This window comes from Periplaneta americana, chromosome 13 (genome assembly GCF_040183065.1).
Source record: "Periplaneta americana isolate PAMFEO1 chromosome 13, P.americana_PAMFEO1_priV1, whole genome shotgun sequence".
In the NCBI taxonomy this organism is placed as follows: Eukaryota; Metazoa; Arthropoda; class Insecta; order Blattodea; family Blattidae; genus Periplaneta; species Periplaneta americana.
This window is the reverse complement of record NC_091129.1, coordinates 151,006,423-151,150,601: the sequence shown is the minus strand read 5'-3', so window position 1 is coordinate 151,150,601 and position 144,179 is coordinate 151,006,423.

The window sequence follows — 144,179 nt, the reverse complement described above, 5'->3', positions numbered from 1 at the left end:
ATATTTAGAGCTCAATTCAATTTGTTATTAAAAACTGATTCTGCAGTGTATAATAATTTTCTGAGTACAGCTGTGTATTGGATATTCAAATCTACGAAACTTGAGGTGGTTTGATGACATTATTATCATTAGAAATTAAATATTATTATAGTTAATATCATGATGCATCTATTTTTCATTAATTGTACATAATATTGATGCTATATTGATGACATGAAAGTGAAACGTTTTGAGGTTATGTAAGTAAATGTAGAGAATATCTTAATTTAGATCTTCATTTCTATAATTTACTGAGTGGCTGCTATATTTAACTACAAAACTTAAGTAAGTTAATAATATTATTAAAAATCAAATATTTTTATACTTATTAGCCCAGTGGGGTTGGGTCTTTTTCATATACTTAATGGCGGTGTAGTGTAGATATTGATATGTGTCATTGTCTTCAGTATTGGCTCGAGAGAGCGCAAAAATTACAGTTCCTAAGGAAAGATCAAAAGGTATTACTTACTGATAAAATAAGAGGCCTAGAAAATTTTGTAGTCTCCAGATCATTTCAGCAAGATCTCTTAGTAGGATAAAATGATTTTACGCTCTACATTTCAAGTTCTACATGCAGCAGCTATACGAAAATGCTATTGTTCGAAAGCTTAGCAAACCTGACATTTTTTTTTAACTTTCGCCTACAATCCACAAAGACCTGAAGTAGCTACTGCTATCGTCCTGACATTGATACTTGCGTTTTCGCGTTGAAACTCAAAAACTGAAGTTGGATAGGTTCAAGAAAAAGTATTTGGCCTCAAAAAATCCATTCAGAGGGAGTATGTTTCATTATTATGGAAGCAAATAACTATTAAAAAGACAAGTATTCTTCATTGAAAATAAATCTGAGAAATTTTTATTTGAACGTCTAACGAACTTAGTTTGCAGCAGCATTTGCTGCACAAGCCACTAGTTGATATATAATATTGATAAACGTCAAGGCCGTCTCAAATAGACGGAGTCATTTGTTTTCATTTCATTATAGCCATCGTTGTCGTTCCTGCAGTAACTCCTATGTGACATATTGATTTTCAGATTTTTGCTCTATTAAATAACTTAAATAGTGATACAGCAAATAATACAATCTACTATATGTAATTATATTTCTTTGTTTCGAAAATGTAAGAATTTACGATCTCCTATGTACCACTGCCATAGAATGAATAAATCTGTTTTTCTTCCTACTGAAAATTTTTAATTTTGTACATAGGAGTTACGGAACAACGACGCTATAATCTGAGGCGGCGGTAGAAATGTATTGTATTGTAATTTTAAAACTCTTTTACATCCTTAAATATCAGTCTTATCAAAATTTTGCTTGGAAAAAAACTGATCAGAAATAACTTTTAAAGAAACTTTCGTTATGTAATATTTTTCACAAAAATCAATAATAAGCGAGATATTTCGGTTTATTTAATTCAGGCACCCTTATAACCCCCCTTTTAAATAAAGTATTTTGAATGCCATATACCCTATAACCTAAGTTACAACCAGCTTAATTTACAGTCCAATTTTCATTGAAATCCGTTCAGCCATTATCGCGTGAAAAGGTAACAAACATACAGACAGACAGACAGACAGACATACAAACAAGAATTTCAAAAAAGCGATTTTCGGTTTCAGGGTGGTTAATTATATATGTTAGGACCAATTATTTTTGGAAAATCGAAAATAACCAGAAAAATTTCGGCTACAGATTTATTATTAGTATAGACTAGCCGTATCCGTGCGCTCCGCTGCACCCATTAGAAATAAATATATAGTAACTACATAATTAAAATAGGAGATTTGATCCAGGGAACATTCGTGTTTGATAGAAGGATAAATCGTTTAATATGTTACTTAATTTAAATTGTATTAAAAAAATTAAAATGCCATCATTTTGATCCAGAGACCACTCATTTGGTCATAAAAATTATTTTAGGAAATACAGGAAACGAATGTACAGAATAGCCTATCAAGTTTTCTGTGCATAAGAATCTATTTTAATCTTACCTGTCCTCGTTTCACTCAAAAGTTACTGTAATAACATTATAGCATTATGTCCATCTAGAGAAACTACACTTTCCAATGGTAAAATAATAATTAATTATACAAATCGGTTAATTTAGCTTCCGATATTACATCATACAAATACAGAAACATTCTCCCTGGTTGAGGTTTTTTTCGGGGTTTTCCCTCAACCCAATATGAGCAAATGCTGGGTAACTTTCGGTGCTGGACCCCGGATTCATTTCACCGGCATTATCACCTTCATCTCATTCAGACGCTAAATAACCAAAGATGTTGATAAAGCGTCGTAAAATAACCTACTGAAAAAAAAAACATTCTCTGTAGGCTATGTTTCATAGCTTTGGATTGTTGTTGTCCAAGGCCTCTTATAGACGAAGTCATTTGTTTTTTATTTCATTACACCGCCTTAGATGGCGTTGTTATTGTAATTTTGAAACTCATTTATCTCGTTAAATATCAGTCCTATCAAAATTTTGCATAGAATAAAACTTATCGGAAATTATTTTTAAAGAAACTTTTATGTAATATTTTTCATGAAAATTAATAAGAAGGGAGATATTTCGATTTATTTAATTCAAACCCCCTTATAACCCCCCTTTTAAATAAAATGTTTTGAATGCCATATAGCCTAAATTCTAAGTTAAGACGAACTTAATTTATATTCCAATTTTCATATAAATCGGTTCAGCCATTATCGCGTGAAAAAGTAACAAACATCCAGACAGACAGACAGACAGACAGACAGACAGACAGACAGACAGACATACATACATACATACATACATACATACACACATACATACAAACAAGAATTTCAAAAAAGCGATTTTCGGTTTCAGGACGGTTAATTATATCTGTTAGGACCAATTATTTTTGGAAAATCGAAAATTACCAGAAAAAATTTCGGCTACAGATTTATTATTAGCATAGATTACGTTGGATAATAAAAAACTGGAAGAATAATAGTATAGCCTAAGCCTACTATGCCCACAATTCTCTCGATATTTTCACAAGTTACCAGAGTCTGACGATACGTTGGGTCATTAGCGCTGAGGAATGCAATTATGATAACGACAATAATGTTGACGGATTATAGGATAGATCCACAGCGCCAAGCTGCTTGTGCCCCGTCTCATGTCATTAACCCATGCACACAACTTCAGAAAATTAGGGAAGACGGCTATTCTGCAGGAGATGGAAACAAAAAGGCTCCATTAACACGACACAAACACGTTAAGGTGCCGTGACGCCACGTTGCGTTAGCAAAACAGGATTAAGATTACGGCTTTCAATAATTCAATAAGAAGTATTCCGCAAATTCCCTATCTATACTAATAATAAATCTGTAGCCGAAATTGTTCTGGTAATTTTCGATTTTCCAAAAATTATTGGTCCTAACATATATAATTAAGCACCCTGAAACCGAAAATCGCTTTTTTGAAATTTTTGTTTGTATGTCTGTCTGTCTATCTGTATGTTTGTTACCTTTTCACGCGATAATGGATGAACGGATTTCGATGAAAATCGGAATATAAATTAAGTTCGTTGTAACTTAGATTTTAGGCTATATGGCATTCAAAATACATTATTTAAAAGGGGGGTTATAAGGGGGCCTGAAGTAAATAAATCGAAATATCTCGCTTAGTATTGATTTTTGTGAAAAATGTTACATAACAAAAGTTTCTTTAAAAATAATTTGCGATAAGTTTTATTCCTTGAAAAATTTTGATAGGACTGATATTTAATGAGATAAATGAGTTTTAAAATTAAAATAACTGCCATCTAAGGCCGTGTAACGCACTAAAAAACAAATGACTTCGTCCTATAAGGGGCCTTGGACAACAACAATCGAAAGCTATGAAAGATAGCCTACAGAGAATGTTTCTGTGTTTGTATGAAGTAATATCGGAAGCTAAATTAACCGATTTGTATAATTAATTATTATTTAACCATTGGAAAGTGTAGTTTCTCTAGATGGACATAATGCTATAATGTTATTACAGTAACTTCTGATATAATATAATATAATATAATATAATATAATATAATATAATATAATATAATATAATATAATATAATATAATATAATATAATATAATATAATATAATATAATATAATATAATATAATATAATATAATATAATATAATATAATATAATATGTAATATTATATAATATAATTTAAGTTATTTGAAGGGTTCACAACCATAGTGGGCCAAGCGCCATTTACTGAATACGTAGAAAACAAGGGTTAAAATTAAGTTATTACCATAATTCAGTGGAAACCTATAACAAGTAAAATAAAATATACCGTACACATTAAATCTAAATGATGTCAATGTTCATTAAACTATGGTTGCATGTAATAAAAATTAGAAACATGTTAAAGGAATTGTCATTGCATCAAATGAGTGTCTCTGGACCAAAACGATCGCATTTTAATTATTTGGATGCAATTTAAATAAAGTAACATAATAAACTATTTATCCTTCTATCAAACACGAATGTTCCCTGGATCAAATGTCCTATTTTAATTATGTAATAATTTTATACTTATTTCTAACGGGTGCAGCGGAGCGCACGGGTACGGCTAGTTTAAAATGTTTTTGTAGAATTATCACAAACAGAAGCTAGAAATGAAAAGAGATAACTTAGACAGTTGTGTACTACTAGTACAGTTATATGGAGCACAAGCATTGCCACTAACACGATAGAACAAAGTTATAGGCCTACATGTGACACAGAGAAAAATAGAAAGGAAAATCCTGCAAATAACACTGAAGGACCACATAAGCAACACAGACATCAGGAAATGGACACAGATAAATGATGCTGCATTAACGACACAGGCATTGAAATGAAAATGGGCAGGACTCTGCCACAAGGGCTAGGCACATAACAACATGATATGTAACCTGAAATGGTATATAGCACACACCAATTTGAAAATATCAATTTCGAAAAAAAAAATTGCACTTAGCACCTTCGGTATTTGAAGGCCTCAATTTTGGACAAATTCTGAAAAATCTAGTCAGCTAATCTATGTCGTAGCTTTGTAACAGTTGTATTGTATTGTATTGTATTGTATTGTATTTATTAACATTCCATGGTATTCATACATTGATTTACAGCTAGAATATGGAACAAGTCAAAAAACTTAATATTAATATAAAGTCTTAATTTACAGTCACAGTCTAGATGAAATATATACAGACGAGATTTACAATATAGTCTACTAGTACAACACATAGTTTTAGTATCAATTTCATGAAGTGTTATTGAATTCACCTACAGAATAGAAGGTGTGAGAAATTAGGTACTTCTTTAATTTGGCCCTAAATAATCTTATGTTTTGAGTTTCATTTTTTATATCGATAGGGAGGCTATTAAACATTTTTACTGCCATATAACGCACTCCTTTTTGATAGCACGATAGACTTGCCGATGGAGTATGAAAGTCATTTTTCTGACGTGTATTTATGCTATGAACTGTTGAATTAGTTACAAAGTTTTTCACGATTACATACGAGGAAGATTATTAATGAAAAGATATACTGACAAGCCATGGGCATTATTTGTAGTTTTTTGAAAATAGTCCTACACGATTTCCTAGATTTGGCACCTACTATTATTCTAATTACTATTTTTTGTAATAGAAATATACTGTTACTATCTGTGAAATTTCCCCAGAATATTATTCCAAAACTCATTACCGAGTGGAAGTATGCAAATTATATTGTTTTTAAGGTATTGATATTTACTATCTTTTGCATAGATCTAATAGCAAAACAAGCTGAATTTAGTTTGGGGGTAATTTCTTTAATATGATTTTTCCAATTTAACACATTATCGATTTTTAAGCCAAGAAATTTGGTTGTTGTGTTCTTATAGCCTACATGACGTATACAGTGATTATTAGTCTGGAATTTTCATACTATTTATAAATGAGCTATTACTACTTATAAATTACTTATTCATTTTATAAGTATAAGGCAGTTAAACGGCTGTATAAGAGTTTTTATTGACAAGACCGCAAATATGTTGCTGAAAGATACACACAAAGTAGATACGTATTATTCTTTGCCAATATTGATTTTGTCCTCCTCTTCTTCAACCAGCTTGGAAGTGATCATACATGTGGTTATGGAGGAGACGAGATCAGAACAAGTACAGATGTCCACAGTCACTTTTACAACAAATTACACGGGATTTTAACTCTAACATCAAGCATGGAAGCCGACAATCTTTTAGGTTCGAGTAACTCTAACGAATATCACGGCGAAATACAATTAAAATGCAGGAATCCAATCTCACAAACTACTGCGGTACCGTACGCGATAAATTAGACAGCCTGCTAAGCCAATCGGTTATATCAATGTCAAGAGTCCAGTGATATAGCTTTATTGCATCTAGTTATCGAGATCTAATGTGGAATGAAACGCTGTTTTATTGTCAAAGACGCCGGTGTAACAAATCCTCGTTCTTGTTTTATTTTTTTGCTGATGCGGTCCTGTGAGAATGTTATCAAGAGATTTGAAGCGTGAAGAGAATTGTATTACAACGCAACGGATTTCATTAATGTGTTAAGTATTAATATTAAACTACGGTTTAATTCGATACAACGGTTCACAGTCGAGCCGCTTTGTAACAGACTTGTCTAGTTAAAAAAATAAAAGCAAAATTGTTATCAATTTAATCTTTTATATAATATCTTCCACGGCAACTTTAAGAAGATTATTTTGTAGTTCTCTTGCCGTAGCCTACATCAGCAGTTCCCAACCTATGGTCCGCGGACCACAGTGAAAGGGGTCCCTGGAAACAAGGTGTCTGCATCGGACATTTTCGCTCGAGCGCCAAGTAGTTCATAGCATAATCCGATAGGTAGCGCACATGCATGATGGGTAAAATTGTCACGAGCGTTAGACATTCGTTCTTGTTACAGTGATGAACTGTGTAGTAACATCATACAGTAGATGTTTATGATTTCAAAACTTTGCAGTGTTTAACTAACCTCTCCATAGTACAACTACAAAACTTGCTTTAAAATGTAGTATAAATGTTGTAGATAAATGTTTCCCCCCCCCTCCCACACAGGAGTGATTTTGTTTTTGCCACATCTGATAGATGTTATTGGATGTAAATGTAATTATTATAAACGGAGAACACAATCACGATAATGCAAGAACTGTATCAAGTTTTCTAGTAATAATAACAATAATAATAATAATAATAATAATAATAATAATAATAATAATCTCTACTAAATAGTGTATCGATCTTTGCGTCTGTAACAGTTGTGCAGCATGATTATTCGTTTTATTATATTTTCTGTGACGTTATCTCTGTACTAATATTGTTATTAATCTACTGCTATATCAATAATATATTGTAAAACGTTTCTACATTGTCGCAGTATATAGGCGGAACACTATGTATGGACCTATCATATTATATACGTGGCAAATCAAATATTGAATAATTATTAATTAGCAATAATAACTGTATATCGAAGTTTTTCATACTATTTTATTTATAACTTCATGTTCCAGTTTTGGTACGTTCCATCGACTGTTCCATTAAACGTTTGTCATAAACGCAGACAATAAAGCCTTACTTTTACCGTGTGAGCAGAACATGTGTATCTCATCTGTCGCCTTCCATACAAGATAAGACATGTCGGTGAGATGACCTTGTACTGTGCTTCTATTTATTACGAGCGTATCACGACCGATCGTATCTCACTCGAGGGTGCGACACTCGACCGAGTTCAAGCGAGCGATTTAACTCCAATGCAGCACTCTCTCATTAAACTTAATTTTATCATGTTCTCTGATTTTTCTGACCTTGTTGGAATTTTGTTTTTTTACTTGTGACACACTTCTGAGACAGCGTTTAACAGTAATAAGATCGCCTGAGAGACATCTCTTAGCTTAAAAGTCTTCCCACTTATTTGACAGATTATTTATTTTATTTTTTTTATTGTTTAAATTCAGTTTTCAGGATTGATGTTTAACTTCATTTTACCATTCAGGCTAAGATCGAAGGAATGATAAAGAAATTAAACTTCTGGTCTCGCTGCGTTGTGAATCGAGAATTCGATAATTTTCGACTCTAACAGTGACTTTCTAGCAATAATTAATGATGGTGAACTCTTCTCCAATATTTTTTGTAAATATAAACAACGTAATAATAATAATAATAATAATAATAATAATAATAATAATAATAATAATAATAATAATAATAATAATAATAATCCGAGGCAGAACAGTCCATGCAGGACCATGACCAACCAGCAGACTGCTGGCCTCACGTCCACATGCAAAAGCAGAGGTGGACGATCATCCAATCAAAGTGGCGGTATCGTGTGGTTAGCTGGATGATCCTCCTAGCCGTTATAGCTGGCTTTCGTAACCGAATTTCGCTACCTATCGTAGCTCTCTCTGGCCTCCCAACTAACACAATATATGCATTTCTAGATTCACCCATATGTGCTACATGCCCTGCCCATCTCCAACATCTGGATTTAATGTTCCTAATTATGTTAAGTGAGAAATACAATACGTGCTGTTCTCCGTTATATAACTTTTTCCATTCTCCTGTAACTTCATCCCTCTTAGCTCCAAATATTTTCGTAAGCACCTTATTCTCAAACACTCTTAGCGGCTGTTTCTTTCTCAAAGTGAGAGACGGATCATTCATTAACACTAAAATTTAGATAATGTTTTTCTCCCAGCAATTAAAAAAAATTGAGCAAAAACCACTTCTTATTTACTTAGGCCTATGGCTGTTAAGGAATCCGGTGGTTAATTGTCGCCCTCACATAAGCCCGCCATCGATCCCTATCCTAAGATTAATCCACTCTCTATCATGATATCCCGCCTCATTCAAATCCATTTTAATATTACCCTCCCATGCATGTTTCGGCCTCCCAAAAGTTTTTTTTTTCCCCCCCTCAGGTCTTCCAATTAACACTGTATATGCATTTCTGGATTCACCCATACGTGCTACATGTTCTGCCCATCTGAAACGTCGCCTGTAACTTCATCCCTCTTATAATAATAATAATAATAATAATAATTACTTTCTTTTAAGGAACCCGGAAGTTCATTGCCTCCCCCACATAAGCCCGCCATTGGTCCCTATCCTGAGCAAGATTAGTCCATTCTCTATCATCATATCCCACCTCCCTCAAATCCATTTTAATATTATCTTCCATCTACGTCTCGGCCTCCCTAAAGGTCTTTTTCCCTCCGGCCTCCCAACTAACACTCTATATGCATTTCTGGATTCGCCCATACGTGCCACATGCCCTGCCCATCTCAAATGTCTGGATTTAATGTTCCTAATTATGTCAGGTGAAGAATACAATGCGTGCAGTTCTGTGTTGTGTAACTTTCTCCATTCTCCTGTAACTTCATCCTTCTTAGCCCCAAATATTTTCCTAAGCACCTTAATCTCAAACACCCTTAACCTATGTTCCTCTCTCAAAGTGAGAGTCCAAGTTTCACAACCATAAAGAACAACCGGTAATATAACTGTTTTATATATTCTAACTTTCAGATTTTTTGACAGCAGACTGGATGATAAAAGCTTCTCAACAGAATAGTAACAGGTATTTTCCTATATTCTATGTTTAATTTTCTCCCGAGTATCGTTTATATTTGTTACTGTTGCTCCATGATATTTGAACTTCTCCACCTCTTCAAAAGATAAATTTCCAATTTTTATACTTCCATTTCGTACAATATTCTCGTCACGAGACATAATCATATATTCTGTCTTTTCGGGATTTACTTCCAAACCTATCTCTTTACTTGCTTCCAGTAAAATTCCCGTGTTTTCCCTAATCGTTTGTGGATTTTCTCCTAATATATTCACGTCATCCGCATAGACAAGCAGCTGATGTAACCCGTTCAATTCCAAACCCTGTCTTAATAATAATAATAATAATAATAATAATAATAATAATAATAATAATAATATAATTATCATCATTAAGTCTCACTGATTTATAACCGGGATTAAACACATTTTCGGATTCATAGAAATAGTAAGACTCTGGCAATTTTGCTATAATGGGGAAAAGGGACAGTTTAATGCAACATGGGCCAGATAAAAGACAAGGGCCATATGACAAGTTCCTATAAAATGAAGATCTCTATTGAGAATCGAAGCTCTGTTTACAACAAAGACCGAGCAGAAGATACTGAAATAATTGACACGAAAGTAAAGTTGATGAAGCAACTAGTCATTCTGAATTATATATGTGGAAATGGTATGCATACAGTACACACAACAAGTTTCGATGCGATGTACTTACTTTACCGTAAATGACTACGAAATGTGCTCCAGTGATACAAATCGATTACAGGCGTAATCAATTACCCTTAAGCAAAGTAAAAAGAGACATAATTTATGTATTATCAAAGCTTAAGTTAACACACTAACTCCACTTAACAGGTACAACGCCATCAGTGCGTATTTGACTAAGCCATTAGACTGTAGAAACTCTGTGGCGTACAGAAATAAGTTCACATACTCGTAGTGCCTGAACGCAGTTCGTCACACGAGCAAGGAGAAAAAACTTTTCAGTGAAACAGAGTACAATGTGTAAAAACCTTACGAAGCTGATAGAACATCAAACAGTACAAGATCAACTACAGTATATCTTATCTTTGTTTACTTAAATACTCTGGATGACAATTCTCTGCAAGGAAGTAGAGATTTTCCTCTCTCCTGTTCAGATTAGGTCCTACATGTGCCAAGTCTTGTTTTTGTTATCTCAAGGGATACACTGCACCATTCTGACCACATAAGGAAATTGTCCAACTTATTTGTACTATAGGTGATAGGGAGAAGGGGTGTCCAATTATTGAAAGTACAGAAAGTACATGTAATTTACGTCGTATAGAAAAACTAATATTTTACACGATTTTCTGCGCTGCGTGATAAATTATTTTTATGGAGATAAATTAATAAATTACATGCCGGTACTCAACTATGTGCTTGAAGACATTGTGTTGCTGTATTTTTAATTATCAAGCCACGAAATGTAGCCTACATTTTGTGTAGTATTTATTTTCAAGTTTTGTAGGAATGAAACCAAGCTCGTCAGACTTGCAGTGCAAAAGTGTTCTGCGTACCACGTGTCTTCTTCAACTTTTATTTCTAATGCAGGATCTTACCAACTTCAAAATTACTTATTATAAACTCTTACTCGGAACTATGTTGCGAATTGAAATTGATTATGTCATTTCATCCTTTTTGTACAGATCGCAATATGATCACGAACAATCTAGAAGTGTGTAGTGAAAGTCAAAGGTGAAACCTATTGTTCCAAAAGTAACTTCGCTCACGAATTCTAATAAAATGGGATTGGAATTCTAGTTCATTGTCTGAAATAGCTACGTGGTAAGCAAAATATCTGTGGACCAAGATCTTGCAACGTACTTCACCTCCTGACATTCTCACATTCTATCAATATCCCATCGTTATTGAATAGCTTCTAAAATTAAGGAATATGTAATAAGGAATGTTCATTGATAGACACGAAGTCATAATAATTATGGTACAGACAGTTCAAGTAACACCAAGACCTGCAACTCTATTTCGACGCAGATACACAGAATGTCCTTAAGTTGAGAAATTAAAGCCAGTTTTTTATTCATTTAATAATTCACATCGAATTTAACAAAACATTTAGGCTATTCGAAACATAGTCACGTTATTCTACAGGGACATCATTTTATTTTTACTAACATTTTTAATATTAACCTGGCTATACCTTCAGAGAAGCAGAAACACAGATTTCTACCCCCTTCCACGACTGTAGTTCGATGATACTGGCGTAAAACACAAACAAATCACTCTACTAGATAAAGGAGGGAAGAAAAGTAGTTCATCCATTTACGTAAACTAGGAAATATCGCGATTTTCAGTTCGATAATTTTCATTAGGTTTTTGTTTAATCTTAATACAGTACTGTATTAAGAATAAGTGTTTTTACTCACGAACTGAGTTAGCCATTCGAACGTATTCATTATGCAGTGTATATTATACTGTCTTCAGCACATTAGCGTACAAGATAGAGAATGAAGTTAACTTGAAAAATAATCATAATATGGATATTTAAACACATTTTTGAAAATGGTGGCCGTTCATTTCGATACAGGCTTCAGTTCTAATGTGCATATTATCGCACTATAGACTATTGTACCTAATTCCAATTACCAGTTTCGTCCTTCGTACTAGTAACTCATGTTGAAATAATTCTGTACTTACTCTATAAAGGAGTATCTTACGTACTGTAAATTCAATCTTCACTTCTGCCCGATCCGAAAAGATAAAATTACTCAGACATACTATCAACTGTTCGTCCAAGTGGTTATGTCGTAGGGTCGTAGAAAGGGAGGAAATCACATGACAGTTAATTACTTAACGAGGCCCTTTTATTTAAGTTATTTTAAACAATTGTATAATATTACGTATACGTCCAATTCCTAACAGAAATTAATGTTCTCAGAAAAGAACTAAGACAGCCCAGCCACTAACTGGCGAATAAAAGCAGGTCGGGAAAACCGGGATACGATGTAGGCAAATGGACGACAGTACCTGTGCGAAAATGATTGAATATTGAAAGCACTTTCGTCACTGGAAAACGCGAACATATTTTTGGAACGTACTGTTCACTATGACCGTAAGGCTGTATATGAGGTCTTGGATCTGTGTGGAGGACGGTTGAACTTCATTAGTAGAGGGGGTGGGAGTGAAGTACATTCAAAAACTCAGGTACGATAAAAATTGAAGTAAAAATAAAATGATGTCCCTGTACATATAATTTACGTCGTCTAGAAAAACTAATATTTTACACGATTTTCTGCGCCGCGTAATAAATTATTTTTATGGAGATAAATTAATAAATTACATACCGGTACTCAACTATGTGCTTGAAGATATTGTGTTGCTGTGTTTTTAATTATCAAGCCACGAAATGTACATTTTGAGCAATATTTATTTTCAAATCAAGTTTGTCAAAGAGTTTAAGATATACAGAAGCTGCACAATTTTCACAGCACATATGAAAAGATCGCATTCCTTAAGGCCATTTTTATTACTGATTAATTATGATATTAGTTACCCTAGGAGATTGCTATTATTCGATTGAAATTTACATGGATGTAAATTTACACAAACATTACAAAGAAACAGAATGTTAAACGTAATATTGGTAGATACGTAAGAAGAGAATGTTATAAGATTTTGCAGTCCAATGTGACAGCAAAGTTTTGGTTTTAAAGAAAAAAGATGGCCGAAAACTAAAATCCGTGCAAATGAGAATCTTAAGCCACTCCTATTTTCAAAAATTGAATTTATGAAGAGATAATGTTATACAAAAATTAATTATGCATAGACATTTCGCTAGCCCGCGCTACGAGCGTGCTAAACTAGCCCCGGCTATCGACTGATTACTTGTACAGGATTCATATCATATCATATCATATCATATCATATCATATCATATCATATCATATCATATCATATCATATCATATCATATCATATCATATCATATCATATCATATCATATCATATCATATCATATATCATATCATATCGTTATGAATACGAAAAACGTTAGTTAGCTGATCATCCACCGGAAGCTCGCGCTAAAAATGTCTATGAATATGACCCTAAAATATGAAAATATGGTGGAAAATACAGTAGAACTTGGTTATAGCGACCTCGTTTTGTGCGACACCTCGCCTATAACGTCAAATATTCTGTGGTCCCAACTAATTCCCCATAAGACATATGCTTTCCTACCTTGCTTAATACGACAAACGCATATGGGTCTACCTCGCATATAACGTCATTTTCAACCTCAGTTTGGAATAAGATTTTCTAAGAACCAAAGTATTTTAAGAAATATTTTGTTGAAATCTGACCCTGACAAATTCTTTACAGTCTCCTTCTGTCATAGAACTCTGGAATGCAGGCGGATTCCCCACCCCATTGTAACCTACCCGAATTCATGCGGTATTAGATCAGTTTCGAAAGCATGTTTTCACTAAGTGCACGAATTTTAACGCAGAATGTCAACTAAAAGAAGTGAGTGACGCTTTAGAAGTCATTAGAATTATGAACATGTTCTATGAAGCTAGGGAAGGGAGCAGTGAAATTGCAACTGAAATTATGAACATAGAACGTAATTTAGCCCTAGAAAGTGTGTATTGGGCAAGTACAAGACAACAGAGTAAAATGACTGATTACTTCCCTTCTAAGTAAAGTAGTTTGGTGAGTACTGAACAAACTGTTTTAATACAGAATACTGTATTTATAATTGTAGGCCTACGTGTATTTTATTATGTTCATTGCAGGCTTAAAAGTCAATACATAAATCTAAAATAAATCTAATTAAGTTTGTTATTTTTCATTTTCCACCTCACTAGATTGATAATGTGGATCTCGGTTACTACGACACTCGTTTATAACAACATAATTTTTAAGGTTCCTAGGATGTCGTTATAACCAAGTTCTACTGTACAGTCTTATAAATTAAATGGACACATAAAGAATTAAAAATAAGTTTCCAAGCATTAGCTTTCCTCTATGAATCCAGATTCAGAAGAGGAAAATGCAGATTTCATTTCAGTGAATCAATATATTCCTTCTTCACCGCATTGAATTTAATACTTTACTGTATGAGTTTCATTTTGAGCCACTGTATATAAAACCGCCACCGTCGAGATTTGAACTCTAGATCACACTATACAAATTGAGCTAGCAAGGTAGCTTAATTAACAATCACTGAACTCTCTAATGAGGGACAAATATTTATGATAGAATCAGTTAAACAGTTCTTAAATCGCGGCAACTCTCTAAATTCAAGTTATCTCGTTTGCGAAGTCCCTGAAGCGCAGAGGTCTACGTACAAACTAGTTTCTCCACCACAAACTCTCAGACATTGACAAAACAGGTTAGGTCAATGGCAAAGGCGTTTAATGCAGTACACCGGATATCCCGAGGATTCCTTTTTTATTTACTTTTTCGGTTCTAGCAAGCGAATACTCAAGTGTCATTGGGCAAGGACATTAATGACGAATAATATCCCTCCTACTTTTCTTCCAGTAGTCACTATCATTGAAGAAAATACAGATCTCAACTTTAATAATAAGCAAACAAGTAGGAAAATAAGTTTAAAATTTCCCTATGGAAATATTAATTTTAGGTGTCTACAATAAAATCGTTGACGAAGGCATAATGACAAAGGACTTCTTTTTTTTCGTTTTGTTGTGTTTGAGGTTCTTACATGCAACACGCATTCTGGGCATAAAAATGATTAGCATGACTAAACAATTTTACTGAGCAGCTTTCTTTTGTTGAACCCTAAAAATATGTTTACTTCATTCCACTGTGTAGGTCTATCAAACGAACTGACACACGTCTATGTTAATTATCTCCATTGTAAGAAATATAATTATGTCATTTACAGTTTCATGAAATGAGTTAACATAATATGTCAGATGAATAAAATATATTTCAAAAACGATATTACTGGACGCTAGCCTATTACTTGAGAACCAATGAAATTTAATCTAGGCCTACTGGTATAGCCCATTCGCTTTCCTAAACGACATCGCACCTCAGCAGAGTCGAACAGCAGTATCTCCACTCAACCGGAACAAATCCCCGACCTTCACTCCTTCCCAGCTACTGACTACGTAGACGAAGCTACAGTGTTCGAGTGTCAGGGTTGTCCAAACCTTTAAACTCGTAGCGATTAGACCTAATTGGTTTTATCATCAGCTATGGGAAAACATACGAGTACATACTCTAACTTTCATTCATAATAATTATTTAATACCCAATGTAAATAAAGTACATATTTTCTGTAATAAATAACGTACTATGCATTAGGCCAAATACCTCGACATAAAAATATGGATTGTTTGCTTGATAAACTTAATATCACGAATCACAAACATTTTATTCATATGTGTTAGATATTAAATGTATACATATTTGCTCTATAACAATATTGGACATAATATCAATGGAAAACAAACAAACAAACACACACACACACACACACACACACACACACACACACACACATATATATATATATATATATATATATATATATATATATATATGCCTATACAAGTGTTTCTAATGTAACAAATAATTTCAGTTAAAATTGTAAGAGAGAATTTTGGACAAGTAGTTCAGGCACGTCATACCTACCCGTGTGCGGATGGGACCTGGCCCTACTAGAAGCTGAGGCAGGATGTACCACCGTCAGCATCGGATTCACCTAGCCACCTACGCCACCTATCGGACTTGGACAGTCATCGCGTATTTAAGTAGGGCGCACAATCAGACAAAAAGAGTGCCTTACAAAATGCAGGGACCCATTCCGGATCGAGTCCTTGCAAAAGCTAGGCCAAACCGTCATAACAATGCTTCTTTACAAAACAAATGAAATATTACATACAAAGTATATTCTTTCAGATGATGAAACTCTCGCATCAATAGTCGCAAAAATATTTTGTTTTCAGAAAAATTTCCTTTTTAAATACTATACACCAGTGGTCGTCAGCACGCGCTGAAATGTGCAAAGGGTAAGCGGAGTTCCTCGTGCAGCAGGAAGAGGTAGAGAGCATACCTGCTAGCAACTACGAGTGCACAATGTTCTCCGCGGGTAAGAGACGCTAGCTCCAGTGTGCTATGTGCTGACGACCGCTGCTGTACAAGGTTTGACGTTGGAAGGTCGGAGGGGAACGGACCTTTGGCCGAGACGTAGATGGCAAGATAATATTAAAATGGATTTGAGGGAGGTGAGCTGTGATGGTAGGGACTGGATTAATCTTGCTCAGGATAGAGACCGATGGCGGGCTTATGTGATTGCGACAATGAACCTCCGGGTTCTCTCAAAGCTACTTGTAAGTAAGTATAAGTAATTTCATTAATCGCATCACCAGATGGATATTAAAGCAATAAACGAAGATCTATTTATTTATTTATTTAATTAATTATTATTTATTTTCGACTTTTAAGTAAATTAAACGCAGGTGGCTTATCACCTGTTAAAATGAGTGAAACCATTATCCCTTACAGTGACAGAGTAAAAAATCTGGGAATTTATATGGACAAAAACTTAAGTTGTAATACTCAAATCACACACATATGTAAAATAATTTTTATGAAAATTCACACACTAAAAAGAATTCGAAATTTCCTTCCGTTGCTTCTCAAGAAGAATTTAGTGCAGTCGCTCTTGATGCCTCATTTTGATTACTGTGACACTCTCTACACTGACCTTAACATGAGACTGACAGACAGATTAGAGCGTGTTCATAATGCATGCGTTCGATTTATTTGCAACGTCCGTAGATCTGACCGTATCACACCTTCACTAAATGTGCTGTCCTGGGCCCGTCTCAAAGAGCGAAGAACTATTCACTCTCTCACTTTACTCTTCAATATTCTTCAGACCTCTAACCCTGCTACCTAGCTTCTCGTTTTCAACATTTGTCCTCATATCACGAAATAGATACTCGCTCACAACACCATATCACACTCTTCATTCCTAAACACAGAACATCCTTCTACTCTTCATCTTTCACCGTCTCTGCAGTTCATTTCTGGAACTCTCTACCACAACATGTCAGAGACTGTCGGACATTGTCTAGTTTCAAAAATAAATTAAAATTGCACTTTTTGAATTAGATTCCTTTCAGTTATAAGCCCTTTTCTCTGCCATAGTTTTGTATAAATATAGGCTATATATTTCTTTTTCCTTCCTTTCCCCTTTTTGTTCTCTTTATCAGCCGATGAATTTATTATCATAGCCTTTTTACTGTGAATTTGATTTAATTTTCGTATTTCTTTTCTTTGTTATTATTTTATTACATTCCATTTTGTTATATTCTTCCTTACGCTTTTCCATATTAACCATTTGTACTGAATGAGTTGCTTTCACAAAATGCCAATGTATATTTTACTTTCTTTTTTTTTTTTTCTATTATGGTATTATTTTCATGTTGTTTAGTGTCGATTTTATTATACTATTATTATTATTATTATTATTATTATTATTATTATTTTGTAATATGTTAGCACGCCTATTCTGTTCTTTAACTTTTTGTTAAATTTTAACTGCTTGTATACTTTGTGACCTGGTAGAGTGTAAGTGATAGCCCTAAGGCCTTAACTCTGCCAGTATAAATAAAGAAATTATTATTATTATTATTATTATTATTATTATTATTATTATTATTTACTTAATGTCTTCAGTTGGTACTGTAAGCGAAGTTAGATAACACAACACTGCAATGTGATAAAGTATTAGACAAGAGTAGAAAAATTCACAGGCTATTGCCTGTCTGAAGTTACTAACACAGCAAACAAAGCCTCAATAAGTCTCTATGTCATTACATATAAACAGAATTGGTTATATAGACAGATTTGCTCACAGGTTCAGAGAAATTGGGATTTTTTTTTTCCTTTGATCCATTTATACTAAACATCTCTTTTTGATGTATAATACACTAGGCCTATAGCTGACTGAACGCCACTGTCAAACCGTTTTAGAATATAAATCAACAGAGTGCGGGTTGTTGTATGGGGCTTTTCTTTTTCACACTTGGAAAACGGCCTGTCATTCAACCTTTTTTTTTTCTTCTATACACAAAGTCTCAATGCCCTGGAGGCAAAGTGAAAAACGCCAGATTCCATAAAGACCCAAAAATCTACCTGACAGCCCTTTACAAGCAGTTCTACAAATTATTTCACTATTGCATCAACAGAATTCCACAGAATACACAAAATCAAGTACCGGTAGTAGAAACTCGTGCACAATGTTTTCCGTAAGTAATTTTTATAATTAAGTAATAAAACTAATTATAGATCAATGATTTTATGCTGTTTAATATATTCACAATAATTCCAGAATTAGTCATTTGCCGGTGTATCTCGAAGAAAGTTATTTAACGGTGATTAATATTTTTAAATAGTTACGCTCTTTAAAAAAAGTAGCCTATATCACCATTCTCCTCAATGAGATTGTTGTTCAGTCAACAGTCCAAAACAGGTTTGAACTTCATAAGTGACAACAATAAGGCACCACTCATGAAGTAACTAAGGCAGGAGATAATGGGGTAGGGTGGCCAGTTCTTGACACATTTTAATATTAGATTTTTTTTTAATATCATTACACAATATAACATTGGTGCCCTTTATTAATTTTCTAGTTCTGATGGTAACGAAATTTTAACCACTTATTGTCAGACGAAAATAAAGTAAAACCATGTAATATCTTTGTAATAGGTCCATTATTTTGATATTAAGGCTCAAATGAAATTTGTTGTTGAAAAAAAATATATATTTTTCCAACTAGAAAAATTGGCATAAATCATACATTTTTTTAGTTATCTTAAAATAAGTTAACTGCATATGGCTGACATGTATCTATTAACATACCCTGAAAATTCCATTATCTTAATTAATTCCTGAGAAAGTGTACGGACATGACGAAAAATGTAACTTTCGGAGAAAAATAAAAAAAATTGTCTTACAAAGAACTACATAAAAACTATTCTAGGTAAATTCAATAGCCAAAAGCTCCATCATTCGGCACAAAAAATTTCAAAAAGCTATGTTCATTGGAACCAAATCTGTGCTGGGCCGTTTTCAGGCAATTTTTTCTCATTTTTTACACACTATAACAACCATCTTCTCTAGAAAAACAGGACAGACCTACAAAGTTTCTCTTGATGTTTCAATTTCACACATTCACTTATATAGGCCTATCGATAACTTACGAATAAACTGAAACTGAGGAGTACCGGTATATCTTAAGTTTCAGGGTTTTAAATTGTCAGTCTATCGTTTTAAATTATTTACAAAATATCGAACGATAAATACGATTTGAAAGAATTTTATTACATTTGCTGGTGCTTCTGAAATAAATTGCAAATTAATGTAACGAATGCTATAAAATTTCCAACTTAGGCCTAAGCAAGAATCATAGTATGAAGTTTTAAGTTGGCTAACCTGTTATAGTTTCAAATTAACAATTAAATTTTAATCTATAATAATCTATATTATTGCTCCGTAACTTATGTAGTCTCTAAATTAAATGTATTAATTTTAAGTTACAAGATTTTAAACAGAATTCAGCTATGTAGACATTAAGATTAGCTATCAGTAAGAACAATTTTACTTCTCAATTTTGAAATAGGCCTAACTTATATATTGTTAAGATATTACGCGTAAAATTCAAACTTATTCGATTTTTCTTTTTCAGATAAAAATTTTTCAACATGTTCTCGAATTTATTAACAGGAAATCATTGCTTCCAACCAGATTACATTTAAAGAATATTTCGTGATGATTCATTAAAACTAGTTAGGATTTACCCAAATACTTTTATTTCATCTTCGCCTATGAACAATCCAGATTGCGTACAATTATAATGGATAAGAAGAAGTAGATTTTAAGAGAGTTATACAAATTTCTGAAATGAAAATTTTATGTACCATCGTAGAAGAATGTTTACGAAGAGATTTCAGTCGAAACGAAGACGTGCGAATGGAAATGAATATGTAATCTGCGTCTTACATAACTAATAATAAAAAAGAATGATTAACATAATAAGAGCATGCACTCTCTTCCAAGGGCAACAGGGGAAGCGTGAAAAAGATGAAAACTTTGAGAAAACAAAGAAAGAGCATCACCATCATCGTCTCTTCTTACCATCATCATACTTAATTATCATCATTCTCGTCGTCATAGGGCATGTTATGCTACTCTATTTTTTTGTTTTGTCTTTATTTTCCAATTTTTATGTTAAATGTGACTATTTAACTCTCGTTTACGATACATCATCCCAAGAACGCTGCATTTTGGAGCAATTTTTTAACGAATCCATTTCATTATATTACTTCTTTACTTTCACTTCACGTCTTCAACAAGTCCGAAATAACAACCAAATATTTTCCCAAGATTCTCTTGAATTCTGATACGATTTTCATCGCAATGTCTTTTATTGCCTTTGTAGCAAGTTGCTACAATACAAATACAGATTTCGTTATTTTTTTTTCTTGTAAACAGTTATCTACAGACACAAGCCTACTCAGTCATAGCAATATAAGTTGATACAGTAGGCCTGTCTATTCCTATAATAATGGTTTCAGTAATGCTTTGATTTTTTTTAAATTATTATTATTATACGTTATGATGGTTATATCATATAATAATTTTGGACTCAGATCAGACAAAGTTTTTAACAATTAGCTCACCTTTATGGTGTCTAAGATGATGATGACCGCAACACGGAGTTTCATAGTAGAATGCCCAATGATTGTCATAGTCTGCTTGAACTTGAAACGATGTGAAAGCACCAAGTTCAGCTAAAACTGTTACAACGAGTATAAATCGTAAAGTAGCCGACATCTTGTTGGTCATTGTTGCGTTTATACACTAACACTTTTAAAACAAGTTTTTATACAAAGTTCTCAGGAACTTGCAGGCTTGTTTTTGTCAACAGAAGCTATTTTGAAAAGCACGCCACATGTATGGCATATTGGAGAAGCAAACGTTACACAAATAGCACAGACATTGATATTTACTACGGTATGATTATATTAAGGAGCATGTATCATGTGAATATTCGCGGTAATTTTAAAACACACGTGTTTTCGAACGCGCGGACAATGTGTGAGAACAGACGCTACATTCAGAGCGTCTATTGCCCCCGCTTACAGGCCACCAACTGATATTGCAGTGTGTGCGGCGTGTACTCCAGCAAGGCCGCTCGCTTGGCTTGTGTAAAGGTGGGGGAGATCGGAACTACTCGGTAACTTCCGATATCTTCCGCCGTGCGGCTATGCATACGCCGCTGCCAGAACACGGCGAACGTATTCAAGCTATTGACAAAGAAGCATCGCTGCCGTTTAACGATTGATCTCTACGTAACAATGATGTTAATAATACTGGTGATAATCGGAGATGAAGCTCAGCTACTAAAATAGAAATGAAAACATAGAGGTAATAAAAATAGCAGTAATTAACTTCTGACATCAAACCAATGCAAAAAAAAAAAAAAAAGCTGCAAACAGTACAGCAGATGGCCCCAACAATAAAATCACGACGCCTGTCAGTACAGAGAGCCACCGCTCAAGAATGTTATTTTTATTTTTTTGTAAAGCTCAATATAGAATGAACCTGTTACGTCAGACATGTGCTACGAAGTACACATTCGTATTTTCCCTGGGATCTTCAGCCTGTCACGGGTTCGAGTCCCGATCAGATACTTATACTGGCACCAGGGTTGCCAGATTTTAGATCTACCAAGAAGGGACATCCATTTTCATCATATATAGTACTTACGTCTTGTCTTAAAGAATGAGTGATATGAATTTAGGCAGAGGTGACATTTTCATGACTATACAAAATAAAAATAAACCAAAATTATCTCGCAGCTGAAGAAAGTAATATGAATATCAAAATTGCAATTTGAATAAAAGACACATTATAGATACAGCTATCCAAGTACAGAATCATATTTATCTGGCTGTAAGTTACATCCCGTTTCTCTGGCGTCTTACTGAAAGGCTTGTGGCAATAATATCACATATCACAGTCTAGTATATACAGTCACGAAGCTTGAGTTGTGAGGGTACTAGAAATAGACTGTGCCGGTATTATTTCGCATTGTCTGTAATGAGGCGATAGTAGCGATCCCAGTGGTTAGCAACTATCTATGGACGCATAGTTACTACGTATTGAGCTTCGTGACTGTATATACTACACTGTGATAATATTTTATGCCAAATTATTAACTTAAATGACTTAATAATAACTCTGACATCACATGTGACAAAATGTTTAAATTTCAATGTTATTAATTGATAACAATGACAAAATTTATTTATGCCTAAATTCATATTTAGCATATTACTGCTCCAAACCCATCACTTAACATACAGTATACATTTTTAGAGCTTCCTACATATTTATCACCGAACTTTAGCATTTTCAACAAGCTTCTGTCCATTCTCTGTGCCATGCATTTCTGATGAACGTCTCTTTTTAAATGTTTAGAAATTTCATATTCACCACTGAATTGGCTGCTACAAACCTTACACTTGACAAAATATTCGTTTTTTCCCCAATGTTCCAACCTACGTTGTTAAGAAAATTAATGTAATTATTTAGGCCTGGAAGAAAATAGTTACTACGTAACGATAAAATTATTCAAGTGACGTTAATTCTTTAAAGGAGGGACTTTTTGCGTCCCGCTTCGAATTGAAGTGGGACCCGGGACTTTTATATGAAAATCGGGACATGTCCTGCCAAATCGGGACATCTGGCAACCCTGACTGGCACTTGTAGTGGACAAGATCCCAGTTGGAGTTTTTCTCAAGGTTCTCTCGTTTACCCACATTAGACATAAGCATCATTTCGTCAACATTTCTCTCTTCCATCAAGTTCGTTTCAACAAGCGGTCCATGTATAAGTTCATGTACGAACCATGGATCATCTTATGCGCATGCGCTAGTTTGGTATCTGCTACGGGATTGAAACAGAACCTAGATCATGTTGGAACGCATTTTTCGGATCTTCGTGTATAAAATCCAGAGATGTTATAACTTTGGTCATCTTGCTAAGAACGGGCTGCTTAATTATATTATCGTTTCGCAGCTAATTTAAATTGCAGAAAATATAATTTCTATCATTTTATATAAAAAGATGGCAGCTGCATACGGACTGGAAGGTCCCGGGTTCGATCCCAGGTGGTGACAGAATTTTTTCTCGTTGCCGAACTTTCAGAACGGCCCCGAGGTTCACTCAGCCTCCTATAAAATTGAGTAATGTGTCTTTCCCGGGGGTAAAAGGCGGTCAGAGCGTGGTGCCGACCTCACCACCTCATTCTAGTGCCGAGATCATGGAAAGCATGGGGCTCTACCTCCATGCCCCCCAAGTGCCTTCATGGCATGTTACGGGGATACCTTTATCTTTTTTTATATAAAGATAAAAAATATGGAAGGCAAGAATTCCGCTATTTCGATGTCGTTTACTGGGGGTCTGTCATCTATTAAATTATTAATTTATGTACGTTATTTATTATTATATTAATGAAAGTTGCATGTTAAAATTGTAATTAACTATTTCAATATCCAAATAATTTTCATTCTCTCTTTTTTCTTTGGCGAAAATTTAAACTACATCTCTAGTTTTATTATTCGTCTGCACTGTCACTTTCCATCTTAATCTCAATGACGTGAACAGTCGATCATGTCTTTCTTCAGTATCCAGGAGACGTTGGTGACCCTATGCGCATGTGCGAGGGACGCACTCATCAGTACCTCAATCCGCTGAATACTTCTCGTGTCAAAATTTTTTTGGAACGCCCGACTGCAGTACATGTTTCCAGTTCAGGACTGGTTTGGAGTGTGTTGGAACGTTTTTTTCTGTACTGCGCATGCTCACGATAGTAACGGACAGTTCTTGACTGTCGTTGGAACGAAACTGTCATTCCATAGCATTCCCCGAACGCTGGCTAGCGACGCATTAAGAGGGACAAATGGAGACTGCCTGGTCGAAACTTTGGTACGCAGCGAACCTTAGTGTAGTCAGCCGGTATAGGTTTGGGGATGCGCCTAGCTTGAGGGTTAGCGCAATAGATCATGAAAGGTCACTGTACTGCGTCGTAGTTTCCCCTTCTTCAAATTCAATTTAATTCAATTCAACATATTCGTACTATTTACTTTCATTATTCCTTGCTATAGTCCAAGCTCACACAACTTAACAGTTTTGGTACCAACTTCCTAGCTCTAGTGATGATGTTTGTACCAGCATGACAACGTTTCTAGGGAAATAGTTTGTAGACAATAACGTTCAGGAAATGAACTGGCAGGCCAGAGTCCTAATCTCAACCCCGTAGAACACCTCTGGGCTGAATTACAACATAGACTTCGCTGCAGACGCTATCGTCCCACCTCTGGTTACAGTTCTGCAAGAAGAATGGACTGCCATTCCTCCACAGATATTCAGACACCTACTGAAAGGTCTTCCTAGTAGAATTACTGCTGATATAAAGGCAAAGGGTGGACCCATTCCTTATTTAAGTCCGTTACCTGGCGGAGTGTCGAGTGGAAATTCTGAGTATGATTTTGGTTAAGGTCCCAATACTTTTTATCAGGTAGTGTAGAAGGAGGCGACATGATTTAACCTATAAAGCATTTCACGTTAAGAAAAAAAACATTGGTTTTATGGGCCTTGCCTAGTACATTGTACAAGCTATGTGGTAGATAGACGTTTCTATGGCAACTGGTCATTTGATGGAACAGCCCCATATGCTCAATGCTTTTTTCTTAACGTGGAATCCTCTTTAGAAAATTCTAAAAAAAATATAGCCTAACACTTCATGTAGAACGCATTTTAATGAAACTGTGTATTTTATATTTACTTGTAGAGAAGGCCTAATGACAGTTAGTACAATAACGAGAAACTTTCCAAGAAACGAAAACCGGTAGCGCAGCTGTGGACAGTGAAAGTTTATCTTAAAAATACTGTTATGAACTGGTACATTGTGCTCGTATAAAAGCTACACACAATTATAATTTGAAAAGAATACATTATTACTGAATTTAAAATATCATCGAGAGACCCGAAAATGAAAGAAGACAGACAGGAATGTGAAACAAAATAGAAAGAAATTACCTTTGTTAAAAAGAGAATATTCTGAAGTCAAGACAGACTCGGAGGGAATATAGCCTACCTTCAAGATCTGGTGAGACAAGAATAGCTATTCATTCATTCATTCATTCATTCATTCATTCATTCATTCATTCATTCATTCATTCATTCATTCATTCATTCATTCATTCATTCATTCATTCATTCATTCATTCATTCATTCCATTTAGTGTTCTCTCCAAGTGCAGGTACTTCACTGCAAACCAATCTTTCTCCAATCCTTCTATTTTCTGCCTTCCTCTTTGTCTCCTGATATAATCCATATATTTTAATGTCGTCTATTATCTGATATCTTCTTCTGCCCCGAATTCTTCTCCCGTTCACAATTCCTTCCATTGCATCCTTCAGTAGGCAGTAGTTGCATACAGTAATGTCGAAATCTACTTAAATAATAGACTATAAGTTATAAAAATGACATCAGATACATAATATTCATGAAGTTGACTATAGAATAATCTATGAAGAAATGATAAGGAAATGTAAGTATACCTGCAATTACTCACTGTACTGACCACAGTAGTGGAAATCCTTGTAAAAATGCTGAAAAAAACAGTAGAACTTTGCACCATGAACATTTCAGAAAAGCAAGTTTCTCGCAGTCAGCTTTAGAGCAGTTCTGCACATCAATGTGAAAACATAATTCTACAGCAGTGACGAATTTATCAGGTTTGTTGCCAAGTACCCGGCTTTATGCCAGCCATAAGTCATTTAAACATATTCATATATCTCGGAGATGAAAACTGTATATGTGTTAAGGACTGCAAATTTAACACATTATCTCTCTGATGCAATATAATATTCGTGTCAAGTAACAAAACATTATTAGAGGACTTCCTAATGAAATTTTTCCAAGGCCTAAGTAAAGTCATAAACGTCAAGAGGCTGAACAATCACTTCCATCGTTTTATTTTCTGAAGTTATTCTTTCTATAGCCCGTCTACCTCGGTAACTGTCCCGCCAGTCTATAAAAAGATTGCAACTTGAAGAGACGAGTTTTCATAAACTGATTTTGAGGGAAATGCATAAACATTTGAGGCCATGAACATTTTCTTCTTCACGATGCCAATGGAGATACGACATTTATATGAGTGTGAAGTCATTATTTTGAAATATCTTATCTCGAAGGTTAGGCCTTCTCCGGGTCTAGAAATTTATAGGAATATTCCTTATTTCAAATGGAACGTACGGGGAAAAATTGTTATGAAAATCCATTACCACTTGGTGAGCCTTCCTTGGGGGATGAACTTCCGTATCGGAAGATTTGTATAATATTAAGCATCACCAAACAAACTCTTTTTCTGATGGTTGATTCTTTCCTCTCTTGCACAGTTCAAATGTCAGGTATCGCATCTTCAATTATACATGGATCCAATCCGGATCCAGTCCTCAATAAGGCATCCAGAGACACAACTGAGTATTACATAGAAATGGGTAGACATGTACGCCGCAGGCGGAATTGAAAACCACTATCATAGCGTGTACCTGCCTTCAAGGCCGTTCGCATCAATGATTGTGATTGTGTATATCACGGTGAGACGACGATAATAATAATAATAATAATAATAATAATAATAATCATCATCATCATCATCATCATCATCATCATCATCATCATCATCATCATCATCATCACGCTTTAGGCCTCTCGACCTGTTGCGAACTTCATACATATTAGTAGAAAAGTTTTCCGGGCTATGAGGCCGTGGTCTGTTGGTTGGTCACACAACCAACAGACCACGGCCTCATAGCCCGGAAAACTTTTCTACTATTGACATCGGCCGTGAAAGCCTACACTCCTTCATACATATTGCTTATTCTTGGTCTTGCCATCGTTTTCTTGGTCTACCAATACTACAGAAGCCCTTAGTTTGATACCCGAAGATTAATTTAGGCAGTCTTTCACCACTCATTCGTTCCACATGGGATCTCCAATTCTGTCTATATTCCACAGTTTTGTTGTTTAAGTTGTAGATATTCAGTGATTGCCTAATTTCTTCGTTTCGTAATCTGTCCCTCCTTGTTACACCCATCACTGAGCGAAGGAACCGCATTTCTGAAGCTTGAATTCTACTTTTATCTCTATTGGTGAGAACCCACGATTCTGCTCCATATAAACCCGCTGGTACTGCCATTGTCTTATAAAACTTCAACATTGTTTCCTTCCTTGCCTTGTTTTTTAAAGTTCTAGTTATTGTACAGCACATTCGGTTGAATATTTCCGTCTTTTGTTTGACATCCGCTTCTTCAAAAAGCGATATTGTGTAACCAAGGAATTTGAACTGGTTGACTTGTTTAATCAATTTATTATTAATAACAAACTTGCTACGAATTTGCGTTGGACCTTGGAATGCCATAGATTCTGTTTTATCAGTTGAAATTTCAAAGTTATACACCTCTATTATTTTCTGCAATTCAAACAGAGCTCGTTGGAGTGTATTTTCAGAATTTGAGACAATTACTTGATCATCAGCAAACATAAGTGTAAGGACAAAGTTATCACTGTTTATGTACATTAATAATAATAATAATAATCATAATAATAATAAAACAATAGGATGATACTAAGGGATATGCTACTCTAGCTAAATGACAGCTGTGAGCAGTATATGATGAAGAATGCAAACAAGACGAATACCATGGTCATAGGAAGAAAAGTAAAGAAGATAAACTTACGAATTTCAAATGAGGCAGTAGAACAAGTGGACAGCTTCAAATACTTGGGGTGTCTATAAGCAGTAACATGAGCTGCTGCCAAGAAGTCAAAAGAAGGACAGTAATGGCCAATAATAAAAATAGAATCATCTTCTACGGACTTCTGGGAAAAAAACTAAGGAAGAGACTAGTGAAGTGCTTTGTGTAGAGTGTGGCATAGGGCAGAAACATGGACATTACGACGATGTGAAGAGAAGCGAATACAAGCATTTAAAATGTTGATATGGAGACGAATGGAATGTGTGAAATTGGCAGACACAATAATAAATGAAGCTGTGTTGGGAAGAGTGGGTGAAGAAAAACTGATGCTGAAACTGATCAGGAAGAGGAAAAGGAATTAATTGGGTCACTGGCTGAGAAGAAACTGACTTCTGAAGGATGCACTAGAAGGTATGATGAACGAGAAAAGAGTTCGGGACAGAAGAAGACATCAGATGATAGACGACATTAAGATAAATGGGTCATATGTGGAGAATGAGAGGAAGGCAGAAAATAGGAAACATTGAAGGAAGCTGGGTTTGCAGTGAAAGACTTGCCCCTGGGCAGAACACTAAGAATGAATGTATTTAGTATTTATTTATTTAACCTGGTAGAGATAAGGCCATCAGGCCTTCTCTGTCCCTCTACCAGGGGATTACAACTATAATATGAAGAATAAAATTAAAATTAATATTAAATTTACAATTACAATTACAATAAAGATTAAAGTACGATAAGATTACCTGATTAATGAAAGCTAGACAATTTATCATAGAAGTTAAGAACAAAAATATTTTTGTATTTACTGAATTACAAATTAAACCTACAATAACAAAATTCTATAGTGATGAAATTACCATATATTGAGATATTTTGTGATAGATTAAGAGAACTATTTACAAGAAACCATGTCTAAAAGAGTCTCAATTACTGACCAAGTGCCTAGTAAGTTTGCGTTTGAATTCAATTTCATTTCGACAGTCCCTCATGCCAGCAGGTAACTAATTCCAGAGTCTTGGCAGGGCTATTGTCAAAGATGATGAGTATGAGGAGGTGCGATGGGATGGTATTGTTAGTATTGTTTCATGACGAGAGCGTGTGTTCAGATTATGGTGGGAAGAAAGGTAAGTGAAGCGAGACGACAGGTACGAAGGAATAGAAGAGTTCAAGATTTCGAAGAGAAGGAGAAGTGAATGTAAATTTCTTTTCTTATCTAGTTTAAGCCAACCTATTGCTTCCAGGGATGTGGTGATGTGATCATATTTACGAACACTGCATTTCTTCTCGTCTTGTCGTGTAAGAATGCATCCGCATAATGAAATTCTCAAGAAATCTCGGTTATCAGTAAACTACGGTAAAAGTTAGTTAGAATAACATATAAAGCTTTTCCGCTTTCGGAAATTACTTCGATAATGTAATCAAGTAATAGAACGCGCATATTTTACCCCACGTTGTTATTCATACAACGCAAATTGCATGGCAAACCTCGTATTATCGTAGGGAATTCCGTTGCATGTCTGGTATTCGAACCTAGTCTGGAATGCTGGGATCGATCGACTGTAATTAGATTAATATGTTTGGACCAGTAATAAGCGCTGCGTACGTGCACCACACTATTAAGAGTGCTTAAAACAGCGTAATCTTCAGCTTAACAATACTCGAATTAAGTGCGACAGTACTTCGAAATTTTCAGAGTATACAGAAACTGAAATTCACTGAAATTCCAGTAAGTCAATTTTGAATGTTTATTCTACTGGCTTGTAATACAGTAGTACAGGGACATCACTTTATTTTTACCAACATTTTTAACATTAACCTGGCTGTACTCGGAAACACTGTTGCCCCCTTCCATTACAGGAGTTCGATGTTACTAGTGCAATATGTAAACAAATCATTTTACTAGGTATAGGAGGAGAGAAAAGTAGTTGTAGGGAAATACGATATTACGATTTTCAGTTTGATCATCACTTTTACGGAATTTACAGTAGAGTAGTAATTTTTTTTTTTTTTCAAAAACTCAACTTTTCAGGCGGCTATGTTCGTTATGTAATGTCTACTTTATTTAGCATATTAATTATTGATGTTATCATACAATATAGAGAGTGCATTTAAATTGAGGGGGTCATAAGTAAAGGGCTGTAATTGCACTTAAGTTACTTTTGAGAAAATGGGGTTTAAATATTTAAGCTTTCGTAAAATCGGTGAAATTTTTTATTTAAATTTTAATGTGTGATGCGATTAAAATATCCCTTTGCCACTAAAATTTTAGATACGTTTGCTTACACTGGATGCACTTAACTCACAAATATCACTAGCATTCCTTTGCTTCTAGCCACCTCAATTCAAAAAAAGCTAATCTGAATTTTGAAACAAGTTGCTGAAAATGGTTGCCGTTCATTACAATGCAGGCTTCAATTCAGTACGCATATTATTAAAAACATTTTGAAGCATATTCTGTGAAATTGAATTTATCGTTTCTTGAATATAATTTTTTAGTACGATATTTCTTCTATAGAAAACGCAATCATATTTATGAAACACACTATACACTGCAGTGTTTACTTCACTGCTTGAAGACTTCGAATGCAACAGCAGCCGTAAGTTTGTGTGTCTGACGGGAGCAAGGACATTAGTGAAGGGGTGAGAGTGAAGTACATTCAGAAATGCAGGTACAATAAAAATGCAAGTAAAAATAACATGATGTCCCTGTATATTTCAAGTACTGTTACTAAGAATAGGAGTGATGATTGTATGATGTTAGCATGCAGGCTTTCACGGCCGGTGTCTAGTTGAAACAGAGCTTCCGGGCTAAGATGCCGTGGTCTACTGGTGCTGACGTTACCAGACGTTTCGTCTACTTCTACGGCAGACATCTTCAGTGGTTAGGTATCCTCGGTCGAAGTCTTCTGCTCGGGATACCTGTAGCAACAGACCACGGCATCTTAGCCCGGAAGCTCTGTTTCAACTAGATTGTATGATGATTTGACAAATACTACTGTGAGTTTTCCGAAAATAAATATAGAGCAGTGTTTCTCAAACTATGCTCTGCGGACCACCTGTGGTCCTCGAGGTCTGCTCTTCAAAGAAGATAGAAGAAAAAATGAAATTCATACGAATTGCATATCACACTACAGCTGAAAATCTCAGAGTTTGGAAATAACACATGACAATCGCATTTCATTTTTTCTCCCAGTACTGACATTTTATGAAATTTATTATCCTACCCGTCTACCAAATTCCCACCCTACCCTCAGCAACAAAAGAGATATTTTAAGCACTATGAACGTGGTGTTTCTCGCCATCTTTTCCCTACACACCTGGCACCACGCCTGTAACCCAGCCAGGGACCACCTGAATTCGTAACAGAGGATCAAAGTATCGAACCTTAATTCTATTTTAAAATATAATTAATATACTATACTGGTATTAAAATATGCTACAAAATGATAAATTTGCTTTCGAAGGGAACAAAAGTAAGGTGGCCTTCGGAACTGTTCTGACTGAAAGGAGTGATCCCCACTTCAAAAAAGTTTAAGAAACGCTGATATAGAGCATATAACAACTTTATTTAATATTTTTATTATTGTTATTATTACTATTATTATTATTATTATTATTATTATTATTATTATTATTATTATTATTATTATTGTTTCACGTCGAAGTTCGAAGTCTTTCGACAAATTCTATTATCAGACTAGTAAGAATTTTAAACCAACAATGGACTATCAGACATTCTCTGTCCCTCTTTATACAGAATGTAACTAAATTACTTTTTCAAAGTTCGTGAGGATGCAGAGGGTGATGTGGTGAAGATTTTTCAATAAGGAACACATCACCGGAAATGAGAATTGGAATATCTACAGCACTGAGAGATGTTACCTTCCCTGTGCCTGTGATGGCGAACTTTCTACGCATTCCGTAGGCTAAATAAAACATCAGAGTAATTTGAAGAACTTTACTGACTTTCAAATTTACAGTAAAGTTCAAAGTGACGACCGTCAATTTCGTTACATAGCGTGCAACGCTGAACCACGTTCTTCTGTCTTACTCTGTGGCAAAAATAACTGCATATTATTTGATTGTAACTTATCGGAGTAACAATATGAATATTAAAACATAGAATGCAAATATGGCAAAAATAACTAGATATTATTTGATTATAACTTATCGAAGTAACAATATAAATATTAAAACACAGAATGCCATTGTGGCAAAAATAATTACGTATTATTTGATTATAACATAGACTATCCGAGTAACAATATGAATATTAAAACACAGAATGCAATTGTGGCAAAAATAACTAGATATTATTTGATTACAACTTCTCGGAGTAACAATATGAATTTTAAAACATAGAATGCTAATGTGGCAAAGATAATTAGATATTATTTGGTTGTAACTCATCGAAGTAACAATATGAATATTGAAATATAGAATGCCAGTGTGGCAAAAATAATTAGATATTATTTGATTAAAACTTATCGAAGTAACAATATGAATATTGAAACGTAGAATGCCAGTGTGGCAAAAATAATTAGATATTATTTGTTTAAAACTTATCGAAGTAACAATATGAATATTGAAACGTAGAATGCCAGTGTGGCAAAAATAATTAGATATTATTTGATTAAAACTTATTGAAGTAACAATATGAATATTGAAACGTAGAATGCCAGTGTGGCAAAAATAACTAGATATTATTTTATTATAACTTATCGAAGTAACAATATGAATATTGAAACGTAGAATGCCAGTGTGGCAAAAATAACTAGATATTATTTTATTATAACTTATCGAAGTAACAATATGAATATTGAAACGTAGAATGCCAGTGTGGCAAAAATAACTAGATATTATTTTATTATAACTTATCGAAGTAACAATATGAATATTGAAACGTAGAATGCCAGTGTGGCAAAAATAACTAGATATTATTTGATTATAACTTATCGAAGTAACAATATGAATATTGAAACGTAGAATGCCAGTGTGGCAAAAATAACTAGATATTATTTTATTATAACTTATCGAAGTAACAATATGAAAATTGAAACTTAGAATGCCAGTATGGCAAAAATAACTAGATATTATTTTATTATAACTTATCGAAGTAACAATATGAATATTGAAACGTAGAATGCCAGTGTGGCAAAAATAACTAGATATTATTTGATTATAACTTATCGAAGTAACAATATGAATATTGAAACGTAGAATGCCAGTGTGGCAAAAATAACTAGATATTATTTGATTATAACTTATCGAAGTAACAATATGAATATTGAAACGTAGAATGCCAGTGTGGCAAAAATAACTAGATATTATTTGATTATAACTTATCGAAGTAACAATATGAATATTGAAACGTACAATGCCAGTGTGGCAAAAATAACTAGATATTATTTGATTAAAACTTATCGAAGTAACAATATGAAAATTGAAACTTAGAATGCCAGTATGGCAAAAATAACTAGATATTATTTGATTATAACTTATCGAAGTAACAATATGAAAATTGAAACTTAGAATGCCAGTATGGCAAAAATAACTAGATATTATTTTATTATAACTTATCGAAGTAACAATATGAATATTGAAACGTAGAATGCCAGTGTGGCAAAAATAACTAGATATTATTTGATTATAACTTATCGAAGTAACAATATGAATATTGAAACGTAGAATGCCAGTGTGGCAAAAATAACTAGATATTATTTGATTATAACTTATCGAAGTAACAATATGAATATTGAAACGTAGAATGCCAGTGTGGCAAAAATAACTAGATATTATTTGATTATAACTTATCGAAGTAACAATATGAATATTGAAACGTACAATGCCAGTGTGGCAAAAATAACTAGATATTATTTGATTAAAACTTATCGAAGTAACAATATGAAAATTGAAACTTAGAATGCCAGTATGGCAAAAATAACTAGATATTATTTGATTATAACTTATCGAAGTAACAATATGAAAATTGAAACTTAGAATGCCTGTATGGCAAAAATAATTAGATATTATTTGATTATAACTTATCGAAGTAACAATATGAAAATTGAAACTTAGAATGCCAGTATGGCAAAAATAATTAGATATTATTTGATTATAACTTATCGAAGTAACAATATGAAAATTGAAACTTAGAATGCCAGTATGGCAAAAATAATTAGATATTATTTGATTATAAATTAGTCTATCGGAGTAACAATATGAATATTAAAACATAGAATGTAATTGTGGCAAAAATAACTGGATATTATTTTATTATAACTTATCGAAGTAACAATATGAATATTGAAACATAGAATGCCAGTGTGGCAAAAATAATTAGATATTATTTGATTATAACTTAGTCTATCGGAGTAACAATATGAATATTAAAACATAGAATGTAATTGTGGCAAAAATAACTGGATATTATTTTATTATAACTTATCGAAGTAACAATATGAATATTGAAACTTAGAATGCCAGTATGGCAAAAATAATTAGATATTATTTGATTATAACTTAGTCTATCGGAGTAACAATATGAATATTAAAACATAGAATGTAATTGTGGCAAAAATAACTGGATATTATTTTATTATAACTTATCGAAGTAACAATATGAATATTGAAACATAGAATGCCAGTGTGGCAAAAATAATTAGATATTATTTGATTATAACTTATCGAAATAACAATATGAAAATTGAAACTTAGAATGCCAGTAAGGCAAAAATAATTAGATATTATTTGATTATAAATTAGTCTATCGGAGTAACTATATGAGTATTAAAACATAGAATGTAATTGTGGCAAAAATAACTGGATATTATTTTATTATAACTTATCGAAGTAACAATATGAATATTGAAACATAGAATGCCATTGTGGCAAAAATAATTAGATATTATTTGATTATAACTTAGTCTATCGGAGTAACAATATGAATATTAAAACATAGAATGTAATTGTGGCAAAAATAACTGGATATTATTTTATTATAACTTATCGAAGTAACAATATGAATATTGAAACATAGAATGCCAGTGTGGCAAAAATAATTAGATATTATTTGATTATAACTTATCGAAGTAACAATATGAAAATTGAAACTTAGAATGCCAGTATGGCAAAAATAATTAGATATTATTTGATTATAAATTAGTCTATCGGAGTAACAATATGAATATTAAAACATAGAATGTAATTGTGGCAAAAATAACTGGATATTATTTTATTATAACTTATCGAAGTAACAATATGAATATTGAAACATAGAATGCCAGTGTGGCAAAAATAATTAGATATTATTTGATTATAACTTATCGAAGTAACAATATGAAAATTGAAACTTAGAATGCCAGTATGGCAAAAATAATTAGATATTATTTGATTATAACTTAGTCTATCGGAGTAACAATATGAATATTAAAACATAGAATGTAATTGTGGCAAAAATAACTGGATATTATTTTATTATAACTTATCGAAGTAACAATATGAATATTGAAACATAGAATGCCAGTGTGGCAAAAATAATTAGATATTATTTGATTATAACTTATCGAAGTAACAATATGAAAATTGAAACTTAGAATGCCAGTATGGCAAAAATAATTAGATATTATTTGATTATAAATTAGTCTATCGGAGTAACAATATGAATATTAAAACATAGAATGTAATTGTGGCAAAAATAACTGGATATTATTTTATTATAACTTATCGAAGTAACAATATGAATATTGAAACATAGAATGCCAGTTTGGCAAAAATAATTAGATATTATTTGATTATAACTTAGTCTATCGGAGTAACAATATGAATATTAAAACATAGAATGTAATTGTGGCAAAAATAACTGGATATTATTTTATTATAACTTATCGAAGTAACAATATGAATATTGAAACATAGAATGCCAGTGTGGCAAAAATAATTAGATATTATTTGATTATAACTTATCGAAGTAACAATATGAAAATTGAAACTTAGAATGCCAGTATGGCAAAAATAATTAGGTATTATTTGATTATAAATTAGTCTATCGGAGTAACAATATGAATATTAAAACATAGAATGTAATTGTGGCAAAAATAACTGGATATTATTTTATTATAACTTATCGAAGTAACAATATGAATATTGAAACATAGAATGCCAGTGTGGCAAAAATAATTAGATATTATTTGATTATAACTTATCGAAGTAACAATATGAAAATTGAAACTTAGAATGCCAGTATGGCAAAAATAATTAGATATTATTTGATTATAAATTAGTCTATCGGAGTAACAATATGAATATTAAAACATAGAATGTAATTGTGGCAAAAATAACTGGATATTATTTTATTATAACTTATCGAAGTAACAATATGAATATTGAAACATAGAATGCCAGTGTGGCAAAAATAATTAGATATTATTTGATTATAACTTATCGAAGTAACAATATGAAAATTGAAACTTAGAATGCCAGTATGGCAAAAATAATTAGATATTATTTGATTATAAATTAGTCTATCGGAGTAACAATATGAATATTAAAACATAGAATGTAATTGTGGCAAAAATAACTGGATATTATTTTATTATAACTTATCGAAGTAACAATATGAATATTGAAACATAGAATGCCAGTGTGGCAAAAATAATTAGATATTATTTGATTATAACGTATCGAAGTAACAATATGAAAATTGAAACTTAGAATGCCAGTATGGCAAAAATAATTAGATATTATTTGATTATAACTTAGTCTATCGGAGTAACAATATGAATATTAAAACATAGAATGTAATTGTGGCAAAAATAACTGGATATTATTTTATTATAACTTATCGAAGTAACAATATGAATATTGAAACATAGAATGCCAGTGTGGCAAAAATAATTAGATATTATTTGATTATAACTTATCGAAGTAACAATATGAAAATTGAAACTTAGAATGCCAGTATGGCAAAAATAATTAGATATTATTTGATTATAAATTAGTCTATCGGAGTAACAATATGAATATTAAAACATAGAATGTAATTGTGGCAAAAATAACTGGATATTATTTTATTATAACTTATCGAAGTAACAATATGAATATTGAAACATAGAATGCCAGTGTGGCAAAAATAATTAGATATTATTTGATTATAACTTATCGAAGTAACAATATGAAAATTGAAACTTAGAATGCCAGTATGGCAAAAATAATTAGATATTATTTGATTATAACTTAGTCTATCGGAGTAACAATATGAATATTAAAACATAGAATGTAATTGTGGCAAAAATAACTGGATATTATTTTATTATAACTTATCGAAGTAACAATATGAATATTGAAACATAGAATGCCAGTGTGGCAAAAATAATTAGATATTATTTGATTATAATTAAGTCCATCGGAGTAACAATATGAATATTAAAACATAGAATGTAATTGTGGCAAAAATAACTGGATATTATTTTATTATAACTTATCGAAGTAACAATATGAATATTGAAACATAGAATGCCAGTGTGGCAAAAATAATTAGATATTATTTGATTATAACTTATCGAAGTAACAATATGAAAATTGAAACTTAGAATGCCAGTATGGCAAAAATAATTAGATATTATTTGATTATAACTTAGTCTATCGGAGTAACAATATGAATATTAAAACATAGAATGTAATTGTGGCAAAAATAACTGGATATTATTTTATTATAACTTATCGAAGTAACAATATGAATATTGAAACATAGAATGCCAGTGTGGCAAAAATAATTGGATAAATGTGGACGTAAGGGAAGATGCAGGCTGGTAGGCATCTGTACTTCATAGATTGTACCGTCACGGATTTAATTTAATATTTACGAAGAACGAAACATTAGAAAACGGTCTGTAGTTTTGCTGCTGGTGATGCTGATGATACTGGTGGTGGTGATAGTTAAAGTGAGACATGAAAGAAAAATAATTTAAGTAAGATATGATTCATGTCTTGTGACGTGAGAACAGTAACAATTCAGATTCTGCACCTAAGACAATATTGTGGAAATCCAAAATGGATTTCGAATCCACTATCCTGGCTCCTACATATCTCCTAGTTTGTGCATATACCACGGACGGCTGAATACTAGAAATTATGCCGAAGCTAGAACAGGCAATCGCACTGGTTACTAAATAATTCTCCAGCAAGATCATCCAATTGGATTTCCTGCTTCATATTCATAGGAATTCGCTTTGCGCAGCACCATTAATGTAAAGTACAAATATCCAACCCTTCAGAGTTTTAGCTGAAATTTTGATGAACAGTTTAAAATAAGATTATCTGATATTACCGATAATGGTGAAATGACGTGTATCCGTATCGGTCACGTAATAGGCAAGTTGGAAATCGAATTTCTCCTCTCATTTGAATTATAATTGGTTGCGATGGCAACTCGGTCGGGAAAAGTGGTTCTCCTGGCAACGAGCAAAATAGGATATCCGCAGAAATAACGCAACACGCATAATCTTTCATAACCTTTTGTTTTCGTAATTTCAAATATACAAACCACTATTATGACACTTTCATCATACATTTCAACTTCCAAAGATGTTTAAAGATTGCCCAAAGTTTAGAATTGCCATCGTCACCATCAGTGTCGTCACATCATCACCATCACCACCACCACCATCATCATCATCATCATAATTGGCGCATCACATTGAACTACAATAAATGCAAAGCAATGATATTTACTTTACGTCGTCCTGCTAATCCTCCATGCATAAATCTTTCAACCAATGTGATACCGTGGAAACCAAAGGATGAAGCTGTAAAATATCTAGGAGTGCACTTGGATCGCCGTCTATCATGGAAACAACACATCAACAGCAAACTTAAAATGGCCCATTCAAGAACTGCATGCTACTTTACACATCTCTATTACGACCTCTACTGCTTTATGCCTGTCCTGTCTGGGGAGGACCTGCAATAAGTGAAATTAAACACATCCAGTCATTTCAAAATAAAGTCCTACGAATTTCACTCAATTCTCCTTGGTTTGTCCGTAACAGTCAACTACACAGAGTAACTGGTAATGACACAATCAAACAGTTTATTCATTCACAAGCTAAGAAGTTCTATAACAACCTAGAAAACGTTCCAGGCGCCATCCACTATTCTCTCGGAAGGAAGTCCACATTTCCCACCAGAATCAAGAGCCGACTTCCAATGGACCTCATATTATAATCAAAATTTATCATCACATCAACCTATGTAAATAATTATTTATTAACAATTATTTTTGTTCATTGAGGAGCCAATCTAGGCTGCCCTCAATTCAGTGTCATAATTGTATTGTATTTATATTTTATTTAGAAATGATCTGTATAGCGCTAAATGCACTGATCGATCAATAAATTATTTAAAAAAATCATCATCACCATCATCATAATCATCATTAATCAACCGGCTTATATCCATTGATCTGTTTGGGCTTCATATTTTTAATAGAGTTACTAAAGTCCTCTTTGTACTAAGCTTATCATCAATTACTCATAATGTGTTTATTCAATGACTCTCTCATTTCTTCAATAGCGATTAACAATGTAAACATCCGATTAAGAAAATTTAATTCTCCTGCATTGATTTGTTGTAGTTCGATTAATTAAAATGTGTCTCAGTGAAACATACAGCAGAGTCCGTATAGGTCAGTCTCTATCTGATGCTTTTCCAATTCACTGCGGGCTAAAGCAGGGAGATGCACTATCACCTTTACTTTTTAACTTCGCTTTAGAATATGCCATTAGGAAAGTTCAGGATAACAGGCAGGGTTTGGAATTGAACGGGTTACATCAGCTTCTTGTCTATGCGGATGACGTGAATATGTTAGGAGAAAATCCACAAACGATTAGGGAAAACACGGAAATTTTACTTGAAGCAAGTAAAGCGATCGGTTTGGTAGTAAATCCAGAAAGGACAAAGTATATGCTTATGTCTCATGACCAGAATATTATACGAAATGGAAATATAAAAATTGGAGATTTATCCTTCGAAGGGGTGGAAAAATTCAAATATCTTGGAGCAACAGTAACAAATATAAACGACACTCGGGAGGAAATTAAACGCAGAATAAATATGGGAAATGCGTGTTATTATTCGGTTGAGAATCTCTTATCATCCAGTCTGCTGTCAAAAAATCTGAAAGTTAGAATTTATAAAACAGTTATATTACCGGTTGTTCTGTATGGTTGTGAAACTTGGACTCTCACTCTGGGAGAGGAACATAGGTTAAGGGTGTTTGAAAATAAGGTGCTTAGGAAAATATTTAGGGCTAAGAGGGATGAAGTTACAGGAGAATGGAGAAAGTTACACAACGCAGAACTGCACACATTGTATTCTTCACCTGACATAATTAGGAACATTAAATCCAGACGTTTGAGATGGGCAGGGCATGTAGCACGTATGGGCGAATCCAGAGTGTTAGTTGGGAGACCGGAGGAAAAAAGACCTTTGGGGAGGCCGAGACGTAGATGGGAGGATAATATTGAAAAGGATTTGAGGGAGGTGGGATATGATGATAGAGACTGGATTAATCTTGCACAGGATAGGGACCGATGGCGGGCTTATGTGAGGGCGGCAATGAACCTTCGGGTTCCCTAAAAGCCATTTGTAAGTAAGTAAGTAAGTAAGTAAGTAAGTAAGTAAGTTGATTTGTTGTAAATACTTGTTAGAGTCCAAGTCACTTTCAGCACCAAAATAGCCAATACTGTATGAAATGTTTATATCATCGGATCTACGAACACACTATTTATTCTATTTTGTAGACTACAGTGAATAGAATAACTATGAAATAATAGCAAAGAAAACGTTAAGATCTTGAAAAATCAAGCTCCAAAACCATCTTTGTCCACCACAAATTGCAATCGTACTTACAGGAATTTTATCTTGGGTCTTTTGCGTGTAAAGTCAACAATATAGTCTTTGGCTAACGGAGTTTTATTTTATGGAGTACCTCTGCATGACGATTGCAAGAGCCAGCGATCAATCCAGCCCTACAGCGATACTACTTATAGACCAGCGGTGACCAAAACTCGAACTGCACTGATTACATGCGACAGACAGCCTATGAAGTAAGGAGACGAAGGAAAGGTACTTGGCATGAAAACTACAACCAGTGGTGGATCCTGTACTAACATCTTGATCAATCCCGCAGATAAAAATTTCAAGCATTGCTGTATCAGTGATGTCACTGCTGTCAACAAGAGCCAGTGAATAATATACGATTTGTGCGAGATCGTGCGTATTTGCTTGGATTCCGCACAAAACCAATCCGCGGAAAGTCTAAAATTCCACATTCAGTATTCCAAACCTAACACACATAACAATTTCCCTCTTCTTACCGCTTATTATTTTTAGAGATGTTCAATATCTTAGTAATAATTATAAATTGGAAACTTACCACTGCAATTTCACCTAAATTGCACTGTTAATTATTGTTTTTAAATATTTGCAAAAATTAAGTAAACTCTACAACTCCAGACGTATATCACGTATATCACGGCCTGCTGGAGTTTAGTAAACACAGAAAACATTTTAAAGCAACAATGTTGAAGATAGATATTTTTGTTTTGCAAATTTGCCGTCATTGAACAGAAACCAAGATGGAGTTTCATTGCAACTAATTTGAAATTCCTCTTTCAGGTATGTAATAAACGATCTTCGCACAAAATAATGTACGATACACGAGCGGTATGTTTTATTTCAATTCTCGGAAATTAAAAAAAACTCAACTACGTTTCGCTTTTTCAGACTTTTCCTCGAACATGAAAACTTCAACATACCCCTCTTGTAACGCATATTACTATTTTCTTTCTTTCTTTTTTTTTTAACTTCCTCTTGAATATAATCAGGAATTTTCTAAATTCTTCTCTCGATACTTGGCCGAGAAATTCGTACTTTTTCAAAATTAAAAACTTCTTATAAACAAGTTATTTAAGCTATTTTAATCATTGCTCTTCCGAGAAATTCTGTTCTATTAAAATGCTTTAGAGTACGAGATATTTCAAACCCCATTAGGTAGCTGACTTCCTTACATTTATTTATCTCATCTTTCTCTTCCTGGCTATGATTTAAGACATGTTAATTCCTGGCGTTTAACAGTTCGTTGGCACATAATATTGAATCAGTTAAAAAAATATATATATATATTATTTTAGTAGGTTATTTTACGACGCTTTATCAACATCTCAGGTTATTTGGCGTCTGAATGAGATGAAGGTGACAATGCCGATGAAATGAGTTCGGGGTCCAGCACCGAAAGTTACTCAAGATTTACTCTTATTGGATTGTGGTAAAACCCCGGAAAAAACCTCAACCAGGTAACTTTCCCCGACCGGGAATCGAATCCAGGCCACCTGTTTTTGCGGCCAGACGCGCTAACCGTTACTTCACTGGTGTGGACCTAAAATATTATTATTGAATGAATAACTAATAAAGATTAAAAAGATTAAAATTGAGATAAAACCTAACTATTTTATCCTTCTAGTGAGAACATCTAAAAATATCAATATTCATGCACGTACAGAAGAATTATAGAAAAGTAAACATATTAGGGGAGAGTCGGGTAGTATCGGACATCGGGTGATATCGGACAGTGAGTTTCTTTCATCTACCACACGATGATAGTACCTCATTGACATAGTTACGTTTCTGTGATGTCGCATAGAGAAACGTAACCATGTCATTCAGGTACTACCATATGGTGGTAGATGAAAGAAACACACTGTCCGATACTACCCGATGTCCGATACTACCCGACTCTCCCCTACATTTTGTCCGACAGTACTACAAAAACGTTCTCCTTCTCGTTCTTTACGAAACCACCCCTTGCTGCTTGTAGAGACAGAGTTTGTAAAGCGACTTAATACCGCCACTGCTTGCTTTCAGTATGTGAATGAAAAATACAGCAATGCACAGGAACCTCCTCGTACCCGTTTGAATGTCTGTGATTACACGATGTAATCACGACACCTTCTTTGGTCACCGCTGTTATAGATCTTATGAAATGGATCAAAATGATCTTCAAAACGAGAACGTATTTGTTGTAAAGCTAATAAAGATTGTAGCAGCTATTCAGTTGGGTCAAACTTAATTTTTATGACCAAAGCTCGGAACTTGGGGACTTGTGTCTTTGCACGTGGCTAAGCGACCGGACTTCAATGTCAACAAACTCCCGCTTCCAGCTCGGAGGTACTGTCAGGTCTGCTACAAAAGTGGCTCCGACAACATATTGATAATATTATGGTAGGTTGAAACACGTAATTTCATAGCATATATATATATATATATATATATATAATAAAAATAAACATGAAAAATATATCAAATTTACACGTAATTTCATAGCATATATATAATAAAATAAACATGAAAAATATATCAAATTTACTGTTCTGCTGTGTACATTTTATTACAGTGTACGACTACCTACATTCGAAGATTTTTCGGTAGTAGACTTAAAGTACTGAATTTGTTCACTGTTATTGTTTTCTGTTCGATTTTCAGCAGTTGCTAGCTGATCTCGTATCTGAGAAATAGTTTTCAATTAGTGTGTCACTACTAAGGCAGGTCCCTCTACGTCTCGATCCATGGCTATGAACAGATTTTTCTCCAATTTGAGGGACTGCAATGCCTTTCAATGAATTCCGTTTCCAGCCTCTGGTTTGTGTGTGGCACAACTTACAAAATATAAACTCTCCATTCGAAAAAAAAAAAAAAAATGTATCTCCTCCGAATTCTCCACGAAATTCTGTATCTTAAATTTAAAACAAAATGTATTTTCAAACTTCTATAATACCCATTCGAAATAACACGTATTTTCTATTTCCTCAGACAGTTTACCTTTAATTCTCTGAATGTCATTGGGTTCGACGTAACAGTTTCTTCGTCCGTCTTCCTGTCATTAGTTGTGGCCACTTTCTTAGTACATACGACTGTCCCTGAGCACTTGCAGCGTGAGCTTTGTGTACGTTGTACCTGTAACCTTACTCATGCACACGACACAAGTCCCCAAGTTCCGAGCTTTGTTTATGACAAATTACCCCCTGACTATAGGACGGCCACCGAAATAGTTTTCAAATTTTCCTCAGGTTGGAGTGCACGGCTCATAACGAAGCTTTAATCAAATGCGCCTCGAATCCGCTAGATCTGATGTCTTAAGAGACATAATGAGAAGTTTCTTCCTATTTCCGAACGTGCTCATAAATCTTTTCTCGAACTGGAATTCATTTGTGTGTAGGTGAGAATTTCCTAGGAATCTATAGAAACCTCCTCCGGAAACTTTACCTTGTAAGGAAACTATTCATCTCGGTTAACTAGAGCGAGATAATTACGTAAATCTCTGTATTAACTCGGAAGTTGATGACGTCTACGACCTTAAAATTTAAGTGGCGATCACCGTATTTTATGCTTCCTCACACATTCCTTCATGTCCTACACATTTTCTGAAGTAATTAATTTCTAATTGTTATAGAACGAATATGTATAGAATTTTATTACCAAAATTAAGAGAAATAAACGTGAATTTATGAGCATTTTACTATACATAATGTCATTCTTCTAAACAGTTCAAACATGAACTTACTAAGCAGTAAAAGAATGTCGACAAAGTTATGGTATAAGTTTTTGCCCATACACATATAATACACATAGAGGCCTAAATATAATTTGTGAATATAACGAGAGATTTCTATTACTTATTTTCATGTCACTTGCAAAAAGTTTTATACTTGCTTACTTATTTATATTTAATAGACAAAGGGCCGATTTCACCATCTATACTTAAATTTATGTCTTCAATAAAAACAATTATAGTTTATTTAACGACGCTCGCAACTGCAGAGGTTAATCAGCGTCGCCGGTGTGCCGGAATTTTGCCCCGCAGGAGTTCTTTACATGCCAGTAAATCTACTGATATGAGCCTGTCGCATTTAAGCACACTTAAATGACATCGACCTGGGCTGGGATCGAACACGCAACCTTGAGCACAGAAGGCCAGCGCTATACGTCTACGTTACCCAGGCCGACTGTCTTCAATAAATCTTCGTTTAAGACTTAGGTAAAGTTGCATTTCAACACATATTTAAGACGATTAGCTCACTAAGTAAGACTTAGGCTTAAAGAACCGATTTTGATCACATAGTTAATTTAAGTCTATGAGAAACGGCCGTGAAACTAGCAATGAATTATGTAGTTGATAGCAAAGAAGTGGATAATTTTCACTTGCCTGTGCAAAATGAAAAACAAAAAACAAAAATGTTTTATAAAACGAAATTACTTCTTTACTGAACTTGACGACGAAGAGTTTACTCTCCGTTTTCGCCTCAGGTCTTTAAATCCCGGAGAAGATTCAACATAAGAGACCAAGATAGAAAAGTGAATACATTTTCCATGTTTTGGTATATATTTTAACATTCAGGTGTATTAATTATTTACATATAATTCTGAAGTGTGCAAAATGAATTGCAGTACATATTGCTATAGAATGTAAAGTTTCCGATACGTTCAATTTTGTATCCGAAAATCCAGGGGCGAATGCTAGTCACGAAAGTTAGGCTTGCTCTTTTATTCATAGAGGAAGATGGGAGGATATAATAATTCATAATTAATAAAAATAATCAGACCCACATAAATAATTTATTTTATAATTATGAAATCATTATGAGTCATGGATCATATTCGCTTATGAGATGTAGAAGTTCGATACGATATAACAAACATAGCCAACAAAACAGTTTATTTAATTTTTTCGACCCTGCCAACCAATGCACATTGTTGTATTGAGCTGCACTGAACGAGCGCACATATTCTCTATAATGTCTGTCTTCTCTTGAATAGTCCTTCGGGAAAATGGAAATAATAATAAGGTTTCAATAACACACAATTCCGAACTCATTGCAATACTTCAAATTAGTGTTTAAGAATTAATAATACATGCAGCAGCTAACACATGCATTCCGCTCATACAATTACATTGCACTCGCAAATCACAGCACATTCCCGCTGTCAATACTGCTCTGTGTAACGTTAAATAGTCGTTGGTGTAGCTCTCGGACCAGAGCTTCAAACAACACATAACAGAAGCATGTGCGCCTAGGACGGACTAAGGAGGAAGGCACTTGCGCGGGCATCATATTCTCGCTGTTTCTACGTCTTTCATGTAGCTCCGAGAAACGAGCAAGCGTTGCGATTCTTGCGGTGTGCAACCTGCGGATGGTATTACGCCTATACAATATCCCAAAAATCAAGATAAATTTTAATGTATGTAATCCCATTTTGAGAAATACACATTCTACGAAAATATTGGGCTTGCGCAGCAAGCATAGCATGCCCTGAGAAGTCGCCCCTGCGAAAATCTCATCTCACTGGAAACTAATCTCCTGCTAATATCTTACGGAAAAAGAAGACAAACTAGGAGATCAATGGGAAATAAGAAAAACAAGGAGAATTCAAGAAGAACAAGGCTAATTGAAGAACAAGAGAAATACAAGAACAAGGGGATTCAAGGAAAAGTAGGAGCATATAAGGAGAACAAGGATAATGCAAGGGCAGCAAGGGGGAGATAAGAACAAAGGGAAGATCATATTAACAGGAAGGATGCAAGAAGAACTAAGAGAATAAAAGAGAACAAGGTGTATGGAAAGAGCATAAGAGAAATACGATGGGAACAAGGGAAAATACAAGGAGACAACAAAGAGAATAAGGGGAAGACAAGAAAGAAAGGAGAATACAAGGAGAACAGGAGTAATAAAAAGAGACCAATGGAAAGGCAAGGAGAACAAGGGGAACACAAGAAGGAAAAAGGGGAACACAAGGATAATAAGGGGTACACAAGGAGGAAAATGGGAACACAAGGAGAAAAAGAGGAACACCAGGAGAGCAAAGGGAGTACAAGAACAATAAGGGGAATATAATGAGAAAATTGGGAAGACAAGCAGAACAAGGGAACACTATGAAAACAAGGGGAAAGAAGGATTGTCGTTCATGCAGATTCGTCGGTTGCGACAGGAGGCCAGCAGTTTCCCACCGACATTTGTTTTACATAAAGATATGCAACATAGTACAACTATGCACCTGTCGAGTCTTTTTCTTACAACGAAACAGTACCAATAATAATTTTATGATATTTATTTAGCTTTGCTATGTATTTCGCAATATTATGTGAAAAAGCGAATACTTCCCAGCTGCAGCGCTTCAGGGCGCGGGGTAGGTAAATTAACTCGAGTGAGGAATATGTTCTTACGCAGAACTGTACGTTGATGGGTAATTTGGAGGAGAACCAAAAAAGAAGCACTTTTCTCCCCTTTCTTTCCCTTTCTTCTTTCCAGGACCGCGAGCACAGATTGAAATTATTCCGCCTTCGTAGCCAGACTAGACTCTCCTCGAAGGGGGGCAAATCAAGAGCGGACAGGGCCCAACTTGGACCGAGGAATGAAATATAGCGGAGAGAACCGCACAGTCAAAGAAGCAAGTGTTACGAAGTTTGTAGGATTTCTATGTATACAAGGTGTGAGAACGGAACTAACCGCCTAGATTCACAGATGAGGGAAGAATTGGAAGAGAAAGAGTGGATGTTAAGAGAATTACGATAACGAATATAAGAAGACGGATTTGAGAAGAGCAAAAGAACAAAAAAAATGATCGAATGGGAAGACTCTGAAATAGGATGGAAAGAAAATATAAAAGGCAAGAGAGAGACAAAATGAATAAAATATGTAGGGTAGATGAGGGTAATTGTAAACAGGAGGTAATTGTAAACAAATGCTGTGAGAAATACGAAACTGTCAATATAAAAATTTTAATTCGGGGCAATATTTAAATTAACATTTTGGCTAACCTACAAATCAGTTTGGCGCCAAATAGGAGTAACTGCTTAGTTGTGAACGAATGTTTTATAAGAGTCTACAAAAAAAGTTGAGAAAGAAAGTTGCTTCACCTTCATTTCTGGCATTGTAAGTAAATGTACAGTGCTATTTTTTAAGAATATGTTGTTTTTATGAGTAATGTATAGTACTTAAAATTTATTACAATGGTTCTGAAATCTCTCATAACCTCAGTTCATTAAATTATGACGTGTTTACATTTGTGCCATAGTTTTAATTGCTTGGGGGTAATTGTAAACATGTTTTACTATGGTTACATTTCGTACTTTTCAGTAATCAAAGAGATTCCCACCCAACTACACTGTAGAGGATTTAGAGAGGGTTGTCACAGATGTGAAAAATAGTAACTACGGTTATCGTGAAGCTCAGGAGAGGTACTGAGTTCCTATATCGTCATACATCATAGGTTAAAGGAACGAAATGTACCAGTGACCAAAATTGGAGTTGGAAGGAGTACAGCTCTTTCTTCCGAAACAGAACGAAAGATGTTCAGTGTCTGATAGCCCGTGCGAGAATTGGTGTTTACAATTACCCCTCTCAAAGGGATAAATGTAAACAGGTGGGCTAAATGTAAACTAGTAATTAAAAGATGAAAGAAAGTCAACCTTATTATTTTAAACCCATTTTCAGGGAAAAGAAAGATCTAAATATAACACAATGTTTCTTTGTTATGCTTATCGTTACTGAGGGTTGTGTAATTTTGAAATATATATTTGAAATCAGTGAAAAGTGATTACAATTACCCTAGTCTACCCTATACAAGAAGGAAAGAAAGAATTATTATTAGGGGTAGCTGGTGATATAGAAGAACAGAAAAGGGAGAATATGAGAGAGAAGAGACATACGAGAATTCATTAGAATAAAGAGTGGAGAGATTGAGGGCAAGATGAAGGCGGAGAAGGAGAAGAAGAGAGAGGACAAGAAAAAATTAAGGTGAGTATGATAAACGAGATGAAGAAGGAAAGTATCACGTACTCAAGGAAAGGAAGAAAAGTTAACAAAAATATTATGTAGAGAAAAAGAAAGCTTAGCGATAAGATAAAGAATCGCAAAAGGAGAGATAGAAGACCGAGAATAAGATGGATAAAATTAGAAGAGGATTGTAGAATATAAGAAGAATAAGAAAATGGAAAAGAAGAGAGGAAACAGAAGGAGACCTAGAGGGCAGAAGAGAAAAAATGAAAAGAAAGAAAGACGAATGGAAGGAGATTGAAGAGAAAGTGGAAATAATGGAAAATGAGGAGCAGAAGGACCATGGAATGAAAAATGAGAAGTAGTGAAAGAAGAGGAATAGGTGGACCAGAAAACGAGAAGGATATAGGAAAAGAGACGATGTGCTGCAAACGGAAAATATAAGATACAAAAGTAGGACGAATAAGAAGAAGTAAATATAATGAAAAGGCAAAGAAAATCGATGTGCTTTGGACAGTACAAATTTATTTCAAATAGGAACTTCACTCGTAGACAGACTGTACACTGGCGTTCAAAGACACCTGACCTAGAATTTTCTGATCGTGTAAGCGAACTTTATAACTGGATAATTTCGGTGCTTCATCACACCATCCTCAGAGCCTACTAGATCTCGGCGTCATCTCGAACTTCTCTGCCTATTATGTGGGTGCGTTTGAAAAGTGTTGAAAATTGGAATCAAATAGTGTGTGTGTACTGAAATTGATCTGTGTGTTGAGAATTTTGACACCACTTTTCAACACCTTTCAACAATCAAACGCACCCACATAACAGGCAGAGAAGTTCGAGATGACGCCGAGATCTAGTAGGCTCTGAGGATGGTGTGATGAAGCACTGAAACAGCTGTAAGCCGCACAAACTTACATAATTAACACGAGTAAGTCCGTTAGTTAATCAATTACTTATATTCAAGTGTTAAAAGTAGTGTACGCAAGATTCAAAATGGGATAATTTAGAACCAAAAATATAATAACTGGACAAACTACGAAATGGTTCCGCTAGTTCTCAATAAGTGATACTATTATTGGGACGAGTAATAATGTGTAGGGAGGGGGAAATTATGATGTAGATTAAATATAAATTATAATCATAATTCACAATATCAGCTGTTTCCCGCAAAACCTCGTGTTTTTTTATTTTTTTTATTTTTTTTTTTTACAATCGGCAGGAGGGGAGGTGAAATTTTTAATTCTATAATGCGGGTATATTTATTGTATGTACGATTGGTAACATTGACTTATCTTCGCCATCTATTCATAGAAGTAATAACTAAAGAAGCCACACTTACACGAACAAATTATCGATTACTATCGATTAGTAGGGGTCAGATATCTTTGAATGCCAATGTACAATAACAAGTAAAAGAACAACGAGAGAGAGAGAGAGAGAGAGAGAGAGAGAGAGAATGCTGGCCCCCTGGAAATAGTCGTCCTAGGTAACTGCTTGGGTTGCCTAGGCATAAATCCAGCACTGCTTGCATCGTGCAGTGGCTTGAATTTAGAGGTTTTTAAAATTAAATTTACACGAAAACCGTCCACACTATTGAAATACGTTGGAGAGATAAATTATTAATTATTAGTTTTCTATCGATATTTACAAAAATCACGACTGATTTTACTCGCAATATTTGCCGAATAAGAGGTTGTTAAACATTTGAGAGCTATACGCTCTGAAAATCTCCACGGCTATTTCACTTCCACCCGGTATATGTCGAATATAAACAATTTCGTCCATTAAATGTAAAAGAAAACACTACAGATTCTGAAATCGGAAGTTTCAAGCATTCCTCTCCAAATATGTCCCTCTAAAATACACAATGAATTCGTATAAAAAGGGAAAGGTAGTTTCTTATGGACATGACTGTGGGGTCGCAATCGAACGAGAAAAATTAATCAGCAGTTGGCTGGCATGCGGAGGGTGGTTCCTGGCTATAGGTAGGGGGTGCGCGTCCACAGAACAAATACGTGGCAGCTAGTCCGTGTCAACAACCGTCTTTCCACAATGCTGCGACGGCAAAACCCATTGTGCGTAAGGAGACGGCGGAGAAAGCGGAATACATTACTGCGGTGCCGGATCCCGCATCGCTAATGAGAACACCCGCGCTAGTGACGCTCCGCGCCTGCGCAGCTGACGGTGGAAGACACCACCCCTCACACCAGGTGCTCTGTCCAGCTAACCTATAAAACACGGTGATATTCCACTCAGGGAACACACTTTTATCACTATCATTATTGTCGTTATCTCCATTGCCATTGCCAACATTGAATTTATTACCTGATTCATCATTAATCATCGCTATCATCATTGAATCACCATCGTCATTAGTAATGTTGTGATCGTAACCATAATCTTCAATCACCACAATAATTCACAGTCATCAAACATCTTACATAATTATCCATCTATACTGTTTTCGCTGTAAGAAAAATCCTAATGTAAACATAAGCACGTTGCTGTCATACCCGTGATTGGCTCCCGTCGAAACACTCACATGGCGGAGCAAAATATAGTTCGTATTTGGAAACCACAATCTTGTATTATTTGAAAATAAAAAAATTGAATTCTAGTTGTTAGATACGATGAAACATTTAACTGTACCCATATGTAAAACGCTATGTAAAAGAAAAGCTACTTTTATATTTTGTTATGTACTATGAACGCGGATGAATACCAACAGTAACAGCGAGGTAGTCTGTTCTTATAACAAGCTGGCGACACTTGAGCTCGTAGTTGTTCACGTAAACACGTGGTACTGAAGTATTGCTTTTGCATCCTCAACTGTCCATTGTGAAGCCATAAGACTTAAAAATAATTTAATTACAGTAATTATAAAGTAAATGTTTCCTAAGCAAACGAATGCATAGTAGTGAGGTTAGGCCTACTTGACGAGTAACGGGAATTGTTTAACATGAAACAGAATGTACAACGGTATGCGGGAACACGTACTGAGAATCTATGGCGCCAAACAGCGGCCAACGAAGCCTCACTTCAGTCACGTGATATTGTTTACATTAGGATTTTTCTTACAGCGAAAAGATTATAGAGTAAAATCGTAATCATAATCTTCAATCACCACAATAATTCAGAGTCATCAAAATGAAAACATCTTACATAATTATCCATCTAGAGTAAAATCGTAACCATAATCTTCAATCACCACAATAATTCAGAGTCATCAAAATGAAAACATCTTACATAATTATCCACCTAGAGTAAAATCGTAACCATAATCTTCAATCACCACAATAATTTAATATTCATCAAAATGAAAACATCTTACATAATTATCCATCTAGAGTAAAATCGTAATCATAATCTTCAATCACCACAATAATTCATAGTCATCAAAATGAAAACATCTTACATAATTATCCATCTAGAGTGAAATCGTAATCATAATCTTCAATCACCACAATAATTCATAGTCATCAAAATGAAAACATCTTACATAATTATCCATCTAGAGTGAAATCGTAATCATAATCTTCAATCACCACAATAATTCATAGTCATCAAAATGAAAACATCTTACATAATTATCCATCTAGAGTAAAATCGTAATCATAATCTTCAATAACAAGATAATAATTGAAGTCATCAAAATGAAAACATATTACATAATTATCCATCTAGAGTAAAATCGTAATCATAATCCTCAATCACCACAATAATTCATAGTCATCAAAATGAAAACATCTTACATACAGTAATTATCCATCTAGAGTAAAATCGTAATTATAATCTTCAATCACAACAATAATTCACAGTCATCAAAATGAAAACATCTTATATAAGTATCCATTTAGAGTAAAATCGTAATCATAATCTTCAATCACCACAATAATTTGCAGTCATCAAATGAAATCATCTTACATAATTATACATCTAAATTAAAACAAATCCTTGTCCAAGAGCGCATTCTACTGCACTTTGATTATTAGGACGTTTTATTCAGTTATATCAAGGTTGATTCCTCTCAGAAAGTACAGCTGTTCATAACGCTTGTGTCCGCTTCTTTTGTAATGTTCGATACTAAGGCGCGTCCATAACATAACTTTCTCACTCGTCCCACAGCTAGCAAACCATATGTTGCGCGAAGCGACTGCGTGTACGTGATAGAGTAATGTTCTGGCATGGCGCATGCGCTAGCGGAACTTCCCGAGTGCTCTCAGTAGCTTCGTTGCATTGGTTGAAAATGGACGCTCCTATTCCAGCTCCCGCCGCATGTGAAGTGCGGTCAGTGATAAAGTTTTTGAATGCACAGGGTATAGCGCCGATTGAAATTGATCGTCAGCTGTGCCAGGTCTATGGGCAAGCAGATGGTGCGTTGCTGCTGTAGACAATTTTCAGCAAGACACCAAAATACGCATGACGAGGAGCGCAGTGGGAGGCCAACCATCATCACAGACGACCTTGTGGAGCGGGTTCGATTCCCGCTTCGGCTATTACCTGGATGGATTTTTCCGACGTTTTCCCCAACCCTAAGGCAAATATCAGATAATCCATGGCGAATCCTCGGCCCCATCTCGCCAAATATCATCTCGCTATCACCAATTCCATCGACGCTAAATAACCTCATAGGTGAAACAGCGTCGTTAAATAACCAAGTAAAATTTAAAAAATATCGAATCACATGCATACTTCTACTCCGAAATTTCTGGTATCGCGTTTTTAATTTCTTACAACCCTTCGAAACCGAAGTCGAGCACTTCTTTCTATACTTCATCACAGAACTTCTTTATACTCATCCTCATACAGTGTAGAAATACCTCGCCACTCGAATCCTTTACATCATGACATCAGGGATTGCCGGACATTATCACAATTCAAAATTAAATAGGAGAATTTTGTCTTATTCCATGGTTTTTAAGTATTGCTGGGTGTGTCGATATGGGGGTTTTGCTTTAGATTTAAAGTTGCAAGTTTCTTGTTTATATTCGTTCATATCTTACCCTTGTTAATTACATTTCCTTGAAGTTTATGTAACTGTAGCATGTATATATTTTCGTATGGTTTTACTTTGTTTATGTCCCGCGCCGTGGCGTCGTGGTCTAAGGCATCCTGCCTAGGACTCACGTAACGGAATGCGCGCTGGTTCGAGTCCTCATGGGGGAAGAAATTTTCTCATGAAATTTCAGCCAGTGTATAGGACCGGTACCCACCCAGCATCGTGATGCACTTGGGGAGCTACGATAGGTAGCGAAATCCGGTTACGAATGCCAGCTATAACGGCTGGGGGGATCATCGTGCTAACCACACGATTCTGATTGGATGATCGTCTACCTCTGCTTCGGCATGTGGACGTGAGGCCAGCAGCCGGCTGATCGGTCTAGGTCTTCATGGATTGTAGCGCCAAAGATTTTTATTAATTATTATTATTTACTTTGACTGTACAGTAATTTGATTTGTTTTTATTATTTCAGTTGTATACTTTGTGGTGTGGAAGAGAAGGCCGGATGGCCTTGATTACAACAGAATAAATACATAAAAATAAAGTAAATTTAAAAAAATGAACAAATAAATACACAAATAAAAATAAACAAACAAAACAACTAACAAACATTCAAGCAAGCTAATAAATAAATAAATAAATAAATAAATAAATAAATAAATAAATAAATAAATAAATAAATAAATAAATAAATAAAATATCATTGCCACATTCATCTTAGCTGTCTGAAGCCTGTGGGACAAAAATATTTTTTATATTGTTCGACTTCTCAAGCGGGTCCACGAGCGTCTTATTTAACATACTACATAAACATATTACTCGTTTTATAATATTTGAACATATTATACACATCTTTAAATCTCTCCTTAGGCCCTACAGGAAGTTCAGCGTGCAGGGGGACGCATGTTTTTGAAATGTCGTTCTCCTGCTCTTTGTGCTTCTTATCTTTCACTCCAGATCACGTAAGTAAAATTTAAAGGTCGACCCATTCTTATATTGGGTTTTCTCCTGGTTGGTAGACAGTATTACTATCTCTATGGCGAGAGTGCTACTGCAGGGAGGAGTGCTGACCAGCCGACTTCTGGCAGCATGTTCACATGCCTCAGCAGAGGTGAACGATCATCCAACTAGTAGGAATAATAGCATCAGCAGTATCAGTACTGTACTCCAACCACGAGAAAGTATTTGGGGACTGAGACGAAGCGGGGTAATGCTGTGAATGAATGTTGATGTCATAAGATGTCATAAGGTCACACACGTGGGTACACGTATCTGTATTGGCTAGCTCTTACAGCACAAAAAAATATCAATGAACCAACAGGATTACAACGAAGAACTAAACACAATCAAATACATAGCACAAGAAAACGGATACAACCCCAACATAATAGACAACATAATACGTAAGACAAAACAAAACCACAAAAAACAGAAGAATACTACACAAACACAAGAACACAAAATATACATCACACTAACATACGAAAACAAAAAAACACATACAATTGCAACTTCATTCAAGAAATTAAACTACAACATCGCATACAGAACAAATAACACTCTACAAAAACATCTCAACACACAAGCAACACAAACAAACAAATACAAGCACACAGGCGTATACAAACTCAAATGTAACACCTGCAACAACTTCTACATAGGACAGACAGGCAGATCACTTCAAACACGTTACAAAGAACACATCACAGCCATAACAAAATTACAAAACACCTCCACATATGCAGAACACATCACAGATGCCAACCACACCTACAGAGACATCAACACAGATATGGAAATACTGCAGCCAAAAAGCCAGAAACTCTACACACTAGAACAATATGAAGTATACAGACACACGAAAACACACCCCAACGATATTCTCAACACACAACTCAACTTCAAAACACATACACTCTTTGACTCTACACTACGAACGCACCCACACAGGAAACAAGAGGCGCCAAGACCAACAATGACCAGTTCCGAAGATGACCGAAAATAGGTCGAAACATGTTAACAAGGTACGTTAAAATATTTAACACAAGAAAGTTCTTATCATACATATTCCGAAGTAATACAGTGTTAAAAGTTGTGTAATCAAGATGTATGTAGAAACAATAACATTTGTACACACATATTGATACTATTCTAGTTACAAAATTAGATCACTGTTAAACTCCTGGTCTTTTAATCTCTCCATACAGGAAATAACATCCGTGCGGTTTTCGGCGTAATAGATCGACTATTGATCAGATTTTTTGTATTCGACAGATAATGGAGAAAAAAATGGGAGTATAAGGGTACAGTACATCAGTTGTTCATAGATTTCAAAAAGGCATATGACTCGGTTAAGAGGGAAGTATTATATGATATTCTTATTGAATTTGGTATTCCCAAGAAACTAGTTCGATTAATTAAAATGTGTCTCAGTGAAACATACAGCAGAGTCCGTATAGGTAGTTTCTATCTGCTGCTTTTCCAATTCACTGCAGGCTAAAGCAGGGAGATGCACTATCACCTTTACTTTTTAACTTCGCTCTAGAATATGCCATTAGGAAAGTTCAGGATAACACAGAGGGTTTGGAATTGAACGGGTTACATCAGCTTCTTGTCTATGCAGATGACGTGAATATGTTAGGAGAAAATACACAAACGATTAGGGAAAACACGGAAATTTTACTTGATGCAAGTAAAGCGATCGGTTTGGAAGTAAATCCCGAAAAGACAAAGTATATGATTATGTCTCGTGACCAGAATATTGTACGAAATGGAAATATAAAAATTGGAGATTTACCCTTCGAAGAGGTGGAAAAATTCAAATATCTTGGAGCAACAGTAACAAATATAAATGACACTCGGGAGGAAATTAAACGCAGAATAAATATGGGAAATGCGTGTTATTATTCGGTTGAGAAGCTCTTATCATCTAGTCTGCTATCCAAAAATCTGAAAGTTAGAATTTATAAAACAGTTATATTACCGGTTGTTCTGTATGGTTGTGAAACTTGGACTCTCACTCTGAGAGAGGAACATAGGTTAAAGGTGTTTGAGAATAAGGTGCTTAGGAAAATATTTGGGGCTAAGCGGGATGAAATTACAGGAGAATGGAGAAAGTTACACAACACAGAACTGCACGCATTGTATTCTTCACCTGACATAATTAGGAACTTAAAATCCAGACGTTTGAGATGGACAGGGCATGTAGCACGTATGGGCGAATCCAGAAATGCATATAGAGTGTTAGTTGGGAGACCGGAGAGAAAAAGACCTTTAGGGAGGCCGAGACGTAGATGGGAGGATAATATTAAAATGAATTTGAGGGAGGTGGGGTGTGATGATAGAGACTGGATTAATCTTGCACAGGACAGGGACCGATGGCGGGCTTAAGTGAGGGCGGCAATGAACCTTCGGGTTCCTTAAAAGCCATTTGTAAGTAAGTATAAAGGAAATAACATATGCAGGAAAGCGCATGGTTTTTAAACTGACGTTATAACGGTAATATTATCTATCTACTTCGCTCCAATAGATGACGCAATAGTAAGCACATTCCTTTCACGGTTGATCTCCTGGTTGGAGAACAGTAGTAGGAATAACAATATAACCAGTGGTAGAAATCAAATGGACTCGGCAGTTTCACACTGCGAATGCCATGATCACGTTTCAGTCTCCGTTAAGTTGCAACTAGATTACCATCTGTAGAACATAGTAGTAATGGACTCATGGAAGCAAGTATTTAAAGTCCATCCGAGGCCGTCAGGAAGATTGTAAACAAGGATAATGGGTCGGCTCTGTATCACGCGGGCCGGACAGAGCGATAAGACAGAATGGAAGTGCAGTGGAGTCAAATTGATTTACGCATCTTGTCAAGCCACGCAGAAAGCCATTCTAACGATGCGTTATGGAGCAGTATGATCGAAACGCCTGCGGACTTTCAGCGCAACAACAAATCAAATTCACTGCAAACTGAGATTTATCTGACGACTTTTCCGACAAGAAAATGATTTAACACTACACAACGCATATTCAGCGTGTGGAATAGCCTGTGCCAGTCAAGTGAAGTGCTCGTGTTTCAAGCTCACACTTCAGAGTACACATACATACATACATACATACATACATACATACATACATACATACATACATACATACATACATACATACATACATACATACATACATACATACGAGCTATTTCCATCTCAGATCGACCAAAATATAGAGAAAATTGACCTTACAATTTCTAAGTACAATAAAACTTTTTTGTACGTAGAGAACTGTGATACAGTGCTTTGTGCAAAGTTTGAGGCATCAGAACTTCATAGTGTTCAAATTAAACACGGCTCGGTTAGAAAAGCCAACGTACTATGGTAGGAACGATCATGATTTTAAAATCAAATGTAGGAAACAGAAAACGGATGTAGGTAAATTCTCATTTTTAAATAGAACTATAAATGATTGGAATGACCTACCTGCAGCGGTCTTTGAGGGCTGTCCTTCCTTAAGGAGATTCAAGAATAATTTAAAGAGTTGTGTATAAAGTGAAAATTAAAATTAAGGTGACATTCAACATTTAATTTTTTAAGGTGGCATGTATTTATCTAGCCTGACGAGTTTACTTCCTTGGTTTGAATTGTAAATTATTTAAAAATAGCGTGTAAGAGGGCCTTAGACTAGAAATGTTTAGTTTAAATGTAGTTCTGTTTATAAGTATGCATAAGAATGCAATTATTTGACTTATTTGAACTGTTGTATCAGTGAAGCGAGGTGAGTCAGTGAAGTTATGGTTTTACAGTGCAGTGAACAGTTCCGATCAGTGATAATTTATAGCGTCAATGAAATGTGTTCTATAGTGTCAGTGAAATGTGTTACAGAGTGTCAGTGAAATGTGTGCTAAAGTGTCAGTGAAATGCGTCATAGTGCCACTACAGGGAATGAGATGAGAGTAAAGTGAAAGACTATTGAAACTTATGTAGGACCTATACATAATTATGTAGGTTGTGTTGTAAAATTAGGTGTTTTATTTTATGTTTTATTATTATTGTGTTAAATTGTATTGTGTATTCTTATTATATTGTGTATAAAATTGTATATGTGTTGTAAATTTTATTGTGTATTGCTTATCATTTTAACTGTGTCTTGTTAATATTGTATATACCACTGCCACCGTGTGCTTGCCCACTTGCAGTGTAAATAAATACATACATACAAAAATATTTAAATTTATCGTATTTTCATAAAATTAGCAACTTTAAACTGTTGTAGCTCCGAAACCCTTTCACCCAATGATCAAAATCACGGTTTATTTTGATGCTGAGAAGTTAAAGTTTATATTGACATGTAAACAGTTTTTCTTACTTTTTATGGAAATGGAGAAATTTAGATTTTTCCTCATTAAGACGCCTTTGGCCACGAAAAAATATTTTTAAAATATATGGTTAGATTCCGCATTGAAAGTACAAATAAACACTTATTTTTTACTGGTGGTACGTTCATAAGAAATTATTGAAAATATCAAATAAAGAAAATAAATAGTACGCGCGTGAACTAACCAGTTGACTGTGAGACGGGAGATTGCCGAGACAAGCAAGGCCAGGAGACAAACACGTGATGTTTCGTCTAGTAGCGCATAGCTGGGGTAGCTTTATCACAAGTTTTCATAAACACAGGAGTAAAATGACGCCCAACGCTCGCTTATCATCATCTCTCGACCAGTGCATGCGGTACTGAGCCGTTCAAGTCTAGGCGTGTGAAAATAATTTATTTAATGCCCTCGAAACTTATTGCCGTACCACTAAGCAAACAATGCCGAATTCCTCTTAATAATGAAAGGTTTTTTGTCAATATTTTTTTACATTTTTACAAATGAGCAAAAAGCCTAAAAGTAATTAAAATCAGATTATCTGTCTTTCTGTACACAATAAAAATAAGGAATATTTCTTATCATAACCTACCAAATGTCAGCTTCAAAATGAGCTCCCGTTCAATGTTCTGCAGTAAATGGTTCCAGAGTTCTGAGCGCTGAAAGAGGCTTGTTTTTCTAAAATACGCTAAATTTGTCGCTCAACAATACGAAAACCGTTTGACTTTCGATAGTATATTTTTGCAAATGCACTCTCCTCAGTACCTTCTATAAATAGGGAAAAAATTAGAGTATAAAAATGCGAGGTTTTTTACTGATCGATTTCATATGGAATAGCCCATACATATATACATTAGTAGCTCAATTGGCAGAGCGATCCGATTTCAAATCTCGGCGATGGCCGAGTTGTGTATTTGTGGTAGACAAACGTCAAAGTTGTAGGGTTCTAATTTTCAGTTTGATGTAATTTACGATCTTACAGGACGCTGACATAAGTTCTTATACAGAGTGATTTATATAGAACTGACACATTTCTTTCTTTAATTATTCCGTTGGAAATTCATTCAATGACCCAATTTTAGCACCAAATTAAGCAGAATGTTCTGGAGTTTCGATTCCTTGTCACTAGATGCGCAGATGTTTATGTTTTATTCCTATTGTTGGCAGCACTAGATGCGGAGATGTTTATGTTTCATTCCTATTGTTGGCAGTCGACATTTTGTGTCAACGTGAAAATGCAGTACACATTAAATCAACGACTCTTCCTTGTGAAGCAATACTGGATTACGAATTCAATTACAGCTACTCAAAGGGCATACCAGAGAGAATTTGGTGTTCGTAATCCTCCCAAAAGAAACACAATACTGGGACTGGTAAACAAATTGGAAACAACTGGATCTCTGTTGAGTGAAAAGGGCAAGCATCGTTCATCTAGGCTTCCCACGGTTGTTGTTGACGTAAGAGCACGACTGGAGCAGTCACCCAAAAAATCATTGAGATTTTTGTCGCAGGAGACAGGGTACACCTACTCAATGTGTCAGAGAGCCTAAAGCCATATAGGGTTACGGTTGTTCATCAGCTACAGGAACCAAATAAGGACAAAAGATTGAATTATTGTCGTTGATTTCAGACGTTAATTGTGCAAAATCCTCCCATATTGTCCATAACATGGTTCACAGATGAAGCATGGTTCCATTTATCCGGTTATGTGACGACCGAATAATTTCCAGGAACCTGCGGCCACCGATATCTCCGGATTTGACAACGCCGGACTTCTTTCTATGGGGTTACTTAAAAGACAGGGTTTACGCCACACGTCCCCAGACATTGGACGATGTGAAGCACAACATCACACAGGAGATTCAAGCTATTGACAACAGAGTCCTCCAACGAGTGGCCAGTAACATGGAACGACGTGTTGAGTTGTGCCTTACGCAGGATGGAGGACATTTTCAACATTTGCTATAGAGGTAAATAATCTCCCAAAATTCCTCTACATTTTAGGTGTAATAAGTTGTCGCTAGCACAATTCATTTTGAAACAATTAATGAAAGAAATGTGTCAGTTCTATATAAATCACTCTGTATTTGTAAATATCTAATTATGATTCATGATTATCATGGATATGAAAACGGAAGGGGCCAAAGATTTCAAACCTAGCAAATATAGGGGAACAGCTTACAAAACTCCGTTGGTCTGCGCATGCGTCAATCTTAAAGAATGACACAATATATTATTCATCTCCTCCTTCCTAATTGTCAGCCAATAGTAGCGCGTACTGATAGCAGTGATGCGTCAGATGACTTGTCAATCTGTAGCGACAATGGTTCAGATTAATGGAGGGAAACTCCAGACTCCACCTCCAGCACAGCGGTAAGGTTTAGTAACCTCCTACAACGGAGTTTTGCCACTTGTAGATGGTATTACTTCAAAAAGTGTTGTACATATATTCATCCCTCTCCCACCCCTTCTTTGAGACGTAATAATCGATTCCTGTTACAAAGTAAGTCCTGCAATACATATTGACATGCTGTAGTGACTCGAGCCTTACACATACTTATTCCACACTGGAGGAAGTGACGTGTATAACAAAGTTTACTCTTGGCGGAGGAAACTTGTTAAACTAGAGAGATGCATAAGGGTATAGCAACTATAATTAGATTTCATATTGCAGGAAAACTCTATTTCTTCTGTACAGTACGGCATCATACTTGACACGGCAAGGTGACGTGAAAATTATGAAATGTGTCAGAGGGGAATGAAAGGAAAATTTACCAATTGAAAAAAAAAAAATACCGATGTTCTCCAACAGGACGGAATTATTTAGCGTTTCTTTACATAAGCATTAAATAATTCACAAAAACAAGTTTTTTTTTTTTTTTTTTTTTTTAATTTTCTGTAGATATAATATTTTCGCTGTAAGAAAAATCCTAATGTAAACAATAGCACGTGACTGAAATGAGGCTTCATTGGCCGCTGTTTGGCGCCATAGATTCTCAGTACGTGTTCCCGCCTACTGTTGTACAGGGACATCATTTTATTTTTACTAACATTTTTAATATTAACTTGCCTATACCTCTGGATCAACGCCTTTTGCTACCCCTTCCTCGGCTGGAGTTCGATGATACTGGCGTAATATATAAACAAATCACTTTACTAGGTATAGGAGGGAAGAAAAGTAGTTCATCCATTTACGTAAACTAGGAAATATTGCGCTTTTGAGTTTAATCATTTTCATTAGGTTTTTGTTTAATCAAAATACAGTACAGTATTAACAATGAGTGTTTTTACTCACGAACTAAGCTCTCCATGTGGACGTAGTATATTATACTGTCTACAGCACATTAGCGTACAATATAGAGAATGAAGTTAAATTGAAAAATACCTGTACCTACTCTATAAAAGGGTACCTTAGGTACTGTAAATTCAATCTTCACTTCTGCTCGATCCGAAAAGATAAATTACTCAGACATGCTATCTACTGTCCGTCCAAGTGGTTATGTCGTAGGGTCGTAGAAAGGGAGGAAATCACGTGACAGTTAATTACTTAACAAGGTCCTTTTATTTAAGTTATTTTAAACAGTTGTATAATATTACGTAGACATCCAATTCCTAACAGAAATTAATGTTCTGAGAAAGGAGCTAAGACAGCCCAGCCACTAGCTGGCGAATAAAAGCTGGTGGGGGAAACCGGGATACGACGTAGGCAAATGGACGACAGTACCTGTGCGAAAATGATTCAATATTGAAAGCTCTTTCGTCACTGGAAAACGCGAACATATTTTTGGAAAGTACTGTTTACTATGACCGTAAGGCTACTATGAACTATATATGCAGTCTTGGTTCTGTGTGGAGGATGGATGAACGTCATTACTAGAAGGGGTGGGAGTGAAGTACATTCAAAAACTCAGGTACAATAAAAATTGAAGTAAAAATAAAATGATGTCCCTTTACATTCTGTTTCATGTTAAACATTTCCCGTTACTCGTCAAGCAGGCCTAACCTCACTACTATGCATTCGTTTGCTTAGGAAACATTTACTGTATAATTCCTGCAATTAAATTATTTTTAAGTCTTATGTCTTCACAATGGACAGTTGAGGATACAGAACCATACTTCAGTACCACGTGCTTACGTGAAAAACTACGAGCTCAAGTGACGCCAGCTTGTTATAAGAACAGACTACCTCGCTGTTACTGTTGGTATTCATCCGCGTTCATAGTACATAACAAAATATAAAAGTAGCTTTTCTTTTACATAGCGTTTTACATATGGGTAAAGTTAAATGTTTCATCGTATTTAACAACTAGAATTCAATTTTTTTATTTTCAAATAATACAAGATTGTGGTTTCCAAATACGAACTATATTTTCCTGCGTCATGTGAGTGTTTCGACTTGGAGCCAATCACGGGTATGACAGCAACGTGCTTATGTTTACATTAGGATTTTTCTTACAGCGAAAACAGTATAGATGCAATGGTATTTAAAGTCAAACTGAATACAATATGCGGAACTGTAAGAATGACTTAGTTTAAAAAAAAAAAAAAAAAAAAAAAAAAAAACTTCACTAGCACGTATAGTGTATTATGTGAAGAGCGACTGAGATGAATGATATAAAGGATGCAGGTTTTTAAAACGAATACCTCATGTTGTACAGACTGAAACAACATTCGGGCCACTTGAATTTTCCGAGTTTCAGTTATAACATACTACGCATGCTCAGTGCTTATTCGAACAAATGTAACTTTTCATTCTGAAAAGAAATTTTAAAATGTTATATTTGTTCGGATCAAAGTTATGCATAATTAAAGGACAAAACTAAAATTCTTTCAATGATTTATTATCATAATACACTGCTCTCTTAAATTGACTGGGCATATTGGAAATTCAATTAATGTCTTTCCCCAAACACGCTGTGAAATGTTTCATATAAACTAATTTTTATCTCTGAAAGGAAGCAAAAATGAGCAAAATTATAGTACTTTTTTGTTTGAAATATCTCAAAGAATATTGGAGACAGATATCAGAGAAAAATGGGAGTATAAGGGTACAACACATCACTTATTCATAGAGTTCAAAAAGGCGTATGACTCGGTTAAGAGAGAAGTTTTATATAATATCCTTATTGAATTTGGTATTCCCAAGAAACTACTTCGATTAATTAAAATGAGTCCAGTGAAATTTACAACAGAGTCCGAATAGGCTAGTTTCCATCTGATGCTTTTCCAATTCACTGCGGACTAAAGCAAGGAGATGCACTATCACCTTTACTTTTTAACTTTATTCTAGAATCTGCCATTAGGAAACTTCAGGACAACAGACAGGGTTTGGAATTGAACGGGTTACATCAGCTTCTTGTCTATGCGGATGACGTGAATAAGTTAGGAGAAAATCCACAAACGATTAAGGCAAACACGAAAATTTTACTTGAAGCAAGTAAAGCGATAGGTTTGGAAGTAAATCCCAAAAAGACAAAGTATATGATTATGTGTCGTGATCAGAATATTCTACGAAATGGAAACAAAAATTTGAGATTATCCTTCGAAGAGGTTGAAAAATTCAAATATCTTGAAATAACAGTAACAAATATAAATGACACTCGGGAGGAAATTAAACGCAAAATAAATATGGGAAGTGCGTGTTATTATTCAGTTAAGAAGCTTTTGTCATCTAGTCTGCTGTCAAAAAATCTGAAAGTTGGAATTTATAAAACAGTTATATTACCGGTTGTTCTGTATGGTTGTAAAACTTGGACTCTCACTTTGAGAGAGGGACATAGGTTAAGGGTGTTTGAGAATAAGGTGCTTAGGAAAATATTTGGGGCTAAGAGGGATGAAGTTACAGGAGAATGGAGAAAGGTACACAACGTAGAACTGCACGCATTGTATTTTTCACGTGACATAATTAGGAACATTAAATCCAGACGTTTGAGATGGGCAGGGCATGTAGCACGTATGGGCGAACCCAGAAATGCATATAGAGTGTTAGATGGGAGACGGAGGGATAAAGACCTTTGGGGAGGCCGAGACATAGATGGGAGGATAATATTAAAATGGATTTGAGGGAAGTGGGATATGATGATAGAGAGTGGATTAATCTTGCACAGGATAGGGACCGATGGCGGGCTTATGTGAGGGCGGCAATGAACCTCCGGGTTCCTTAAAAGCCATTTGTAAGTAAGTAAGTATATCTGAAAGAAAATCCCCCTGAAATTAATGGCAACACTTACGGATCGTCCTGTATAATTTTATAGATCTGCCCTAGCAATACAATTTTATGGATCACAAACGAAATTTAGGAATTATAAACTGAATTCATGAAATATTATTTTGTTCTGGATATTATAAAATTTAAATATTTCATTTTCAAATATTCATGTTCCTGTTGTTCAAAGAGCTATAGGTTATAATATTCAACATTCACTGTGATAGCGAATATACCATTCATACAAGATTTTCTCTCATGGATTTGTCTTGATTGAATACGTTGCGTTTGTTCTTACCCTGGTTGTAAGGGAAAATGGAGCTAAACCATTACGTTTAATGGAAATGTAGGGAGTATTTGATTGAATACATTCACTACAGTTTCCCACATATTCAAACGTGAGTTTACGGTACATTTGGCCGGTAAGCTTTTGAGATCTGACCTCGTGGCATTAGTTCAGTATAATCTGCCTTGACTACAAGGCTTCCTTCAATTTAATGTGGCAAAAACAACGTTAAAGGAACTATATTAATAATACGACGTGGCTCAAGTTATTACAGCTCACAAGCATTCATCGCCACAATCACTAAAGCCTCTTTTGTCATTGCTTGGAGAGGGCGGCCCAGAGGCAGAGAAGCCCATGAAATCAACTTACTATTATATCTTGCTGGAAAATCACGATATGTGTTATATTATTCAAGGGGAAAAGAGAAAATTAGAATATTCTTTTTATAAAATATTACTTTTCAAGTATTAGGTAACAACGACAAATAAATATTTGTCACTAATAAATTTGTATTACAACTATTTTTTTATTCTTCTTGCAAAAAAGAATAGAGTAGAAAATTGTCTTTTGTATTTAGGCCTATTTTAGAAATCTTCCCACCATTTGTGAGCTGCCACAAAAAGGACAAAGAATACTTTAAGCATATGAATCTGATTACAAGTTGATTGAACCATTGATTTTGTTTTTAAAATTAAACTCCCACAAATACATATATAACTGCAAATATGTTCATAGTGTGACAGCGACGTGAGATTCGAACTCACGACCAGCGTCCCGCAAGAAAGCAGATCGCACAGGCTCCACGGAACATTGAGTGACGTCGCGCGGTGGAGAGAAGAGAGAGGGTGTATTACGTCACGCGACGAGTTTGCGCGCGCATCTGGTGCTGGTAGAGAGGAGAGGGCCCTGGATTTCTCTGGAATGCCATCTCTAGAGACGGGTCGAACTTTCGAGGCTACGTCGCCGTAGTTATAAATTACGGTCGCGAAGGAACGACAGCAGTTTCAGTTTCTGAGTTTTCAGTTATTCAGTCAGTGAGAAAGCCAGAGCAAGCAAGCCAGCCGGAGTTCGACTCGAGTGTGCGTCCGCATCTGCGTCAGCATCCGAAGGCCTGAGTTCGAGTGCAGTGGACCGCAGTTGGAGGGACCTGAGTTCGAGTGCAGTGGACCGCAGTTGGAGGGACCCGAGTTCGAGTACAGTGAACTGTCTCTGAAGGTCTGTGGTTCGAGATACCGTGAACTCGAGTGACTGAGATAGAAGAACTGTGAACTGAGAACTGGTAGTTCTGATTTGTAAATAGTGCTTTGTAAATATTAGTTAAGATTAACAGTTCATTGTTGTGCGTAATAGTCCAAGTAAATTGTCATTGTCGTCGGTGGAGTGCTATAACGAATATTTTGAGTGAAGATCCAATTGTTGACGAGAGCGTTTAAGGTGAATTGTAGAAAGGAATTATTGTTGTGACGAATAAATTACATTGTTGTAACTAATAAAGATCACAATAGATTAGTAGAAATATACCAGTTTTAGAGCGAGATAATTTTACGAAAAAGTAAAATAGCTATTGAACTTGGTTTGATTTCGAATATAGGTGATTCTTCAGGAGAGCAATTGATCCTTTCAATGCAGCTAAGGTTACAATCGGAATAATAGATGTAGGTATTCCAAGCCTCTCAAACACATCTGTATGTATGTATGTATGTATGTATGTATGTATGTATGTATGTATGTATGTATGTATGTATGTATGTATGTATGTATGTATGTATGTATGTATGTATGTATTTTTGTATTTATTAAAAACGGCATGTTCCATTACACTGAGTAATACTACATGCACTGAGCTCTCTTATAATATTACAGTTATTTACAATCATTTATAAAAATTCAAAGTTTACAATCTAATTTGAAGATCAGTTGATTTTGTTTTTGCCATTCACTTATTTCTCTCGACATATATGCTGCATTTATATTGATTTTCTGCAATTTAAAATTGACAATCTGATTTGGATTATTTTCTTTTCCACAATTTTCTCTTATTTTTTCTCTATAAAATGTTCTAAGGTCACAATTAATTATAGCTATCTACCGTTTATAGTTTACCATCTACTGTTAGACTGTGATGTTATTGCAGATTCTAAAATTATTGTTTTTTTTATGATACTCTAGTTTTACAATTATTTACAATTTCTACCATTTACATTTAACATTATTTACAATTCTTTTTTTTTTTTCTACAACTGGCTAATTTTCTCAAAAGGTATATCATTTACAAATTGTATAAGTTTCCTAGTATATTTTTTTATGAGGTCGTCTTTGTTAGGTGGCCAGTTTTCAGTTCTTAATACAGCCGCGATTAAAGCATCTCTTTCCTGATCTAAGAGTTTGCAATCGAACAATATGTATGTATGTATGTATGTATGTATGTATGTATGTATGTATGTATGTATGTATGTATGTATGTATGTATGTATGTATGTATGTATGTATGTATGTATGTATATTATCTTTACCTTTAAGAAAAAAACCTATATGTGGAAATACATGGAATATATTGATAATGTGACAATTTTAAATTTGCGTTTGTTACAAATGTAACAGAGGTGAAAATTTGTAGTTGTGTCATAAATGGGATAAAGGTTGATAATATTGCGATAGTTCTTTTTGAGAATTTATTACAATTTTACTGAGCGAGAGAAGGGCCGGTTTTGTGCATAAACTTGTACACGAACATTCCCTTAATAAGCTGAAGCAAAAAAACTGATCTTCCTCTTGCTCAGTAAAATTGTAATAAATTCTCAAAAAGAAGTAACACAATATTACTCATGTCACAATATTATCAACCTTCACCATACATATATACATACATACAAACATACATACATACATACATACATACATACATACATACATACATACATACATACATACATACATACATACATACATACATACATACATACATACATACATACATTAGATTAAGAATAAGTAATAAATACCAATAAGACATTAGTTGAGGGATTATATTCAAACATATTAAATTTGTCAAAATAGAGTAAAATAAAATATGATTGTATTAAGTTAATATAAATAATAATGTAGGATACAAGTCTCATAATAGAATATCAGAATACTTAATAACAATGTAACATATAAATATACACTATTCAAAATTATTTCTAAGTTTATAATATGATATATTCATTCTAGTCACAATAGCATAAATTACATTGCCCTATAAGTAATAAATTCTGTCGCATATATAATTGTAAGAACATTGTAATCCTGCAAGCACAAACCAGACATGTAGTATTGCTGATGTAATGGAGCATGTTGTCCAAATAAAGATTGAAAAAAAAAACATACATACATACTTACATACTTTTGTTACTGTTAGAGGAAGGTGAAAATTAAAAATCAATTTATCATCATCATCATCATCATCATCATCATCATCATCATCATCATCATCATCATCATCATCATCAAGTACATAGGCTACGCTATCTACGTAATTTTGTTTTTTTATTGTTGACGGTTAAAAATTAGTCGATTTTCGTAAAAATACTAATTTTTAAGTTGCCTTTGGAGTAAATGAAGAACTGACGTGATGGTCAGTCAATATTTGCGAAAATGTAATAAACATTTCTTTCATTTTCATGTTTAAAGGGGGGAAAAATGAAAATCAATAGTTTAGAAAACATTATTTCTCATAATACTTAACACTAAATGTCATATTTCCTTCGTATATGAATAATGTAAAAATAGACGTTTTGTTTAAAAACATTTTTATTTGCCTTTGAAGTAAAACAGAGTGAAAATCAATACATTAATTAATATATTGCTATTTTAATGTTGTCTTTAAAAGTAAAATAATTGAAAATAGTCAATTGAATATATGCATTTCGTAACGCTATCCTTGAAGATAAAAATTGCTGCAAATCTAGTTGAGACGGTGTCGGGTGGAGTTCCCGGGTAGCTCAGTGGTAGAGCGCTGGTACGTTCAACCAGAGGTCCCGGGATCGATACCCGGCCCCGGAACAATTTTTCCCTTGAAATTATTCAAATCTGCTTTACAGGGAGCTTCACCTGAAAGACTAGATTTGCATAATATATACGTTACTGTGTACGTTAACAGAAAACCACAATTCCAAGTCACACAGAGATTGTGTGCACTCGTTGTGGGTCTCTGGCGTTTCGTCAGCCCACGCGAGTTGTGTGGATATAAAGGGAAAAGTTGAGACGGTGTCGGGTGGAGTTCCCGGGTAGCTCAGTAGTAGAGCGCTGGTACGTTCAACCAGAGGTCCCGGGATCGATACCCGGCCCCGGAACAATTTTTCCCTTGAAATTATTCATAAAAATTGCTGTTTTATAATTGAGCCGTTTAGAGCAAGAGTGGTGTAAGTCAAAAATGAGTAATGAGGGTTAAAGTAAACATTCTATAAAAAAACTGCGCAAAGTAGGAATTAATATTCAATTTATTTAAACTATTAGTAGTCAGTGAATAGCAGGAAGGCCATATTAATTGGTACTTTGCACTGTATTTTACAGAATTTTTACTTTAAATCTCATTACCCAATTTTGACTTACACCACTTTTGCTCTGAACGGCTCAATTGTATATGGCGAACAAAAAAGTAATAATTGTGTAATTTTATGAAGAACTCGTTTAATGAAATCAGTACAATACCTAACCCATATTAGTTGGTTTCAATCTTTTCGCTTCTCTAACATAATGAACCGATTCTATAGCGTCGCCAGAAAAGTTTTCGCTAGAGTGAGAACTCATCGAGGAGAGGGAAGTGAGGGAGCCCAGCACCTGTACAGTGTTTTCTTAGCCATGGTGTGCCTCGCGAGAGCTGAGAAAGACGGATGGGAGAGGAGAGTTAGGATCGATTCGCAGCGGCAGGATTACATGACAATGCAGGTCCCATACTCGTATTTCGTCGCCGACATCCTCCTGCAGCCTCCACGTGCCTCTCTCACCTCTCCAAGACGTACGTATAGGGGGTGACTTTACCTACACCAGTTTGTGAGAATTATGTGCGTCCCTTCCTCTAGGCGGCAGCCAACCCCTCATCCCTACCAGATCACCAATAACAATTGGTGAACGTGTTCTGGAACAGGAATTGCCCAATGATTCCCAAGACTACCCCATCCCCTTCGAAATCTTCACCCTGCCGCCCATTTTTTTTTTTTGCCCTTGTGTCTGATGTTCTATCCCCCACTCGTTCCTGCAGCCTTTCCTCTACCCCATGTACCAAATTCGTCGTCTTCTCCAGGAGTATTCCTTCTCTACTACGTTATATTCCTTCCGCTTCATTAATCTTTCAAAAGAATTCCATTGCTTCACTTGGTAATATATATAACGAACGGTTTTAAATCACGCCATGTTTCTGCTTCGAGACGCCCGGAATTTCTGAGAGGAAGAATAGAAAGACATATATACAAACATTTCTCTTATAGCCTATTTTTTTATCATAATCGAATTGTTTTTCTATTTCATTCCTATATTTATCTCATATCCGTTAATTGATTTAGGGACGTTCTCCGACATACGTAGCAACAATTCACAACAGAGGCCCGAAAATGGGTCCATCTATCATTGCCGTACAGCTCTGTTCTACAGGATCCCGCAGAGTAACTTGGGGGGCCTAAATTCTGTATTCTTCATTTATTCGAGCCCCCTGACTAACTTCCATACCTACTTGCATTTGCAATACGAAGCGGCACTGCCTTAATATATTTAATAGTTGAAGTATAATCACGTGAAATATAAATGTCTTTTATAAAGCCTTTCATTCATAGTTTTCTGCCCAAGGGAGGGTCTTTCACTACAAACCCAGCATTCTCAAATCTTTCCTATTTTGTGCCTTCCTTTAGTCTCCGCATATGATCCATATATCTTAATGTCATCTATCATCTGATATCTTCTTCTGCCACAAACTCTTCTCCCGTTCACCATTCCTTCCATTGCATCCTTCAATAGGCAGTTTCTTCTCAACCAGTGACCCAGCCAATTCCTTTTCCTCTTTATAATCAGTTTCAGCATCATTCTTTCTTCATGTGCTCTTTCCAATACAGCTTCGTTTCTTACTCTGTCCATTTCACACTCTCCATCCTTCTCCATATCCATATTTCAAATGCTTCTATTCGCTTCTCTTCACTTCGTCGTAATGTCCATGTTTATGCCTCATACAATGCTACACTCCACACAAAGCACTTCACTAGTCTCTTTCTTAGTTCTTTTTTCCAGAGGTCCGCAGAAGAAGCTCCTTTTTCTGTTAAAAGCTTCCTTTGCCATTGCTACTCTCCTTTTGACTTCTTGGCAGCAGCTCATGTTACTGGTTATAGTACACCCCAAGTATTTGAAGCTGTCCACTTGCTCTACTGCCTCATTTAGAATTCGCAAGTTTACCTTCTTTATTTTTCTTCCTATTACCGTATTCGTAGTCTTGTTGGCATTTATTTTCATTCCATACTGCTCACAGGTGTTATTTGCCTTCAGTATTAATCTCCTCTTCTGCTAACAACGCCATATCATCAGCAAATCTTACACACTTTATTATTCTTCCTCCTACTATCACTCCTCCTATGTTATGAAAACAGTTCTTCACCAAATCCTCCAAGTAGATGTTGAACAGAGTAGGTGATAAAGGGCATCCTTGTTGTACTTCTCTCCCTGTTTCACTTCCTTCTCCTATCCTGACTTTGAATCGTTGTTTCATATAGAGGTTTATTAATTTTTCTAACATTGAGGAATAACAAAGTAAAATGAAAAACAGAACTTACCACCAAAATGTTCACCTTCCTCTAAAATGCAATAATGATAAACGTTTCAACAGTTCAGCTTCTAACTGCAAACTAACACATTCCACGAAAGAGAGTATTAGTGCGTAGTAATCTGGAAGGCTTCCGCTAGAATACAACACGTCTCAGGTCGTATACTTACTTACTGGCTTTTATGGAACCCAGAGGTTCATTGCCGCCCTCACATAAGCCCGCCATTGGTCCCTATCCTGAGCAAGATTAATCCATTCTCTATCATCATATCCCACCTCCCTTAAATCCATTTTAATATTATCTTCCCACCTACGTCTCGGCCTCCCTAGAGATCTTTTTCCCTCCGGCCTCCCAACTAACACTCTATATGCATTTCTGGATTCGCCCATACGTGCTATATGCCCTGCCCATCTCAAACGTCTGGATTTAATGTTCCTAATTATGTCAGGTGAAGGATACAATGCGTGCAGCTCTGCGTTGTGTAACTTTCTCCATTCTCCTGTAACTTCATCCCTCTTAGCCCCAGATATTTTCCTAAGAACCTTATTCTCAAACACCCTCAATCTCTGTTCCTCTCTCAAAGTGACATTCCAAGTTTCAGAGCCATACAGAACAACCGGTAATATAACTGTTTTATAAATTCTAACTTTCAGATTTTTTGACAGCAGACTAGATGATGAAAGCTTCTCAACCGAATAATAACACGCATTTCCCATATTTATTCTGCGTTTAATTTCCTCCCGAGTGTCATTTATATTTGTTACTGTTGCTCCAAGATATTTGAATTTTTCCGCCTCTTCGAAGGATAAATTTCCAACCTTTATAGTTCCATTTCGTACAATATTCTGATCACGAGACATAATCTTATACTTCGTCTTTTCGGGATTTACTTCCAACCCGATCGCTTTACTTGCTTCAAGTAGAATTTCCGCGTTTTCCCTAATCGTTTGTGAATTTTCTCCTAACATATTCACGTCATACGCATAGACGAGAAGCTGATGTAACCCGTTCAATTCCAAACTCTATCTGTTGTCCTGAACTTTCCTAATGACATATTCTAGAGCAAAGTTAAAAAGTAAGGGTGATAGTGCATCTCCCTGCTTTAGCCCGCAGTGAATTGGAAAAGCATCAGATAGAAACTGGCCTATACGGACTCTGCTGTAAGTTTCACTAAGGCCCAATTGTATAAAACTCCCTGACTAAAGATCAACTTTGATCGAAGATCGAAAAGTGAACCGAGTTCAGACACTTCTTCTATTGTATAAAACTTTTATGCCATCAAATTACCATGGTTCAAATGCAATCTAAGTTCACGTGAAAAGGATTTGGCAACATCGCATAAATAGGTGAAATAAGTGATGCGCGGACCATGTTATACAGGTTTGTTCAGTGTTGCCAGTCTAACGGCTTTAACTCTTTTTCAACAACAATTTCTCTTAGCTTTTATATTGCTTAAATAGGGATTTAGTGACCTTTTTAGCACGCCATAATGACAAAATTTAATCTTTCTTTGTTGATAATGAGAAATCTAGCGACTTTACAACTACTTTTTGGCGACTTTCCGTATTACACTCTGTTGGAGACACTGGTTTTTTGTGCAATGTAAATAATGGCGGACAATAAGAAGAAGGTTGACTGTTCTCCAAGTTGTTATCATGTTATGGTGTTTGATACTGCTAAACATAATAAAGCTTTATAAAACGACAATTTTCGTTTAGTAATACAGTTAATTGAACATTTATGAATGTACCTGTCATATCCATTTGTTGTTATAAACATAATATAATTATAGGTTATGTTATTTGATACTGCTGAACACGATAGAGCCTTATAATATTTAAGAATGTTTGTGTATTAAGGCAGGAAATTGAAAGAAATATATATATATATACATATATACCTAACATATCTATTAGGCCTAATATTAATAATAATGGATATTTTATTTGCACAATCTGTCACTCGTATATTTCAAACAGAAAAGAAATAACTGAACTTGGATCATCTAACTTAATTTTTGCAGTCAAAGTTGACTTTAGTTTGAGACAAATTAATCTCAGATTAGACTTTATACAACACAAAATTCCAAGTTCAGCTGAAACAAGGATCAATTTAACCTCTGATCTAAGATGGTTTATACAATCGGTCCTAAGACACATTTTAATTGAACTAGTTTCTTGGGAATACCAATTTCAATAAGAATATTATATAAAACTTCTCTCTTAACCGAGTCATATGCCTTTTTTAAATTTATGAATAACTGGTGTACTGCACCCATATACTCCCATTTGCTCTAATATCTGTCGTATATTACACTATTTCATATTTTTACTACTGTTTGATATTTGTAACACTTTCTCTTCTATATAGGCCTACATATTGTGAATCTTTATCCATGCTCTTAATTTATCGTAGTTCATCTCTTCATAAAGTGAAATACTAGCACCAGAGGAGCCTGCAGACGGTATTCTGCATTATAAACTGGTAAGATGCAGATTCGAGGAGAAGGTCGAAAGGATAGGCACGCATGTCACCTCACACAATTCAATTCCAGCAGCCAGTTCGTCGCTTCACCCAGCCACCCTCTCTCTACCTGTTACATGGGAACCCGTCGGGAACCTTTGACAGAACGTGAAAGACCTCCGAGCGTATGAAGGTCGCGGAGGATCGCAGATACCTCTCTAGACCTTTCGAAGATATATGTAGAATCACTATTTGAGGTGCAAGATAAGAAAGAATAGTAGTGTTGTAAGAATGAAGGAAAAAGAGAAGGAGCAGCAAATGTAAACATACGGGGGAACAGCGCGGCGACGCAGGAAAAGAGAAAGGACGGGAAGAAAGAAAACAAAATGAAAGTCGAAGTCAACAGAATAACCGAACCATATCGCCATCATTTTGTCCCCTCTCTACTTCACTTTTTGTGGGCCCTATGAGATAGATTCTATTGAAAAGAAGAAGCCTGCCATGTGAGTCAATACTCTTACACGTTTTTCTATTGTACAGAAAAATATTAAACGGATAAAGCAAATAATAATAATAATAATAATAATAATAATAATAATAATAATAATAATAATAATAATAATAAGGTAAAAAAGGTAAAGGTATCCCCGTCACATGTCATGAAGGCACTTGGGGGGCATGGAGGTAGAGCCCCATGCTTTCCATAACCTCGGCACTAGGGTGAGGTGGTGTGGTCGGCACCACGCTCTGACCGCCTTTCACCTCCGGGAGAGACCCGGTACTCAATTTTATAGGAGGCTTAGTGAACCTCGGAGCCGTTCTAGAAGTTTGGCAACGAGAAAAATCTCGTCACCACTCGGGATCGAATCCCGGACCTTCCAGTCCGTAGCCAAATAATAATAATAATAATAATAATAATAATAATAATAATAATAATAAAAGTTAAAAAAAAGGTAAAGATATCCCCGTCACATGCCATGGAGGCACTTGGGGGGGGGGGCATGGAGGTAGAGCTTCATGCTTTCCATAACCTCGGCACTAGGGTGAGGTGGTGTGGTCAGCACCACGCTCTGACCGCCTTTCACCTCCGGGAGAGACTCGGTACTCAATTTTATAGGAGGCTTAGTGAACCTCGGAGCCGTTCTAGAAGTTTGGCAACGAGAAAAATCTCGTCACCACTCGGGATCGAATCCCGGACCTTCCAGTCCGTAGCCAAATAATAATAATAATAATAATAATTATAATAATAATAATAATAATAATAATAATAACAATAATAATAATAATAATAATAATAATAATAATAATAATAATAATAATGTTAGGAAGAGTCTCTCTGAGTTTCTTCATTGCAAGCCAATTATACCACATATATTAGATAGCCTAAATTAAATTATGTTCCTCAAGTTTTTAGAAAAATGTATGAAATATCGTTTGAAATGTATAATTTTGACATTTATTCTACAGGTTGGAAATATTTTAATGAAAGTTTTTTTTTTAAGGGGACACTCCGCTAAATTATGTTCCTCAAAACTTCATAGAAAAATGTATGAAATTTCGTTTGAAATGTATAATTTTGACATTTGTTTTACAGGTTGGAAATATTTTAATGAAAGTTTTTTTTAAGGAGACACTCCGCTAAAAATGACAACTTTTTTTTCCTAATCATTTTTTCAACCAAATTTTGAGAGCATATTTACTATGTAAAGGACTAAAAAAATCCAAAATTTGAACACTCAAATGTTTTGGCTTTTGATTTTTTGTTTTTTTTTTTGTTCTATTTCTTTTAGAAATATTTTGAAACCCAAGTTTTTCGTAGAAGATCTTAATTTTTAAGTTTCCTTTTTTGTTTTCATTACGTTCACAAGACATATAGAACCATTTTGTGTGCATTCATTTTATGAAATATCTCATTTATTCAGTTTGAAAATACTTTTTGAAGTTTTGGAAATGTTATTTTTTCTATAAATCATGAATAAAACGTTAATAAAACAAACTAGCAGCATTTCTTACAAAATAAATGCATAGAAATATGCAGCTATCTCATGAATACTTACAGTAAAAATTTCGTCCAGATTGATTAATATTTGGCATAAAAAAAGTTGGTGTTGAATGAAAAAAAATTACGGAAAAATGGATTTAAAAGTAAAATGAATATTTATGTAACACATACCTATTAAAATTCTCCTCCGCTACATTCAACTAGTAACTCCAGAGAGCCAACTTAAGAAAAAAGTTACTAGATCTGCAATCATAAATTTGCAAAAAAAAAATTGATAAAAAAATAATTTTGACAGCTCTTTAAATGCAATGCCCTCTTACAATCTTAATTTATACAAATTTTTAAAACACATTTGTAATCAGAATTGAACTAAATCTATTTGGGGTATGAAAAAATAAATTCTAAGAAGTGAAATGGCCAATATTTTTTATTTTCGGAAAATGTTCATGAATTTCAGAATCTAAGAGACGAATCTTTCGCACAGTACGAATGGAAAAATCCTGTACTATTTCTGTGGCTCCAAGACAAAATGTGATACGTATTGCAATTTTCGAGAATCGAACATTTAAAGTTTGAGCGATCATGTTTCATAACAGCGGGTAAAGAGAAAAATAGGTTAATAGAAATATGCATGCCATCTTTTGCAAACATAAAGAGCCATCAGGATGCACAGCATATAACAAAATCTCATTTTTTGCCAAAAATTAACATATCACCTTTTGCTTTGGAACCACAGATTTTGTTCCTTTACTCTTAGATTTCGCAGAAATAATTATTTCACATATTAATGTTTGATCCCATTATCTTCTAAGTACATTTAAAAATAGCCTACACATTTTATAAACATCTTTACCTGTGTTGCCAGCTGTAGTGTACGGAAAGTCGCCAAACAGTAGTAAAAATCGCTAGATTCCTTAACATTTATCAATACGGGAAGTTATATTTTTGTCACTACAGAATGCTGAAAAAGTCGCTAATTTGGCAACACAGGTTTTTACAGTTATCAATTCTAACAAATGTTTTACATAATATTTATGTCACGTTTAGGATTTAAGAGTATTTGAATACTTTTAAGCATTAATAAATCTCATCAAGTAGGCTAATTTATGTTTGGCAACGCTGTTATCAAACTATAGAACCGTGCTTCATCCAAAGACCTGAATACCAAGTGCAGTTATCTCGTGAAATAGGTCCGATGTTAACACTAACTACATAACCGCCCTCACTGCGAAGAAGAGGCGTTTCCATACGTTAGTGAGTACAACTGAATTTATCGCGACGTTGCAATTATTTCTAGAAACAAAGTCGATTTACCACTGAATAAAAAGAAATAACGCAAAATGACAAACGAAAATTTTGTTTCTTTTATCTTAAGGATTTATTCTGTGACATTACTGTCACTGAACAACTTTCATGTTATATTTAGACCGCAAATTTTTAATAAAAATTGTATTAATATTGCGTGCATAACAAATATTGTTTAGAAATTTTGTGCCTATCTCAGGCTCGTAGATAAACGTTATATTCACCGCTAAATTAATAAAAGATAAAAATCCACATAATCCTAACCTTAGATAAACTTATTGCATTCTCTTTGTGCTGATAATGTTTCTGTATACAGTATAATCTTGACACCCCTAAACATTTTTGCACTCCGAAAGCTTCCGGCAAGATATATTACACATAACTCTGATTTTATTTTCATACAGACGTTTGCAGTAATGTTCATATAAAACTCAATCTCTTGCAAACGAGAGCGGGTACGTTTTATTCCATTATGTATGGAGAAAAACTCTTTTGTTATAAAATTAGATGGCAGCCTGAAGCTATGATGCGAAATAAGTCGAAAACTTGAGAAGAAAATAATAATAAAAAAAAAATTCTTCATTCATTGCTTCATTAGAGCTGCCTCATAAAATTAACTGGTATTCAGTTTCAATTAACATCGTTTTCCAGCTATTAACGTCGACTCTGTATTATTATAATGAAGAGGAGAGGAAAATGGGGAAGGAATTGGGTAAGGGAGGAATGGAAGGAAGCGGGCGCTTGGATCCATAAAACCAGCAGCAGCAGAAACCTCGGTCATTAAGCAAATGGGACGGCTCTTCAAGTCGGACAAGGAATTCAAACTCTCAGTTAGCAGTAAGACTTTCACCTGTGTTTCTTTCTGAAATGCATGCCGCTGTTAATAGGTCAAGATCAGTGTACGAAAAAGTATATCATCACATAACTTCTTTCCTTATTATACACTAGCCGTACCCGTGCGCTCCGCTGCACCCGTTAGAAATAAATATAAAGTAATTACATAATTAAAATAGGACATTTGATCCAGGGAACATTCGTGTTTGATAGAAGGATAAATCGTTTAATATGTTACTTAATTTAAATTGTATTTAAAATATTAAAATGCGATCATTTTGATCCAGAGACCACTCATTTGGTGCAATGACAATTCCTTTAACATGTTTCTTAATTGTTATTACCAATTATTTTTGGAAAAGCGAAAATTAACAGAAACACTTCGGCTACAGATTTATTATTATGTTTATATTATATTATATTATGAAAAAGTGTGTTGGTAACGGATGTACTCGAATTAGAAAGTTTTTAATTTGTTGTGGGAGCTCTTGAATCTCAGGAGGAACAACTTTTACAACAGCGCAACATAATCTGCTTGGCCCATTACCCAATTTTTTTGCATTGCATTTATTGCATATGTATTTTATGTATTTTAACATGATTCAATTGAGCGTAGTTAAAATTTGAATTATAAAATAATGCATTGCTAAGCTAACGTACTATTACTGCATACTAAATCAATATACTCTCGTTGTTCGTTAATTCTCTGAGATAAAAATGAATATGTTCATAAACATTATTATAAGAAATACAGGAAATGAATATACAGAATAACCTATCAAGTTTTCTGTGCATAAGAAGCTATTTTCATCTTACCTGTCCTCGATTCACTCACAAGTTACTGTAATAACATTATAGCATTATGTCCATCCAGAGAAACTACACTTTCCAATGATGAAATAATTATTTATACAAATCGGTTAATTTAGCTATGTTTCATAGCTTTCGATTGTTGTGTCCAAGGCCCCTTATAGACGAAGTCATTTGTTTTTTATTTCAATACGCCGCCTTAGATGACAGTTATTTTAATTTTCAAACTCATTTATCTCATTAAATATCAGTCCTATCAAAATTTTTAAGAGAATAAAAGTTATCAGAAATCATTTTTAAAGAAACTTTTGTAATGTAACATATTTCACAAAAATCAATAATAAGCGAGATATTTCGATTTATTTAATTCAGGCCCCCTTATAACTCCCCTTTTAAATAATGTATTTTGAATGCCATATAGCCTATAATCTAAGTACAACGAACTTAATTTATATTCCAATTTTCATCGAAATCGGTTCAGCCATTGTCGCGTGAAAAGGTAACAAACATACAGACAGACAGACATACAAACAAAAATTTCAAAACAACGATTTTCGGTTTCAGGGTGGTTAATTATATATGTTAGGACCAATTATTTTTGGAAAATCGAAAATTACCAGAAAAATTTCGGCTACAGATTTATTATTAGTATTAGTATAGATAAGCCTACTATGCATCAATTAGGACAATTACTATATTAACTGGGACGCGTGGTAGCGTCGCAGTTAAGGGGAGAGGATGGTATTTTTTGATGAAAAATGAGTAAATTAAAAAAAAATCTTTAAAATACTCTGTGATATGCGCGGAATGCATAGCATAACATTTTGTGGGTATTTGTGCCCTTATCGGATGTTGAGTCGCCATTTTTAAACTTCCTGCATTATGGATTTTTAAATCACTCGCCCACTTTTATTGTTGTTTCCGGTAAATTAAATTTCCAAAAATTTTTTTTTCTTTAAAATACCCTTTGATATGTGTGGAATGCATTGCATAACATTTTGTGGGTATTTGTGCCCTTATCGGATGTTGATACGTCATTTTTAAACTTCCTGCGTTATGGATTTTTAAATTACACGCCCGCTTTTATCGGTTTCCAGTAACTTCTTCTTCTTTTTTTTTTTTTTTTTTGCCACATTGCCAGACAAAAATGGATATGATTTCTGAACTATTAAAGATACATGCATGCAATTTATAACACACATTCTTTAGACTATTAGGAAACTCTTCTCTAAAACAGAATTTTGTTAATTGATTTCATGTTAAAAAGACGTCCGTTTGTTTGCAAGAAAGGAAATCAGAAAATTGTTATTGAATTTTAATTTTATTTTACAAACGTAGGGGCTAATATCAAAATTCTGTTACAGAGAGTTTGTAGAACATGCTTTTGCAAATACATTGTAAAAAAATTGTTTGAATCTATCTTTAAAAACGGTTTAGATATATCGGTTTTAGTACAATCCTGCATTGGGTATATTTTTTTTCAAATTTGGGCCCCAAATAATATTTTTTTTTCAAAATATTTTTATTTGGTTGAGTTGCTACAGTTATAAGCTCTCTACATAGAAAAAAAAATAATATTTTACACCAAATAGGAAAAAAAGTTTTAAAAAATACCATCCTCTCCCTTTAAGGCGTAACGCTGCAAAGCGAGGGTCGCAGGTTCGATTCCCGATGGGGGTCATAGATTATCTCTATTCAGCTAGTTCTTCCAGCCGTACTACGGCCTTGGGACTTACTCAGTCTCTAACAAGTGAGTGCCAGGGGCACAAAAGTGTGCCATTGCACGTAAGAAATGTTTTCTACGTGACACGTAAACTACACGTAGAACGAGTAAAATACACAATCTACCAAAAAGTAATTGGGCACCGTTTTTGCTCCTTTAGAACTTCGTGGTACCACCTCTTGTTGCTATAACAGCAGCCATCCTGCCAGGCACGCTCTCCACTAGTTAATGTAGGATATCCACTGGAATGCGTCGCCATTCCTCTTGTAACATGGCACTCAGTTGGATAATGGAAGTTGGCCGCATCTCCCGACACCTCAATCGTCAGTCGAATTCGTCCCAAATGTGCTCAATGGGATTGAGATCAGGACTCTGTGCAGGCCAGTCCAACCGGTGAACATTATTATCTGCATACTAGTGCACAGTAGCCCCCGAAACATGGGGCCAACTTCCATTGTCCAACTGAGTGCCATGTTGCAAGAGGAATGGCGACGCATTCCAGTGGATATCCTACACAAACTAGTGGAGAGCATGCCTGACAGGGTGGCTGCTGTTGTAGCAACAAGAGATGGTACGACGAGGATCTAAAGGGGCAAAAACAGTGCCCAATTACTTTTTGGTAGACAGTGTACGTAGAAGACGTAAAGTAAGTAAAAAACTAGAAAAAAATGAAAGAAAACGCGATTTTTGCGATTAGATTACGTTTTCCTATAGTCTAGTATCCCCGGTATAAAAAATCTTAGTGAAATGAGCACCTAAGATTAGGCCTAATTTGTTCAAAACTATGGCACCTAATACTCCGCTACTTTCTAAATAATTGTTTTAACACGTTGGATCTCAATGTTGTATTATGTTAAATACCTTTAGTCAGTTGTACTGTATAAAATTAATTCAATGGACTCAAATATTCTGTGAAGAATTTAAAGAAATCTCAGCTTCATTTCGAGACATTCTTCCTCTCTGCCTGAAGTCATTACATCACTGTAAATAGCAGATTCTCCCTTGAATCACTCATTAAATGTTTCTTATAGTATCATATTCAGTTTGTGGTTCATTCTAGACAGCAGGGCAGAAAATGTAATATATACAGGTTGTTTCCGAAGTGGTGTTACAAACTTTCAGAGATGATGGCGAAGAGGACATGTATCAATTTGAGATAAGGAACCATGGTCCGGAAATGACTGAGTCGAAAGTTATAAGCAAAAATATTTGTGTGGAAATGGAATTGTAATTTGGCGACACTTGACCTCCTTCCCTTAATCTTTGGAACAGTCGTGGAAAAATGGTATGGGCCGGATGTCTCCTACGTGGGTACTTGTCCCGATACAATCTGTGAGGTTGTCTACTGTTCCCATTGGCTCATCCGTATTCGAAAATCAGGTCTGCTTATTCCGCTCTCGTGTACTCCTCCATTTCACTAGGACTGATCGACTGGATACTGCAACTTGTACGCATACACTGCTGTCTACAGACGTGCATATCAGGACCGACCATGTCCGTTACACATTACGCTATCTGCATTGCTTTAGTGTAGTTTCCTGTCCCCATCCCTCAGACAGTGCACTGAATGGAATACTGTAAGTAGACAACGTAAACAACGTCAGATGAATACAGTATGTGTAAGATGTACAGATAAATACACATAAATAAGGTGTACAGAGGAATAAAATTATTTCACTTCCACACAACTATTTTTGCTTATAACTTTGGACTCTGTCATTTCCGGACCAGGGTTCCTTAACTCAAATTGATACATGTACCCTTCGCCATCATCCCTGAAAGTTTGTAACACCACCTCGGAAACACCTTGTATGTATATATTTTTTTTGGATTTAATTATAATTAATTATGATTGATTGTGAATAATAATTTTAGTATACAACATAGCCACATGTTTAAGCTTTAATTTGGTACCTTAATGAAGTCTTTTGCACAATTGGAAGTCTATTTTTTGTCCGACGGAAGGATAATAAATGTCAGAAAATATGAAACAGGAGAAAACAGATACTGAAAATGGCATAAGATATCTAAAATATAATGTGCTTATATTATAAATGCCCGAATAATTATGCAATTATTGAGATAATGGGTACAAGTTGCATATTTTTGAAAACTACAAGAGGATGGAAGGCCTTATGGCCTTAATCCTCTCAGATTAAATAAATAAATAAATAAATAAATAAATAAATAAATAACTTAATTAATTAATTACTAAAATTTTGAAGAAATCTGACGTTTTTAGAGACGATATATACCTTAAATCCGACATGTAAGAGAAGACGTTTCACAATAGAGAACCTGGAGAAATCATTGGTTGTTTTACTGTTATAATTATTACGTGAAAAGTAAAGGAAGTTAAAAAAATTTGAAAAGTTTGAGATGTATCAATTTCAATATGTTTCTAAAATGAGTAATTAATTAATATATTTATAGAAAAAAGAGATTCAATAAAAATGTCGACGGCTTGGTGACAATTATTACTGTAACTAATGTTCACTCGTATCAAATTATTAAACCAAATAAATCCCTGAAGTGTATTTTTTACTGCATATATATTTTAACTTACGTATAGTTCAAATTTCAACAGGCTTAATTGCATAGTTGCATGCACATTTTCAGGTTTTTAGTGCATAAAGTTCCGTGGTCTAGTTTTTTGTTTCTATTTCAATTTGCTAATGCCTTTGCACTAAAAATGGAAACTATCACAATAACAGAAACTTGACAAGGCTGTAGCAGATGTTATTTTTCCATCTCGTATTAAATCTGTCTCTAATCTTTATAACTTCTAATCTATATAATTATAGATTAACATTGCAGTTTTAAACGAAACTGAATAAGTATCTCTTAAAGCTTGTTTGATATTGGGAGAGTACACTTTGCAAACATAAGACACTTCATCCCTTAACTGACGATGTGTAGCCTACAAGAGCATTACTGTGTTTCATATTACCTACAAAATTAGCTTTATAATCGACTTTCATCCTCTTATCGACACGCGATTGCTAGGTCAAGTAATTACAGAAGTAAAGAACAAACAGAGCTATCTCTCCGTCTTCACTTGCCCAAGAAGTTCGCAATATAAACTCTAACATGTTCAGTAGTTGGTAGATTATGAAAATTGTTTGCAATTATGAAAGTCGATGTTGGAAATTATCTTAACTACAAAGATATACCCTGCATTCTTCAGGCCATTAATAATCTCTATGACCAACAGAAAGTTCATCAAGTTTGTAATATTAGCATTTATGAAGTTGAAATCTCTCAACAGAATAAGCGGATTGTATAACAGAAACTTCAGAGCAATTTGCGACACGAATACACCTATCCAAGTACTGCGTGTTGTAGATGATTGATAGATGAATGGAAGTACCATTACCATACAGGTGATGTGAGTTGAAATCTGGTGAATTCTGTTAATAAATGAAATAATGATTTCGTAACAAAATAATTAATTTGCAAAATAAGAATAAGATCTTAGGTATAAACAGATTTATTATACATCTGTCCGTATCATCTCCGTATTCAGGTAAGCACGAACTGCATTGTGGAAATGTGGCGGAGCCCCATCTTGCTGATAGATGAAATCGTCATCGAGATCTTGTCTAAGTTGAGGCACCAACCATTGCTCCAACATGTCCAGATATGAATGTTCAGTCACAGTAGCCTCAATGAAGAAGAAAGGTTCGTACAGTTTTCGTTGTGACAACGCGCAGAAAACATTCACCCTTGGTGAATCACGCTCATCAATGATTCTGTAAGGTTTCCGTGTACCCCAAACACGACAGTTGTGCTTATTAATTTTCCCACTCTTATGGAATGTCGCTTCGTCGCTGAAAATTAAGCGGCTGAGTAAGTAATCGTCGTCTGCTGCCTGTTGTTGTATCTGGCAAGAAAACTCGTGTGAGATGTCTGATCGTTGGACAGGACGTGCTGGAGTAAGGGACAGATGTTTCATGACATGGCCACCAAGGTCACCCGATATGACTGCATGGGACTTTTTTCTATGGGGGTAACTAAAGGACCGTGTGTTTGTACCGCCTTTGCCACGTGATTTAGAGGAACTAAAAACCAGAATTCGAGAAGCTGCCGCCACGGTCACAGAGGATATGTTGAAAAGGGTATGGGAAGAGTTTGATTATCGTTTGGACATCTGCCGAGTCACTCGTGGTTCACATATTGAATCTCTGTAAGGTGTAAACAGAACTTTGAGAGTTTGACTTTAAACTGACGTGTGTTTGAAAGTGCTATCATAAGTAGTTTTTGTGTAATAAAATATTGAAAGTGTTACCGGACTTTTGACATGCCCTGTATGTGCAAACAATTAAGAATAAAATTACAGAAACTGAAATATAACATAAATAACATAAATTAACAAAAGAACACAAAACATAAGAGTATTTTTCGCCTAACAAATAAAGAGACCCGATAAGGTTTAATTCTCTCCCTCCATTTCCTCTTTTTCTTACTCAAGTAACGACAATTTTGGTCAGTTTCTTTCACTTCTTCATACCACTACATCTTATGCAAAATTATTCTGTAATATCAATTGCTGTTCGCCCAGCAAATAAAGAAAATCGATGAGTATTCGGCTGTTTGAGAGGTCAAGATCTCTGTTGCGAACAGATTGTAGAAAACCGTAGTCATGCAAGAAATTTGAAGAAATAAATTTGAAGACATATTAAAGCAACAGTATTGCCAGGGGTTACAAAAACGGCTGGGCGGATGTACATATAGAGAGAAAAATACAAAGTGTAGTGTCACAGCAAATTACGCAAAATGTAATTAAATATGTATTGTGTTAACTGAGACAACCACCGTGTTAGATAAATTATATCAAAAGCACATTCATCCACATTCCCTTTGCTGTTACAGTTCACAGACAATATTTCTACCTAGTTTCTCTTGCCATTTCCGTAAATTAAAAATGGAAACCAACTGTGAACCAATTGCCACGACTGGCTTCTTACGTACCCTGTGCAAAGGCAATGAGAGTTCTTTGAACGCATGAAATTTCTACTATGAGTAATGAATGATGAACTAGAAAATAATTTCATATTATGTATATTTATTGTCATCAAAATTACGTACAATTTGTATATCATTCGTTAAGGGTGGTCTTGTTACAGTTCTGTTTACCAGGAAACCACCTTAACTATATTTTAGTATTAATAACTATTAGTATATATTCCATACTACATACAATCATTCTAGTTATTTCTTAACAAAAACTCTTTCCCTTTAATTAATATTTCTTATATAGGCCTACATATGTTCATACCTTAGTTTTCCCTTCCCAATTTTTCTTTACTATATACAATTTTCCGAGTTCCCTCAATTTTTTTTTTCAGTTTACTGTTCTGTAGAATTCCCTATATGCTATTTTTACAATTAGTTTAGTAATGACTCCTGAATAAAATTTTTTTCTTGTCCATTCATTTTCTGGGAAAGACAGACGAATGTGTAACGCGTCTTCTTTTTGGGTTACATACTTTTTCTACGTCTCCTTTTCTATTTTTTAACCTCGAAATTCCCAATCTACACCCGTCTAGTCCCATCCTTTCTTCCCTGTTTTTAAATTTTGTATATTCTTCCTGTCCCCAAATGATTTTCATTTCTTTGTAATTTATTAATGATTTTAAACGGTTTAAATTGCTAAACATTTCCTCTCCATTATAATTTTGCCTAACAAATTTATATTAATTTCACCAATTTCTAGCCATAACCACTGCATAAATTATTTTATAATTCTTTTATCCAATTACACTTAGTTTTCTAGTCTGTAGTAATTTTAAACATCGTTTCAAGATATAATTTTCTTCTTTCTCTACAATATAATCCAAAAATTTAATTTTCATAACTAATATTCTCCCATACTACTCACGATATCCATTTCCAATCTGATTGTTATATAATTTCATACATTGGTAACCTCTACGGCAAGCTGTCCCGAACCATGGTTTAAGGCATCCTGTCTAGGACTATCGTTACGGAATGCGTACTGGTTCGAGTCCTCATGGGGGAAGAATTTTTCTCACGAAATTTCGGCCAGTGTATGGGACCGGTGCCCACCGGTGATCCACTTGGGGAGTTATAATAGATAGCGAAATCCGGTTGCGAATGCCAGCTATAACGGCTGGAGAGGATCATAGTGCTAATCACACGATACCTTCATTCTGGTTGGATTATCGTCCACCTCTGTTTCGGCATGTGAACGTGAGGCCAGCAGCAGGCTGGTCGGTCTGGGCCCTTCTAGGGCTGTGGCAGCACAGATAATAAAAATTATGCTAAATATATCATCTATTGCTCTAGTTTCTAAAAGTCTGATTTAGCTACATACCTTTTGCTTTCTAAACAAATACGAGTAAGCTTAGGCATTTGTTGCAATCCATTCATTTTCAGGCGATATTTAGGCTCCGAAATTTTCGTCTAAAAATATTTCTATTTGAGATATAATCATGCATGGAAATAATAATATTATTCATAAAATATTGTTTTTCATATTTTCATGGTATATCTATAATGTGATAAGTTGAGCTATATATAATCATAATTTTCCTTACTATGTGTACTTAAAAATATTGTATTCATTGTATGCTTTGTACTGCACAATTTTATTACTACTACTACTATTATTATTATTATTATTATTATTATTATTATTACTATTATTATTATTATTACTATTCTTATTTTTTATCATTATTATTATTATTATTATTATTATTATTATCAATAATTGTCTTATTTTTTATACTTTGTATGTCTCATTTATTTTGACCTGCTGTTCACATTTTATAATGCTTTCTCCTTTCTTTCTGTATGTTATATATTATGTCTGATTACTACTTACTTGTTGTTTACATTTTATTGTTATTATCTTATTCAGTTTTGTGTGTAAAATTGTAGTGTACTTTGTAAATTTGTAGTGTTTTTTGTAACGCAGTTTTACTCCTGGTTGAGTGTTAGAGAAGGCCGTATGGCGTTAACTCTGCCAGGTTAAATAAATCATTATTATTATTATTATTATTATTATTATTATTATTATTATTATTACTACTTACTGGCTTTTACGGAACCCGGAGGTTCATTGCCGCCCTCACATAAGCCCGCCATTGGTCCCTATCCTGAGCAAGATTAATCCAGTCTCTACAATCATATCCTACCTCCCTCAAATCCATTTTAATATTATTATTATTATTATTATTATTATTATTATCATCATCATTATTAAATATTTATCTTATTTATTATTATTATTATTACTAAAAATATATTTTGAGAAATTATTTAGAAGAAGCCTTTGTGAAGTGCATTTCTAATATTCTATGTAAAAGCCTATTGTTTGTGACGCAAAAGCTTTATCTTTCACGAGCGTATGTACACTGGGAATGAGTTGACCCTCAGCTATTGTGTACGAACACTGTCTAGCCTCTAGCAGTTAGATAAAAAGACTGTACGCAAATAGGTAGACGGCCGAGAGAAATAGGTCATGCAATATATATATTATCAAACAGGCTGGAAAATGTATCATCATGAAAATCCGAGGTATATTTTTAAACAACGCTACATCTTCTTTGTTACTTTATACAATGGGCAAACAAAATACAAATTAAAATAAATTAATCATCTTTCCTTCGAAAACGCTCAGTACTTCAAAACCTTTCTCCATAATTTATCTATATACCACTACTGTCAATATTAGCATAAAATACAAAGATTAAAATAATATAAATCTACAAGAAATTTGGTCCTCCCAGATTCCGTTTTCTTGTTGGTCGATATTACAAAACTATCTTAAGGATGTAACCAGGGGCGGATGCAAGGGGGGGGGATTAAGGGGATATATTCCCTCCCGAAATTTTGAGAAAAATTCGAAACAAGAAACAAAAATAATATTAATTTTAATTCGTGAATGTACATAGGAATTAGAGAGTTTTCCACGTAAATTCTCTTTGGTAAAATGTTAAATTCCAAGAACTGCAGGAAGACAAACACAGCGTTTTTACTTCAAGACAGAGAGTCATGAAGAGTATTTTAGGCTTTTAATTTTCCTTCTCTTCTGAGACTGTTTCATTAGTCAGCTCAAAGACAGGTTTTTAAATCATGAGGGAATCCTAGAGTCCATACAAACTTTGCTGCCTGAAAACATAGTGCGAGCATCAGATGAAGATTTAGGAACTGCTGTTGAGGATATAGTAAATCAGTGGCCCAATGATGTTGATGCATCACCAGAGTCTTTCTTCAATGAATTGAAGATGTGGAGAAGAAATTTCCTTGATCAGAAAAATCTTCACCTAATACTTACTGATTTTGTGTCATCTTTGAACAGGTGCAATGAAATTATTTTTCCCTGCACTCGCAAGGCGCTGAAACTTTTCTGCACATTGCCTGTAACTACAGCAACACCAGAACGGTCGTTCTCAACTTTGCGGTATTTGAAGACTTACTTGAGGAGCACGATGGGAGCAGACAGATTAAATGGACTGGCCTTGATGTATATACATAAAAATGTAGAAGTAAAAGCTCATGAAGTACTGGATGAAATGTCTAAGAAGCCTCGTCGCCTTCTTCTGTAAATGTCATTCTGTTATTGTTTTTGTATTGCAGTCATTGTAAATGTTAAAATTAAAAAATTATGGTTTATTTAACAACGCTCGCAATTGCCGAGGTTATATCAGCGTCCCGGTATGCCAGAATTTTTTCCCCTCAGGACTTCTTCTACATGCCACCAAATCGACTGATGTTTGTGACTCGGAAACAAATTGCGAGTATATAAACTTATTTCTCATTACTCCATTTTTACTATCTCCTCAAATCCCTCCCCGAAAGAAAATCCTGCGTCCGCCCCTGGACGTAACCTACTCTATTAACGTGGACGTAAAAGATAATGTTGTATTTGTATTTATTTATTTAGTATTTATTTATTTATTTAACCTGGTAGAGATAAGGCCGTCAGGCCTTCTCTGCCCCTCTACCAGTAGATTCCAACTACAATATCAACAATAAAATTACAATTAGTATTAAATTTACAATTACAATTACAAATAACATTACAATTAGTATTAAATTTACAATTACAATAAAATCAAAGTACGAAAAGATTACCTGAATAATTAAAGCTAGATAATTTATCATAGAGAAACAAAGAATATTTTATATTTACTGAATTACAAATTAAATCTAGAATAACAAAATTGTATAGCGATGAAATTACTGAATATTGAAATATTTTGTGATAGATTAAAGAAACTATTTACAAGTAATCAATTACTGACCAAGTGCCTAGTAAGTTTTCGTTTGAATTCAATTTTATTTCGACAGTCCCTGATGCTAGCAGGTAGCGAATTCCAGAGTCTTGGCAGGGCTATTGTGAAAGAAGATGAGTATGAGGAGGTGCGATGGGATGGTATTGTTAGTATTGTTTCATGATGAGAGCGTGTGTTCAGATTATGGTGGGAAGAAAGGTAAGTGAAGCGAGACGACAGGTACGAAGGAATAGAAGAGTTCAAGATTTCGAAGAGAAAGAGAAGTGAATGTAAATTTCTTTTCTTATCTAGTTTAAGCCAACCTATTGTTTCCAGGGATGGGGTAATATGATCATATTTACGAACATTGCTTACAAAACGTACACACAAATTATGAGCACGTTGAAGTTTCATTTTGTTGTCGCTGGAGAGGTCAGTCAGTAAAATGTCCGCATAGTCGAAATAGGGAAATGCAAGTGTCTGCACAAGGGACTTTTTTAAGCAGGAGGGGAGATGAACATTTATCCTTTTTAGCACATGGATAATAGAATATACTTTTCTGCAGGTTGCTGTGGTTAACTAAAGAAACTTAATTCAATTTTTAAGATTTTTATTTTGCTTTCGATCCAAGATTGTGCATCTTGCTAGATATCGAAAGACACTCATTTCTGCTGAATCAGTTCCTGTCTTGTGTGTTTTTTTTTTCAGAGTTAAACTGTCTAAACCGAGGAGTAACACAGAGACGGTCATGTTCATGCAGAATTTTAAACATCTTTGCCTACTTAAGGCAATGAGCTACTGAAAATAATAGAATTTTTTGACAAATTGTGTCATTTATTTCATTTTCGTGCTAAAAATGTACGGTTTCATGAGGAGTATTTTCGTGAAAATTTTATCTCAATATCTTAATTATAAGCATACTTGTATATAATTGGTAGAAGTTTTGTTACTGTACGAGTTACGCGTAATGAAAACTTTAAATTTAATTACCTAAAAAAAGATATTTTTCTACGTTTTTAAAAAGACAAGTTATTCATTTTATTTATCAGTGGTTAAAGCTAGAGTGATGAAACTTGGCATACTTATTTCTCAATATCTCTGTTGTGAAATGGAGCATTTGATTGGCTGTATTCAGCTTAGTTTTATTGCTAGAGAATTACATAAAAAGAGTACTATCTTTTATTAATGTTTAAACATTGAAGAAATTAATCCGAGTGATTCACAAGCACATTGTGGCTCGTAATGATAGCTGTGCATTTCTCTTGCTTCCTACCTCCCCCAACCCCCACCCTCTCACTCACTGGAGTCAAACTCCGTTCCATTTGTATTTGTCTCCGACCTGCGAGTGGCGTATCATCGCAATGTCTCTTTCGAAACCATGTACCTCTACAAAAATGAAAGTTTCGAGTAGGATGGGAGGACGCAATTTTTTGCTGTCAATATGATGAGAATATTAAATGTATGATTTCTTCACAAGTATTACGAGGAAATAAAACGACATTATACTACATGTCACTCATTAAACATTAAAAGGTTAAGTGCTGTTTTTATTATTATTATATTATTATTATTATTATTATTGTCATCATCATCATCATCTGTACGTTGATCCTTTTTCAGCGGATGTACGAATAATGCCGTTAGATCTTCAATTTAAACTCACAGATTTACAATGTGATGTTAAATGAAAGCTAGAGTAAGGACTTGACAAATGTTGAACTTTTCAAATCTTTGCCAAAAAATAAATATCCGAAGCTTCGTTCTTTCGCTTGCTCTGTTGAAGCCATGTTCGCTAGAACTTACGTTTGTGAAAAATTATTTTCAACAATGAAAATAGCAAAAACCAAATTTAGATCACGACTGGCAGACAAATACCTTCGTGATCAACTATGACTGGCAGTAAGTAACATAATTCCTGATTTTGAAACTCTGTCGCAGAGACATTCTGAAGACAGTTAATTTTAGGTTGTGATAATGTGTCCTATGTTTTCTTGTTCATTTCTTTCTTCGTTACACGTATTACACAGCAGTTTATAACCTTATACTGTATAAAATTATATTTAAGTGCTTGACGTAAGGAAAATGAAAATCCGTTAATAAGTCAGACAGTTGCTTCACTTCCCCTTCGGGTGTCCGCCTCCCTCCATAGGTGCTATGCACGTTGCAGGTTACAGAGAGGCTCGGCGCAAGATCACATTTTCCCCACGGTCGGTATACTATGTTACAACATTATATGTTGTAAATTCACAATAGTTTTTTTTTCACATATTTTAATGCTAGAATAGGATAAAACGTTGTATGTAACACGTGTATAATCTTCATTATAAACATTCGAAAAAATAGCGCGCTCGCTTACGCTCACGAGCTAAACATTCAATCGTGCCATAATTACCAAAATTATACACTAGTTATATAAATTATTTTTTTTTTACAAATGAACAAATTATATTAGGGTATTACTAATGCTCCAGTGTACATTATGTAGTGTATATTTAAAAAAAAAAAACATATATATATATATATATATATATATATATATATATATATATATAAATATTTGTTTTAGAAATCGGATTTTCACCAATAAAATTTAACAAAAAGTTTTAATGTTTTAAGTGTTCATGAGCAAAAATTGAAATTTACAATATATGGTTATGATATTGATGTGCATATCAGTAAAAATTTGAAATCTCTAGCTAAAAATTGTGAATTTTAGAAATTTCAGCATCGCTTTAATATTTTAAAACACTTTCTTATTGTTTCACACATGTATTGAAGTTCATCTTGCAATCGATTTATGCCTACTTGAGTTTTTACTCGTATTTTAGTAGTGAAGTACTTGAGAAATATAAGAAGTTTATAAACTGTAAAGAACGTATTGATTGAAGGGTAAAATATAAGAAAAAGTCGCTTGTAGAGCTTGAGATGGAGTGAAGAGAGTTTAAAAATATGAGAACCTGAAGCAAGTTTTGCGGGCGGAGAATAAGAATCCTTCACACGAAACAAGCTTTAATGGAAATCCCTGGTTCTAGCACAAACGCCTGAAGTGTAATGCAGAATACAAAGATTCGCATAATCTGTGGGCAACAAGGCGTTGCGAATGAATGACCTAAAGAAATATGAATAATAAAGACTGAGAGAAGTTACGTTTTATATACCGTAGCAAATATATATGCTAAATTAAAGAGCCTCTTTGTCGGGTCTAACCGCCGTGGAATCAATTTCACGGATAATATTCAATGTGCTATCTAAATAATTAAATCTCTTCAGAGGCTAAAAATATGCATTAATATTTTAATAGGCAAGGCTGTTAAATACGAGAGATAATTACGAGAAATAAGAATGTCGAAACAAAGTGTAGGTATAATGAGTTCTCGTTTTGACGTAATTTCTATAGTCTGTAATGATGCTAATTTGAAAGTTGGATCTAAACTCGAAAATTTATATTTATTAACTGTGTTAGTTATATAAACGATTTTCATGCAGCGGCACTACTCTTCCTAAAACTAATAACATTGATATTGTTACTACTTTTACTAGGTTCACATTTACATAATATTGTCCAAGCTTTACTAACATACTTGAGAATTTCTCTCTCCATTATTTTGTAGCCTTTAACTCTACTATATTTTTCAACAAGGGAAGGTTTGAAAATGTTAAGTTATATATGAGGGGTTCACAACCAGAGTGGACCAAGTCCACCAGTGATCATTTTGTGGATTAATACAATCTCGGATGAAGAAAACTTAGATTTATTCATTGCCATAACAAACCAAGTCCATAACTCATTTGTTACTCCACAGAGAGCAGCATTTCCTATGGAAGGTGAAGGTTGCTAAGCATGAGCCAGGAACTTTTAAGACTCAGTTTCTCAAAATTATTCCAGAAGGACTTGATCCACACTGGTTGTGAACCCCTCATATATTATTCAATGCATAATTAAAACTTTTTAATTCTGATGAGGCAACATTCAAGTTATCGGAACATGTAAACCGACGTAACTGTACTTATTGGTACACGGAAAACCAACAATCTGGACAACAACATTCAGCTGTGTTTGCAAGTGTGTTAGAGTGTTCCAGGTAGACTTCAACGGTGTATTGATGAAGAAGGGAGACAGTTGCATAGGCGAAGTTATGGGGAGGCATGGGGGGCACTGCCCTCCCAAACTTCTCTGACCTCTTTTTTTTTTCTATTCTATTGAATTCAAAATATATTTTTTGAATTCCTATACCTCATTTGAGGAATGAAAGTACTGTAATTTTTCTTTTGTAACATCCTGTACTCATGTGTTAAAAGTCTGCAGGTGTTCAGGCCGCTACTTGGAGAAATATGAATAACACACTGCACAACAATGAAGAAAAAAGAAAAGTGATCCCGGTATAATGTGTAAATTTAATGATGAGATAAAATAAAATAATTAGAATTTACATTTCATACGATATCTTCGGAAGGTAAGCTTCAAATAAAAAAAGGTTTGTTAGCACTGTAACGTAGTTTTATTGATGTATGCATGTGTTTCTGTACGAGAGAGAAAAATAGGGAGATTGTTTTAAGTTATGCCCTATTATAATTTGTAGCAGACCTACAGTTCAAGCCCTATACAACTCGGTCCGAAACATCTCGGATATGGATGTAACACTGTAAGAAACATGCTCTCCAAAAATACCTTTATTAAATGATCACATTTCAATATACTGTACTACGGTCAAGCTATAACGGGGTAGAAGGTATAGTCCGGATCAGCTTACTTAATACCCTAGGGGTGAAACCTAACCATTTTTCCACTATTACTAAATGTGCTAGTGGATTATAGTGATTTTCTAGCTCTCAGGTTTAATTTTCCTTTACCAACTTCATTTCGAATTTCGGGTACTGACAAATAGTACAACTGGAAGTTATTTTGTAACTGTTATGTTGGCAGCAATGATTTCGGTTTACAGTAAAGCAAACTGATGAAAATGCAAGTAAGTAAATCCATTTTTAGGTTAGGTCTCATGAATCGTAAACTCTTTAATGAAAGAAATAAATTTCGTGTTGCCTGACAAAATAAATTGTGTTATTAGATCATACTAATTCCTCCTAATTACCAACATAATATGCGAGAAGTCCAGGAGGAAAATACACTATTTCATAAATAAATTATTGAACCATTTAGGAAACACCTCGCAACATAAAGATGAGATGTGGTAAATAAGCAAGACATTGTTATTGTTAATTACTATATTATTATTATTATTATTATTATTATTATTATTAGGTCTATTATTATTATTATTGTTATTATTATTATTATACGTAGCATTGTGATTTTACTTTCTTTGGTGATATCTGGTATTAGTTAACAACACTGAAGAGACGACCAAATTAGCCATTTAGGAACTATTCTTACGTGATCCTCACTATAAATGATGTCTCCCATAATCCCGTTATATGGGAATTCTATAGTTCTGCTTCCCCCCCCCCCCCCTGAAGGAAATGGTTTTCTCTCCGCTTATGGAACATAAAGAGAATTGATGTGTACTGTAATTTGTTGGTAGGGCCTGTATCATGTTCAAATTATTAAAAATTAACTTAATCGAAATAAGCGTGTAGTTATTTTTGTGCCACTCTGTATATTTGTCACAGGAAATCAGGAGCAGTCGGAGTCTAAAATCTTTTAAGTACACTCTACTTAGAAATGTCTTTAATGAACAGAACTAGACTCTTGCGGAAGTTTCTAAATAGTCTTAAATTACCAAGTTGTTATTTTTTTCTCCTCTCTCTTTTTCTTTTTTTTTTCTCTTTTTTTTTATTATTATCTTTATATATTACTTAATCATTTGTGTTTGTGTGCCATTTAGTAGGACTTTGCTAATCAACATTTTATGTCTTGTCACCCATATGTATTCTCCAATTAGTATATTAACTGAATAATATATCTCAAGTAAATTAATCGTCCAATTTGTCTCGGGCATTTTAGATCTTATAAATTGTGTCTTTGTGTGTGTGTGTGTGTGTGTGTATTCCCCTTATGTTATGTAACTGATTTAGATTATGTGTAATTTTCTACTTTATTTTATATATTATGTAACTGATCTTGTCTATTGTAATTTCCTACTATATTTTATGTAATTCCTAAGTTATTCTCTTTTGTGTTGCCTTGTAATCAAATTTTATATCTCATGTATTTGTATTATTGAAACCTGGTTGAGTGGAAGAGAAGGCCTCATGGCCTTAACTCTGCCAGGCAAAATAAACGTACTACTACTACTACTACTACTACTACTACTACTACTACTACTACTACTACTACTACTACTACTACTACTACTACTATAATAAACAACGATGGAGATGAACGGAATGGATTTCATACGTAATACTAATATAATTTTTCATCGCTCTTAGCACATTGCATGTTACTTTAAGAAACGTGCGTTTATGTTATATAGCCCCTACAAGATTGGCAACAGGTCAAAAAACGATTCTTGAGAGTGTATGTCCCTAAGCACCGCTTCGCCCGCCATTTAATAAATTAAGTTAACACACCATCTGCAGGCAGCATTTAATTGGGTAATTGTCTGTTTAGTGATATCCCAGCCCAGCTATTAGTTAAGATGGCGGTGAAACAGACGTCTCTCAATTTCTTTCATATAACCGAAGCCTGACCCCAGTTATTAATTATTTCAAGTCGGACAAAGGGCACCGCCTCGATGGGCCCATTCTCTGCCTTCCCACCAACCCTTTAAAGAAAGACATCAGATGCAAAGGAAGCAAGCGCCGGGGACAGGGAGGGTGAGGCCGTTGTCTTTCCCTTAAAGTCAAATAATTGTAGCGAATGTAATCTCATTATTGCTCGGCTATGAGTAATCATGTATGAGTTGCACAAGGGCAGACTTAACTAGAAAGAAAAAGGGAAATAGAGGGAAAAGATTGATGAGAGAACAAAAGGAGCAAAAATTTCAAAGCCTTTGAAGTTAATGTGGGAAGGGGAAATAGTAAAAGACGGTGTTCGCAAATTGGAATTCAGTGATGAAACATACTGTATTTTTAGTGGCTCGCAGGGGAGGAGATCTACTGATAATGCAAAAAGACAAAGAGAGATAAAAAGCAACAACTCTCATGGAAAAAAATATAGCGGTCGGCAAAAAAATATGGACGCAGTGTTCCATGTTCATTTTAATTACACATACACTGAATAAAATCTGTTTTCTGCATGAACATGAGAAACTGTGGGAGTTACATAACTCAAAACATTCGTTTTCAAGTTCTTAAGTCGTCTAATATTTAAGTCTAATTTTATTAACTTTACTTTAGGTATCTGAAAATTATGTGAATACACATTTGAATGGTAATATAATGGTAATAATATTTGCAAATGTCGTTGGCTCTGGTTCAGATTGGTAATATATCCATCTACAAATAATGCTGTGGACTCGTGTTCCATTTCTGACAGAAATAGAGATTATTTTCCCGAAAGACGGTAGACAGTGTGACAAATATATCGTACATATTTATTCTCTGTTGTCATAAGCGGTGATCTTGTATCATGCTGACTATAGAACCATAGAGTTTCCTGTTTCTAAATATTTGCTGATGGTACAAAATCTTCACTAGTGTAATAATGTAACAAGTTAAATCCAAATATTTGAAATAATAATAATAAATAATAATAAAGAATAATGCTGAAAATGATCAGATAGAGGAAAACAAATTGCCTGGTTCAATGGCTGAGAAGAAACTACCTACAGAAGGATGCACTGGAAGGAATGGTAAACAGGAAGAAAGTTCGGGATAGAAGAAGATATCAGATGATAGACGATATTAGGATATATCTATGGATCGTACACGGAGACTAAGAGAAGGCGGAAAATAGGAATGATTGCAGAATGGTGGATTTGCAGTGAAATGCCTCCTCGGGCAGAAAACTGTGAATAATAATAATAATAATAATAATAATAATAATAATAATAATAATAATAATATGTTGCTTATGATGCTAATAGTTTAACAGAACAACTACAGGCCTAAGCTTAATCTACACGCTTTAACATAAGTGGTAAGCCACCGGCGTAGCTCAGTCAGCTAAGACGTTTGCCTCTCGATTCGGAGTTGCGCTCGGGCGCGGGTTCGATTTCCACTTGGGCTGATTACCTGGTTGGGTTTTCTCCGAGGTCCTCCAACCATAAGGCCAATGCGAGATAATCTATGGCGAATCGTCGACCTCATTTCGCCAAATATATTTCACTATCACCAACCCCATCGGCACTAAATAACCCAGTAGTTGTTACAGCGTCGTTAAATAACAAACATCTCTAGTCATCGTCATATTGCGTGTGTAGGATCTTTGGATGCATCAGTAGACCGTTTTCACTGTTATTGAATTCCTATTTCTATTGTCGCGTGTTAAGTGTAGATGGCTTGTATTCATGTAACTGATTTTGGGTTTTGATTCATGATATTAGTGATTGAGACGGCAAACTTTGAATCTGGCATTTGCCTTTGCGACTGAGAGAAATCATGAAAAATCTCAGTCAGATTGGGTTTGAACCTATGACCTCCCGATTACGAGTCTCAGAATATACCGTTTGAGCCAATTCGCTCGGTTGATGATGATAGTTGGAGGGGTGGTGATGATTATAATAAAATGTTGTAGTTCTCAGTCGAGTTTTAAGTCGACGAAAATATTATTGGTTCCTTCGCAAGGAAAGAAAAATATAAGGACCGGGAAGAATCCATCACTAAGCAATAATATTACTTGAACATTTATCTCAAGGTGAAGAACTCCCGAAGAAGGTGCTGGGGTTTGCCGCCGCGAGAGGATGTTTACCTTGCAACTAGACTAGGCTACAGTTCCGATTGCAGTAGAAGCGCTTCAGATTGTTTACGTGTACCACAGCTGGCCATTCCGTGAATGATGTCTGCGTACGTGTAGGAGTTATGTTCAAGTTCAACACTACACGGCAAGGACTCTGTGCAAGAGAGAAAACGAAGATTAAGAAAGACGACTCTTTCAACATACACGGATAACAAGCATACTTGCTGACATGAATTCTTGGAAGTACAGTACCTTAATATTATTATTTTGAAGGGCCGAGTTGTTAAACTCTCTGCCTTCCACCGTGGCGACCCTGGTTCGATCCCCCTTTGGACAATGAAGGAACTTGCGGTGGATAAAGAATGCATGAGATTTTTTCTCGGGGTCCATCATAATTACAACATTGCTCCATAATCACACTAAAGGCCCATTCACAATGAAAATTAAACGTAAGCACAACATAAACGCAAGACTTTGGACCCATGTTATTTAATGAAAGCATTCACAATGAAATACGTAAGCGCAAACGCTGACATAAACGCAAGAAAAGTTTGCAAACTCCAAACTTTTGCGCTTGCGTTTATGTAATTTTGAAACAAAACACGATCGCAGAGCGCTCTTTTTACTAACACCATCTGTTGGCTGTTTCTACAAACCGCATTTTTCATCAAATCCTGCTTCAGAACGTACGGAATGATTTGATGAAACATTAATTGCTTTGTATCAAGAGCAGCTTTGTCTTTATGACAAGAGACGTATATAAAAGCAATGCAACTTGCATTAACATAAATTGTACAGATGAATGGTCACTTATGTAATTTGTTGCAATTTCTATAGTTTCGTAATATATAGACGACTTTTCATCAGATAATCCAGTAGGCAGTGTCTACACATAACCTTTCCACGTTAATTCTAGGAGGCCGTACTAAGTTCTAGCGTTAACGCTTACGTTTTCATTGTGAATGGTATCACGTCTTTATGTCTTGCGCTAACGTTGCGGTAACGTTTGCGTTTTCATTGTGAATGAACCTTTACTCTGCGAGATCCCATAAAAATTTACTGAAACTTGTACGCCTATATATTGTGTTTAATAAAGATTACATTGTATAAGTGTGCTTAAAAAATGTTAAATTCGTGTGTACGCATCAATTTCTATCAAAAGATTCATGTTCGCATGCGGAGAAATATGGGTTTGTTAGTGTAAATCTTCCAAGTGGGAAAATCGTCGTTTCTCGAACTAAAAACGCGATTTTTGTATAAACGTTAATAAAATCTATAAATTCCAACCGACTCTGCAATTCTTTCAGAAAGTGTTTAATATGCGTTATGAAACAGTATTCTATCACTCGTTTCGATTTTCCACTGAAACAAAATTTTTCTAAAAATTTAGTTTTTGCGAGATTTTAAGCTTTATAAACATGAATAAAAAGTACAAACCCCATCGGATTTTTCTAATTTCTTAAATGCGTCACGCTCATGTCAGTAGATTTACTGGCATGTAAAAGAAAAGGTTCAAAGGATTCAGTCTGAACATGAAGAAGAGAAATAAAAAAAATCGTATTCATAACAACTACTATTAGGCCTATGTTTAAAAAAACCGCAACTTCTTCAGTTGAAGCTCTACCTCGTGGTCAATCATCTTAGTAGTTGAGATTGCAGAGCACTGGTTTGCAACGGTAGTGGATCCGAGTTCAGATCTCGGTAATGGCAGAGCTGTATTTGTGGTGAACAAAGACGAAGTCGTAAGGGTTTTTATTGGGGTTCTCTCATTTTCCACTCTCCATTCTACCAAAACTCTCCACAATTCAACAATTCACTTTCCATTGTCATCTGCATCTCGAAAAATAGGGTATCTCCTATGTTTGCGTGATACCGAAACGATTCGCCATGGTGGGTGTTCTTCGCGATTTGTCCAAATATTGGTAGACTACAATGGTGGTAGATTTGTGAAGACTAATAAATCTATATAAGAGGAATCGAAGTCTCACAGGAACTCAACCCTGACGGGGACATAACGATTCACAGATGTGTGAGGTGCTGCAGACCACTACCAGAAGTATGGCATAAGGATTTGATGGCTGGAGAGGAATGCGTGGTGTGACAAATGTTGAAACCGGCTTAGACTTGCAGCACAATCCTCAACTCATTTCATTACTGCTTACTTACTTACTTACTTATGGCTTTTAAGGAACCCGGAGGTTCATTGCCGCCCTCACGTAAGCCCGCCATTGGTCCCTATCCTGAGCAAGATTAATCGAGTCTCTATCATCATATCCCAACTCCCGCAAATCCATTTTAATATCATGCTCCCATCTACGTATCGACCTTCCCAAAGGTCTTATTCCCTCCGGCCTCCCAACTAACACTCTATATGCATTTCTGGATTCGCCCATACGTGCCACATGCCCTGCCCATCTCAAACGTCTGGATTTAATGTTCCTAATTATGTCAGGTGAAGAATACAATGCGTGCAGTTCTGCGTTGTGTAACTTTCTCCATTCTCCTGTAACTTCATTCCTCTTAGCCCCAAATATTTTCCTAAGAACCTTATTCTCAAACACCCTTAATCTCTGTTCCTCTCTCAATTCCATCATGCTGCACGAAAAAAATCTAATTCAACCGAAATGCGTAAGGTTGCGCCATATTCCACTCGACTACACCTCTGCAATTCTATCTCATGATCACTTGGTTTCGAACCCATGACTCATTTCACTGTGGTGTAAAGTTTAAATTAGAATAAGTGACACATCAAAACGTTTGCATTTTTGTTACTGAAGTCAAGTTACCGACAACCGTTATTAAGTGAATGGAATTTTTGGGGTAAAAATAAAGTGACTATCTTATCTTTTGGTAACCAGAATATAAATTATACCCGTAATATGTATAACTCTTTGTGTCACGTATCAATGGAAAGGAGTAAATTAAGGTACATACAGAGTTTTATCAATATACATCTGTAACTCGATGATAAGCATACAAACGATGTGTTCTTTGAGTTATAGATAGCTGCTAAGAGGGCGCTGAAGGCAGGACATGAAATACAGTCATTTGTCGCGACCCTCGTTGCCGTGTTCACAAACTGTGTCGATAAGATACGAGACGACCGCTCGCTTGCTTTCCGCAATTTATGGGCCACATTTAAATAAACAGCGAATCACGCAAAATATAATTGCAGCCCCGATAGTAAAAAGCATGCAGCAGCCTACCTATGTAGTTACGTCATAGCATGGAATTAATACGGAAAGTAATAGAATATGGAAAAATTTTGGAGACAATAAGAATGAAACATAGCATATTAATTTATGATACACCTTGATGGTCAGTTACAAGCAGACGTAGATAGAGAAATGGAGGCAAGAAACACATAAAAGCAGACCTATATTATATAGGTTTTTACTCTGTACAATTATTAAAGAACAGAAATCTGTACTACCTGAAGTATTACATTGCACCCAAAACAGAAAATCGATAATTTTGGACTTAACAGGTTTTTCTCTTTGACCTTTCAAAGACATATAAGTACACTGTTAACTACTATGTAAAAAGACCGATAACAAGACTGTTATTTGGAAAGACAGGTAAGTAGATTGGTACCTATATATGTTAAGAGATAGATAAATAGACATACCTACTGTTATTGCAAGTTATCTTGAACCTTACATCCCCTGTCTGTCTTTCGAACTGCTCGGTACGGCATGTACTCATCAACGTAACGGCACGGCAAGGCTGCCCCTCCCTCGGGTAACGTGACTCTTTTCAGGAAACGTTGGTTCTTTCACTTTACGGCTCTCTACTGTAAAAGAACTTGGTTCAATACAGACATCATCATCTCACGATACTCCGGTTTTGAGAGGAGAACATGGTTTCGTAGCAGGTTTTAATTCACCTGTAATGAGTAAGTATTTAAATATAATCGTGTGTACACTCCTCCTCTCTCATCCGGTCCGAGGATGGCAATGGCGGAGTTACTACAGCTCTTTCTATACATTATATAGGCCTACATGACTTACACCTACAGCTTATATGAACATATTCTTATAACAATATTTTACAGGCTTATTATTTGAATTTACATTAATTTACAATTATACACAATCCACATCTCTATCATTGCTGCCATCATCGCTTGTTCCAAAATTAATTATTTCGTCAATGGCATCATCCATTCGGAATTACCTTCTTAATCGTAAGTACTACTTTCTGAACAAGATAGAATTCTTCGATTGTATCCCGAATGACATGTTGATCGAAGTTGTCCACTTCTACTTTACAAAAGTTCTAATTCTGGAATGAAATAATGTTTAGCAGAACTATAACAAAATAATAACTTACAACAGTAATTGATTATGTTGCTTACAGTGCACACAGTATTGTACATAACTATTATAGCAATAATTTCTACTTCTTTCTCGAAGTAGTGTGAGGTTCATTTGGTTGTAATTCAATATTATTCTTAATTCTCTTCACGGAACTAATACTTTTGCCAGAGTATTTAGCCGCTCTCTCATATTCTTTATCAAGAGGTTCCAGCAAACATTTGTTTAATTTTTCCTCCTCGCAACACTTAATTATATTTGCGATAATTTCTCTTCTCCGCTATGGATAATAGCGTTACTTTTTCTCCGCGGTGGTGTGATTTCACCATAATTACTACCCTGTGGTTGTTGCTCCATGGTAACACTACTGGTACGCAGTGAAGGAAATAGTTCTATGTTTCTTGACAAGAGATTATGCTGCGGAGCATGCGCTAACAACTCACTTGGCTCCACCCACGTTACGCGCTTCCTTCCCTCTGCCCCTCTGACCCCGTTCAGGAAGTTCAAGATAACCTGCTATAACAGTACATAGATTCGAACAGAAAGTAGACCGATGCCTAGTTATGTAAAAATACAGGTAAATAGACTGATACTTGGATATGTTGAAAGAGAGATAAGTAAACTGATACCTACAGTAGATGACAAAAGACAAGTAAGTAACTGATACCGAGGTATGTGAAAGTACAAGTAAGGTTAATATACTGATACTTAGATCGAAAGACAGTTAAGTAATGAACTGACAAGTCGAAATCAGGTAAGTAAACGATACCTATATAGGTATACACACAGATAAGTACGTCTATACCTAAATAGATTGACAGAAAAATAAGTATGTGGCCGGGAGGAAAAAGGTCTTAAGTAAATTTTTTCTGAAAATAAAATATTTGTATATTCTGAAAGTGGAAAAAATTCTCTACAATCTGGTAAAACGGTTAAAGTCAAATAAGACTCCTGACTGGATTTATAGAGCGTTACCAAATGTCCTAAGTACTTTTTGAATCGAGCACACACAAATTAAACGACTTAAGCATATTTAATACTTTATTCCTTACAAACCATCACATGTTTTCTTTCCATGCTTCCCTCTCTCGTGGCTCCGACTTAAAGAACGTAGAACTTTACACTCTTTGTCTTTACTCTTTCGAATTCTGCACACTTCAACACCAAATTACCTTTCGTCTCGTTTCTCTTATCTATACTCTAACCACGACGTAAATACCAGATCACTTATCTGTGGCACGCTAAGTATACCTCTTCATAGAACATCTTGTTATTCATCATCTTTTACAATATCCACCTCGCGTCAATGGAATTCCTTGTCACAAAGTATTAGGGGCTGCAAGACAATAAGCACCTTTAAGAACAGCTTAAAAGATAACCTTATTAGCATTTCACTCCAATCATACTGATTTAAACTATCACTGACTACATTGTTACTTTTTTCTTTAGACATCATCCTGATTGTGCTGTATTTTAATTGTCTCGTAATAATCTCTTTCTATTATCTAATATTATTTGAAATATATTAACATTCTATGTATTTTAGTTTAATTCTGCTACACAGTTTATTTCAGTGTTTAATTAATAGTTCATAGTATTTTGTTGTTTAATTTGTAAATAACTTTTGTATACATGTAACTCTCATCTCAATCAAATTGTTGGATTCTTTGTAAGTTCATGCATATGTATATACACTTTTTGCTGGTTGAGTGGAAGAGAAGGCCTTACGGCCTTAACTCTGCCAGCTAAAATAAATCATTATTATTATTATTATTATTATTATTATTATTAAAAAGGTCTAACTTGTATTTTAACCATTTTATCACATACTGATGCCCTTTCCTTTTAAAACTTTAAGCACCAGGGTAAACAGTCCTATAATTATTTAAGACCCATTTTGCATTCCTAATAATTTACGTTTCTCATTTATTTTCACATGAAAAAGGTCTTATGTTTAAATAGTCCCTTCTACTCAGTTGGGGTTCTAGTCTTAAAACGGCTTAAGTGCGGATATTTTTGGAAATATTGAAGAAAGATAAAAAATTGTGTTGTAAAAGAATAGCATAGCGCACAATATAATACTGTATTTCTTAAATTAGTGATGCGTTAAGACTTTGATATATAGAAGTATAGAACGAATATGGTTACCATTTGTTGGTTCTGTTGGCTTTCATTAACTGCACAATTTGCGCGGTTGATATTAGAAATAATGAAGATCTGATACTTGCCGCAGAATGTCTTCTAATGATACGGAAGAAAGTCTGTCTCTTCAAGTAGAATTTAATATACATACTTAAGCTGTAATCACGCAATTTACTGAACCACGTAACAGAGAAGCACTGACGACACACTATTGTATCCGCATTGCACTTCCCTTAATTGCTGGTAATGGGAATTAATGGACAAGGTCAGTCGATATATTGAATTTAATGGTAACTTAAATGGCGCCAGAGACAATAGCAGCAGACTACATAGTTTCGGGGTCAAAAGCCAGGTGGTCTGTTAGGAGAGCAATGTGCGAGATTAGGAAATGGGAGAGAATGAGCACATTCAGATGAAAGATGGACTTACGATGTGATTAGAGCGGAATTGCTTTGGAATCGCGCACCGCATTCGGAAGGATTTACCTTCAACCTATTATAATCAAGTTATCGGATGGTATATAATGTAGTACCTTTCATTTACATCATATTCTTAGGAAAAAATCATAAACAATAAAGTTTAAATTCAACAACTTCAATAACAATCTTTGAATCTTTATCTATTCTTAATTTCTTTTTCTTAAACATCCCTTTTATATTTTTTATGCTCGACCATGCCGAAATGTACTAATTATACACCTGGTAGCAATCCTTTAATGCATATCATTAAAATACACCTACTCATTAAAGTACAGGTCTTTCATCCAATGACGACTCAGGTTACAACTGTTCAGCCAATGACAGGTCAGGTTTCTACCGTTATAAAATCGCAAGTATCGATTATTCTCGGATATGCAATAGAAAGAGAATTAGCGAAAAGTCACGGAGGCTGGAAATCCAATACTGTCGTTGAAGGTTATGTTCTGTTACTATAATAATTAGCGTTAATTGTAAATAATATTCAAATAAATTCAATTTGTCATCTCGTTTTTCAATGTCGAATTCAATAATCACGGTTATAATATTATCAAGTTTAACGAGATTACATCAAGGTCAATGACATTATTGTTCCTCGGAAAAAATCATTACTTTCGCGTCTGCGCACATCTCACAATTCACGACCTAGAACAAGGTCACTTCCGATCTTGTCAGATACAAATCAAATGTATACATCTGAATACCGGTAATTTCAGGTTAGAAATACGGTCGAGCATAAAAAGTCGTATGAAACTCGCCTATAATGGTAATTAAGAAGCTCGTATGCAAATTATGAAACTCGTTTGCGCTCGTTTCATAAGCATCCATACTCGCTTCTTAATTACTATCATTATAGGCTTGCGCTCGTTTCATAAACATCCATACTCGCTTCTTAATTACTATCATTATAGGCTCATTGCATAATGCACTATTATTTCATTTTTTATATGTTATACATTTTATCCATTCTCCTTCATTTTACTTTGCTTCTTTTCTCCTCCATGTGTTATAAAGAAATAAGAAAAAAGAAAATGAAACCAAGGAAAGAATAAGAGACAAAAATTAATGCAAGAATAAAATACTGAAGGTTTAGTAAAATTAAAGGTTTCAGAGCCATAGCGGGCCAAGTGCCATTTATTAACATCGGAGAAAGCAAGGGTTAAAGTTAAGTAAATACCATAATACATTTTCCAAGTCCTTCACACTTCTACACCTACCTACCTTGCCTCCCGTTTCAGTTACCTGTCATCATATCATAATCTCTTCACACGCACGCAAAATAGCCGCATACTAGCCATACCAACACATAAGACATCATCGTATTCATCATCATACACAATCTCGCTCTCGCGCTTGTGGAATACCCTACCCAGTGACATCAGAGATTGTCGGAATTTAGTAGCGTTCAAAAGCAAACTTATTAAGCATTTTCTTACTGCGTAGAGTAGGTTTAATTTTCATCAATAAAAGAAATGCTTCTCTCTTCTTAACTTTTACAACAAACTATCTAGCTTTTATTAATCAGTTAATCTTTTAGTACTTTGATTTTTTATTGTATTTGTAAATTTAATATTAATTGTAATTATATTGTAATTGTATTCTTAATATTGTGGTTATAATCCCCTGGTAGAGGGGAAGAGAAGGCCTGATGGCCTTACCTCTACCAGGTTAAATAAATAAATAAATAGAATAATTTAATGAAGATTGACATATCATTTAATTTTAATGTGTATACTTTATCTTACTTGCTATATGTTTCGTTAAATTATGGTATTCACTTAATTTTAACCCTTGCTTTCTCCGTTTTTAATAAATGGCGCTTGGCCCACTATGGCTCTGAACCCTTCAATTTTACTAACCCTTCAGTATTTTATTCTTGCATTAACTTTTATCTCTTATTCTTTCCTTGGTTTCATTTTCTTTTTGTTTTTATTTCTTTATTTTTTCCATCTTTCCCATTTCCATCCATTTCTTCTTTTATTCATACCGTCTTGCTTTCCATCTCTTTTGTTGTTCCCCTTTTGTATTCACTTGTTTTCTCTTCTTTCTTTTCTTATTCTTTTATTTATATATCTCCATAATTTTCGGTCGTTTAGCGGTTACCATTCTTGTCACTGGACCATAAGTTCACGCTTCGAAACACAGCCCACGACGATGGGATATTAAGAACGATGAAACTCTTAGCATGGTTTCTTCCGAAAGAAAAGTATGGTTGCAGTACTCAAATTATAGGCCTATATTTACAGAACATAAAAACAATGTTCCAGAATAAAAAGAAAGCCATCCAAAATTACTCACTTCGTGGTCCGAGATGATGTATCCTGATTTCTGCCTCTCTACCGCATTAACCATTTATTCTCGAATCACTGCAATAAGAATATCCTAGCACTGTTGCGTCAGATCTGACAGACTTCTAGGCCTAAGCCTATATGAAAAAGATTAAAACTTGCGAAGGTAAAGAGACTCGCTTAGCAGTATTAAGAATTCTAGTACAGTGGAAGCTCTTAAGTTCGACATTCTATAGTTCGACTGCTTACGTAGGAGAATTAGACACGCCCCTATACGGGCACTAAGAAACGGGTTTGCCATTTGAATGGGAATTGGTTCTGTGTCTTGTAGTGATACTTTTGTTAAAGAAATACAGGATATTTTATTGATTAGGACATCCATATTTAATCACTAATTTTAAATTAATGAATTCTTCTTTGTCTATTTGAGAATTGTGTCGTTTGTGAGACGGAACTGTCGAAACCCACTGTGGTACTAGAAGCGCATACACAAGTCTCGGGGCGGGCAGGAAATGCAAGTACAGTACTGTATTCGTTGATGGATAACCAATAAGAATTTGTATTAATTTCACCTGCCACACCCACTACCCTTATTGGACTGAACTTTGAATCCTGTTCAATCGAACTTAGGTGAGTCCACTGTACGTATAAAAATATTTTTTTCTAATATAACCTATTTGCCTTCTTTTCTATTTACTATTTACAGTTTCCTTTATTTTTTCCTTTCAATTAGGCCCAGTTCTTATCCGTCGCTTTTACTTTATTTTCTTTCTGTCTTTCATGTTTTCATTTCATTCATCCATTCTATCTTCTTTTCTTTATTACTAAGAATTCGTATAGTTGTTCTTTCATTTATTTTTAATGCAAGTTATCTTGAACCTTCTGAGCGGGGACAGAGGGGCAGAGGGAAGGAAGCGAGTAACGCGGGTGGAGCCAACTGAGTTGTTTGCGCATGCTCCGCAGCATAATCTCTTGTCAAGAAACATAGAGCTATTTCCTTCACTGCTTACCAGTAGTGTTACCATGGAGCAGCAACCACAGGGTAGTAATTATGGTGAAATCACACCACCGCGGAGAAAAAGTAACGCTGTTATCCATGGCCGAGAAAGAGAAATTATCGCAAATATAATAAAATTAAGCGTTGCGAGGATGAAAAATTAAACAAATATTTGCTGGAACCTCTTGCTAAGGAATATGAGAGAGCGGCTAAATACTCTGGCAAAAGTATTAGTTCCGTGAAGAGAATTGAGAATAATATTGAATTACAACCGAATGAACCTCACACTACTCGGGAAAGAATAGTTATGTAATGTTTAGAAATTATTGCTATAATAGTTATGTACAATAGTGTGTGTACTGTGAACGACATAATGAATTACTATTGTAAGTTATTATTTTCTTATAGTTCTACTAAACATATTATTTCATTCCAGAATTAGGACTTGTGTAAAGTTGAAGTGGACGACTTCGAGCAACACGTTATTCGGGATACAATCGAAGAATTCTATCGTGTTCAGAAAGTAGCACATAGTCCACGATTAAGAAGATAATTCCGAATGGATGATGCCATTGACGAAATAATTAATTTTGGAACAAGCGATGATGGCAGCAATGATAGGGATATGGATTGTGTATAATTGTAAATTAATGTAAATTCAAATAATAAGCCTGTAAAACATTGTTATAAGAATATGTACATATTAACTGAAGGTGTAAGTCATGCAGGCCTATATAATGTACAGAAGTAGCTGTAGTAACTCCTCCATTGCCGGTCCCCAGCCCGGATGAGAGAGGAGTGTACACACTATTATATTTAAATACTTACTCATTACAGGTTAATTAAAGCTTGCTACGAAACTATGTTCTCCTCTCAAAACCGGAGTATCGAGAGAAGATGATGTCTGTATTGAACCAAGTTCTTTTACAGTAGAGAGCCGTAAAGTAAAAGAACCAACGTTTTCTGAAAAGAGTCACGTTACCCGAGGGAGGGGCATCCTTGCCGTGCCGTTACGTTGATGAGTATACGCCGTACCGAGCAGTTCCAAAGACAGACTTAGGGGATGTAAGGTTCAAGATAACTTGCAATGACAGTACCTTTTGTTTCATTTCTTTCTTTCTTTCTTTCTTTCTTTCTTTCTTTCTTTCTTTCTTTCTTTCTTTCTTTCATTTTTCATCATTTGTTTATTTCTTTACCTTTTCATTCTCTCGTTTCATTTATTTTCCCTTCTCTATACTTCCTTGCTTCCTTTCTTTCTCTTTAATTTTATGTCTTTCTAATTTGCATTACGTATTAATTTTCTTTCCATACTTCTCTTACATTTTAAATAATTTCTCCCATATTGCTACGTTTCAATGGTTTAAATCTCTTTCCATCACATTTCTCTTTCTGTTGTTTCCTTTCTTTCCACATCTCTCTACTTCTTCTTTTTTCTTTGTTTGTTATTTCTTTAAGACAGCGGGCTTTACTTAAGAAAACTTCAAATCCAAGCCTTGGTTTCACATGCGGGTTTATGTCAATAGGAGAGTAAGTAGTCAAATAAACACGCTTCCTCTGCTGAAATAAACTTTAAATTGATCTTTCTTAAAAAAAAAAAAACAAGCAGTACTCTAGAGTGAACATTTCCAACGTTAAATCTAAGTAGAACTAGTACAGGGACATCATTTTATTTTTACTAACATTTCTAATATTAACCTGGTTATACATTTGAGAACCATAAACACCGTTTGCTACCCCCTTCCAAGACTGGAGTTCGATGATACTGGCGTAATATACAAACAAATCACTTTACTAGGTATAGGAGGGAAAAAAATTAGTTCATCCATTTACGTAAACTAGGAAATTTCACGCTTTTGAGTTAGATAATTTTCATTGGGGTTTTGTTTAATCAAAATACAGTACAGTATTAACAATGAGTGTTTTTACTCACGAACCGAGTTGTCCATGCGGACATATTCATTATGCAGTGTCTATTATACTGTCTACAGCACCTTAGCGTACACTATAGAGAATGAAATTGAATTGAAAAATAATCATAATATGGATATTTAAATATTTTTTTGAAAATGGTGGCCGTTCATTTCGATACAGTCTTCAGTTCTAATTTGCATATTATTGCACCTAATTCCAATTACCAGTTTCGTCCTTCGTACCAGTAACTCATGTTGAAATATTGCTATACCTACTCTATAAAAGAGTACCTTACGTACTGTAAATTCAATCTTCACTTCTGCCCGATCCGAAAAGATAAAATTACTCAGGCATGCTATCTACTGTCCGTCCAAGTGGTTTTGTCGTAGGGTCGTAGAAAGGGGGAAAATCACGTGACAGTTAATTACTTAACGAGGCCCTTTTATTTAAGTTATTTTAAACAGTTGTATGATATTACGTAGACGTCCAATTCCTAACAGAAATTAATGATTTCAGAAAAGAGCTAAGACAGCCCAGCCGCTAGCCTTTACAGAGAGGCGAATAGAAGCGGGTGGGGGAAACCGTGTCCCGTAGGCAAATAGACGACAGTACCTGTGCGAAAATGATTCAATATGGAAAGCTCTTTCGTCACTGGAAAACGCGAACGTATTTTTGGAGCGTACTATTTACTGTCACCGTAAGGCTACTGTGACTGTATATGCGGCCTTGATTCTGTATGGAGCACGGTTGAACTTCATTAGTAGAAGGAGTGGGAGTGAAGTACATTAAAAAAACTCAGGTACAATAAAAATTGAAGTAAAAATAAAATGATGTCCCTGTACAAAGCTGTTATAAACTCACAGATCTGTATAGAAACAGACTTGTCGTGAAGGAGTTGATTATCATTTTTATTGACAGTATGTTGTTCTGTTACATTGACGAATGACGTCATTCAATGTACATACCAAAGATTTAACGTCTCCTTTTTCCATATATAAATTAAACGTCACACACGATCTATGCAGACTCTAATTCGAAGCGAAATTTTCAAACATGCATTAAATACATCGTCCTTTAACATTCAAATGACATCTGTCGCTTGAGCTGGACGTCACAAAAAGCACTACGTTCGATAAATTTGCTCCTCGCTCTAATGAGATTACTGTGTTTTTATTGAAACTTTTATAAAGCACGGATTCTGCAATGGAAAAAAACAAATTTTTCGCATTACTTTCCAACGATCATCTCTGCGGAATGCTCTAAATAGACTATAAATGTCATTTAGGTTTCCATTTTTAGTTTCCGACAGAGAAAGAGTGAATAAAAGCTTATCAGTCGGCATGGCGAAATTCTCTCTTCTACCCTTTTCGATTTCCAACTGACTGAATCAAATTTTATACAAAGGCATCCCCGAGGGATAGCGACTGAATCCGCTTCAGTTCTTCTTCGGTTTCAGTGTCGAAGCCATCTGAATGCGCAGACATCCTGGCTTTTAAGATTCATTTCTCAATGCCTTCGTCAGTTAAAGGCTCTGAGGGGCTACTGTATAATGGCGGAGGTATGAGAAAGCAAACGCAACAACTTAAGCTGGCAGACTTCGATAGCATTAATAATAATAATAATAATAATAATAATAATAATAATAATAATAATAATAATAATAATAATAATACTTACTTACAAACGGCTTTTAAGGAACCCGAAGGTTCATTGCCGCCCTCACATAAGCCCGCCATCGGTCCCTATCCTGTGCAAGATTAATCCAGTCTCTATCATCACACCCCACCTCCCTCAAATCCATTTTAATATTATCCTCCCATCTACGTCTCGGCCTCCCTAAAGGTCTTTTTCCCTCCGGTCTCCCAACTAACTCTCTATATGCATTTCTGGATTCGCCTATACGTGCTACATGCCCAGCCCATCTCAAACGTCTGGATTTAATGTTCCTAATTATGTCAGGTGAACAATACAATGCGTGCAGTTCTGTGTTGTGTAACTTTCTCCATTCTCCTGTAACTTCATCCCGCTTAGCCCCAAATATTTTCCTTAATCTCAAACACCCTTAACCTATGTTCCTCTCTCAGAGTGAGAGTCCAAGTTTCACAACCATACAGAAGAACCGGTAATATAACTGTTTTATAAATTCTAACTTTCAGATTTTTGGACAGCAGACTGGATGACAAAAGCTTCTCAACCGAATAATAGCAGTCATTTCGCATATTTATTCTGCATTTAATTTCCTTCCAAGTGTCATTTATATTTGTTACTGTTGCTCCAAGGTATCTGAATTTTTCCATCTCTTCAATGGATAAATTCTCAATTTTTATATTTCCATTTCGTGCTATGGTCTGCTCTGAAAAGTTAGAATTTATAAAACATTTATATTAGTGGTTGTTCTATATGGTCGTGAAACTTGGACTATCGCTTCGACAGAGGAACAGAGGTTAAGGATATTTGAGAATAAGGTGCTTAGGAAAATATATGGGGCCAAGAGGGATGAAGTTACAGGAGAATGGAGAAAGTTACACAACACAGAACTTCACGCATTGTATTCTTCACCTGACATAATAATTATGAACATTAAATTCAGACGTTTGAGATGGGCAGGGCTTGTAGTACGTATAAGTGAAGGGAAAAGACATTTGGAGAGGCCCAGACGTAGATGGGAGGATATTATAAAAATGGATTTGAGGGAGGTGGCATATGATGGTAGAGACTGGATTAATCTTGTTTAGGATAGGGACCGATGGCGGACATATGTGAGGGCGGCAATGAACCTCCGGGTTTTCTAAAAGTAGTATTTAAGTAAGTAGCTAAGTAAGTAAAAAATAAAATCAAATAAAATAATAATAATAATAATAATAATAATAATAATAATAATAATTGTCAATTCAACGAACATATCAGCACAAAGTTATAAATTATATACAGATATAGGCCTACGCTCTGGGAAGACGCATCTAAATTCACGTGGAGTTTATAGTCATTAACGTCCGGAGTAATATTACAAGAAAATAAATTTCATTGTGAAACATTGCATTGGCACAAAAAAAGCAATGAAGTGCTTGATTCAAGCGTAGGGTACTTGCTAAAGAAATCAATTTAATAAGATTCCATTATGAAAACATATAGAGATTTACCAAGTAGGAAACGTACAGGATTTTCTCCAAATAGTAATTAAATTTTCTAGATACTTACAGACTTGGACAGTCAGGAAACTTTCTGGAAATCATCGCCTGAAGGTCTACTTGCATTCTTACCTGAAACAAAAGAAGAGAATGCTCACGTTAAGGCTTCTGATTGAAGTATGTCTTACATTGTAATTATTACAAATATGATGAACTGATAATTGATGATGAGTTGACGTCTTTAATAATAATAATAATAATAATAATAATAATAATAATAATAATAATAATAATAATTCTTTATTTATACTGGCAGAGTTAAGGCCATAGGGCCTTCTCTTACACTCTACCAGGTAACAAAGTATACAAGCAGTTAAAATTTAACAAAAAGTTAAAGAACAGAATACTAACATATTACAAAAAAAAATAATAGCATAATAAAATCGACACTAAACAACATGAAAATAATACCATAATAGAAAAAAAATAAAGTAAAATACATTGGAATATAGTGAAAGCAACTCATTTAGTACAAATAGTTAATATGGAAAAACGTAAGGAAGAATATATCAAAATGGAATGTAATAAAATAATAATAAAAAAGAAAAGAAATACGAAAATTAAGTAAAATTCACGATAAAAAGACTATGATAATAAATTCATCGGCTGATAAAGAGAACAAAAATGGGAAAGGAAGGAAAAAGAAATATATAGCCTATATTTTTACAAAACTATGGCAGAGAAAAGGGCTTATAACTGAAAGGAATCTAATTCAAAAAGTGCAATTTTAATTTATTTTTGAAACTAGACAATGGCCGACAGTCTCTGACATGTTGTGGTAGAGAGTTCCAGAGATGAGCTGCAGAGACCGTGAAAGATAAAGAGTAGAAAGATGTTCTATGTTTAGGAATGGAGAGTGTGATATGGTGTTGTGAGCGAGTATCTATTTCGTGATATGAGGACAAATGTTGAAAACGAGAAGCTAGGTAGCTAGGGTTAGAGGTTTGAAGAATATTGAAGAGTAAAGTGAGAGAGTGAATAGTTCTTCGCTCTTTGAGACGGACCCAGGTCAGCATATTTAGTGAAGGTGTGATACGGTCAGATCTACGGACGTTGCAAATAAATCGAACGCATGCATTATGAACACGCTGTAGTCTATCAGTCTCATGTTAAGGTCAGTGTAGAGAGTGTCACAGTAGAGAGTAGAGAGTATGGATGTCTTGTAGAAGAAATTGTATGGAATAGGCCTAGATCTCTTATAAAAATGAGGTACAAGGAAGCAGTTTCCCTAAACTTTAGACATCTAAATCAGAGATGAAGAATTAGTGCAATTACTAAAAGAATAAGGAAGTATTTGTTTGCTTGACCGTCCGGTATCAGGTTGGAACTGGTGTTCGTTTCTTATTTGCTGATACTGTTTCTCGGAAATTTTTTACCCCATCATTTCATGGTGTTGCTTGATGGGACAGCAGCTTTACAATAAATTTTGAAGTGGCTTCGGAACAAGAGGTGAGCTGTCACCAATGATTCACTGTTTTTAAACTATGCCTCCAGTAGAAACGCACACGATCTATGCAGACTCTAATTCGAAGTACGGACATTACGTAGGCCGGTGGATACAAAAAATAGTTCAGTCCTTTCATTAAAAATGGACTTAACGCTTTTTTGGGATCACACTCTTTATATAACAATTACAGCATGACAAAAGACAGATTTCATAACATATATCTAATATTAATACTCTCGGTCATGGAGAAAGAAGAGGGTAAAACTCAAAACATCATCGATGCAGGAAATACCAGGCGTGATGCAAGAACTGGGCTAAAATCAGAAAATTATTTAAATCGAGAAAAAAAAAACAGAAGGGCTATGAAATTCACTTAAATATAAATCTGCTATATAAATAAAATAAAATACAAAAGATATGGAATATGATGTCTAATAATTTCACACTAAATTCAAGCAGCGTTTACTGTATTTCATAAGCCTTTTAAACGACAGATCAGATTTGTTTCCATGTACTGACTCAGCCGACTGTTATAGTAAACTATTGCACTCCAATCCATCGAGAGATCGATATATATCTAATAATCTACTAACTGATGGATGGATGGGCGGACTGGATTAGTATAAAAATATAACTGGACTCCATTGCCGAGCAGCGTCCTGTCGAGAGATGACTTGTCAATGTTGATTGAGAGGTTCAAGCGGGCCTAGTAGCAATTACCATAGGCAATTTATGTCCAGCCCGACGCTAAATGATGTGTATAGCTATGATGTGTAGGTGTCCTACATTGGATTAGCGGGCGGGGGGAGAGCACGAGTCATGTTTTATAAAGCGCTTCTGTAACACGGGTTATCGCAATGCAAGTTAGCAAATCTGGCTTGGATTTGTTTCAACATCGTACTACCTGTCCGGATTTTTTAACGTGACCTACCGACATAGCGCTCACAGTGTGCAATTAAAATGCGCAGTACCAAAGCAAAACATGAAGTTTAAAAACAATAAGACTGAAATGGAAGTTATTATTTAACGTGTCTTTCCGAATGCAGATTTTAAGAGACGATGGAATGATTATATGGTGATTAGAGAGCGGATGTTGATGACTTAAAATAGCTGAAAAATGTATCATCACCATACAAGGAATAAGCCAGGGCTGGGCACATTACGTGATTCTGAGAAATGAGCGCTGCGTGCTTTAAAAAGCTGTTCTTCCGAGCGCTGTGACGTATGCATACTGTACGTCATTCAGTGTCGGTGCAGTGGTGACTCCGCAGTATAGTGGCGAACTTTGAAGACGGAGTTTCTGCTCATACCTTAAAGCGGCCCGCTACTCCCACTGCTTTTAATATATCTTGGGAGGAGGAGTTCTTTTTGGTAGAGAGCAGTGGATTAGCAAAGTGTTTAATTTGTCATAAAACATTCCAACTGATTAAGAAGAATATATATATTTGATATTTATATTGCATTATAAGTTATTATATATATAGTAACATATAATTTTAAATTATAGCAGTATTAAGTTATATCATACTTACTTACTGGCTTTTAAGGAACCCGGAGGTTCATTGCCGCCCTCACATAAGCCCGCCATTGGTCCCTATCCTGAGCAAAATTAATCCATTCTCTATCATCATATCCCACCTCCCTCAAATCCATTTTAATATTATCCTCCCATCTACGTCTCGGCCTCCCTAAAGGTCTTTTTCCTTCCGGCCTCCCAACTAACACTCTATATGCATTTCTGGATTTGCCCATACGTGCTACATGCCCTGCTCATCTCAAACGTCTGGATTTAATGTTCCTAATTATGTCAGGTGAAGAATATAATGCGTGCAGTTCTGTGTTGTGTAACTTTCTCCATTCTCCTGTAACTTCATCCCGCTTAGCCCCAAATATTTTCCTAAGCACCTTATTAAGTTATATCATAGTATAGTATAATATATTACAGTTTATGATATATCATATATAACACATTATATAAAGTTACATATTATATGATATGATATATGATATGATATGGTATGATATGATATGATATGATATGATATGATATGATATGATATGGTATGATATGATATGATATATGATATATTATATTATATTATATTATATTATATTATATTATATTATATTATATTATTGTAATCCTTTATTACATATGTTATATTATTAATAGCGTACCATTGTGTAATTGTTAAAGCAATGTGCGTATGGGTTATGTAAATAACCCTAATGATATGTGTGTGTGCAAAGAGCGAAGTTTATTTCATTAAATTAATAATAATGTTATAAAGTCTGTACTGTACAATGGATTGATGTAATATCCTTATAAACTATAATTTACTGACAGACTGAATGAATAGAACAACCGTGGCTCTTGTTATATTAATGCAGGGAAGGTAGCTGTAATGCGAGTCCGCCACTGTTTGAGCGTTTTGCTCCGCCTTGCCTTGAGGATCGAGAGCAGCTCTGGCCGGTTAAATGGTGCCGCTCTCATGCCCGGCCCTGGATTAAGCCATAGTCTCGTTCCGGTTTCATAAAAGCTAGAATTGTTAGAATTGTTCAGATCATCTTCTGTGTGTGCGTCCAATATCTCTCTTTCCATAAGGTTTTGGAAATATTTCTTCTGGGATTCTATCAATATGTTGTTTCCAGGCATTCCTATATTTAACTATCCGATCAGTGAGTTTGAAAATATTTAATTTTTTTCTTATATCTTCATTTCGTTTTTTAACTAGTAGAGTATTTCCTGCTATATTTCTTAGAAACCTCATCTCTACTACTTTCAATCTTTGTTCTTGTCTCTTAGTGATCGTCCAACATTCCGATCCATACATTAATATAGGAACAGCCATTACTTTATAAAATTTCATTTTTGTTTCTTTTCTCGTATTTTCAAGGTTTCTCTTAATAGTGCCACACATCAGATTAAATTTATTTATTTTGTCATTAATATCTTCACTTTTAATATATTTAAAACTATTCACTTGCTCTAAAATTGTATTATCAATTACTATTTTTGCTCTTAACGTATCATGTCTTTGAAATGCTAAAATTTTAGTTTTATTCTTTGATATTTTAAAATTATAATTGACACTTATTTCTTCCAATGTAAAAATGGCTCTTTGTAGATCATCTTCTGAACTGGAAGTCACTACTTCATCATCGGCAAATAATATTGAATCTAAGAATTTATTATTTATTTTTAAATGTTTATTTAAACTGATCTGCCATTTTAAAATGACTTCGTCTATATATAAATTAAATAAAGAAGGTGATAGAGGACACCCTTATCTGACACCACTGTTTATTATAACCTTTTTTTGCTCTTTTGATTTAAAACCCATTTCAATTACAATTTTATTGTCTACATATAAACTTTTAAGAGCTCTGATCAAATATTGTGGAATGTCGTTATTTCTCATTATATCCCATAATTTTTTTTCTATTTACCATATCAAAAGCTTTTTCATAATCTATAAATCTTATATATGTTGGGGGGGGTGGTGGTGGTGATGGTGGTGGTTGTGGTGGTAGTAGTAGTAGTAGTAGTAGTAGTAGTAGTAGTAGTAGTAGTAGTAGTAGTAGTAGTAGCAGCAGCAAGTCCACTGTAAAACTAGAAAACTTGTTCAAATCGGAATCATAAGGTACAGAATTTATTTTCCAAATTGGGCAAGTTTCTGCATTATATAATATTACAATTTATTATTTATTTTTATTAACAACATACTGTGTAAGATTATTACTTACGGTTAGTTATGCATATCTGTTTATGAGTGAAGATTGCCACGCTGTTTGATGTACCTAGGTGATACGCACAGACTTATTATTATTATTATTATTATTATTATTATTATTATTATTATTACGTGGTGTATTGTACTATTCAAATTGATTCAAATGTGTTTCATATAACCGATGTATTGTAGTTTTGTATGCTCTTTTACCTTTTGATCCGAGAATTAAGTATTTATTTATTTATTTATTTATTTATTTATTTATTTATTTAACCTGGTAGAGATAAGGCCATCAGGCCTTCTCTTCCCCTCTACCAGGGGATTACAACTACAATATTAAGAATACAATTACAGTTAATATTGAATTTACAAATACAATAAAAATCAAAGTACTAAAAGATTAACAGACTAATAAAAGCTAGACAGTTCATTGTAAAAATTAAGAAGAGAGAATTTTTTTATTATTATTAACTAAGTAAAAATTAAACCTACTCTACGTAGTAAGAAAATACTTAATAAGTTTGCTTTTGAACGCTACTAAATTCCGACAGTCTTTGATGTCACTGAGTAGGGTATTCCACAAGCGCGAGAGCGAGATTGTGTATGATGATGAATACGATGATGTCTTATGTGTTGATATGGCTAGTATGAGGCTATTTTGCTTGCGTGTAAAGAGATTATGCTATGATTACAGGTAACTGAAACGGGAGGCAAGGTAGGTAGGTGTAGAGGTGTGAAGGACTTGGAAAAGGAGAACAAGAGAATGAAAATTTCTACGTTCGTTAAGCCGTAGCCAGTTTAGAGTTTGGAAGGATGTGGTAATATGGTCAGCGCGACGGACATCGCAGACGAAGCGAACACAAGAATTATGAACACGTTGTAATCTTTGCGACTGGTTAACATTGAGGTCGGTCAGTAGAGAATCACATTAATCGAAGAGGGGCACTACTAGTGTTTCCACTAGTATTTTCTCGAGTGATAGTGGAAGGAATTTTCGAATGCTGTTTAAGGAATGTAGTATGGAAAGCACTTTTTTGGATTACTTGATAATTCCAGTTTAAATGCTTGTCAAAATAAACTCCAAGGTTTTTAACACAGGAAGCATAATGGATTATTGTGTCATTTAACTTGACTGGAAGAGCAGGAGTAATGTTGCATAATAGACGTTGATGTCCCACTAGGATTGCTTGTGATTTTCTTGCATTGAGAGTCAAACCAAAGTATAGGCCTATTGTAGCAATAATACTGTATTGTAATAGTTTATTATTGACATGAAAATCAGAACACTGCTAAATACAAACAAACATACTGTGCATACACAGTAAAAAAATCAATAAGTAACAGTATATCATAGGACTTGTTTCTATCTACTCTATCGAACGCTTTTTCATAATCTACGAAGAGAAGGTACAGTACTAGGTAGGAAAATTAAATTCACGCCATTTCTCAATTAGCAATTTTTTTAGAAGATTCCACTAGTAAAGATCTTCTTCTTCTTCTTCTTCTTCTTCTTCTTCTTCTTCTTCTTCTTCTTCTACAGCCACATTGTTCTTCTTGTAGTTTTGCTTTTGATATTATCTATTTATTATTTTTGCACATTTTTACACCTTTCCTTTGGAAAAATAACAACAATACAAATTTAGTAAACAAGGCCCTCATTACTGCAATGTTTGAATAGCTGTGTTATAATTTATTCGAGGAACGTGCAGCCATCAATACTTCCAAAATTCTGTGTGCTATTCAGAAAACACAAATGGATAGAAAGAGAAGAAGAAGAATAAGAAAATTGCTACCTGAAACGGGGTACTCACGAGTCTATTGTGTATCACGGACGACCAGATCCCCATTCAAAGAGCCTTTAGTAAGACAGACCATGTGTATAGCTTCTAATCCTTTTAATGGGACCTTCCACATAAAATCGACTTATTCTTTTTCATAATCTCTTCCTCTCTCTTCTGCCCTATAAAAGAAAATTGCGTTCTCGACAATGATCCAATTCCATTGAGGTGGAAACCAATCCGAGCGACTCCCATTGTACGTTGTGACATACTACAGACTCGAGAACAGAAGAAGTACGATATTGCGTGGGAAGGATGATCAGAGAAAAGCTCCTAGACTCCTCTCTACTTGTTCTCATGTGTTTGCAGAAGCGAGGAACATATAAGACGAAGGGGTGAAAAGCTTCTCTCCTCTCAAGCTCACTATATTTACATAAACGAAGCATTCGGTCATTTACTCAAGATATTTTAAAGCATGTAACCTTTGCTGACCAAGTCGTAGAAGAGTCAATTCCGTACAAATACTGCCCCTTATAAGAGGGTCAACCGGCAGGTTCTGAGATTGATGACTTTACGACGAAGTACAACCTTCAGGACATATACACTTTTCGCCGAGCTGTTTTCATTTTTATAATCGGATATTTAACGACGCTATATCAGCTGCGAGTGTTATCCAACGTCTGTGGAATTGACTACAGTACTTCATTTAGATCAAAATTACATAAATTCTTACTTAACAGATTAATTGCTGATTAATATTTATTACATATAATGAAACTAACATCTGTCCATTCTTATTATTATCATTAATTTCTCTAAATAGATTTACAAAACCCCTAATGGCAATTACATTAATATTCTCCTGCTGAAGATCCCAACAGATTTACAATTTGTTCTCCACCTTTCTTAGTTTTTTCAATAATTATTTGATTTTTTTCTTTTGATATAAACTCCATAATAGGAATTCCTGATATAGATGTATTGGGATGTTATCAGCTTTAATTCCGGATCTGTTGTTATAACTTTTTTGTTTGATTGGACATCTTTATCCTATCACGATAATCCTTTATTCAGGCACTTTATTTTTGTTACTTTAAGAGAATGTTTTCTTTATTGGTTCTATATTTATAGTTTATAATGAATTTTCTTATTAACTGCTGGTAATTCAATTTTTTATTAATATAATTATAGAAATATATTTTAGATTTATATTTTTTTTTTCTCCCTGTTACATAGTTCTAGTAACCTTATATTAAATTAATTTTCATCATTTTACTAGCTATCTCAAATCTCAAATTAATTATAAATGATTGAATTAAATTAGCTCCTAAATTAAGTTACTACTTTACCTTATAGGTTTATCTAAATTTAAATAAATATGTAGTCTACTAGTCGTTAAAACTTAACTGAAGAATATTGCTGGAGAACCTTTTAAGTGTAGTGTAAATATTCGTAATTTAAATATGTATTGTATTGATTAAGGCTGATTGAGTGGAAGAGAAGACCTTATGGCCTTAACTCTGCAGCGAAAATAAAACATTATTATTATTATTATTATTATTATTATTATTATTACTATTATTATTATTATTATTACGTATTTACTTTTAACGTAGAACTACAGCTTTCTCCTCACTAGGTATGGGGGATAACTTTGGAGTTGAACATAATGTAAAAATTAACCTAATCTATGTTGTATACCCCTTGTATACTCCTTGTAATCTCGTTGCCTCTTGTTTTCATTGTCTTTCCGTATTCTCTTTGCCTTCCCCCCTTTTCTCCTTGTATTTCTCTCGTTCTTCCTGTATTGTCCGTTTTATCCTCTTCTTACCATTGTTCTCTTTGTCTGATCCTGGGCCCTTTGTATTTCTCTTGTTTTTCTTATCTTCCTCTTGTTTTCCTTGCTTTCCTTTTGATCTCTTTGTTTTATTATTGTTCTCCTTTTTTCCCTTTATCACTGTCTTTCCCTTGTTCTCCGTGCTTTCCTCTAATCTTCTTCATTTATTCTTGTTCTCCTTATTTTACTCTAGTTCTTCTCGTTTTCTTTTATCATTGTCTTTCTCTCGTTATCATTGTATTCCCCTTGTTCTCCCTGTCTTCACCTTGCTCTTTTTGTCTTTCCCTTGCTCTCCCTGCATTCTCCTTGTTCTCCCTGTATTACGCATGCAACTTAAGAAAATACTTCATGGTACGGATTATCCGCTTTTTGGATGAACCGTTCAGTCCACCCCTTCATTACCACAGATACAGTTGAAGTACTGTAGATACCAGAATCGTCAACTATTGAAAGAAATGGTTGGACCATCTAATGCAAATGGAAAAAAAATCGAATCTCCAAGCTGCTATTTGGGTATAGACCAAGTGGATGCAATAAAGACCAAGACTAAGTTGGACCAAGAAACACTAGGACATGTGTTGGGTTTCTGCCGAAAGAATGAGTTACTGCGGAACAACCGCCATCACAGGGTAAAGACAGTGCTTTTTTTTTAGTAGGTTATTTTACGACGCTGTATCAACATCTTAGGTTATTTAGCGTCTGAATGGGATGAAGGTGATAATGCCGGAGTCCGGGGTCCAACACCGAAAGTTACCCAGCATTTGCTGATATTGGATTGAGGGAAAACCCCGGAAAAAACCTCAACCAGGTAACTTGCCCCGACCGGGAATCGAACCCGGGCCACCTGGTTTCGCAGCCAGACGCTCTGACCGTTACTCCACAGGTGTGGACAGGACAGTGCTTGCTGATATCCTAAGACAACGAGGATTAGAAGTCCATGAAGAAGTGCATTGTATCTCGGAAGATGATTCTACAAGACGAGCAGATATTGTTGTTATTGATATAAAAAAGAACACAGGAACAATACTAGACCCAACTATCAGGTTTGAAAGAGATGCACAACAACCAAAACTTAATGATGATGAAACGAGAATTATCTATGAACCTTGCATTCCTCATTTTAGCAAGCAGTATAATATCATGGCTAATCGTTGGCCAGTACACAGACTTCTTTTTGGAGTTCGTGGTACCATCTCCAAATACACCTATAACCTTTTGAAATCAAAGGGATTCACATTTTACAACGTTGAAAAAATCCTTAGAGAAATTCTAAAGGATTCAATTCAAATTTTGCAATTTCATCCCTATTTCAAGGAAATATGATTCACTTTAATTTTCGTTTGAAATTTATTGTATGTATTTTCATTGTAAACTTTTATTAATTTATTGGTCTGACCCAATATTTTTGGTTTGACCTGCGACACAGAATAGCTCACAATGAAATTTAAAATGAAAAATTATATAAACAGGTTTCAGACAAAAGAGATTAAGACATAAGAAAAAAATAAAACCTAGTACAATTTAAATTGAGTGTACACCATAAAGATGCTGGAGAAATATCGCTACAGAAAATTTTATAATGGTGGTGACGATGGCATCTTGAAGGTCTCTCGTCAGCTTGTATTTTTTCCTCCACTTTACAAAGGCTTTCGGAATGGTGCCTCTCGCTCCGAAGAAGAGACCGGTAACTGTGATTTTTTCAATGTTGTATTTCGCTGATAGGTACTGAATCGTGGGCTCGTAGATTTTCTTTTTCTCTTCGTTCACTTCAGATAGTTGAGTGGCTGAGATTTCAAATCTGATCGGCTGACTATTTATTCCTATTTATAGCTATGATATCGATCCTACGATTGCTCCCACCATCAGCAATACAATGAACTTCCTCGTGAACGTCTAGATTTTTGGATCGATGTGCATCTGCGATCATAGAACGTATGGTGTTGTGACGTTTTATTCTGAGAGTACTTCTCCCTGTGGGCAACTCCCAAGCACATGTGGTAAAGTTTCATACTCACTACACTGCCTACAGTGGGTTGTGTCTGTTGTATTTCTTTTCTTTATCCTTGTGGTCACCCTTATTGAAGGGCAGATCGTTTTGTTTTATAAATCCGATATATACAAAAGGGACGGAATGGACCGATCTCTTTAAGCCGATGATCATCATCATCATTATTAGAGACCGGATTTTTATGTAATATCAAGGTGTGAAATATGTACATATTTATGTAAGGAAAATAAGCTGAATATGTATCAAAATATGTAAAATAATGAAAATATTTAATATCAATATCTGGCAGGTATAGGATAGGTAAGACTCTCGAGTTGTGATTTCATAGAGCACCCGACTTTTTACCGCACACTTGACACATTACTGTTTTTCCATCTGTAATGAAAGCTTCTCCATCGCAATCCATGATTTTATTTTTGTCGTTAGGGTTGAAGATACAGAGGCCATTTCAGTTAGTTGAAAGCAGTAGATAAACTCACTTGCGCTTTATACTGTAAGTACTAAAACTAGAGAACTGAGTGAAATGAATGACACTACAGTACTGCAAGCACTGTTTCGCTTTACTGGATTAGGAGAAAATAAGAAGAGATGTGGGACACATGCAGTTTAGCTGCTCCCTGTAAGCAACAAAGTACCGGTACCTGTCACTGCGCGATCAATGGCGTTACGATTTCTTGCGGTAAATAACGGGCCCATCTGCAGAAGGTTGAGTATCTCCTTGTGTGTTTATATACCAATAATCTAGATTAGCGGTGTGGCTTGTCGGTATATTTGTCACGGTTCGGTAGTGTCAATCTAGTGAGGAAGCTGAACACATCTACTCGTTGGACTGTGTTTTCAACTCCGGCTCAAAGTCTCTAACCCAAATTTCATCAATAGCGACAATTGAACGCAAGAATGCTTTACCTTCAACGTCGAATCTTTTTCTTCAACAGTAACAGTACCCGAGACACGTGCAGGCTCCATTTCTAGCTCTCGTAATTTAAAAACAGACTACGCTATGGATGAAAAATTACGTGCTTCTTCATCAAGCTTTCAAATGCAACACGTAATTTTCACTATTGTTGCGTCACTCAATCTGCAGTATTGCCAACTGTGCATTATTTATGAAATGACCCTCGTATTTGTTATTGAAAGTGATAGCAGAAAGAGGTGGTCACAATTTGGGAGTTGACCGTATTAAAACATATGTATTACATTAAATAGATTTCCGTTCACTCTCAAGATGTGAACGAATGCAATAGACTGTGCATACCTAAGGAAATATATATCATTAGATTGTATCCTTTCTTGTCGGTTTGTGTTCATGTCCAGCTATCTGCACCATATATAAATATTTAGTTTTTGTCCCTTATGATTAGGGACCGGATTTTTATGTAATATCAAGGTGTAAAATATGTACATATTTATGTAAGAAAAATATGCTGAATATGTACCAAAATATGTAAAATCATGAAAATATTTAATATCAATATCTGGCAGGTATAGGATAGGTAAAACTCTCCAGTTGTGATTTCATAGAGCACCCGACTTTTTTACCAGACACTTGAGACATTACTATGTTTCCATCTGTAGTGAAAGCTTCGTGCATCGCAATCCATGATTTTATTTTTGTTGTTAGGGTTGAAGATACAGGGACCATTTTAGTTAGTTAAAAGCAGTAGATAAACTCACTTGCATTTTATACTGTAAGTACTGAAACTAGAGAACTGCGTGAAATGAATGACAACAGTACTGCAAGCACTGTTTCGCTTTACTGGATTAGGAGAAAATAAGAGGAGATGTGGGACACATGCATTTTAGCGGCTCCCTGTAAGAAACAAAGTAACGACTAAAATCTCAAACTATAGACATTTATAAACTATTGTTTGAAAAGTGACATTCCTGTCTCATTCAGAAAGGTAGGATTATTCCTGCCGAGAACCATACTTTCTAAAAGCTCTAAAAATCCCATTTTCGTATAGGTCTACTAAATTTAAAGTAAAGAGGTCAAGCAATAACCTCAAAAGCTATTTATTTTAATCTTTCAACATCTTTCCAGTTTGTTCCTTTACTCCAGCTTCTTTTCAAATGTTGGCTATTTTATTGCGGCTCATGTCAGACTTGACACGGGTTTTCCGAGGGTGGGTAAGGTTGCAAATTGCATGGGAACGGCTTGTTAAGACGTGTGCAGAACAATTATAGTTTGAGACAAATCATGTCTTCTCGTCCCACTCCACCGCATAAAGGCAACGCTACCTTCTGAGTGATTTTTACAATACAAGGTAGTTGCATGAGAAATGTTGTCTTTTGTTCACTCATAATTACAATGGGCGGTATGGGGTGAGTGCCTCTATTACTTCCTGGAACTAAGGATGTTATGTTTCGTCCCGAAATATATCCTTTCTTGAGTAGGTAAAAATGCTTTTTAAATCTGTGTACTTTAAATTGTAAACTTCCACAGCAGAAGTTTTTTTTTTCTTTCCTTTTAGAGAAGTAAAAATGAATAAAATCCCTAAATATATAGTTTTATGTAATACCAAGCCATAATATGTACTGTGGGGTAAATATTTAAAAATATGTAGTATCAAATTTTAATATATTAATGGTAATTACAAGATTCGCGAAGATTTGTTATTTATATACGGTTAGGTGGAAAGGAATATAATATGTAATTACATAAAAATCCGGTCCCTCATCATTATCATTCTGACATTGATAACTGGAAGAAGGTGTGGTCATTACCACGCTCAAGTCACACAATACATAATTTTGTGGAAGGCTTATTGGTATCCACACTGAAATTTATAATAAAAAAAAATTCCTTCAGCGTGGGATTACAGAATACATAATTATGTGAACTTTACCTTTGCACCCCTAGTAGGAATTTGAATAAAATACTACAGAATGCACGGCTTAAACTTCATGTAGAGCAAAGTCCAGCCACGAATTATTGTTAACTTCCACAGAAAGAAGTTTGTCTACAGACATCACGGCCACAATACTTTGATGCACTCTAATTTTATTGCACATAACATACTTTAATATGCAAACCTGTGCGAAATTAGCATATCTGTGTTGTATTATGCCACGGTGCAACGCTTGTGACGGGACAGAGCTTTCATTAAAATGTCCTTTTGGTCACACAGACGGGAGTCGCTATTAAAACCGACAGTACCTCTCTCTGGTCACGACCACTGCCCACCCCCGGTGCCGCCAAAACCACCCCCGCCCCCGCCCCACACCGTAGTTTCGAATTATCAACTCCCTTTTCGACAACTCCATGTGCAGCTGTACCTATATCCGTCTCACTTTCCCAGTGGCTTTTCTGTTTAGCATATTTTATGACTCAATTTAAATAATTGGAATGATCCCGTGGGACACTAGAATAAGCCCTTTTGCGGTGCCCAACCCTCCATTTCAGCCCCAAAGCTCTCTGTTAGCGGGAAGCCGCATAAACTATTACAACATGAGTCTTTATAGAATGTTTAAATTACTCATGATGATGGCAATGATGATGATGATGATGGTACAGAATTAATTCACTTCTGTGTTCTTGATAATTAGCATTTATATTCCGTCGGAGCGAATAAATAAATAAATAAATAAATAAATAAATAAATAAATAAATAAATAAATAAATAAATAAATAAATAAATAAATAAATAAATAAATAAATAAATAAATAAATAAATAAATAAATAAGCAAACAAACAGACGGATAGATAGATAAATAAAAATAATAAATAATAATAATAATAATAATAATAATAATAATAATAATAATAACAATAATAATAGTTTACTTTTAAAGAGATAGGTTTGGAAGTAAATCCCGAAAAGAGAAAGTATAGGATTATGTCTCGTGACGAAATGGAAATATAAAAAATAGAAATTTATACTCTGAAGAGGGGGAAAAATTCAAATATCTTGGAGCAACAGTAACAAATGTAAATGACACTCGGGAGGAAATTAAACGCAGAATAAATATGGGAAATGCCTGTTATTATTCGGTTGAGAAGCTTTTATCATCCAGTCTGCTGTCAAAAAATCTGAAAGTTAGAATTTATAAAACGGTTATATTACCGGTTGTTCTGTATGGTTGTGAAACTTGGACTCTCACTTTGAGAGAGGAACATAGGTTAAGGGTGTTTTAGAATAAGGTGCTTAAAATATTTGGGGCTAAGAGGGATGAAGTTACAGGAGAATGGAGAAAGTTACACAACACAGAACTGCACGCATTGTATTCTTCACCTGACGTAATTAGGAACTTTAAATCCAGACGTTTGAGATGGGTAGGACATGTAGCACGTATGGGCGAATCCAGAAATGCATATAGAGTGTAAGTTGGGAGGCCGGAGGTAAAAAGACCTTTGGGAAGGCCGAGACGTAGGTGGGAGGATAATATTAAAATGGATTTGAGGGAGGTGGGATATGATGATAGATACTGGATTAATCTTGCTAAGGATAGGGACCAATGGCGGGCTTATGTGAGGGCGGCAATGAACCTCTAGGTTCCTTAAGAGCCTAATAGTATGAGTGCGCACGAAAGTGTATTGGTTTTGTATATAAAACACTCTAGCACTCCCAAAAAAGAGGCCTAAACTACATACTCGTGCTCAGGGGGCATTCCACATAATCTTGAAACATTATATTTTTTATTTTATTTTAGTAGGTTATTTTACGACGCTTTATCAACATCTTAGGTTATCTAGCGTCTGAATGAGATGAAGGTGATAATGCCGCTGAAATGAGTCGGGGGTCCAGCACCGAAAGTTACCCAGCATTTGCTCATATTGGGTTGAGGGAAAAACACGGAAAGAACTTCAACCAGGTAACTTGCTCCAGCCGAGATTCGAACCAGGGGCCACCTGGTTTCGAGGTGAGAATCGCTAACCATTACTCCACCGGTGTGGACCTGAGTTTGTTAAGAATGTATTTTCCACAGATGGAATTATATTATTATTATTATTATTATTATTATTATTATCACTATTTCGTACCAATGTTTATTATTGTCGCACTAACATTACTTATCTAACTTTCATTATTTACTTTCATGTTGTTTTATGGTCTAAATATTAATGTAATGACTACGTAACCAATTGTATTCTATTAGAATTAGAGTCTGGCTTGGCGGAAGAGAAGACCTACTGGCCTTAGATCTGCCAGATCAAATAAATAAATAATAATAACAATAATAATAATAATAATTATTATTATATTATTATTATTATTATTTTGTTTGTATTGTACTATTAAAACCATGGTCTTTTTTTGTTTAATTTAAAAATTTAATTTAAATATTTTCAGAAGTTTAAGGTCCTTTTTTTGTGATTTTTGGTTCATCATCTTCCGAGCCCTACTCATCTCTCTTAAAGTAGCTACATTATATTCAGGAATTTCTTTCCTGAAAATATCATGTTTAAGACTAGGATCAAAATAGGCCTTGGCCACACTGTAACACGCGGAAACGTTGGAATACGTAACGAATGACTTTTGAATCTACAGATCGCAACCAGTCGTAATTTAGGAAGCTCTGTACATCACAAACGAAATAAAAAGTGGATGTTCACGAATTTTTAAATTTTGGCAAGTTCGCCTCCATCACACACAGAGACATTTGAAATGAAGTGTAAGTGATATTACAATCGCACACAATACCGCGAGTTCCAAATGTACTGCGGAAAGGAGAGGAGAGAAGAGGAGGCTTTGGGAGGGTGAATAGGATCGCAGTCATCAGCCCGCGGGTCAAACAGATGAAATGTGATGATCACAAGAAGAGAGAAGACCCTATTCATCCCGCTGTGTGTCTCTATAAAGAACACGAGGAAAGGCTTGCAAAACCTAATAAACGGGATACTGCAGAGAGCGAGGGGACAAAAGGAAAACGGCCTGCCGCGCCGGCTTCGCTACATCGACTGCCTTCATTTGCATGGCGGAGAGGTTTTGATTATGCCGCTTAATTAAACAAATTTCGAATAATACAAAGGATCATTGCTTACATTGAAGAACAATACGAAACAGACAGACTGCGCAACCCGCCGACAGATAAGCTCGGCTATATTACACAGTCAAAGCAAACATGTAGCGGGGCGGCAATTACAGACGGCGCAGGAGACAGACGCAACACCGCAGCACACCCCGTGGGGCACGTCACAATGCAGTCTCTCTTCATGCATGTACTGTATAAATCTACGAATGTGTTTACATGTATGTGTATGTATGTATGTATGTATGTATGTATGTATGTATGTATGTATGTATGTATGTATGCATGTATGCATGTATGCATGTATGCATGTGTGTACAGTATGTATGTATGTATAGTATGTATGTATGTACAGTATGTATGTATGTATGTATGTATGTATGTATGTATGTATGTATGTACAGTATGTATGTACAGTATGTATGTATGTATGTATGTATGTATGAATGTATGTATGTATGTATGTATGTACGTACAGTATATATGTATGTATGTATGTATGTACTGTATGTATGTATGTACTGTATGTATGTATGTACTGTATGTATGTATGTGTGTATGTATGTATGTACTGTATGTATGTATGTACTGTATGTATGTATGTATGTGTGTATGTATGTACTGTATGTATGTATGTACTGTATGTATGTATGTACTGTATGTATGTATGTGTGTATGTATGTATGTACTGTATGTATGTATGTACTGTATGTATGTATGTATGTATGTGTGTATGTATGAACTGTATGTATGTATGTGTGTATGTATGTACTGTATGTATGTATGTATGTATGTATGTGTGTATGTATGTACAGTATGTATGTATGTATGTACAGTATGTATGTATGTATGTATGTGTGTATGTATGTATGTATGTATGTACTGTATGTATGTATGTATGTGTGTATGTACAGTATGTATGTATGTATGTACTGTATGTATGTATGTATGTATGTATGTGTGTATGTATGTACTGTATGTATGTATGTGTGTATGTATGTATGTACTGTATGTATGTATGTATGTGTGTATGTACTGTATGTATGTATGTATGTACTGTATGTATGTATGTATGTACTGTATGTATGTATGTGTATATGTATGTATGTATGTATGTATGTATGTACTGTATGTATGTATGTATGTATGTATGTATGTATGTACTGTATGTATGTATGTATGTATGTATGTATGTGTATATGTATGTATGTATGTATGTATGTATGCATGTATGTATGTATGTATGCATGCATGTATGTGTGTATGTATGTACTGTATGTATGTATGTATGTATGTATGTATGTGTGTATGTATGTGTGTATGTATGTATGTACTGTATGTATGTATGTGTGTATGTATGTACTGTATGTATGTATGTGTGTGTATATATGTATTTTTTATTGAGAACATCAACTGCATGCCCCATTACATAGTAATATTACATGTATTATACTGTTATTTACACGTGATATTACAATATTATGCTACAATTTCCTTTTTTCATAACATGAGAGTTGAATTTACGGATCACCTTAACTAATTTTAATCCTCTACTTATAAGCTTCAAATTTCTATAGGATACTTTATATGCCTCGGGTAATTTACATTTAAAATTACAATATTGTGTCATACTTTGCTTAAAATAACTATTCCTGATAATTATCTTACATGTTTCCATAATATGAAAATCAGTACATATTATCTTTGCCAATTTTTATCATATAGCCTACCTTAAATCTTTTACCCTTAGATTATATTTGTTTCTAAGACCGACTACCTGGATTTTGTATCTGCTTAACCATCTGTTTTCTTACATTCTATATTTACAGTTTGTTTATCTTATTGTTATTTTATAATTGATTCCATTATTGTGTATCTACAAGTTAATTGAGTATATATATTTACAAAATGATCTCAAATGAAATGTTATGAGCTGTCGGATGGTAACTGGCCATGTATGTATGTATGTATGTATGTATGTATGTATGTATGTATGTATGTATGTATGTATGTATGTATGTATGTATGTATGTATGTATGTATGTATGTATGTATGTATGTATGTACGTATGTATGCTATACACGTAAGTTCGAGTGGTTATGTCGCAGGGTCGTCGAAATGGGAGAAATCACATGACAGATTATAATTACTTAACGAGGTCGTTTTCTTTCAATTGTTTTAATCAGTTGTACAATATGTTGACTCCCAATTCCGTACAAAAAATACACTATCTACCAAAAAGTAATTGGGCACTTAAATTGCCCCTTTAGAACTCGTGGTACCACCTCTTGTTGCTATAACAGCAGCCACCCTGTCAGGCATGTTCTCCACTAGTTTGTGTAGGATATCCACTGGAATGCGTCGCCATTCCTCTTGCAACATGGCACTCAGTTGGACAATGGAAGTTGGCCGCATCTCCCGAGACCTCAATCGCCGGTCCATTTCGTGCCAAAGGTGCTCAATGGGATTGAGATGAGGACTCTGTGCAGGCCAGTCCAACTGGTGAAATTTAGTGTCCGCGTACCACTGTATAGTAGCCGCCGAAACATGAGACCAACGTCCATTATTAAAGCAATAACCAGAGGACACAATACATCTACATACGCCGATCACATAACCAATGCTAACCATGCGGACATGGAAATCCTACACATACAACCCAAGAACCAAAAACTCAACACACTAGAACAATACGAAATATACAAAGAGACTAAAACACACCCAGATCAAATTCTCAACACACAGATCAATTTCAGTACACACACACACTATTTGACTCCACTATTCAACAATCAAACGCACCCACACAACAGGCAGAGAAGTTCGAGATGACGCCGAGATCTAGTATATATAGTATATATGATATGCGTAAATCACTTCGTGATTTAAGACGGCGCTTATTCCGTCGGATCCCGGCCAACTAGTCACTCATAACGAGTGTACCTCAGCACATGTGTGGACTTCAGTCGTACGTTCATAGACATCTATGACGTAGTGCAGAGGGCGGCCACTAGAGGGAACCCAAGAGTTGGAGCTTAATCTGAGACGATTCTGTCCGACGCCGGGGTGGTATCCGGTGTGGCTTAGTGGATAAAGCATCAGCACGTAGAGCTGAAAACCCGGGTTCAAATCCCGGCGCCGGAGAGAATTTTTCTCCGTTCCACTACTCTTACATCGAGATCTAGTAGGCTCTGAAGATGGTGTGATGAAGCACCGAAACAGATGTAAGCCGCACAGACTTACATAATTAACACGAGTAAGTCCGCTAGTTAATCAATTACTTACATATTTTAAAGCGACATTAATTGAACTGAACTAGGCTAATCAAAAAGTGAATGCAAATACGCGTGCTATTTCATTTTTAGGAGCATTAAAGTGTATAATTTTCCATGTATTATTCAAACAGCCCACGTATGTATGTGAGCATCTCTTAAACAAAGATGTTGCTGATACAACGTTGATTTACTCTGTTAATTATAATTATGTATTATCTGGATGCGGGCTTCACTAAGCCGGAAATACATTACCCAATCGATGATCTGCTACACATTTAAACAACTCGTAATGTAACATATTCTTTTTAAAGAAAAAGAATGTACAATTTTTATTCATAATTTTAGTAATTAGTAATATAATTACTTATAATTGATTATGAAGTATTTAGCTGGATGCTAAACAGCGAGAAAACAAACTTCAACGTCGAGATAACGATAAACCAAGAATTACCGAGTAATGGTAAGGTTATAATTTCCTCTGGACTAAGACAGGGAGGAAACGGGTATTACAACACTCAGTCCTTCTCGTTGTAAATAAACTCGAGGCGCAACCACTAGTTTCTAAGCAAATTTTTCTTGTCGAAATTCGCATGTTGCATATTAAGAATGTGCTGGATATTCTACGACAAATAACTTCTTATACTTGGCTCGGAAACATGACGGCCTCTCTTCTTGGAATTGGTAATCCCTCATAAACCCCCATCCTCTACTCAACCCCTAGTCGCGTGGCAGAAATACAATAGATCCCAGCATTGCCAAATCTAACAGTCATTGCCTCTACCTGATGGCTTTCACCCGTTCTCAGTGTCTTTGTCGACGTGTTGTTTTATACCGTTGTGCGCCTCAATATGTCTAATTTATTCCGGCCATGATTAATGAGTGTTGGAGCAGATGATCCGCAGCTAGGCCTCCTGATACACCTGAAGATCACGACAAGAACAACAAATAACACCGTCGAAGAAAACAGAATATCTTATTTGCAGAGGAGCGTAGCTAAGAAAACAAAGTGTTAAAATTGTGTCTAACGTTAGAAATTCTATCCATAAAGTAATCGAAAGTTCAGGCAGTTTAATAAGTATAAATCTTAACCACTTAACATCGGACGCAACCGGCGGAGTTGGATATATGGGCATAGAAATTAAGAATTACGGTTCACCAACTAAAGAGAAAATAAACAAATTAAAACAGAATTCGGTAAGATAGACGATTTTATACGTATTTACTTCGCCGAACAGTATGTGAACAGTACGCGAAAGAGATATCGCCAACAGCAACACCGTCCTTAGCAACCTAAATATGACATTATTCACAACAGTGCTTAAAAGTTTTCTAACTTACAGCAGTGAAGTCAATGTTTTTAAATCACTCTACATGACAACCAACATATTAGCATTAATTAAAATGAATGTATATGAACTTCTTTGCCAACAACACATTACAGAGAAAAGCCCTACAATTTAAAATTAAATTTACATACCAGTAATGAATAAAATATTGTATAGCATACTAGAGTAAACAGATTTTATGCGTTCGTAGAAATTATCACCCAAGGCGAAGCTGATAAAATCTAACTTTACTCTTTTGTACTATAAATTCTATAACTATTCAACGATCACAGTTTCAGGAAATTTTACCAGCGCAACATTCTTAATTAAGTATAAAATTCTGGAACTTCAATAACATGGCAATTTAACACTTATTATAGAAGTCTACATTTTTTTGTTTATTTAGGCAAAACATGTTAGTGAAAATATAAATATAAAGTGTTTTTAAAATAAGTTTGTTCATTTTTATACCAATTTTGTTTTAGTAATTATAAATTAAGGTATATTTACAAAGATAATATAGTCTTGCTGAAAATCGTGGTTTCACGGAACACAGTTTGAAAAACGTTCGCAAATCACAATGACTTCAAGAATTGGCAACTCGGCTAAGGGTTTATCCCTTGCGCGTGCCTGCAGTTAACTGGTGAGGGGGATGAGGGAAGGTCGTCATGTTTTCGTGCGAAGTATATGTGGTATTTTGTGTGTAGCGAGCCAGAGGAAAACAACACGAAATAAAAGATTGTTGCAAACGACTCGTGAGCGGCTTCTTGTAGACCGCCTGACGCCGTCATCTTCTAATTACTAATTAACTCGCATGACAGGTCACCGCGAAGCGGCCCGGGGCGGAGTGACGGAGTGCACAAGCCGTGGCTTATTCAATTTGTCCTCGCCGAGGCTCCCGGGATTGCTACATCCAGACACTGGGCTGCTGTATCACCTGAAAGGACTAAATAGCACGGAATTAAAATCTGTGATGACGTCGAGAAACAGAGTGAAAAATACAGATAATTAAAGAAGCGGAACAGAAAAATATAAAATAATAAGACAAGGGAAGTTAAAGACGAGGAAAAAGCAAGGACAGAAAGGAAATAGAAAATATTAAAGGAAAGGCATGGTAAAGATTAACGTAAAGAGAAAGAAAAAAAAACATGAAGGGAAAGATCAGTATGAAAGGGAAATGAAAATGGACTTAAAGATAAACATAAAAGTGAATATAAAAATGAAGGTAAAGATAAAAATGCAGTGGCATAGCATGAAAGTTTGAGTAGGGGAAGCTAACTCAAGTTGTCTTTCATGTACATATGAGAAAACGTATTACAAAAATACAGTCTTAAAGTAAATAGTAGTGAATGTCAAGTCAGCAGTCGAAGATTGGTTGGAACCTCGTAAGTAACACCAATAAGGCATGACCTCAAATGGTACCGGTACGTAGTAAAATATGATTTCACTGTTTATCTTTAACAAATAGACACGGTCATTTGTTTTTTAAATCGCACTTTTGTTCGTAAGTCAGTCTTGATAATAGAATTGTCCTAAAATATTCAAGTAAAATGGTGTCAGGAACTGTTATTTCACTCATTATTTATTATATCAGCCACAATGCACACTAACACTTCAAGTGAACACGACTCACAAAAGGGATAACTCGGAAAATAAATTATTTTCAATGTAAAAGCTAGCTTCTTGCGAGCCTTGCGACCAGGGTAGTTTAGTTAGAAAGGGATGGAAAATCTGCGGGGTAGGTTACACAGAAGAATGAGTGAAAGAAACCAGTCTGCTTGGAAGCTGGTGTGTGCAAGGTTCTTGTTTACTGCTGCATCACGAATCATGTTGAGCTGCCGCATCACAATATTTAACGCATAAATATAAGCTCTATTAAAAGTAATAAATAATTTTGTCCATAAACTGCAGGTTTATTTTGAAATTATTATTAACTGGGGAAGCTGAGCTTTTTAGCTTAAATTGACGCTACGCCACTGTAAAAATGAGAGTGAAGATATACATAATAAGAAGATGGAAAGAAAAATAAATATAGGAATGATAGAGAAGCTCTTATCATCCACTCTGCTGTCCAAAAATCTGAAAGTTAGAATTTATAAAACAGTTATATTACCGGTTCTTCTGTATGGTTGTGAAACTTGGACTCTCACTCTGAGAGAGGAACATAGGTTAAGGGTGTTTGAGAATAAGGTGCTTAGGAAAATATTTGGGGCTAAGCGGGATGAAGTTACAGGAGAATGGAGAAAGTTGCACAACACAGAACTGCACGCATTGTATTCTTCACCTAACATAATTAGGAACTTAAAATCCAGACGTTTGAGATGGGCAGGGCATGTAGCACGTATGGGCGAATCCAGAAATGCATATAGAGTGTTAGTTGGGAGACCGGAGGGGAAAAAGACCTTTGGGGAGGCCGAGACGTAGATGGGAGGATAATATTAAAATGGATTTGCGGGAGGTGGGGTGTGATGATAGAGACTGGATTAATCTTGCACAGGATAGGGACCGATGGCGGGCTTATGTGAGGGCGGCAATGAACCTTCAGGTTCCTTAAAAGCCATTTGTAAGTAAGTATAGAAGAAGAGAAAGATACATATGAAGGCAGAAATAAAGATGAAGGGAAAGACATGAAGGGTACAGGGAACAGGAGAAAGAAACGATCAAAGTCACAAGGGTGGTGTCATCATCTAATTCAGTATATTACTGCAGAATTTATTGTTGTTCCTAATGAAAAAGTAGGAAAGGATGGCTGTATCCATGGTGATAATTCTACTTTACCAGTTTTTACAAGAAAAACACAAATTTTGCGGTAATATAATGAATTAGATTATGACATCAACCTTATGAGCATTGTAACTTTGATCGTTTTTCCCCTATACCCTTCATATACACGATAAGAAAGATAAACTTAGAAGATATTGCATTATAAGAAGAGAAAGATAAGCATGAAGGAAAAGGTAAAAATAAAGGGAAAGATGTTCGTGAAAAGAGAGATGAAAATGAAGAGGAAGACACATGAAGGAGAAGATAAATTTGAGAAAGATATAAAAAAATACGTTTTATTTAACGACGCTCGCAACTGCCGAGGTTATATTAACGTCGCCGGTGTGCCGGAATTTTTGTCACGCAGGAGTTCTTTTACATGCCAGTACATGAGCCTGTCGTCCCGCGCCGTGGCGTCGTGGCCTAAGGCATCCTGCCTAGGACTAGCGTTATGGAATGCGCACTGGTTCGAGTTCTCATGAGGGAAGAAATTTTCTCATGAAATTTCGGCCAGTGTATGGAACCGGTACCCACCCAGCATCGTGATGCACTTGGGGAGCTACGATAGGTAGCGAAATCCGGTTACGCAAACCAGCTATAATGGCTGGGGGGCTCATCGTGCTAACCACACGATACCTCTATTCTGGTTGGATGATCGTTCACCTCTGCTTCGGCATGTGGCCATGAAGGGGAAGTTATACATGAGGATAAAGAAATGTAAGAAGGGAAATATGAACATGAAGTGAAAGGTAATAAAAGGGATATATGTGAAGAGAAAGCTAAATATGAAGTGAAGGATATGTATGACGAGAAAGATAAACTTGAGAAAAATACATAAGAAGAGAAAGAAGAAAACATGAAGGGAAAGGTAAAAATAAATGGAAATGTAGACAATGTACTTGAAGAGAAAGATAAACATTAAGAGAAATATACATATGAGAAAGATATGTAAGAAAAGAAACAAACATAAATGGAGAGGTGAAAATGGAGAGAAAAATATATACGAGTAGAAAGACAACTTGAGAAAGATATATAAGATAAAGATTAGCATAAAGGGAAAAGTAAAAATATATATATATATACATATATATATATACACATATATATACATACAATGTATACATATACTCGTATATGTAGGAAGAGAATGATAAGAGTAAAGGGAAAGGTAAATTTCAGAAAGATATAGCCTACACAAAGAGAAAGATAAACATGGCGAAATGCTATGCATGAGGACAAAGATGTACCTGACGAGAAAGATATACGCCTATACAGAGAGAAAGATAGATGTGGAGAATGATAAATGTCAAAAGATAAGTGCGCATGGAGAAACAAACCTGAAGCAAAAGATGAACATGAAAAGCTAGGAAATCGCGAGTAGCAAGATAAAAGCAAAATCGAAGAGAAAAATGTGAAAGGATAGATAAATATGAAATGAAAGATGATAATGAGGAGCAATCATTGAAGAGAGAAACAAATATTGAAAGCAAAAACAAAGGCAGAAAATAGGAACAAAGAGTGAGAGGAGGAACAAGGATTTAAAACATAAACAAGGATAAAAAGAGAAGCAGAAATTAAAAGGAGAAGGAATTGAAAATAGAAAGGGGAGTTGAAAAGAGAATGAAGTGAACAGGCGAAGAAAGAGTGGAAAGGAAGCAAGGATTGAAAAGAGAAACTAGTACTGACAACGGAAAGAACGATTGGAAACAGACATAAGGATTGAAAATGGCAACAAGAACTGACAACAGAAACGAGAATTGAAACCAGAAGAAGCATTTGAAAGAGAAACAAGGAGTAGAAAGAGAAACAAGGAGTAGAAAGAGAAACAAGGAGTAGAAAGAGGAAAAAGGATCGAAAAGAGAAAGAATAATTGGAAAGAGAAACAAGAATTGAAACGAGGAACGAGGATTGTAAAGAAGAAACAAGCACTGAAATAAAAAACGAGAATTGAACATATTAACAGAGACTGAAAAGACTAACGCCACCGGAAAGACCAAAGAGTTGTAGTCAGTGGCGGTGCGTCAATAAGAGCACAAGAGCACGTGAACACCTTGTTTCCATTAATGCTCGACTAGTTTTATTATTTGATACCGTATTGTCGTAGTGGGGATGTATAATATCAGAATCGAGTATTTTAAACTTCCCGCATCTTGCATAAACTTCTTATGTAAACTTGGCAACATCAGTTCACGTACAAGCCGTGCTGTTTTCGAGTTGGTTACAGGAATTTCACGCATGCGCGGGAGAAAATTGTCTTTAGCTGGCCGCTTATGACTCGTCAAGAGCACAAAGCGTTAAGTGAACATGATGAGTATCTATCCTACAGATGTCAGGTCCATCGATGCCTATCGTTCACGTGCTATATCTCGAGGAGGAAATTTAATAGCCTGCAGATGTCAGCATCTGACTGTAGGAACGTTTACTTACGTGTACAGTGCTGCTACGAGAGTGTAGTTTGTGAATTACTATACTTCAGTGTCTGCATAATAGCATAGTTTGGCTTTCAAACACGTGCTGGCTGACTGTGGTGGTGGTATGAATTTAAGTATCTGTATGGCAGTGTATAATATTTAAGAATAATATTTACTGGCATGTATTTATAGTAATCTATGCGAGTGGGATTACAGTACTGGTATAGGCTGTAATGTATCAGTGTGTTGTGAATCAAAATATATTACTGAACACACGCGTTTGTACATAACGAGACCGTGGTATGTATTCATTTTTAACCAACGTAAACAATGAACTCTGTTCAAGTAATTTTGAACAGTAAAGAACTGGGTAAACTGGCTTACCAAGAAAATTTGGAAATAAAAAGACTGAGTTTCATTATAATAATAATAATAATAATAATAATAATAATAATATTATTATTATTATTATTATTATTATTATTATTATTATTATTATATCTTGTTTTGAATTTATATAGTTTTTTTTTTCGATAGTGAAACATTGGAATCATGACATTTCATATTAGACTAAACGTACGATTTCAAATTCTCTTCGATTTTGGAACAACAAAATTATGAACACACATAATATTTTATCACGAGCCGCCACTGGTTGTAGTTATATATCGGGATAGACAAACAGGGATTTAAAACAGGAACAAAATGAGAAACGAGAAAAGAGATTAAAGACAGAGAGAGAAAAAAACATGATACTTTAGTTAGACGGAGGAGATGAAGATAGTTGGTCCGTGTAGTTATAATCTCTCATCGACATCATTTCAGCGGTGGACGTGCTCTTGTACGGAACTGAGGGTATTGCCAAGTATTTGTGAATTACGGCGCTTAGAGGTTCTTTTTTGTTTTTAATAAACAGTAGAATGGATTGTGGATATAGCTAATACGAAGGATGGAAATGAAAGAAATTTTATTTATTTACACTAATTTTAAACTCTGCTGCGTTCTTATAGAATAATTCCTTTGATACTTTATTCTTTGATTAACTCCTTAATTTCTTTCGTTCCCTTTCTTTCGAATCTTCTTACATCATTATGTTGTACTGTGTACACTGAATGTTTAATAAAGATGTGTTCCTAGATAGCGAATTCTTTCCATAGTCCTTTTTCTTAATTAAGGTTTCAAATTCTTAACATTCTTTTTTATGAGATATTAACATTGCAATTATATGACACAAGACAAAAAATCTAGAAACATTTCAAAGTTGGATGAGGATAGCAGAAGAGTGTGTTCTCCTTTTAAAATTAATCTCGAATTTTTGCTTATCTTACCATGTCGTGTTATTGACAATGGCAATTGGAGTATTGTAATATACAGGGTGGATGGTGATAACCACTGCACCAAAATGAAACTGGTAATAGATCATGAAGAAAGATTTGAAAAATCTAAATAAGTATTTTCTCTAACATTCACCGTTTCAGAGAAAATCGTTATGTTTCCATGAAACATTTGGCAACATCATGGCTACTGCAATAACTCTAGCAAAAGCTGCCTGCATTCCTTACCTTCCCCTCCCCATCTGCTGTATTGAGTCGAAGACACGAGACAGTGCGCTGCGTTTCTAGATTTACCGTAACGATTTTCGCAATTATTCAATTTAAGTTCATGGCTAAACGGTTTAATTTGTAAAAAAAAAAAAAAAAAAAAAAAAAAAAGATTCAAGGTATTAACTTTAACCTATCTGCTTGTATAGCAATCAGCCATTTCTCTCAAGCCATTACCGCAATAGAGCACTGCAAACATTGGGCGAAGAGTGTTTATTTCCTGTTTAACGGTGCTTCATCGAAGTAAAGTGTAATAAAAGTGTTCTTATATTTAACATGTAGAATCATCTCTTACATTTTGGTGCATCGGCCTCCTTTCACTCTTTATGATTAATTATTATGCTATACTCAGTTTTGAACAAAATAACAAAGGTGGTGATGTGTTGAAATTGCGAAAATGAAACGATTGTGCACAGAAGAAAAACCTAAAAATTTGTAGGAAACTTGTCTCACAGATTACACAGGTTTGTGATGAAAAAACGTTTTTGAAAATTTTAGCTACTTCTTACGCATTTTTACGTGCTAAAACACAAATGAACACTT